General features: G+C 53.6%; 1 protein-coding gene across 7 annotated transcripts; it reads left to right on the top strand.

Moving 5' to 3' along the window:
• Window positions 1-35,874: 35,874 nt before the first annotated feature.
• On the top strand, window positions 35,875-138,905 carry PTPRS (protein tyrosine phosphatase receptor type S). 7 transcript variants are annotated; one of them, XM_082621816.1, is made up of 34 exons: window positions 35,875-36,017; window positions 74,691-74,889; window positions 81,187-81,332; window positions 81,903-82,044; window positions 88,384-88,572; window positions 94,670-94,780; window positions 105,646-105,915; window positions 107,405-107,986; window positions 109,040-109,173; window positions 109,419-109,563; window positions 114,989-115,294; window positions 116,666-116,859; window positions 119,109-119,226; window positions 120,848-121,456; window positions 121,909-122,006; window positions 122,621-122,874; window positions 123,756-123,849; window positions 123,955-124,170; window positions 124,659-124,816; window positions 125,331-125,342; window positions 125,522-125,634; window positions 127,154-127,201; window positions 128,422-128,519; window positions 128,598-128,721; window positions 129,306-129,481; window positions 129,561-129,680; window positions 132,484-132,638; window positions 132,737-133,022; window positions 133,246-133,424; window positions 134,172-134,298; window positions 134,384-134,509; window positions 136,411-136,565; window positions 136,757-136,892; window positions 137,623-138,905. In XM_082621816.1, exons 2-34 carry the CDS (start codon window positions 74,799-74,801, stop codon window positions 137,689-137,691), a joined length of 5,781 nt encoding a protein of 1,926 aa, XP_082477942.1. In that variant the 5' UTR covers window positions 35,875-36,017; window positions 74,691-74,798; the 3' UTR covers window positions 137,692-138,905. The 7 variants fall into 7 exon arrangements, with proteins under 7 accessions (XP_082477942.1, XP_082477944.1, XP_082477945.1 ...); XM_082621817.1 differs by lacking the exon at window positions 35,875-36,017 and adding an exon at window positions 67,588-67,702; XM_082621818.1 differs by lacking the exon at window positions 125,331-125,342.
• Window positions 138,906-141,396: the final 2,491 nt, after the last annotated feature.

The raw sequence follows: 141,396 nt of genomic DNA, 5'->3' as shown, positions 1-141,396 counted from the left end.
TGTCCCAGCATTCCCTGGCCCGGGAGTGGCCTAGTCCCTTCCCCTTTCATTCAGTCTCTCAACAAGTATTTATTGAGCACCTACTGTGTACCAAGCACTGTTCCAGGCACGAGGAAGGTATCAGTGACCGAAATAGACCAACAAAAGAAAACAAACCGGGCTTCCTTGGTGGTGCAGTGGTTGAGAATCCGCCTGCCAGTGCAGGGGACACGGGTTCGAGCCCTGGTCCGGGAAGATCCCACATACCATGGAGCAACTAAGCTCGTGCACCACAGCTACTGAGCCTGCACTCTGGAGCCAGCAAGCCACAACTACTGAGCCTGTGCGCCTACAGCCCGTGCTCCGCGATGAGAGAGGCCACCGCAATGAGAGGCCCGTGCACCACAACAAAGAATGGCCCCGCTCGCCGCAACTAGAGAAAAGCCCGCGTGCAGCGACTAAGACTCAATGCAGCCAAAAACTAATTAATTAATTAATTAATTAAAAAAAAAAGAAAACCAACCAACCAACCCGCGACCTCATGGAGCTCAGTCTAGTGTGAGAGGCAGGCAATGAACTAACGAATGGGCAAATAAAATATTTTCAAAGAATGTAAGTGCTGGGAAGGATACAGAACATGTTGTGATGTGAAAGGAAAGACAGGGAAACTTCTTTAGCTGGGGGTAGTCAGGGTGGGCCTCTGGGAAGAGGTGGCATTAAGCTGAAACAGGAAGAAGAGCCAGCTATGGGAAGAATGAGGGGAGGTCCTTCCAGACAGAGGAAACAGCTCGTGCAAAGGCCCTGGGGCAGGATAGTTCCTGGCAGGTAGGCAGAAGAGTGAGGGGACCCTCGTGGTGGGTACAGAGTGAGCCAGGGGAGGGGAGGAGGGGAGGGCTTGGAGGTGAGCGGCAGCTGTGGTGTGGTGGTGGTGGTGATGGTGGGCAATCCTACAGGGGTGTGGATTTAGCCAGGTGTGGGTAGTGCTCTCTGTATATAGAGACCTGGGGAAGAGGAGCAGGTGTGTGCAGGATCTCTCCCAACAGACCTCAGAGAGGGTGAGGCATTTGCCTGCGGACACAGCAACTAAGGCACCAACCTGGCCTTTCCCCACAACCCTGATATACTGGGGCCCTAGAACCCAATAGGAAATTTTCTCCAAGTCAAAAAAAATATTTTAAAATTTAAAGAAGCTCTGCATGGCCAGCTCTGTCATATCTGTTCAGGGAGCCAGCAGAGGAAGAAGAGGGGAAGAAAGAAAGAAAAACAAAAATGCTCAATATTTCTATTGTCCTTATCCAAATAAATTGAGATGTATTTGTGAAAGTGTCAAGGAAACCTCCAAGAGTGAAACTATAAAATCACACAGCTGCTCGGAGGGCCCGTGACAGACAGCTCAGATTAATGTAGCTGTATTTTTATGGTCTGTTAACAGTTGATATGGGTTTTAAATATATTATCTTCCATCGTATTGTCTGTCATTTTAAAAACTGCTCATGTCTCCTGTGTTTGCTTTTAAAAGGTTCTTATAGAACATTCCACCACTGAGCTCCCAAATCTTTTTTTTTTTTTCCTGTAGATATATCATCACAGGTCTTCTTCTCGCCCCCGTGAGCTAGGTTTTCCCTGGTACTTTCATGGGTAATTTACCACAGAACCTATTGGAACCCCCTGAGTTTCTTAATTCAGGGAGCAGCTGCCAGAGGCTGGATTCTTGTCTAGTTGGTGATTTCTGAGGTGTGTAGATGGAGCTGCTCCAGATGGGATATGTTTCCATGTCTATCAAAAGGGGCCTGACCTCGGAGGGCTCAGAGTCTGTTTATGGAGACTTGTAGTAACCAGCTAATGCTGTGATCATGCCGAATAACAAACATCCCCTGCCCCTGCCTGCTGCCCTGCGCTGTCAGTGGCTTATATCAACAGACACTGGTTTCTTGCTTCCGGGTCTCCGCTCTCTCTCTTGGTGAACTCATCCACTCCTGCAGCTTTGGTGATTCCTACCAAGTCTGATCCCAAGCCCTGAACACCTTTCTGTGCTCCAGACAAGAATAGCCAGCTTGTCCCTCCTCTGGTTCAACATTACAAACCTTTCTGTCCTCTTCTTGGGAGTGGCTCCATCAACCCATCTCACATCCCCTTTGATCAAAGGCCTGGGCATCCACTGCCCCTCCTCCCACATCCTCACCCATCACCTATCAGTTTCGACATCCTGTCCATTCTAGCCTCTAAATCTCTCTCTTATCCATCCACTCCTTTCCCTCCCCACAGCCTCTGATCCACTCAATTTCACCTTAACTTTATCTCTGGACAACAGAAATCACCTCCTTCCTGATCTCATGGCCTCCATTTTCTCCCCTTCCAATTTACTCTCCCTAAGGTGACTAGAGTAATTATTTTTTTAAAATTTAACCTGATCAAATCTCTCTTCTGCTCAAATCCTCCTGTGGATCGCCAGAGGATAAAATCTAAGCCCCTCGACCTGCTCTTCAGTGTCTTCATATAGGACCCCCATTAAGTCTTTCTCCTTCTCCCTAAATTCTCTCCTGTCATAATTCTACACTCTAGCCTGTTTCACTAATTCTTAACCTTCCCACCCAAATCCCCAGCTCTTTCCAACATTCAAACCTTTGCACATGCTGTTCCCTCTGCTTGGAATTCCCTTCCACATCACAAACTCCTATGCATCCTGCATGACCCAGCCTTCATTGCCTTTCCTCCAGCAGAGGGCACCTTCAATCTGTGCCTCACTCTACAACCAGGATTTGTGGCTCCCATGAGCATAAAGCAAATTCTGCATTTGCTTGTTGTCTTCCCAACTAGACAATGACCTCCCTGTAGGCAGGGGCTGCATTTTCCTCTTCTGGGCACTGCCAGCCCTCACCCCAGGAATGTGCATGGCTCTAACTATACAGAGCAAAGGAGATGGCCTAGTACAAGGCATTAATTACAGAGTCAGGATGATTAGAAGCAAGGCCGGTAGACTGCAGAAGTTCAGGCAACCACAGAACCATAAATAACGATGTACTAATTGTGCAGGAAAGACAATTAGGGAGGGAGGTTTTGAGTCACTGGTTCCACGGTCTGGACAATTAGACATCGGACCATATATAAAGGATGTGCTTAATCGCTTGGTTCGGACGATTAACAGGGCACTCGGGAAATAATAAAGCAAAATGCCATCATGCAGCCAGGCACAGAGCCAGGTGGTACAGCCTTGAGGACTGGAGTCTGGCTGCCCAGACTCGAATCTTCCTGTGGGACCTTGAGCAAGAGACTTCCTCTTGCTAAGCCTCATTCTTCTCATCTGTAAAATGGGGATGTCCATGGTGCCCGCCCCAGAGGGTTGACCAAGGCCATGTGGATGATGTCACACAAAAGCATCATTATTACAAACAGCAGCAAGGCATCCTGCTAGGAGATGCTCTTTGCCAAGTCCTAGGTGGTGCATGATACTAACCACCCAGCCCAGACAGTGGGAGAATGGGGCAGTGCACGCGATGAAGAGAAATATCAAACGATGGACACAGAAGCTGGGAGATCTAACAGGGTGCAATTTACTCACTGCAAAGAATACAGAGGTGGCCAGGTGGATCCTGCCACCCTGTCCCAACCCTTATAACCCACCCCATATGGATCTGCCTTGAATTATGTTCCCTGGGGACCATGGAGTTGGGATCAATGGAGCAGACAGACCTGGGTTTGAGTCCTGGTAATGCCACTTTGGGAAAGTGCTTTCCCCTGGCTGAGCCTCAGTTTCCTCATCTGTAAAATGGGTGCAGTGATCATCCCCATCTCTCCAGATTCAACAAGATGTCACACACAAAACACTTAGCTACCTGCCTGGCATGAGGTAGGAATGTGATACAAGGTGACTGTTTTATAGTCATTATTAATATCAGTGTATCATTTTTTTGTTACTGTCATCCACCCTGAAATGTTTCTCACGATTCCCGCATGACTGTATCTGGGCTCCAAGGCAGGGATATGGTAGGATTCAAAGGCATGTACAGAGGGGCTTGATAAAATAGGAGTCATTCTGCTCAGAGCAAGACTTCTCTGGGTGGAGATTTCTCTGGGTGGCCAGGTTGCCAATGTCCTGATGAAGAGCGATGGCTGGGTCACCCTGAGGCTGCCAGGGTTAGATGAGAAGAAGCCGGTTGTGGAAAGATCCGGGAGAAGGCACTCCAGGCAGAGAGTACAGCCAGTGCAAAGGTCCTGAGGCAGGATCATTCCTGGTATGTTCAAAGAACAGTGAGGATATATAACCCAAATAATTGAAAGCAGGGTCTCAGACAGATACTTTTACACCTGTGTTCATAGCAGCATGATTCACAGTATTCAACATGTGGAAACAACCCGGGTCTCCACTGACAGATGATGAATAAACAAATTGTGATCCATCCATACAATGAAATATTTTTCAGCCTTAAAAAAGGAAGGACATTCTGGCACATGCTACATCATGGATGAACCTTGAGGACATTAAGCTCCGTAAAATAAGCCAGACACAAAAAGACAAATACTGTCTGATTCCACTTATGTGAGGTCCCTAGTGGACTCAAATCCATAGAGACAGAAAGTACATGGTGGGGGCCAGGGGCTGGGGGAGGGGGAGGGGGAGTCAGTTTTTAATGTGGCAGAGTTTCAGTTTGGGAAGATGAGAAAGTTCTGGAGATGGAGGTGGGGATGGTTGCACAAGAATGTGAGTGTGCTTAGTGTCACTGAGCTGTGCACTTAAAAATGGTTAAAACGTTTTTATGTTACCTATATTTTACCACATTAAAATAAATGAGTTTTTAATAATAACAACAACTATAATAATAATAAACAGTGAGGAGGCTGGGTGGCTGGAGGGGAGAGAACAAGGTAGAGAATGAGAGGTGAGGGCAGAGAGGGAGCATTAGTTAAACGCCGACTCCTCATGCCCCTCCCCCAGCCCCTGGCCCCCACCATCTTTTCTGTCTGTATGGATTTGACTCCTCTAGGGACCTCCTATGAGTGGAATCAAACAGTATTTGTCCTTTTGTGTCTGGTTTATTTCACCAAGCATCATGTCCTCAAGGATCATCCATGTTGTAGCAGGTGTCAGAATCTTCTTCCTTTTCAAAGGTTGAATAACATTCCACTGTATGGATGGACCACAATTTGCTTATCCATCATCTGTCGACAGACACTTGGTTTGTTTCCACCTGCTGACTACTGTGAATGATGCTGCTATGAACACAGGCGTGCAAGTAACTCTTGGAGTCCCTGCTTTCAAATCTTTTGTGTATCTACCCACAGCTGCAATTGCTAAATGAAATGGTAATTCTATGTTTACTTTTTGAAGGACCACCATACTGTTTTGTTACTTCTTTTTATTTTGGTTTCTGGTGTCTTCTGATGTATAGACGTTTCCAATTATAATATAATCTTTATCACTCTGAGTCGAGAAGGCTGGGAAGGGCAGGGAGGCCACTTGTGTAGGCTGATGAACGGCTAAGGACCTAATCAGGTGCACTCTTCCCTGGCCCTGGAGAAGACCGAGGAATGGGAGCATGGTTTCAGCAAATGGACCCCCAAGAGGAACTGATACTAGAAGAAGTGGAGGTTTCTGAATCAGAAATTAAGATGAATAATGGAAAATGAAGCAGCCATATTTTGTGTCCACCTGAGTTGGGGCTAACTTCAGAACCTGTGATTTTTATTTGTCATCTGTCTCCTTCGCTGAATCAAGAGCACTGGGAAGACAGAACTGTGTCCATCTCCTTCGCCAGTGTGTCCACACATCCAGCCCCGGGCTGGGCATCCACTAGGTCAGGAGTCAAACTTTTTCTCTGAAGTGTCAGACTGTAAATATTTTTACCTTGCAGGCTAGGTGAGCTCTGTGGCAACTACCCAATTCTGCCATTGTAGCAGCAAAGCAGCCATAGGCACATATAAATGAATGGACATGACTGTGTTTTAACAAAACTTTATTTACAAAAACAAGCAGGGGGCCAGATTTGGCCCTGGGGCTGCAGTTGGCTGACTCCAGCCATAGGTGCTCCAGGAATAATTGTTCGATACTGGGAAGGACTCCTGAGAGGAAAGGGCTGCCTCTGGCCCTAAGTGGTTCTCCAGGTGAGCAGAGAGGGTATTTCAGGCAGAGAAAACTGCGTTCAAAGGTCTGGAGGTAGGGGCTTCCCTGGTGGCGCAGTGGTTGAGAGTCCGCCTGCCGATGCAGGGCACACGGTGCCCCGGTCCGGGAAGATCCCACATGCCTCAGAGCGGCTGGGCCCGTGAGCCATGGCCGCTGAGCCTGCACGTCTGGAGCCTGTGCTTTGCAACGGGAGGGGCCGCAACAGTGAGAGGCCCGCGTACCGCAAAAAAAAAAAAAAAAAAAGGTCTGGAGGTGGGAACGTGAGTGGATGCTAAGGGTGATTCAGGGGTGGGGGGACTAAGTTACACATTGTGGTCATCATGGGCACCGTGGTCTGGAGGGGAAGGGGTTGGATTGACTCCCGTGGGAGCCATAGAAGGTTGTAGAGCAACAGAGAAGTTGCCTATTACATCCTGAAGACCCGCTGGGGCTCACTGAACTTCTTTGTCCATCCAGGGCAGAAATATCTGAGGTCACTTTTGCTGTAATGCAGTTTAGAAGGAGCTTGAAGTATCCTCTCCCCCAAATAGGTGCCCTTATGAGAAACCCTGGGTCCTTCACCCACCCTGTAAGAGCCAGAATTTTATTGAGTGCTTGCTATATACCAGGGCTTTTTTTTTTTTTCCCCAGGTAAAAAAAAATTATGTTTCTGGGGAATTCTCCAGCAGTCCAGTGGTTAGAACTTGGCGCTTTCACAGCCAGGGCCTGTGTTTGATCCCTGGTCGGGGAACTAAGAACCTGCAAGCTGCACGATATGGCCAAAAAAAAAAAAAAAAAAAAGAAATTATGTTTCTTTTTTCCCTTTTGCCATTAGGAAGCTCAGATCCAAGTGCAAGGTCCAACTCTAACTATGGGACAATACTTTATTACAGAGCCCCAAACAAAACCAGGACACTTATTGTCACAACCACCCCTCACAGACTCTAATGAGACAGGAACTGTCATCAACCCCATCTGAGGAACCCCCATTCCACCTATGCACAGTGTGTGTATTTCACACGGTTTTCCCATCAGAGTAAGATGATCAACCATCCTGGTTTGCAATGAGGAACTTTCAGTGTTAAAACCAGGCAGTCCTTGTCAAACCAGGATGAGTCGGTCACGCTGTACAACAGCTTGAAAAAGAAACAATCGAAAAAGATCAAACTGCAGGCTTTTTGCACCTAGAGGCCTGCACACCCAGGACCATGTAAATGAATCATTTAGATATCATGGAAGTAGCTGCGCCAAGTGCGTCTTTTTTGCTGAGCACTTGTTAAAAAATCCATAAAAATAATACCAGGCAACAAATTCCTCATCTTTGCCCCTGGAAGAGGAGGCAGAGTACAGCTGAGCCAGCAGAGAGGCGGCACTGGGGTCCCGAGGTCTGGTCCTGCATCTGGCTTGCTGTGTGGCCTGGGGACCATGCTGCGTGTCTCTGGGCCCCAAAGGGCACTGCTGGCTGAGAGGCTCTGGCAGCTGCAGCTGATCTGGGGGTTCTCTAAAGCAGGTGGTAATGGGGAGAAACGTGCCACCACCCTGAGGATAAACCACTCACGGTGGTGGTAGGTGAAGCTGGAATGTTTATAACTTCTTTCCCATCCTCTGCGTCTGCCTGGGTCCAGTCCCACCATCACCCACCGGGACCTGTACTGGCCCCCGGCTCCTGCCCACGTCCCCTGTGGTTTGTCCTCCCAGCAGCAGCCAGAGGGCGCCCGTGAGCAACTGAGTCAGGTCCTACCCTTCCTCTGCCCACAGCCCTCGAGGGCTCCCACCTCCCTTGGGTAAGAGCCCAAGTCCCCCTGAGACCCACAAGACCCCGCACAACCAGCCCCATCTCCTCCTTGCCCTCCCCTCCTCCCTCTCTCCCCCTCGTTCACTCTGCTCCAGACACATGGACCTCCTCACTGCTCCTCCAACACGCCAGGCATGGTCCTGCCCCAGGCCCTTGGCACAGGCTATACCCTCTGTTTGGGACACTATTCTTCCACATGTCCCCATGGTTTTCTCCTTCTCATCATTCAGGTCTCAGCTCAAATGTCACCTCCTCAGAGGGGCCCTCCCTTGTCATCCCAGCTAAAGTTGCATCCCCTCACTCCATCACTTTTTTTCCACATCACCCTGTTTCAATTCTGCCTATCACTAATCAGTATTTGAAATGACCATTTGTTGTTTGTTTGCTTGCATATTCTCTGTCTCCAACTTCCAGAAGCTCCAGCAAGGTGGGAAATACTGTCCCTTATGCTCTCTGCTGGGCCTCCAGTGTCTAGAATAGTGCCAGGCACACAGCAATGATCAATGTCTGTTGAACGAATAAATGATACAACAGGGGCAGACAGGGTAAGAACACAGAGGTGGGCATCAAAGAACTCGTGTTTAATTCCTAGCTCTGCTATGCACTGGCTGTGTGACCTTGGGTCAGTTGCTTAGCCTCTCTGTGCCTCAATTTTCTGGGAGCATCTAATGAAATAATTCACACAATGTGGCTTGCATGGTGCCTGACAGCTACTTAGCCCTCCCTAAATGAGTCACTCTTACCAGGTCAGGCAGTAACCCACTCGTAGGGCCAAATAACCTTCATCTCAGAGACCTCGCCAGGTTAGGACATGTGGACCAGTCTCTCTTTTTTTAATGGCTGCATGCGTTTCCATAAGATGAATGTTCCATGGTTTATCTACCATGTCCCCACCTGCTGCACATGTCACCAACTCCTCAGGGCACATGCTTGAACATGAGTCTTTGCACACACGTGCAGATGCTTCTCTGGGTTAATTGCTGAGGGCTGGAGTTGCTGCTCTGTTTTATTTATTTATTTATTTATTTATTTATGGCTGCATTGGGTCTTCATTGCTGCATGCGGGCTTTCTCTAGTTGGGGGGCTACTCTTCCCTGCGGTGCATGGGCTTCTAATTGCAGTGGCTTCTCTTGTTGTGGAGCATGGGCTCTAGGTGCGTGGGCTTCTGTAGTTGTGGCTCATGGGCCCTAGAGTGCAGGCTCAGTAGTTGTGGCGCACGGGCTTAGTTGCTCCGTGGCATGTGGGATCTTCCCAGACTAGGGATCAAACCTGTGACCCCTGCATTGGCAAGTGGATTCTTAACTACTGCGCCATCAGGGAAGCCCCTGCTCTGGGGTTTTACTAGATGTCGTCAGGCTGCACAGCTGCTGTATATGCGTCCCGTTCCCCTCACCCCCATCAATACTTGATTTCATACAATTTTTTTCCAGTTCTCTCCCAATCTGATCGGTACAAAGCAGAATCTCGTTCTGGTTTGATTTTCCTAAGGCAGGACTGTGCCTGGCGTGTTGGAGAAACAGCCAGGAGGCCCGTGTGGCTGCAGCAGAGTGAGTGAGGGGGAGAGAGGGAGGAGGGGAAGGCGGGGAGGGGATGGGGACAAGTTGGGTGGTGCAATGGTTAGGCACATAGCCTTGAGAGCTAGACCATCCTGGGTTCAAGTCCTGGATCTGCTCCTCAGTAGCTGGGTGATCTTGGGACCAAAGACCCCAGAAAGGGGCATAGCATCCTCATGCTTCCGTTTCATCATTTGCCAAGTGGAACTGATGATACTGTATCTGCTTCATAGAATAGAGGAGGGTCTGAGCAGGGGAGGGAAGAGATTTAATCTGTAACTTCTTTCAAAAACTCTCTTGGGGGCTTCCCTGGTGGCGCAGTGGTTGAGAATCTGCCTGCCAATGCAGGGGACACGGGTTCGAGCCCTGGTCTGGGAAGATCCCACATGCCGCGGAGCAGCTGGTCCCGTGAACCACAATTACTGAGCCTGCGCATCTGGAGCCTGTGCTCTGCAACGAGAGGCCGTGATAGTGAGAGGCCCGCGCACCGCAATGAGGAGTGGCCCCCACTTGCCGCAACTAGAGAAAGCCCTCGCATAGAAACGAAGAGCCAACACAGCCATAAATAAATAAATAAATAAATAAAATTAAAAAAAAAAAAAAAAAAAAAACTCTCTTGGGCTGCCAGGGGCAGAGATGGAGGCCAGGAGGCCAGAGGAGACAGGGGTGGCCTCTAGACAAGAGGTGACAGCCTCTTGTGAGAGTCTGTAATGCCCTCCACAGCTGGGCTTGTCAAATCCTCATCCTAAACCCCTGTGGTCATGTAGATCTCTTTATTTCCATTCTACAGGTGAGAAAACCAAGATCATGTCTTATTAGCGCCACAGCTGATAATGATGGAGTCAGGATCATGCCCCCACCCCACCCCCAACTTTACCCAGGTTTCCTTTCTCACTCTTCCTTCTTTCTTTAAGAACAAGGATGTACTGATGTTGTTTATCCCTGCTCTGACCACAGAAGTAACACCGTTCACTGCAGAAAATTTAGAAAATCTCAACATACTAAAAAGAAAAAGTGAAACTTGGCTGTTATCTTGCCCCAGTGTGCAAACTTCTAAGGGTGCTTCCTTTTAGTCTTTGTTCTATGCAATGATACACATTGTAATTTATTTAATGGCAACATAGTGTTTTTCAAATTCATCCTCTATTGCTAAGCACTTAGGTTGTATCTGATGTGTTGCTGTTATAGACTTGTATGTTCCCATCCACAATTATCTTCTTGGGGAAACGTCCTGGAATGACTAATCAGAGGTCAGATATATATTATAAGGTCTATTTTTCTTTTTATCCTTCCTTCCTTCCTTCCTCCCTCCCTCCCTCCCTCCCTCCCTTCCTTCCTTCCTTCTCTTTTACTAATTTAAAACAACTTTATTGGAAATATCAATATAAGCTTTTTATATATCAAGTAAATTTTTACACACAAGTATCCAAATGAAAAATTGAAAGAAATGGACACATCCTTTTAGCAAAGTGGCATGATGGAGGCTCTTGATGCAAAATATCGCATGATTAAGTTCTTCCTGTGAGTGACTCACTGAATGAGATTACCCTATTTCTTTTTTTTTTTTTGTCCTTAGAAATATAGTTTTGCTTGTTGATTCTGGATTCTCAGATATATTCAGGATTTCCTCCCATGAAGCTCCTATTCTGAGATTTTTATCTGTACTGTCGATGTCACATCATCATTAGCTCTCTCTTTGCTTTTCTTTTAATTCTTATTAAGGTGAAATTCGCATCATGATCATGAGGTTTGGGATGTATCCTTTCGATGCAAATTACCCAGTTCTCAGACATCCAATTCCCCCGAGATACCCACTGTTACTATTTTGATGGTTTTCCTTTCAGTCTTTTTTCTATGCACATGAGTACATGATCTTGATACGCCTGCTTTGCTTCTGCCCTCATTACAAATTCAATTTTGTTAATTGCCAATGTGAGGGCAAGGGGTTTCCTCTGTGGTGTGTGTCTCTGTAGCTTCTCTGATGCCTAGGACAGCCTGGCACACAGTAGGGGCTTGGTAAGTACCTATTGGATTAATTCACGAACAATACATCAAGACTTGTTTTATTTTTCAACCCGGCATGCTGACATCATGATACATTCTTTGTGAGCCTGTGAATATGGGTGTGAAATAATCAGTTCAGGTGAGGAAACTGAGGCTTGGTCTAGGGAAGTGACTGGCCCAAGCAGAGAATCTGAGGGCTGGAGAGGGGAGCAGAGGGAGAGGCTCCAGGTAAGAGGCCCGTGACACCCCACACACCCCCCAGCCGGGAGGAAGTTTCTTTGACTCAATGTCAACTCCACAGAAAGGCGAGAGGAGATGATGATAAATCTTTCTGCATCGAAAATTAATAGGGAGGAAATTTATTTCAGTGGCATGTGGATGTACCTCTCCCTCCTCTCTCCCTCCCCCAGGCCACACACAGGATGGAGTGGGGGGTGGGATTTGAGAACAGGGGACAGAATGGGGAGCCCAGATCCAACAACATATGGGATGTTCTCCCTAGAAGGGCAGCAGGAGAACAGAGTCTCACACCAGTGTGTAGGGAGGGGAAACCAAGGTCCAGAGCAGAGGGCACAGACCCACCTCATCCCTCCCTGTGTCACCCCCTAGGGTCCTCCATGTAGGGTCCACTCATTTGGGTGAAACCCTTGATCCCAGCTCAGCCCCCATCTCCAGGCAGACTTCCTGACCCCAGTTTAGCATACTAGCAGCATCAGTTGGAGTTTCCTATGATCACGTGTGTGCATGCACGCTCGCACACACGCACACACACCAGATTACAAGGGAAGAAGGTCACTCTACTAGGGATAGTTGGTGCTCATGTGGGCTTGAGACCAGAGCCTGTAATTTTTTAACTGCAGGCATCTCTCTCTCTCTCTCTCTCTCCTTCCTTCCTTCCCTCAGAACCATTTAAACAATTACAAAGCTGTTATTTTTATCTCAGGGAAAATTTAATTATAGACACTGACCTTTACATTTTCTTCCCAGGCTCACGTGCTGCTGGCCCAGAGTGTGAGAGGCTTCCATGAGCATTCTCAGAAGAGAAACGTCCTCTAAGTCAGAAACTCGAGATGTTCAAGGGAGAGCAGAGGCCAAGGGCGGAGGTCCAAGTTCATGGTATGGGAGGCATGTCGCAGCCCCCAGGGAGACCTCGGAGGGAAGGTATTCCCTTTTTTGTTGCCACATTTTGGAGCTGAGGTCAGGAAAGTCTGGTCTGCACTGGTTATGGGCGTGGTCTTTTCATGGGTTACCCACCTGTCTCTCATTGTATTTCCTTTTTTCCCTGGACAGATCGTCCAAGGTCTGGCAATAGTAGGCTCTCATTCAATGGTTTGGGACTTCCCTTAAACATTTAATTATTCAACGAATATTAAATGTGTGTCAGATGCTGTCCTAGGTTTCCTAGGTTGGGAGGAAATGGTGAACAGAACAGAATGAAAAGTCTCAGTTAACAGGAGCTGACATTGTACAGTAAAAAATAAACAAGTACATGTGTACAGTGGGTCAGATGGTGGTGAGAGCTAAGGGGAACAAATCAAGGAGCAAAAGAGGATGAAGATGTGTCGGGAGGTAAATCTTAAACAGGGTGGTCGGGGGAGGCCTCAGTGAGAAGGTGGCATTTGAGCAGGCACACAGGGCATAGCCCGTGCAAAGGCCCTGGGGCAGGACTGTCCCTGGAATGTTGGAGGAACAGCGAGGAGGCCCCTGTGTCTGGAGCAGAGTGAGCGAGGGAGAGAGAGGGAGGAGGGGAGGGCAGGGAGGGGACTGGGCACGTCACACAGGACCTTGTGGGCAGAGGGGAGAACTTGGGCTTTTACCCCAAGGGAGGTGGGAGCCCTGGAGGATTGTGGGCAGAGGAGGGGGCGGGGCCTGACTCAAGTGCTCACAGGTGCCCTCTGGTGGCTGCTATGGGCAGGACAGACTGTGGGGGGGCAAGGGTGGGAGCCAGGGGACCAGGGTGGAGGCAACTGCACTGGTCCAAGCTGGCAGTGATGGAGCTGGACCAGAGGATATAGAAGATGGAGGAGAAGTGGGCGCTTTCTGGATAGATTGTGGAGGCAGAGCCAATGGAGTTTTCAGAAGGGCTGGTTGTGAGGTGTGGGGAAAAGGGGAAAGAGAAGGATGATACTAGTGTCTGAATTGAGCACCTGGAAGGTTGGAGCTGTCATCAGCTGAGATGGAAGGATGAGGGAGGAACAGGTTGGTGGGGTAGGGGTGAGAATCAAGATTTGGCTTAGATGTGTTATTGGGTGCCCACACAGAGATGTCGGGGGCAAGTTAGATATTAGGAGTTCAGGGAAGAGATTCCTTCTGAAAACATAAATATGGTGGTCATTGATGGAAGAAGATATTTGAATCCATGGGGATGGATTTGTCCAGGAAGAAAAGGAAGAGAGAAGATGCACGAGGGGTGTCCAGTGTCTAGAATCTGATCAGAGAAGGAGAGAAGTTGGCAGAGGGACTGAGAAGGTCCAACAGAGGAGACAGAGGGAAGCCAGGTGGATGCAGGTTCCCAGGGGCCAAGTGAGGACATTGTTTCCAGGAGGATGAGGGACGAGCCAAGTGAGATGCTCCTGGGAGTGAGAGGAGGTTGGGGACTGAGACGTGACTGGTTGGTGTGCACACTGGGAGGTCACCTCAACAAGGGCAATATCAGGACAGTGGTAGGAAGGGTTCATCACTGAGATTTATTTTATTTTATTTTATTATTTATTTATTTATTTATTTTGGCTGCGTTTGGTCTTTGTTGCTGCGCGCGGGCTTTCTGTAGTTGGGGGGCTGTTCTTCGTTGCGGTGCGCTGGCTTCTCATTGCGGTGGCTTCTCTTCTTGCGGAGCATGGGCTCTAGGCGCGCAGGCTTCAGTAGTTGTGGCTCGTGGGCTCTAGAGCACAGGCTCAGTAGTTGTGGCGCACAGGCTTAGTTGCTCCGCAGCATGTGGGATCTTCCCGGACCAGGGCTCGAGCCCGTGTCTCCTGCATTGGCAGGTGGATTCTTAACCACTGCGCCACCAGGGAAGTCCCCACCACTGAGATTTTAAGGAAGGACTTTGCCTCTCTGAGCCTCAGATACCCCAACTCTGGGGTGAAAGTATCAGTGGGACCGCCCCCACCAAAGTCAGTCTGAGGATTTGGTGAGGTCATGTGCTCAGCACACAGTCTGCTTGGTAAGGCAGAGATGGTATCACTAGATTATTGTCATTACAGTTAGGAGTGCTATCTGTCCACCCACCATCCATCCATCCATCCACCCATCCACTCACCTATCCATCCAACCTCTACTCATCCATGTATCCAATCACACATCTGTCCATCCATCCATCCATCCATCCATCCATCCCTCCATCCATCCACTCACCCATCCATCCACTTATCCGTCCATCCACTTATCCATGCATCCATGCATCCATCTACCCACCCACCCATTCATCCATCAGTTTTTACCCATCCATTCTTCCACCCATCCTTTCAATGTCTACACATGCTGGACCCTATGCTCCATTCAGTCTCCAGGCCTGTCTTGCTACCTCCCCTAGCCCCTAGGCCTTGCCCACCATCATCAACCTGAGTTTGTTGAATGGGCCAGAGCCAGCCAGGCTGTACCTCCCTGCTGTCTAGCTGTGGGCTGTGCTCAGTATCGGAAAGAGCTCCCTCCAACCAAGCCCTTCTCTGAAGGACCAGTTCTGGGGTCCAAGTCTCAGGAGCCACAATATTTATATCAGCTGAAAATTCTTTTGGGGGGCTTTTCTGGCCCTTGAACAAGGTTAGAGAAGCCACCCTCCCCTTGCACCCCAAACTCTGCTCACTGATACCCTCCTTGATCAGAAGACCTCTTAGCACCAGCATCAAACATTTCTTTATTTTGATCACTTTGACTTATTTCTGTTTCTCTCACCATCCTCTGAGAAATAGACAGACTTGGATAGTTGGGGAAGCGGAGACTACCACAGAAGTGTCTTGTCCCAGCTCTGCCCTGCTTTGCTGCATGACCTTAAGACACATTCCCTCTCTAATCATTTCAGTATTTAATATACAAATGTGTGAACAGGCTGATTTTTTTAAAGTAACATTTAAATTATCAACCATTGAAATAAACGATTATATTTATTGAAAAAAAGAAGACACATTCCCTCTCTGAGCCTCAGTTTCCTTATCAGTACAATGGGGTCGCATTCCCCCAACCTCAAGACTAAATGAGTTGTGCATCCAAAGCTCTTAGCACATAGTAGATACTTAATAAGTACCAGCTATTATTATTATTTGTATTACAGCCCCCGACACATAACCACTACTGACATTGAGATGTGTGTTCTTCAGACATTTTTCTATGCATAGAGACGGTCTGGGGATCATAAATGGGATCATATTTAAAACCACTAACCCCCAATGAAATAACAACAACAATCATTAGATCTCCTAGCCCACAGCTGGGCATTTTATATCCTGTTAAATTCCCCCCAACAGCCCGAGAAAGAAGATTTCTTGTTTTCCTAGTCTTCATTCACAGAAGAGGAACAGGCCACGCGGTGAGAAGAAAGGCTGGATGCGGGTCCACATCAGCCTGAGTCCAGAGGCTGAGTGATGGGCCAGGCCAGCCACCGGGGGAGGAATGGAGTCCCTCCTGGGGCACCCTGGGCCAGGCTCCACCCCAGCCCTGTCTTCCCCCTAAAGTCATGGCAACCAGCTCCTTCGAGATGCTAATTAAGGCAAATAGGAGATGATTCCCACCCTCTGACCCTCCCCTGAGAACTAAATGCCAGGAGGGCCCTCCCTCCCCTGACCCCCTGTGCAGGCAAGGTGTTGTGGAATTCCTGTGGCCAGAGGGACTCCATTTCCCCAGGTTGCCTCACTTGCAATGAGGCTGAGCCCCTGGGGACTGAGGATGGGAGTGGGGAGAAGGGGTGAGCTCACTGGCTCAGAGATTGCAGATGCCAACCATGGGCTGGGCGCCAGGCCGTAAGCACCCTCCATACACCATCCATTCGATGTTTTAAAATTTTGGTCTTAGATATTTCTTTGTTTGGATAGATAAAGATGAAACGGTGTATACAAGTCAAGAGCAATGCTTAAATGACACCTGCCTCATGCCAAGCCCCATTTTCAGCACCTGATTGGTGTTAATTCATTATATCCTCATCCACACAGCCCCCTGAGGTGGGCATCATCATTCCTGTTTTGTAGATGAGGCCACTGAGGCACAGAGAGGGTAAGTGACTGGCCCAAGGTCACACAGCTGGTCAAAGGCAGAGCTGGGCTTTTAACCATCGTGCTTTTCTGCCTTTCAAGGTACCTTTCAAGGTACAAGGTACACAGGGGGAAAAAGGAATCCCCCCAGGGATAGGTCATCCAGTGCCCATCACAGAGTCAGCCAGTTTTATAGGTCCCTGTGTTGCTTCCAGGGTTGACATGTGCACACATAAGCACCTGTGTGTATATTTTTCTTCCCTTCATGATTTTTTTTTACACATGTGTGTGTACTCAAATACTATCCTGCACTTTCCTTGCTATCACTTAACAATACACCTTTGAGATCATTTCTTATGGGTACATGGATTCTCACTTTTTATATATCTGCTGACTACTCCACTGAGAGAATAAACCAAGCTGTTTTTTCTTTTATTGTGGTGAAATACACGTGGCATAAAATTTACCATTTTAAACACTTAAAAATGTACAGTTCATTTTTGTAAGTACATTCACAAGGTTGTACAACCATCCCCATTATTTACTTCTAGAACTTTCCCATCCCCCCCAAAGTGACCCCCCCATCCCCATTCTTAATCACTCCCCCTACCCTCCCCCAGCCCCTGGCAACCACAAATCCACTCTCTGTCTCTGTGGACATTCTGGACGTTTCGTATAAATGGAATCATACAATGTGTGGTCTTTTTTTTGTCTGGCTTCTTTCAATGAGCATAAAGTTTTCAAGGTTCATCCATACTGTATAATATGTCAGTGCTTCGATTCTTCTGAAATTAAAAATTATTGTGGTAAAATATGTATAACAAAATTTACCATTTTAACCATTTTTAAGTGTGCAATTCAATGACATTAAGTGCATTCACAATGTCGGGCAACCATCCCCACCATCATCTCCAGAACTTTTCCATCTCCCCAAACTGAAACTCTGACCCCATCAAACACTGACTCCCCCTCCCCCTCCCCCAGCCCCTGGCCCCCACCATCTACTTCCTGTCTCTATTGATTTGACTCTTGTAGGGACCTCCTACACGTGGAATCAGACAGCATTTATCTTTTTGTGTCTGGCTTATTTTATTTATAGTATTTTGTGGTTCATCCATATCGTAGCATGTGTCAGAATTTCCTTCTTTTTTTTAACATGAGTAATACTCCACTATATGGATGGACCACATTTTGTTTATCCATCACCTGTCAATGGACAATTGGGTTGTTTCTGCCTTTTGGCTACTGTGAATCATGCTGCTATGAATACGTGCGTGCAAGTTTTTGTCGGAACACCTGTTTGCAATTCTTTGGAATATGAGACTGTTGTAACTGGTCCGTGTGGATGGACATATAGGTTGCTTTCCATGTTCTTTCTGCTTTTGGAGATAGTGCTGCAATCAAACATCCTTGCCAGCTCTCTGCCTTTGGCAAGTCATGTTTTCTCTTGGTGTATCGGTCTCCCTACCTATACTATGGGGCTGATAATACAGACATCCTACCTTGTAGGACTGTGAGCGAATTAGATGTGGAAACTGTAATAAAGGCCTTGGAACAGGGCCCAGTACATAGTAAGTGCTCAATTAACATTACTCCTCTTGGGACATTCGTATGTGCCTCACCCTCCTGGCCCCCTCCAATGTGACAGATTTTGAAACTCACAGCCAAGAGGCAGCTGGCAGGAGGAAACACATGGCAGGGGATGTGAGTTGGTATTTTACAGGGGTGACGCTGGCCCAGGTGGCCACAAGGGTCCTGACCCACATGGGAGAACAGCCGCACACACTCCCACATGGGCCCTCTGACGAGTGGCCTGGGCATGTCCCCAGACAGAGGTGTAGCGGCTGAGACTCACTGGATGTTATAAGCCCATCTGCCTCCCTCGCAGGCAGAAGCAGGGACGTATATGGGGGACACAAATGCCACAGTGACATCTGGACCCAGCACCCCTTCACTTAAGCCCAGCTCATTGGCCCCAGAGAGACAGAGTTCTGAGAGGCCACCAGAGAGGGGCTAAGCAGGATAAACTTGGGCTCTGAGAGGGAATGAATCTGTTCATTGTTCGTTCATCCATCCATTCATTTATTGGCACTGTTCTAGGTGCTGAGACACAGCAGGGAACAAGATGGCCAATTGTGGGCCCACACCCCTATTTGACAGATGAACAAACTGAGGCTCAGAGGAAGGCAGAGGCTTGCCCAAGGTGACACAGCTCTAGCAGGAGACATGGACGTTGAACAGGTAAGTCACCCCTGACAAATGCAGGGATTTTTTACCAGATGGGGATTGGAGCTAAGAAGAAAATGAATGGGGCAGAGAATAATTGGGCATGTGCTCAGGTAGGGTGATCAGGGAAGGCTTCTCAGCAGAGGTGACGGTTAAGTTAGGTTTGGCCAAGAGTTTGGGAAACAGTGTGTCAGGCAGTGGGTATAGCATGTGCAAAGGCCCTGGGGCAGGACTGTGCCTGGAATATTGGAGGAACAGGGAGGAGGCCCATGTTCTGGAGCAGAGTGAGTGAGGGGAGAGAGGGAGGAGGGGAGGGCAGGGAGGGGATGGGGGCAGGTGGTGCAGGGCCTTGTGGGCTGTGGGGAGGAATGTGGACTTTATTGAGAGGGTACTGGACTTATGGAAGGATTTGGTGCAGGAGTGACAGGATCTTCTGATTCAGGTTTTAAAGAGACGCCCCTGGCTGTCGTGTGTGAAACAGGCTGACAAGCACAATTCATTCGTTGGCTGGTTCATTCATTCCTTCTCTCTTTTTTTTCTTTTTCTTAAATATTTACTTATTTATTTGGCTGCGCCGGTCCTTAGCTGCAGCATGTGGGATCTTTAGTTGAGGCATGCAAGATCTAGTTCCCTGACCAGGGATCAAACCCCGGGCCCCCTGCACTGGGAGCGCGGAGTCTTAACCACTGGACCACCAGGGAAGTCCCATTCCTTCATTTATTCTTGAGTCACTCATTGAACAAGCCCCACCTGCAGTCATGATCTGCAGATGAGAGAACAGTATCCAAGATGGGTGAGGTCACTGATCCAAAGTCATACGGTGCATGGGTGGAACAGCTGGGTTTCGAACCCTAGCCAGCCAGGCAGGCCTGTGTTCTGGTACCTGAGTCATGGGGACACTCACAGATACGACTCCCAGGAGGGGTGAAAATTCCATCGAGATGATGCATACCAGGAGCTGGGTGCCTGCTGCAGCTGGGGCTCAACAGGTGATCGGAGCTTTGATGGTGGACACACAGGGAGGGGCATCTAACCCAGACTAGGGTCGGGGGACGTCATCGGGGGGGCTTGCTTAAAGAGGTGGCATTGAAGCTGAGACTTGAAGATTGAAGAGTTGGCCAGGTGAAGGGGAGGGAAAAGCATTTTGGGTAGAGGAACAGCATGCACAAAGGCCTGGAGGTGAGACCAAGGTTGGCCTGTGAGAAGCATGAAGCAAGTTCAGAGACTCGGAGTTTAGCCTGGAATGGGGGCCAGATGGGGGAGGGGAATGAAGAGGAAGAGGATGGCTAAGGGGGTGTGGGGGCCTCCTAGGCAGTGCAAAGAGTCTGGGATTTAGCCCGGGGGCAAAAGCAGCTGCAGAAGGATCCAAGCAGAGGAAGGAGAGGATACAGTTTGTGTTTTTAAATGTCCCTCTGGGGACTTCCCTGGTGGTCCAGTGGTTAAGACTCCGGGCTTCCAATGCAGGGGGCACGGGTTCTATCCCTGGTCGGGGAACTAAGATCCCACATACCACATGGTGTGGGGAAAAAAATGTCCCTCTGGTTGCTGAGTGGAGGATGTTCCCCAAGTTGGTTTCATCCTGTCTCCTCCTGCTTTCCAAAGTCACCCTTGGGTCAGGCCTCAGCAATATGCATTTGTGGTGTCCCCCACTCCTCAGAGTACCCCCAAATCCCTCCGTCCGTGCCAAGTAACAGGGGAGGCAAAGTGGCCCCAGCCACCTGCAAACATAAATGCTGATGGTGGGAGAGCAGGCCAAGAGCTGGGAGGCAGCCAGGCATTGGGACAGTCCCCACTCCAGTTGGCAAGGAGAACCCTCCCTGGTGGGCCCAGTTTGGGGGGCAGCCAGTGGAGGCCAGGTGTGGGAAACCTCCCCCTCCACGAGAGTCCCAGGCCATCTGTCCCTGTGCCCACTTTGTTTCATGCACACCGTCACCAGGTGGGGGCATGTCTGTGGGTGATGGATGCCAAGGCTCTGGCAGCTGTGGGGACAGAACCCAGGTGCAAGACGCAGCTTAGGGTATCTGCCAATGTCTGGGGGACAGAGTTGGAACCAACCCTGGAACTGAGTCTGGAAATAAAATGGATTCAGCTTCAGAACATGGGCCGCAGCAAGGGGGGGCCTGGAGAGGCCAATATCCACTACAGCGAAGTCCTACTGCATGGCAGGATGTCCCACATGCCACTTCATACAATCCACAGACTAAGTCCTTAGGGTGAGATTTCTGCTCCTTCTTCCCAGAGGAGGGAATGAAGCTCAGTGTAAGAAGGCAACTTGCCCGAAGCCGCACAGGGAGGGAGCACTCAGGCCAAAAATTGAACCCTGTCTTTCTGGGTCCAGGATCCATCTTACTGTCCTTCCCAGGAGGGTGTAGAGAATTTTCTCTGAGCAGAAGCGGCCTCTTAACCCTGGACAGCAAACATGTAACATACAGACAACCATAGTCTGTTCAGTTGCCTATGACAGACATCACTAACCAATAACAGAACTCTATCACAAGGAGACAGGACCCAGGCATCACTAATAGATTGCAGCACTCCTTTCCCTGCAGAACTGGGACTCAGGCTCAGAATCCTTCTTAACACAGGCTCCAAGCAGCAACTTCCCATCAATGAGCAGATGTGCAATCGGGGCTGTGGGTTAAACACAGGCTGGCTCTTTTCAGGAAATGTTGCTCCTTCATCTTCTAGATTGACATTCTTAAGCCACAAATTTAATCCCTTTCTTGTTAAAAATCCCTTCAGTTTCTTTCCATTGCCCCGAGGATGAAATTCAAACTCTTTGCCCTGCCTTTGCCCTTGCTGTACCCTCTGCTCTGCGTGCCATCAGAGAGGTCTCCCACCCCCCGCCCCCTTGACTAAAGTTTCTTCCACACGTACCCCTCCATCATATTATTGTGCTTTTATCTCTTTGTAGCAATTGTCAGGATCTGCAATTACTATCTTTATTCTTCAGTTTGCTTGTCCCTCCCCCAAGGCAGTGGTATGTTCTGCGTGCTTTGGAGCCCTCACTCAAACTGCCAGAGGAAAGAATCTGATTGGCTCAGCCAGCTTCCCTGGTCTAAGCTCTTAAGACAGGAGGGTGGGGTAACACTGTGAATGCGACAGGGGGCGCTGTGCTAGTGGGATTGAGGGGCAGGGGCAATTGTCAGGAAAAGTCCAGGGGCTGGGCATGCTCCCTGCAGATAGGGTATTATAAAAGCAACAACAAAAACAATACAGAGAGCTAATAATAATAGCAAATAATCATAGCTAATATTAAAACTTTAATATTAAATTATTGCCTGTATTTGGCAGATAGGGAAGCTGAGGCACAGAGAGGGTGTGCAAGGTACCCAAGGTTACATAGGGGTACTTGGGTGTCCACTTACCCAAGGTTACATAGGGGTACTTGGGTGTTCACTAGAAACCTCCCCCTCCCCCCCCCAGGAGGATAAACATCTGTGCAAGACCTGACTGGGACAAGACTCCACCTGTAATAGGCAACAGGGCATGAGAATCCCTTCTCCTGGAGGCTGAGCCCCTCCCCTTCCTATCTCCTGGGAGGGCCCCAAGGACAATTTCTTCCCCACAGCATCTCACATCCTCTGTGACCTTCATCCAATCTTGGCATGGCTCCGCGAACACGTAGGGCTTCAACTCCGGAGCAATTATAGTCTCTTTGTGGCCGCCCTGCCCCAGCCATTCTGCAGGGCCTGGCACCCACAGCTGTGGGTAAAGTTTGCGTGTCGAGGACAGGAAGTGTCTATCTTTATATTCCAGCATTAACGAGTCTCGATTTTATTGAAATGGCATTTTCTTTCTCCTCCTAATACGCGAGAATGTATTTTTTTTAGCTCTTCCGCCATCACTTGATTCTCAAGTCTGAATTGTCTGAAGGCTTAAAACACTTCTGACTACATCAACATATTTTAACATTTTCTGCTCCTGAATGAGAAAAACTGAAAAAGGGGGGAAAAAGTGAAAACATTTTGATTGTATCAAGAGGAGTATGGAGTGCAAAAACAGGGAGGTGATGCTATCACTTTCTCTGTTTGCATTCTCACTAGGAGGAATGTATTCAATTCAAAAAACTGGTAAACTGGAGCATAGAGAAGAAACAGGCAGAATGGTGGTGTGACACAAGTCCTTCATTTTTTTCACCCACAAGCATTTATCAAGCACTTAGTATGTGTCAGGTGCTGTCCAAGCTGCTGTGGCTACAAGTATGAAAAAGCAGATAAAAAGTCCTGCCATCGTGACAGACTGTGTGGGAAGACAGATATTAAGCGGTTAATTACATGATTAACTATCACAGTTAATGATTTAAATGCAAACTGTTTGAGAAGGGAGGGAGCCGGATGGAGGACTCCTCAACTGCCGTATAAAGGATGAAAAGCAAAGCAGGAGGGAAGAGCATTCCTGGTAGAAGGAACAGCGTGTGCAAAGGTCGTGAGTCAGGAAGAAGAGTGAGGGCAGAGCAGAGAGAGTTTGGCTGGGCGCTGGTGAGGGGGTTACTCTGGAATGCTCTTAAGAAGGGTCAGATTCGGGGACTTCCCTGGTGGCGCTGTGGTTAAAAATCCGCCTGCCAATGCAGGGGACACGGGTTCAAGCCCTGGTCCGGGAAGATCCCACATGCCACGGAGCAACTAAGCCCGTGCGTCACAACTACTGAGCCTGTGCTCTAGAGCCCGTGAGCCACAGCTACTGAGCCTGCGCTCTAGAGCCTGCGAGCCACAACTACTGAGCCCGCGAGCCACAACTACGGAGCCCACGAGCCACAACTACGGAGCCCACGAGCCACAACTACGGAGCCCACGAGCCACAACTACTGAAGCCCATGCACCTAGAGCCTGTGCCCCGCAACAAGAGAAGCCACCACAGTGAGAAGCCCGTGCACCACAACGAAGAGTAGCCCCCGCTCACCACAACTAGAGAAAGCCCGCGTGCAGCAACGAAGACCCAATGCAGCCAAAAATAAATAAGTAAATTTATTTAAAAAAAAAAAGAAGAAGAAGGGTAAGATTTGGAACATGCGAGTAGTAATCAGTGGACCAATCATTGAAAGGAAAAACATTCGTTTGACAAATGTTTATTGAGCATCTGCTGTGTGCCAGACCCTGAGCTGGGCATGGCGGCCACAGGGGCGACGAAGACAGGGGATATTGCCTTCTTTTTTACAAATGAGGAAACAGAGGTTCCAAGGGATAACATGACTTGCCCAAGGCCGCAGAACTGCCAAGTGGCAGGTGTGTCTGACTCCAAAGCCTGGAATTCATTGATTCTCCAATTCTGCTCCTTAGACTGAAAGCTGAGGGCTGCCTGGAGGCGGAGGAGAGGAAGTGGTGGAGGGAAGGGCAGAGGAGAAGGAGGAGGGCGAAGACAGGCACATTTCCTGAGCAGCCTCCAGAGAGCAGGACCCGGGCCAAAGGAGGGAGGTTAAAGGGAGAGGTCGGAGACCAGATGGATTAAAGGAAAAACTAACTCTTGGCACAGTCCAAAACCAAGGCAGCCCTCTCATACAGGGAGTGGGGGTCCCATCGCTGGAAGAATTCAAGACTGGCCTGCGTCAGGGAGGGGTTTCTGCTCTGGGAAATCCACTGACCTTCCAGGCCCCTCAAGAGCCAGCAGTGCAAGGGCAGAGGGGACCACTAACCCGAGACCACAGGGCAGCATTGGCTCAGCTTGACTCACTGAAGCCTGGGCTGTCCTCAGCCTCTCTATGCCTCACCTGTAAAGTGGGAGCAGTATCAGCACAGACCTCCCAGGGCTGTGAAGGGTCACCAGAAAGCGCTGGGAACAGAGTCTGGAACAGAGAGTGTGCTCGGGAAATGTCATTTCTGGTGATGCCTCCAGCCCCGGTCACTGGTTGGCTGTGGTTGTCACTGGGGCCTCGGCAGGGTGTGGCACACACTGGGAGTGGCTGAGAGTGGGCAATGGGCCTCTAGGTTTGATGTCATTGGTGTCTCCGGCTCAGCATTCTGGGGACTCCTGCTCAAGTGCTCAGGGTAGAACGGGCACCTGGTTACTGAGGCTTGGGGGCACAGGCTGCCCTGCCTGGGGGGCGGGGGCTCCCACATCTCAACCTCGTTACACAACACCTGTGGCACAGCTGCAGGAGCCAGAGGACTCAGGCGGCTGGCTGTGGGCACCACCCCTTATCAGGGTTTAGAATATAAATGTGTCCCCATTCAGTCCCTTCAGGTTGCCCAGGCCCCAGAAAGACTGAAAGGGAAGTGTGGTCAAGGGTCACTCTGTCTCCCAAGTCTGTCCCCCATCTGGCCACTTCTCCCCCTAAGCTGCCTGCACCCTGGTCTGACACCCGTCATCAGCCACCTGAACCAGCATAGGCACCTTCCCCTGGTCTCCCAGCTACCTTCCTCCCTCGCCCTCCACAGTCTGTTCTCCCTGCAACAGCCAGAGGGCGCCTGTGAGCACCTGAGTCAGGTCCTGCCTCTTCTCTGCTCACAGCCCCGGAGGGCTCCCACCTCCCTGGAGGTAAAAGCTCAAGTCCTCCAGGTGGCCCACAAGGCCCTGCATGACCTGCACCATCCCCTCCCTGCTCTCCCCTCCTCCCTCTCCCCACCCCCTCACTCTGCTCCAGACACACAGGCTCCTTGCTGTTCCTCCAACATGCCAGGCACGGTCCTACCCCAGGGCCTTTGCACTGACTGTTCCCTTTACCTGGGATGATCTTCATCCAATGCCTTCAGACCTTCGTTCATCACAGCATAGCCTTCCCTTACCACCCGATTTAAAATTGCACCCCCAACTCTTCCCCACTCCTACTTCCTCTTCCTCCCTAGCACTTCCCACCTTGCATTTATTTATCTGGTTTTATGTCCATCTCTTCCTCTAAAAAGTCAGCCAGGGATTGCTGCCTATTTTGTTCCTTGCTGTGTTCCCACTCCCTGGCACACAGTAGGTGCCCAATAGGTATCTGTCAGATGCATGAATGAATTAAGAAATGAGCTGAGTCAAACCTGGTGTCCTATACCCAGCCCTGTTTGTCCCAAGCTATATGAATGCCAGTACATCCCTTCTCTCTCTGAGCCTCAATTTGCTCTGCTGTGAAATGGGCAGAAATCATCAGTCTTACTCCATGGGGATGATTCCAGCTGCTTGGTGACAAGGGAAGCTCTCAGCCCACAGCCCAGCACATAGTAGGTGCTCATCAGATGGATTCTGTTATCCTGTGTCAGCAACCCTCCCCTTTCCCTCAGCAGGAGGGCTGCTCCCAGCTCAGAAACATCCCGATATTTTAGTTTCTTTCAGTTCAGAAAAGTCACGACAATACTGGGGGACAAGGGCAGTGACCATAGCCTGGGGGACCCATGTGCAGTGTCTGAAATGCTGCAGCTGCCTTGAGTCTCATGGGCACAGGAAAAGCACCCCCCTCCAGGGCCCCAGAGTGCCAGGCACCAGGAGAGGCGCTCCATGGGTAACTGGGACGCCAGGCAAGTGGATTTATTTAGCACTTCCTGTTTTATCCTGCGCCACATCTCTGCTGCCAGGACGATCCCACTTGTGGTCGGGTGGGAGCCAGAGAGGGTGGCAGCGAGAGGGCTAAGCTCCAGCCCTGCTGGGACATCCATGTCTGCTGTGTGTCCTGCCCACTGTGTGTTCTGGCTAAGCTACGTTCCTTCTCCGAGGCCTGGTTGCCTTTAGAGGTGTGAAAAATGAACACTCTGACATCTATTAAATGCCTACTATGCATGTGATTAAATTCACACAGTGGTTAACCCAGGCTGGGTTGAATTGTTGCGCCGCTTAAACTTTTGGAAGAACGTACCATATGCCCAAACTGCAGATAGGTAAACTGAGGACAGCTCCTGGGGGGAACCCCCCTCTGGATGCCTGCACCTCTCTGATTGGTTCATTACAGGGAAAAGGAATGTCACTCTAACTAAGCACCCCCCCAGTAGTTAGGGTGATCTGTGCCTCACTCCTGCCCACATCCCCCACTCAGACCCTTCTAGCTCTGCCCAGAAGAAACCCTGTCCCTTTCATCCACTTCTCCTGGTGCTACAGGACTACCCTCCTGCCCCCACCCCAAGCCCCTGCATCATGCTGCAGTCTGTTCCCAAAATGCATCTGGGCACGGTATGCAAATGAAGTGAGTTAACCCTTTTCACACACAGGGACGGTCCCACACACTGCACAAGTATTCAGCAAGCCCCAGGGTGTCGTTGGCTCTGTAAGAGGGATTGATGAGCCCCCAGCCCATCCTGGGCCCCCAGTCCAGCTTTCAGAGTGATTTGGGGGCTGGAAGAGTAAGAAGGGCCTCCTGCAGGTGGTGGGCTGGAGTTGGCAAAACTGTGGGGTGGCAGAAAGTGGCAGAGAGAGCAAGCTAGGAAGTGGGAAGGGTCTGGGAAACGTCTGGAGGGAGGACCGTCGGGGAATGAAAGAGTATAACTTCTGCGGTCAGGCTAAACTTTGTTCCACACTTGTCCCTGAGCTGGTAATGTCACCTCCTGGAGCCTCAGTTTCCTCATCTGTAAAATGGGTCTCATGGAGGCCCATACTGCTCGGGCATCACCAAGCTTCATCAAGATAATTCAATGTGCCCTGGACTTTAATCCTCCTCAAACATGGAGGAGGTGCTTGACCATTGGTTACTTCATATTTTCTTTACGTCCACTTGTTTACTTCTAGGTAACCAAACTTCTTTTTAAAAAGGGAACATTAGGCCACACTTCTCTAGAGCTGGATGCAAATGAAATGAATACACAAAAGCAAGTAAAAGTAACCAATCCAATGAATAAGTAAGGCCAAAGTTTACAAGGAAAAACGATGAAGGCCCAGCCTTGAAATTATTCGAGGGCAATGATCCGATCTGAGCTGTGACCACCATTCTCGGGCACAGACTCCCAGCAAGACCAACTCTCTCCTTCCTGGAGAAAGTGTTGAGAGAATGTGAGCAGGCAGGCGTTCATGACTCAGCTAGCACCACCCAAGACTTTCTCCTGGAAAAGAAAATAGAGAAGTGAATAGCTTTGGCCAGCGTGATTCTGTGGTGTTTCATGCTCTGTGTATGTAGAACTTAAAATCACCTTAGGTCCACCCAGATGTTCAGGTGCTATGCTTGGGGACCCAAGGTGTTGGTGGTAGGAGGACCCTGGCTTGGTGAGGTTGAAGCAGGGGCTCTGGATGGTGAGACTAGGTGTGTCCCTTGGGCCCTGGATATAAGACCCAGCCCCCACCTGGTGGAAAATCCAGGCCGCTGTCCCTTAAAATGGGTGAGTCCAGAGACCACATCTACACCAGGTAGGTGGTAACGGAGGCCGGTTTTGAAGATTGTCATTGAGTTCCCAGGAAGATAGTGCAATAAAGTCCCTTGATCTCTCCATGTTCCAGGCAGGCCCTAGAGCTGACCTGAGGAATGGCACCTCCAGCCTCCCTGAAAGCCTGGATCTTCTTGCCATCAGCAAAGGGTGCTCCTGATGTACGGGCCAGGGTCTGGTGTCTCTAGTAGTATGTCTTGGGGATGCTAAGCCCCTTAATTACCCAGCAGCAGCTGAAGTCCTAGACGGATTTCAGCTGAGTCACCTTCTGGGGGAGGTTGTTCTGGATTGAATCATGTCCCCCCCCAAACAAGTTATGTTGGAGTCCTAACCATCAGGACTTCAAAAAGGGACCTTATTTGGAAATAGGGTATTTACAGAGGTAATCAAGTTAAAATGTGGTCATCAACGTGGGTCCTAATCCAAAATGACTGGTGTCCTTAAAAAAAGGGGAAATTTGGACACAGAGACAGACATGCACAGAGGGAAGATGATCTGAAGAGATACGGGGGAAGATGGCCGTCTATAAGCCAAGGAGAGAGGCCTGAAACAGAGGCTTCCCCTCACAGCCCTGCCAACACCTTGATTTGGGACTTCCAACTTCCAGAATTGTGAGACAATAGAATTCCATCATTTAAACAACCCAGCTTGTGGTGCTTTGTTACCACAGCCCTAGGAAACTAATACAGGTTCAAAATGCCAGGGGAGCAGAAGGGTCCAGACATAGAGGCCTGGGCTCCAACCCACATAGGTTCCCTATTCTTCATGCTCCAAAAATTTAGGGCTGCCTCACTTTCTTCTCTCACTAACCGTCTGTAAGAGCTTAAATGCAGAATGGCTGGGTTTGGAGCGTTAGGGAAAGCAGCTTGCGTGGATGGGTGAGAGTCAAAATGTTTAGCATAGTGTTGTCTGTAGGCCCTCCAAATAGGAAGCAACACCCATGCCCAGCCCAGTCATGGGGAGCAGACAGAACATGCACACCACACCTCAGCCTCCCAATATGCTCCTTGAGAAGCGTTTATCTTGAAATGATTATAGATTCACAGGGAGTTGCAAAGATAGTACAGATTGGTCCATGTACCCTTCACCCAGCGTCCCCCAGTGGTCACATCTTCCGTAATCATAGAACATTGTCAAAATCAGGAAACTGACATTCTACTGACATCTTCCAGACTTTTCAGGTTTATATGCACTTGTGTGTGTGTGTGTGTGTGTGTGTGTGATGTGTGTGTAGTCCTTACCATTTTATCGCATGTTCAGATTTGTGTAACCACAACCACAATGAAGATTCAGAACTATTCTGTCACCACAAAGAGAAAGATGCCATTTTCAAAGAAATGTTTGAATGACCCATCCATCCCATCTTTTGTTTATTTTGGATGATGGTGGTGAACTGGGTTTATAGATATGCAAATGTATGCATTTGTTCATATTAAAATAAGGAAGGATAGGCTGAAAACGTAGGTGGAAGGTGGAACATGATAATCAAAGCTCTCCACTTGCATTTATCATGAACAAATTATTCTGGAGATCCTTCCTCATGGGTCCATGCTACCAATCCTTTTTCATAGCTGTATACTAGTCCCCAGTGGGGTTGTACCTGGTAATTCAAGCTTGTTCCCTTCTCTTGGATTCAAGTATTTCTTTACACTTGCCAAAATAATTTCCTGTGACATGGCTCATTTGACCCTCACAGAAAGCCTGAGTGGGGTAGGTCTAATTATACCTGATTTCAGGACAAAGAAACTGAGCGTAACAGAGACACACATGGTTTGCTCAGAGTCATGTAACACAGAGGTGGCATAACCAAGTGTTTTTGTTTGTGTGTGTGTTTTAATGTCTTTTTAAAAATTGAAGTATAGTTAATTTACAATGTGTTAGTTTCAAGTGTACAGCAAAGTGATTCAGTTATACGTGTATGTATATAGTCTTTCCCAGATTCTTTTCCATTATAGGCTATTAAAATTTATTGAGTATAGTTCCCAGTGTTATACAGTAGGTCCTCGTTGCTTACCTATTTTATATATAGTAGTGTGTATATGTTAATCCCAAACTCCTAATTTATCTCTTCCCCCCACCCCCACTATCCACTTTGGTAACCATAAGTTTGCTCTCCATCTGTGAGTTTGTTTCTGTTTTGTAAGTAAGTTCATTTGTGTCATATTTTAGATTCCACTTATAAGTGATATCATATGGTTTTTGTCTTTGACATACTTCACTTAATTTGATAATCTCTAGGTCCATCCATGTTGCTGCAAATGACATCATTTCATTCTTTTTTGTGGCTGAGTAATATTCCATTGTATATATGTACCACATCTTCTTTATCCATTCCTCTGTCGATGGATATTTAGGTTGCTTCCATATCTTGGCTATTGTAAATAGTGCTGCAATGAACATTGGGGTGCATGTATCTTTTTGAATTATGGTTTTCTCCAGATATATGCCCAGGAGTGGGATTGATAGATCATATGGTAGTTCTACTTTTATTACAGTTTTTTTTAAGGAACTTCCATGCTGTTCTCCATAATGGTTGTACCAATTTACATTCGCACCAACAGTGTAAGAGGGTTCCCTTTTCTCCACACCCTCTCCAGCATTTATTGTTTGTAGATTTTTTGATGATGGCCATTCTGACCAGTGTGAGATGATACCTCATTGTAGTTTTGACCTACATTTTTCTAATAATTAGTGATGTTGAGCATCTTTGCATGTGACTTTTGGCCATCTGTATGTCTTCTTTGGAGAAATGTCTATTTAGATCTTCCACCCATTTTTTGGACTGGGTTGTTTGTTTCTTTGATATTGAGCTGCATGAGCTGTTTGTATGTTTTGGAGATTAATCTCTTGTCAGTTGCTTCATTTGCAAATATTTTCTCCCATTCTGTATGTTGTCTTTTTGTTTTGTTTATGGTTTCCTTTGCTGTGCAAAAGCTTTTAAGTTTAACCAAGAGTTTCTTAAATGACAGCTTTATTGAGATATAATTCACACTCCATACAATTCATCCACTTGAGTTATATAATTCAATAGTTTTTAGTATATTCACAAACCACCATCATCATCACCAATCCTTTACAATCTAATTTTAAAATATTTTTATCATCCCCAAAGAATCCATCGTCCAGTCTAAAATCATGAAGATTTATGCCTATGTTTTTACCCAAGAGTTTTACAGTTTTAGCTCTTACATTTAGGTCTAAGATCCATTTTGAGTTAATTTTTACATATGGTGTGAGGTAGGGGTCCAAATTCATTCTTTTGCATGTGGATACAATTTTCCCAGTGCCACCTGTTGAAAAGACCATTCTTTCCCCCACTGAGTGGACAACCTTGTGAAAATCAATGAACCATAGATGAGAGGGCTTATTCTGGACTTTCAGTTCTATTCCATTGACCATCTATCCTTATGCCAGGACCCCACTGTCTTGATGACTGTAGCTTTGCAATCATTTTGAAATTGGGAAGTGTGAGCCCCTCAACTTTGTTCTTTTTCAAGATTGTTTTGGCTATTCTGGGTCCCTTTAATTCCCATATGAATTTTAGAATCAGCTTGTCAATTTCTGCAGAGAAGCCAACTGGGATTTTTATAAGGGTTGGGTTGAACCTGTAGTTCAACTTGGGGATATATTGCTATCTTAACAATATTAAGTCTTCCAATCCATGAACATGGGATGTCTTTCCATTTATTTAGGTCTTCTTTAATTTGTTTCAGCAACGTCTTGTTGTTTTCATAGTATAAAATTTTGCATTTCTCAGTAAAGGTATCACTAAGTATTTTATTCTTTTTGATCAGTTGCAAATGGAATTGGTTTCTTAATTTCATTTTGCTTGTTTATTGCCAATGCTTAGGAAATACAGTGGATTTTTGTGTATTGATCTTGTGACCTGCAGCCTCGCTGAACTTGTTTACTAGTTTTAATAGTTTTTTTTTTAGTGGATTCCTTAGGATTTTCTATCTACCAAATGATGTCATGCAAATAGAGATAGTTTTACTTCTACATTTCTAGTCTGGATGCCTTTTATTTCATTTTCTTGCCTAATTGCCTGGCTATAACCTCGAGTACAGTGTTAAATAGGATTGGTGAGAGCTGACATCCTTGTCTTGCCCTTGATCTTAGGGGGACATCATCCAGTCTTTCATCATTAAGTATGATGTTAGCTGTAGATGTTCTTTATCAGGTCAAGGAAATACCCTCTATGCCTAGTTTGCTGAGTATTTTATCATGAAGGGATGTTGAATTCTGTTAAGTGCTACCACCAGGATTTGAAACCATGTCTTTCTGACTCCAGAGCCCTAATGCTTACCTGATAAACTAAATCAGGGGCCCCACAAAGGGACCCCACATTGAACCCTGTAAAGAGCAGCCAGTCAGCAAATGGGGTGTTTCCATCTGCCCCTTTTCTCTTTGGCATTTGAAGTGAACTTGGGAAGAGACAGAGAGAGAAATGTTTAACTTGAAGGAAGGCACAAAGACAGTGGACTCTCTGGCATAGGGCAGAGTTGTAGGGGAGATATTTTGGAAATGGCTTGCAAGAATTTAAGGCTGGGGGCTTCCCTGGTGGCACAGTGGTTGAGAGTCCGCCTGCCGATGCAGGGGACACGGGTTCGTGACCCGGTCCAGGAAGATCCCACATGCCGCGGAGAGGCTGGGCCCGTGAGCCATGGCCACTGAGCCTGCGCATCTGGAGCCTGTGCTCCGCAACGAGAGAGGCCACAACAGTGAGAGGCCCGCATACCACACACAAAAAAAAGGAATTTAAGGCTGGGTTCCGTGAACTTGGCATGAGGAGTCCTGTGTACATACCATGATGGGCTGTTGATGGTTTCTCTGGAGTTGTCTCAATAAAAACACAATGAACCTAATTACCAGGTTCTGGGAGATACTGGGGTGGAGGTTGGGCTGTCAGGGAAGGAGGAGTGTGGTGGAAGGGTGAAGAAAACCCACCACTCCCCTGCAAAAGGTGGAGATGTTCATTAACTGAACGTTTCACCCAACAAGCAATGAGTCACATCCACAGCTTGCTAGTCCCTGTGGTTGGCAGACACAAAAGAGACCCAGAACCTACTATGCCCCACCTCCCAATTCTAGTATTTTCCACCTTGTAGAATTTTGAGGCTTAAGCTGTGCCCCCAGGGAGAACATTCTCTCCTCTTTCCTTTACAAGCTTCAGCTTGCAGGAGGTCTTGGTTTGGTGTTACAGGATCTTTAATGCCCTTCTGACACTTGTCAACCCTCTGGGGCTGGCCAGAGGCTGCAACAATATCAGACTAGGATGTTCTGTTCTCCTTGTATTGATTTTTATGATCACCTGGCTAGTCATCCTGGTTTTTCCATTGACAGTGGTCACATTTATCAACGCTTCTAGACTCTAGATGGTGTAACTCATTTCACCCTCCTAACAACCTTAGGAGATAGAGACTATTACTATCCTACATTGGCAGATGGGCAAACAGGCACAGATAAAGTGGGGAGAGAGACAGAAAACAAGCAAACTGCCCCAGAGAGTAATCAGTTCCAAATTGTAATAAATAATCTGGTACTGAGATGAAGATAAACTTTGGCAAGATGGTCAGGGAGGGTCTTTCAGAGATTTGAAGGATGAGGAGGGTCCAGTCTTGGGAAGAGCAGGAGGAACAGCATCCTAGGCAGAGGGAACAGCCAGTGCAAAGGTCCTGAAGCTGGACTGTGCCTGATGTTTGCAAGGAACAGTGAGGAGGCTGGCATGGGTGGAATGGAGTGAGCAAGGGGTGCAGATGGAGGAGGTGAGGGCAGGGAGGTGATAGGGGCAGGCAGTGGGGGACCTTGTGGGCTGCGAGGAGGACTTGGGTTTTTACCCCAAGTGAGATATTGTCTATTTCCTCCACTGGACTCAACTCCTGGAGGGCAGGAATGTTTTAGCCTTTCTGTTTATTTCTGTGCCCCAGCCCTAAAAACAGCCTGGCACACAGATTGATGGCCTGAATGGGCTGGTTTCCTGCACCATATTTTACAACTGTTTTCCTTTGCCGCTCACAAGAACTCTCAGAGGTAGATGTGGTTGTACCCTTTTTGCAGATGGTAACAGTGAGCCTCTGAGTGACTTGTTTAAAGTCCCTCTCCTAATAGGTGGCAGGGCTGAGTGTGGCTCATGCCATGTCCAGCCCCTCCAGAGCCAGCAGTCTCATTTCACTCTACCTCCATCGAGTATGCAAGGCTTGAGCACCTACTGTGTACCTCAGATCAACTAAGCGTTTGTGCACAGACCATCCCATTTGATTCTTCAAGATGAGGCTGTTTCCCAATTGCTTGGATGAGAAAACCAAGGTTAGACTGTCAATGGCTAGGTCAGGGTCACACTGCTAGGAAGGAGGACAAAATAGGTTCTGCAAACCTGCACTGGCCGCTGGGAAACTCCAAGCTTAATTTAGGTTCCTTGTTGAATTATTCATTCTCTTCCTCTCTTTTCTCCTATTTATGACTTCCGCCTTCTCATTTTGTTCCCTGAGTTAATGCCTTTTGTTTATATCTGCATCTTTGGACAGGAATGAATGAATCAATGGTTTTGGAGGAAAAAACCCCAAATTCTAAACTTGAGTCCTTTTGTGAGGATGAGGCCCTCTCCAAACACATACCTTGGAGAAATAAAACGCCTCCAACAGGTTCAGAATACAATAATTTTATGTGCAATCTTGTTTGGTGTCTTTGAGCCCTCCCACCCTCCGTGGTAATCTTTCCATTTTTCTCTTCTTTTTTTTCCTCTTCTCATTATCCCATTTTGAAGCACCAACTACAGGCCAGGCAGGCACAGTATCACACTTCATCCTTATACTCTCTTGTGAGCAGCGGCCACCTTGCCCCATTTCACAGATGGGAAACTGAGACCCAGAGAAGCAAACCCATTTTGCAGGTGGGAAAGCTGAGGCAGGGCCCCACACGGCAAGTTAGTGTTTGAGCTGGGGTTCCTACTGTGGTTTGTCCTGCCTCAAGGGCAGCAGCTGATGGTAATTAGAAGAGATGTTTGTAAAGTGGTTACTCTGCAGGCAATGTTCCCTCACTCATTCCCTCATTCATGCAGCCAAGACACAGGGATCTCCAGGCCCCATGGAGATCCACACCCTAGCATGACCAGACTTAAATCAGGACAATGGCACAGAGAATGGAGCGTGGGGTGGCTGATCGTCATGGTCAAGGAAGGCTCCTCCCAGGAGCTGCAGGTTAAGCAGAGACAGGAAAAAAGAGAAGGGAAAGATCTTGGGGGAAGACTATTCCAGGTGAAGAAACAGCAGGGGCAAGGGCCCTGAGTCAGCAGTGAACAGATTGAAAGAACTGTAAGAAGCTGGCTTGGCTTAGGTATGGACACCTGGAGGCAGAGTGATGGGTGCGAACGCAGAGAAGTGGGCCCCCCAGAGGGGGCTGGATTTTACACGGAGGGCACTGGGGAGCCATGGCAGAGTTTAGAGCAGCACATGGCAAACACCATGGCCTTTGGGCCAAGCTCCCTGGGGCTAGCGGGCGGACCCGCGGACAGACGGGTAACCCGGGCTGACGCCGCCTCCCACGTGTAGCGCGAAGCCCCACGCCCCCACGTGCTCCCACAGCCCTTTAAACGCCCCGGGCCAGGTGACCTCGCCGAGCCGCCTCATTGGCCGAGGGGCGTGGCGACTGCGCGGCTGCGCAGTGACACACCCGGGCCGGCCCCGCCCCCAGCCGGCGGCGGCGGCGGCGCTAGCGGAAGGGATGACGTCACCGGCTGGGGGGGCGCGCGAGCCGGCGCGAGGGGAGCGCGAGCCGCAGTGAGTGTCCTCGCGCCGCCCGCCCGGCAGCCCGGCCGGCGCGCGCACGCCGCGAGCCGCTGGCGCTCGGGCTCCGCTCGAATCCCATGCAACAGCCAGGATGTGAAGCGGGGCAGAGCCGGGGGAGCCCAGCCCAGCCAGCCTCCAGGTAAAGGGGGAAAAAAAGATCATGAATTCGATTTAAAAAAATGCGGGCGCTCCAATGGGGTTCTCGGAGGCAGCGGAGTGGGCAAAGCGCCGGCTTTGTGCCGGGGAAGCCTGCCCGGCCATTGTGCTTGGAGGATGCTCCGCTGCAGCCGGCTGCACGCCCAGCCGCTGAGCCCGGCAAGCTGCGTCCGAACAATGCCCCTGAGGGGCTGGGCCGGGGCAGACAGGGGCAGCGGGGAGGGCTCGGCGGGCGGGGTGGGGGGCTTCGCCGCGGCGGGGGAGGGGGCTGGGCTGGACTCGCCCGGAGCGCGGCGTTGGAAGCTGCCCAGCGCCGCCGGCTGCACCACCCCGGGCTGCGGGCGGGGCAAAGGCGCGGAGGGAGGACGCGCGTGTGTGGGGAGGGGGTGCTGGCTCCAGCGGCGCCCGGCCAGGCTCCACGGCCGGGTCCCGGAGGCAGGGGGTGCTGTGCTGGGGGTGGGGGCCGCGCGGGCGCCCCGGAGTGGAGACCAGCCCGGGACAGTCGGCTCCAGGTGGGAGCGAGGGGAGCACCGACTGGCCGGTGCGCCCAGGGCCGCTGCTGTGCCCGCCGCCTTCGCTCTCCAATCCCCCTCCCCTAGAGGACCCCCCTACTCAATGCTGTCTCCCCCTAGCGCCCTCCCGGCCTCATGTATCCTTTGGTGGGGAGCCTTCCGCTACCTTAGCCTTGCCCCACCCTATTGTGGCCCCAGCTCCCCCTCCCAGCTCCCCCAGGTGGGGCAAGGCAGCCCCCGGCCCCAGGGACTCTGGCGGACGGGCGGGCGCGCGCGCCCGGCCCCCGACCTCCCTTCGGAGCTGGGGGCCCCGTGGGGATCCCGGGAGAGGGGAAGCCGCCCCTGGAGCTGCCAGCCTCGCGGGTTCTGCACGCCCCGGGAGCCCCCTTGGGGGCTTGGGGGGAGGGGCGGTGACGTCATCCCGGGGGGCGGAGCCGTCTGAACCAGGTTGAAGGGGGTGCGGGTGGGGGGCGCCGTGCCCGGAGGGAAGCCCCCCGAGTTCGAGCGCCCATACTCTGAGCGCAAGGGTTTTGTCCGGGTTGCGGCCAAGTTCACTGCTCCTTACGGCAATCACTCCCAAATTTAGAATTCCACCCTCCCCCCCTCAGCATACACACAAATCCTGGACACTTACCCCCACGAAACTCCCCCTAAATCAGAGAACTCTCCTTTGGCTGCTTTCTCTCCAAAAATCTCAAATCAGAGAATCCACCCCAAAGTGGAATCTTTTTTTCAGCCACACCCCCCCAAATCCCTCTTTAGTGATTCTTCCCCGATTTCAAATCCTCCTCTAGTAGCCCCCTAAATAAGCAGCTTTTGAGTGTCCTTTCCTCTGCAACCCTTCCTCAAATTTAGCCACCCGCTAGGGTCCTCATCCCCCAAATTAACAAACCTCCCCAGCGCCTTCATCTGGGGGGTGCCTCCCCTCCCCCTCTCGGGCTCAGCTGGGATTCCCCTGTCCCCCCATCTCCATCTGGGGGAGTCTTCATTCTGAGTGTGGGGCCCTTCTGCCTCTAGCCAAACCCCTGAAAAACCAGCCTGGCCCCCAGCTCGCGAAGAGGTGGGTGGGTGTCTGAGGTGTCCAGACCGGGTATTAGGACTCTGAGAAGCGGGGACAAAAGCCGGAGGGTCCCCGAGGGTCCCGAGGACAGGGACCCACCTGCTCTGGGCTCCCATTGGTCTCCCCGCGCCCCCCCCTCCCCAGGACTTTGGCTGCCGGGGTTCTGTTCTTCCCTTGATGTTCCCCATTGTTGCTGTTGCTGGGGTGCAGGGGGCAAGGGTTCCTTTTGTTTGGGGTGCCCTGCTTCCCCCTCTGAGCCACCTTGCGCCAGTGAGAAGAGAGAGCCAGCCCGCGCCTCGACTCCTGTGATACCAGCCGCCGCTGCTGGAGCTTTTATTAATCGCTGAGGGACTCTGTCGATTCTACCATTTGCATAGCTCCCCTCCCCCTCCCAGGGTCCCCTTCCTTTGTGCCCCCTCCCCCTGCCAATCTCGCCTACCTTCTGTCCCTCAGCTCTCTTCTTCCTCTGCCAGCTGATACTTTGGCTGCGGAAGGCAGGCAGCTGGGGCTGGGGGGCGGCTGCTTCCCACCCCCCAATCCTAGAGCCCACCAACTTGGGCCTGGGTCTCTGGCTGGCTCCCCTTACCCGCCCTCGACAATGCCCTCCGAGAGGCATCTCTTGATGCCTGCTGTTGTGTCTCCATTCTTCCCCCTCCAGAAAGCTTCGTCTTGCCCTGTGCCCGGGCCTGGGGGGGCACCTTCACCATGACGGTGCACTTCTGCCTGGGGCCCCGGCCCCCCCCAGCCCCCTGGGGGCAGCCACCCGCCATACTTGATTGCCCTGAGAGTTTGGTATAATTGGGCACAGGCAAACAAAACGTCGTGGGAGACCCGGCCTGCCTGGTGAGCTCATACGCTTTTCTATTCCTGCCACCTAGCCGATGACATCGGCCCCCCAGGGGGGGACGGGGGCTGGTGCTGTCATGTCGGTGGCCATCCTGCGAGGAGAGGCCACGCCTGGCCCACTCCTCACCCTCTGCGGGGACAGGGGGATGGGTCATTCTGGTGTGGCCGGGGTGTGGCGTTGGAGGGCGCTGCTGGGGTGTGGGCTGGGCTCCTTGGGGGAACCCTCCTCCCCCAGGGGCCCTGGCCTTGTGGTGGGCACAGAAAGAGGAGCACTGCCAGCCAGGCGCCTGCCTGCTGCCTGCACAGGAATCATCGCCCACTGACCGTGCTTCTGTTTCTAGCCCCTTGCAGCATTCCAAGCACCTTTCTTTTTTCCCTGCTTCCCAGGGGGATCCCGGGCATCTTCACATATCCGTGGGCCGCATTCAGAGACATGGGGCATTTTTTTCCCAACACTGGGGCTGTGGTTCTGGGCCGAGGTGTCAGGAGCAGGTGGAAGGGGAGAAGCTCCCTGGATGTCAGGGATTTAGTGGTGGCATCTGGGGGGACAATTCTGCAGCCATCACTGTGCGCTCATTTTCTTCTTTGGGCTGCTCAGAGCGTGGGGCTTTGCCTGGTATTCCCTAGACCCGGGACGGATTGGGGAGACAGATCCACTTCCCCTCAGCAAACGGCTTTCCAGGGGTGACTCGATTTCCCCTCCTGCCTTCTGGGTTGGCACTGAACAGCCTGTTGCAGGTTTTGGAGCACAGCGCACCTCCAGCTGCCGCTCCCAGGAGCCAGGCGCTGGGAGACCTGTGGCTTCGCTGATTACTCCACCAAACAATGGTCAGCGAGGTGGCCGGGAAGGGGCAGGCAGGAACGGGCAGGGACTACGTGGCTCTGAGGCGCGGCACCCGGGAGCCCCGGGTTCACCTGCTTCGCGTGACTTTAGTGTAGCCATTGCATATGGGGGGAGTGGGGGGGCATTGAGAGACTTCAGGATGGGGAGGAAAACCCTAAAAATAAAGACGGATATTTATAAACCTGGCAGGTTTGGGGGATAATTGACAAAGCTTAATGTTTGCAGCTGAAAGCTATCCCCGCCCCCCCCCCCCCCCGAGATGGAGCTGCATTAGGTTCCATTTGTAGAGTCATCTGGAGCCTGAGAAAGGTCCTTGGGAAGTGCAGTGGGCTTGGCCAGCACGTTGCGGGCCGTGGCTCCCTTTCTGGGTGTAGAGGGAGGGCTTGTGCTTCTGGAAAGAGGCAGGGGGCCTAGGCAGGGGCGCTGAGATGCCACCCCGCTTTCCTCTGCACCTAGGACAGCCTCCTGGCACACCCTCCGTGGGTGGGTGGCCCGTTTCCCAGAATTTGCAAGGAGGAGGTGCCCCTCTCTGCCCTTGCCCTGTCCTTCCCCGCTACAAAAGATGCCCGGCGGGGGTGTGTGGAGAGACCCCAGCTGCCGGCCAGGCAGGGGGGTTCAGCCTCCAGTGGGGACAGGGGGCAAGATCCAGGTGCCAAGCTGACAAAACCCCGTGTGTGTCCGTGGACAAAAGTCACACCACTGCTCTGGGGAGAATGAGGGCTTTTCAGATGGTTTCAAACATTTTGTCTGACTTCAGCCTGGAACCAGAAAGCTCCTGGCTTATAGCCGGAGAAGATGGGGTGTTGGAAGGGGGTGAAATTCAAGCGCATGTCAGCCTGTCACCAGGAGGACGGACAGCCCGGACGTAGGCAGATCTTTGCTTGAGATGCACAGGAAGTGGTGACACCTGGGTCTGCTGACCCAGCGGTCCAACTTGTTACCCCCTCTGGCCTTCTAGAAGCTCACGGGTTTCGAGTGTGGTTTGTGGGGTTTTTCCCCCTTCTCTCTTTTTTCTCTAAGGAAAGAAAAGGCACACACACACACACACACACACACAGGGAAAAAAAAAAGAACCCCGACGTACCGTTTCTGTCTTGTCTCTGATATTTCAGAAGCGTTGTCGGGGGGCGGGGGGCGGGGTGTTGTGTAGGGGGAGCATGAAAAAAATCAATTGGCTTACACTTCTGCAAAGGCGAAAATTAACGAGCGGGTGGGAGTGACTCACGGACAGGCCCCGACTTTCGTGTTGCTTTATTTTTGTCTCTCTTCTCTCTCCCCTCCTCTGAGGAGCTGCCGGTGCCCCTGCCCCTCCCCCCTGGTCTGGCCAGGCTGGACCTGGGGGTTGGTGCTATTCTGGGCTGGCCGTGGAATCCCTCTCCTGTTCTCAGAATCGAGGCGCCCTCCCAGTCCTGCAGAGGCCAAAAAGATTCCAGACCTGAAAACACACCGAGGTTTCTTTCCCCGGAGATCCCCATACTCATTCCCATGGATTCCACCCTGATCTGAGGCTTCGAGCTTGGGTTTCTGGATCACAGTGACCCCGCTCCCATAAATACCCTTTTTTTGAAGGGGCAGATTTTCTCCAGAACTCCCTGGATGGTCCCTGCGGCTTTTGAGTTTTTTCGGTTTGTTTTTTGAACTCTTTGCTGTTACATCAGTCCCCTGTAGGAAGGCCAGGCGTTTGCTCCTAGGGAAACTGAAAATCCCGATTTTTTTGTTTCCTGGTTCTCTCCTTCCTCTCTCCCTCTCTGTGTGGCATCGCCTCTGCCCTTTAACCTCTCCGTGTGGGAGCCTCCTCACTTACAAAATGAGGTTATGCCTCTGGCTTCGGGGTGGGGGGGCCTGATTTCCAGCACCCACCCTGCTGTGCATACTTGGGCTGGTTGGTTGACCTCTCTGTGCTCCTTCATCTCTAAGATCAGAGCAATCACAGCCTGCTTCATGGCAAGCCTGGACAGGAGATGCTGTAGGTAAAGTGCCTCCCTCAGCTCTTGGACGTGTCATCGGTTGCTGGCTGCATCTGTCTTATGACGCCCGGCCCCCGAATGGTGTCGCAGCCTCAGTGCCAGAGGCCTGGGACCCTCGGATGGAGGCAGGCCAGGTGGAGAGGGGCCGGGAAGATGCTCTATTGTCGTGCTGTCGTGTGGGTAATTGAGTGTTGGTGGAAATTCAGGGATTCTGGGGAAGGGAGGTCGATGCGTCTGTGTGTGTATAATTTAATGCCACTTATAATTAACCCCGTGATCAGCAAATGAGGGGATGTCGGGGGATAATAATGGCTGCTCTGACTTATTTGGAGTTGGTGCCTGTGCCAGGTCCTACGCTGAGTAAGCACCTTAAGAGCATGCTCGGAACCCCATTTTGCAGAAGGGAAACTGAGGCACAGAGAGAGGTCTTCACTGGCCTGAGGTCACACAGTCCACAAGTGACAGAACTGGAAATCTTACCCAGGACTAGTGGCTGCCAGAACCTGAAGTCTTAACCCCTGGGAAGGAGCCAGGGCTCTGCCGCATTGTCAAAGAAGTAGCTTTGATGACGGTTCACCTGCTGGGTGAGAGTCACTGTGGAGACTCCGGGGCTCCCACCTGCCTTCCTCAGAGGGTAAGAGTATGGACGCTGGTCCGAGGTTGCTTGGTTTCAAATCCAGGCTCTGCCGCTCGCTGGCTGTGTGACCTGGGGCAAGTTGCCCAACCTCTCTGTGCTTCCATGGTCACATCTGTAAAATGGAGAGTAATGCTATCCACCTCATAGCTTTGTTGGGAGGATTAAATGAGTTAATGCGTGTAAAGTGATGTGTTGATCCATAGCCAGACCTGCCTGGTGGGGGCTCCCCAGCAGCACCCCCCAACCCTCAGCCCCTCACGGGGTCTAGCATGGGAGAAATGTTAGGATGACTCAGCCACTGCAGACTGGGGCGTTCCCCGTCACTGGCTGCCTAATCAAGGCCGCCCCACTTGTGCAGCAGGACCGGGCCAGGGCCTGGCAGGATCTGAGCCATAGGAAGCCAGGCAAGGCAGGCGGAGAGGGCAGGTGGCTCCCGCACTCCTGAGACCTCAGACAGTGGCCCCCCGACTTCCAGAGCTATGGTGGAGCTGGGTGAGGGCCTGGGGGGAGGTTCGGGACAATTCAGGGCCGTGTGGGCTCAGCTTTGACTCGGGCCCTGCTGAGAGGTGCTCAGGAAAGCAGTCAGTTTATAAGCTTGGTGTGTGAGCCTTCATTCATTCATTTTCCAATTCATTCATTCATTCAATCAATCAGTATTTGTTGAATACCGGCGGCCAGAGAACTCAAGAGCCAGACTCTGGGTTCAAATCCCAGCTCTGCTGCTCACCAGCTGTGGGGCCTCAGACTATTTATGTAGACCAGCTGTGGAGCCTTGGACTAGTTATGTAGCTGCTGTGTGCCTCAGTTTCCTCATCTGTAAAATGGGTGCTTTGGTGTTGCTTTACTCATGAACAAATACATGCCAGGTAGACAGAAAGCGCTTTGTACATTCTTTTCCTTTCTTTTTGTAAATAAAAGCAAATGAAAGTCGAATTCTGGGGATACAGCCGTAAACAAGGCTGGCTCAGTCCTCCATCCCCTGGACCCTGCAGTCTATTGGGAGAGACTGAATACATAAATAAGCTAAGCAAGAAAAATATCGGCTGCAGTAGGGCTCTGCAGAGACTGGAAATCCCATGGCCCCCGGCAGGTCACCAGGCCACTATTTTGTCTGGGGGTGGGGATCAGGGGGACCTTTCTGAGTTGAACAGGTATTGGGAACAGCAGGTGCAAATCTGGGAGGTGGAGCATCTTCAGCTGTGTGGCAGGAGGTGAGGGAAGCAGAAGCAAGAGGTGGGTGACCACATGGGGTCCCGACACTGAGGAGTTCACATTGCAGTTTCCACACGTACAGCTAGAGTTTGCTGAAAGCCCCAGAGCTTGGGTGCAGAGTGGAGACCTGGAAACTGGGGAAACACCTCTTGGAACAACTGTCATGCCGAGGCCCAGAGAGGGAGAGGAACTTGCCCAAAGCCACACAGCCACGCCTGCCTGCCCAGCTGGACCTCGCACTAGAAGGGTGGGCTGGATGTCTTCACACCAGTCCAGAGAGGGTAACATGACAGAACAAACGTTTGGATACCAAGGGGGAAAGGGAGGCGTGGGATGAATTGGGAGATTGGGATTGACATATATACACTATTGATACTGTGTATAAAGTAGATAACTAATGAGAACCTACTGTATAGCACAGGGAGCTCTACTCAGTACTCTGCGGTGACCTAAATGGGAAGGAAATCCAGAAAAGAGGGGATATATGTATATGTATAGCTGATTCACTTTGCTGTACAGTAGAAACTAACACAACATTGTAAAGCAACTATACTCCACTAAAAATTTAAAAAAAAAAAAAAAAAAAAAAAAAAACATGGCAGAAATGTCATTCTCAAACCCCAGTGCCCATCAGGGCTGGGCAGGTCATGCCAAGGGGTGGTGGGCACCAGACGGGCAGCCCTGAATGGCTCCACAGCCAGATCTGCTTGGTTTTCCAAGATAAACCAGAAATCTAGATTTATTTTTACCATGAAATGGCCCTATTTTTTCATTCTTTGATCGTTCTTCTCCTTACAACACCTCCATTTGCCAGTTGTGTGGACTCGACACCTCACTTGCGGTCCCCAAGCCTCAGTTTCCCAGGCTGTAAAATGGATTGAAGAATCACAGCCACCTTGAGGGGTTATTTGGAGGCAGCGGTGCGATTATTCACGGGGAGGGCTGAGAACAGGGCCCGGGCCAGCAGCTGCGCTCGATAAACGTTGGCTCTGATTATATTAATATTGGTCATAATGATAAACTTAAACGCTACACAGAAGGAAGCCGGCTCATCCCACGGGGCAGGGCTGTGAATTATCTTCTGGCTGCAGGACCCGTTCCTCGCCTCCTGTCTTTTTCGGCGGAAATACCTGTTTGCTCTCGGGGCTGGGGCACCGGGTCACCTGCGTTATCAGTAGAGTTCATTACAGTGGCTCTCAACCAGGGGCGATTTCGCTCCTCCAGGGGACACAGGGCGATGTCTGGGGACATCTGTGGTCATCACGACTGGGGGCTCTCCTGGCATCGAGCAGGTGGGGCCAGGGATGCTGCTCAACATCCCGCAGCGCCCGGGATGGCCCTCCACAGAGAATGATTAGGTTCTAAATGTCAGTAATGCTGAGCCTTAGAAAACCTGATTTGTGCTCCAGACCCCAGTGGTGAGAGAAATCAGGCAGCCGGGCCATTGGCTTGTCCATGAACGTCCGCCTCCCATGCCTTGCACCGTCTTGCTGGACTCAAATGCCGAGATTGCTAACGGGTTCCCACTGCCCACCTGTCCCGGCCCCACGGCCCAGTTGATTATCACAAGCGTGTAATTGCCCCTGACGTATGGATTCTAGAAGCACGAACGGCTGGGGTTTCTGGTGACAGTGCTGGATCTGGGAGATGGAGGGGCTGCTGCGGGCAGGTCTTTCCCCTTTTTCCCCACCTGGCCTTTGGAGGCCGGAGCACTAAGTTCAAATCCTGGTACAGGCCCTCCCTGGTTGTGTGAGGTGACCCCTTATTCCCTCCCCCCAGCCTCGCTTTTCTCATCCATGAAATGGGGATACATCTTGCCTGCTGTGTCATTGGGAGTTAAATGCTGTCACGTTGATATGGGACCTGGCACCCAGGGTACACAAGCAGGGACTAAATGACTGTGCTCTCCCATCCCCCATCTTCATGAACCGCTGGGGGAGATGTGGATGGAGCTCCACACCCACAATTTCCCAAAGAACTGCAACGGAGGAGAAATAACCCAAACAGGCATGAAGTCCCCGTCATGGAGCCTACACTGCGTGTCTGGCCCTGGGCTCCGGCTTCACTCAAACTTTCTCCTTTCATCCTTAGAACAGCCCTGAGAGGTGGCAGCTGTCGCCCCACCTGGCAGATGGGGAAACTGAGGTACGGAGTGAGGATGAGAAACTGGCACGCTGGAGCCTTTGGGCCTGGGGCTGCCTGTGTGCCCACAGGTGAACTGAGGTGGCATTTCTGTGCTTGTGGAGGTTCAGTGGGTCTTTACTTGGTTGAATGATCTGCTCTTGCTTTCTTGAAATTCTTAATAATTTTTACACAAGGAGGCTCTGCGGTTTCATTTTGCCCAGCTGGAGCACATAGCAATTATGGAGCCAGAAGGTTGGTCGCAGAAGGAGGGACATGTTGTCAGCTGGTCTGGATCTGAGATATGTTTTTGCCTCTTACGAGCTGTGTGACTTCAGGGAAGTTGCTTTGCCTCTCTGGTTGGCACACCCAAACCCTGCTTGCCAGCCAGTCCCCTGCTGGCTTCTCCACCCACTCCCTCCTCACTCATTCTGTGCCAACCACCTTGACCTTCCTTCTTCTCCCACTTCCAGGCTTTCGTCCTTGCTGTTTCCTCCGCCAGGAGCTCCATTTCTGGCCAGGCCAACCCTATCCAGCCAGTGTTCCCCGGCACTCTTTTTATTTTACTTCTTCAGTTGCTATTTTGCGGTCTGTCTGCCCCCCTTTTCAGGATGGGAGCTCCACCTGGCTCCCTCTCCCCAGACCAGCCACCCTGGTTTTTGAGAGCCACTGCCCTCCTGCACTAGAACCAGCGTGTCTAATTGTCCAGATTAGGCGGGTCATGGTGGCTGGGAAAGCCCCACATCAGGCAGCTGAAACGCCCTGACTCAGTTCCCACTGCCCTGGGCAGGGAGGCTAGGAGACCAAGTCCCCAGTGGAGATGCTGTGTGACTTCGGCCACTCGCTTGCCTTCATGAGTCTCTGCATGTCTGAGCTGTTTGGCGCAGAAGCCATGATGATTGGCTGTTGAGAGCCAGGGGCCCTGAGGACAGGTGTCATGGGGTCAGGGAACCCTGAAACAGTCCATGAGGTTTCTTGTCTCCTGGGGAGGAGGTGAGAAGCCCAAAGGAGCAGGGAACCCCCAAAGGGCATAGTAACTGGGCCAGGGGATTTTTTTTTTTTTTTTTTTTTTTTTGCAGTATGCGGGCCTCTCACTGTTGTGGCCTCTCCCGTTGCGGAGCACAGGCTCCGGACGCGCAGGCCCAGTGGCCATGGCTCACGGGCCCAGCCGCTCCGCGGCATATGGGATCCTCCCAGACCGGGGCACGAACCCGTATCCCCTGCATCGGCAGGCGGACTCTCAACCACTGCGCCACCAGGGAGGCCCGGCCAGGGGATTTTTAAGACTCAAGTAGCCCTGATGTTCATTTGACACCGTGTGCATCCGGCCAGATAGGTAGAAAAGTCACTTAGGAGCCCCCAGGAATGGGCCAGGCTTTCTTTGAGGGATTGAATTGGATGTCTGAATAACCCACGTGTGAGTCTTGGCCTCACGCACAGCATGACCCTGGGCCAGCGGATTCTCCTGCCTGGGCCTCAGTCTCCTTGTCTTAAAATGGGAGTAAGACTGTCTCTTGAATGATTAGAAAGATCCGAACCGAGTGTGCTTGGAAAGTGCTGACATGGCAAAGATGTAACTGGCTAAACATCATACAATACGGCATGATGATGAATGCCTTCTGGGGGCAAATTGGGGGACCTGCATACAGAGCTTTGGGGGACAAAGGGTTTGGGGGTCCTGGGAGCAGCAGGGCCCAAGTCTGGCTTCTCCCAGGGGTGTCAAGTCTCCTGCTGCAGTGCTGAGAGCAGGCTGGCAGGAGGCCTGCCCCAGGACCACCTGAGCCGCGGTGGGGAAACTGAGTCACACCTGTGTGGCCAGAGCCCTCGACAGGTGCAGGGGGTCAGTTCTGACCTTCTAGTTCTGTGCCTCAGTCACCCTGTGGGCTGCATCGAGGCCTCTGGACTCCCCATCCAGTGCTCTCCCCGACATCACCCAAATTTCAGTCACTCACTTTGACGTGTGCCTTTTGCCCCATCTACCTGGTCCTCCTAGTGACTTGGTAGTTTTCTTGAAACCCATTCTCTTTGAAAACTTAAAGGAGAAAAATTTGTCTTACTGTCATGAATGGGCAACCTGGTATGTCCTTGACATAAGAAGGCAGAACCTTTGAAGTAAATGTGATGAGAACCAAAAGAAAAAAGAAAAAAAAATTGACATTAAATCATCCTGCTGCCGCCCACAGGCATAGAGCAGAGGCCAAGGGCTACTGAGGCGTTAAAGCCCAGTTAGCACCCACCGGAGACTTCCAACCTTGAGAAGGCTGGAAAAAGCCGGGGAGGGGGATGGCGCCCTTGCTGGTCGAATCCGTGTGGCTGAACATGGCTAGAACTGTTTGGGGGTCTCCACCGTCGGACCGGGGTGTTAGGACTTTCTTGTGTGTGTCTTGAGTATTCCTTCTCAACAGCCTGGGGAGAAGGTTATTTCTCCCTGAATTCAATTAATGAGCCTATTAAAAACTATTTATTTTCCCTGACAGTTGTTTACTGAGGAGAAGGAGATGAATTGGCTGGGCATCCTCACCAGGCAGGCGCAAGGTGGGACGGGAGATGCCTGGTGCCTTGGGCCCAGGTGCTTAGCGAGCACAGACCATAGGTGGGGTCCTGCCTTCCGAGGGGCCCCTGGAAACACGGAGCCTGAACTTGGTCTGCGGCCAGTTTCTGACCTTGGGGTATTTGGGGAGGCGGAGCCTGGAATGAATGAAAAGCATCCTGGCGTGGAGGCCGGGGGCTGGCCCTGATAACATCTGTCTTCCCTATGCAGGCCAAAGTCTCTCAGATACACTGGTTTAAAAGTAAGACCTAACCCCATCGGGCTACATGTTTTTGGTGGGGTCTCCCAATATCCCATCTTTCTCCTCCACAGCAATTGAACCCTTTGACTTATCTGGGCACATAGCCACCTGGTGAAAAAAAAAAAAACAAACATTTCCCATTGTACCTTGCAGCTGTCTGTGCTATATGATTCAGTTCTGACCAGTGGGATAAATGAACAGAATTTCCTGGAAATGCCTTCAAAGGGAGGTAGCACATGCTTCCTTCTCCCCACCGCCAGCTGGAATACGGAGGTGATGGTAGGCACCCAGGCATCCATTTTGGGCCATGAGGCAGGTATCAGTGATAAGAATGGGGGATCAAAGAGATGGAAGGAGCCTGGACCCTGATGATTATGGGGTGGGCAAAATAGCCCTGAAAGGACGACCTGGGAGCTTCTTTTATGTGAAGATGCCTCTCTTGTGACTTTTCGGCATCCGCAGCCCAACTTGATCCTAATAGCGGCAGTAGGTGAGCCTCAGGACACAGTGCTTTTCTTCCTTCTCTCCTCGAGTCTCTGCTCATTTTTAAGTGAGGCTTCCCCTGACCTCCCTGTGAAGATTTGCAAAGTTATTACTTGCGAAACGATTTGTAAGAGTGTTATTTGCAAATCCACCTCTCTACCTGGCCACCATCTTCCCCTCGCCTGCTCTGCTTTTACTGGAATTGCTGTCGCCATCTCCATGTCTTATGCCTTTTACGTGTCATCCACCTCCTTTTCGGCCGTCTCCTCTGCTGTGTCCACAGCAGCGCCTGTGCACAGTAGGGCCCCGTGCACGTTTTGCACCCACAGATCTCTGTTCACAGGGCAAGAAATGAGGCTCTGAGATGCCTGAGGTCCTCCAGCTGGCTGGTGGCAACGCCTGCATTGGCACCAACCAAGCAGGTGGCTCCCGAGTTCTCCCTTTTCACTCGCCTCTCCCCCTCCCCCTGCAGTCGGCCAGTTCGGGCCACCCAGCGCTGCTCCTGATCCTTCCTCCCGCCCCCATGTTCTCACCTCGGCCTCCAGAAATAGCCCCTTTAAAATAGCCGTGTCCCTGCATTCTGGGGCTTCTGCCTGCCCACGGACGTGATGCCGTGCTGACGGTCCAGCCTCTTTATTGCTGTGGGATTTTTAAAAATACAGTTGGTGTTAGGTGTTCCCCCCCCCCCATTTTTACGCCTGAAGAAGCCCAGCCACCCACAGGCTGTTTCCATCCTGACACTTGTCATTTGGGGTTTCGCACTGTGTGTCCCTGTGGATCCTGATCCTCCATCGCGGCCAAGGGGTGTCTGGTTTGCAGAGCCGAGAGCTTCCACTGCAGGCTCACGCCAGCCCACAGTTCCAAGTCTGGTCAGGAAGCCCTGGGTCCGAGTCCCAGGGCTGCCTCTTGCTGGCTGTGTGGCCTCAGGCAGGTGGAGCAACTTCTCTGGGCCTCCGTTCACCAGTCTGTGAAATGGAGACATCTCGGGACTCAGGCACATGGCTGAAGTTCTCTGAGCCTCAGTATACCCACCTGGAAATAAGACCCCTGATGGTTTTTCACTCGGGCCAGCACACAGTGGGTGTTCTTGAGATGTGAGCCGACCTTGTTATAGCACTCGGGCCACCTCTGAAACGGCCTCCATTACCCATCCCAGGGAAGGATGGAGTGAATTTGGTGCCAGGTCTGGGCACTGCCGCTTCTGGGAACCTTCAGGAAATCACTTCCTCCCTCGGGGACTCAGTTTTCCTCATCTGTAGAATGGGGCATGTTACCAGATTGTTGGAGGGTGGCTGAGGCATAAGGTACACTCGCTGTTTCCCCCTCCCCCACCAGGCCAAGGACACAGCAAATGGTCCGTAGGTGTTGCAGCTGTTTTCCTGCCGTGTTTTATACTTGTATTCATTGAGACCATGTAGATTAGTGGTTAAGAACCAGACTCTAGGACCAGATGGCTTGGGTTCGAGTCCCAGCTCTATTCCTCGTCTGCTGTGATTTCACCTCCCGGCCTCAGTGTCCCCATCTGTAAAACAGGGAAAATGATGACCCCACCCTCCCAGGGTCCTTGGGAGGATCCGATGAGTTAGCAAGGGTGAAGCCTTACTGCTGGGCTCAGAGTGAGGGTGACACGGCGCCCCTACATAATACGTCTATTCCCTAAATAGTCATCAGGCACCTTCCAGAGTGGCACCTCTTCCTGGCAGCGGGATCAGGGAGATGGATGCTTCTCGAGTCGATCTGTTTGTTTGGCTTGGAGGTGCTGGCTCAACCTCTGGGGCCTCCCTTCCAACGGGGCAGGGATTAAACTGCCCGGAGGAACATGCCCATCCCAGGCCACAGGCACTACGGAGGCCGCCCCTGCTTCCTGCATTTTCTCAGCAGGTGTTGGCTGGAGGCTCAGGAAAGGGGGCAGAGGGCAGAGTCCAGGGATAGCTCAGAAATGGGGACAGGAAGGGCCCCCCGGAGGAGGCGTGGATTTGCTTCCTCCGCCAGCCAGCCCTGGAGGACCGGCGGCTGGTTCAGCTGTGGCTGCCGCCTCCCCACATCTGTGCCTTGTCATCCGGGCACCTACTGTGTGCTGGGTCTCTGCTGGGGCCCAGTGGGGAAGAAGTGTATGCCTTTGTGGGGCTCACGTTCTGATCAGGAAGAGGTAATAAGCAAAATATGTGTCATGTCAGGTGGTGATAAGAGAACACAGTAAAAGAGAAAAAGGGATACGTGAGTGGAGGGATGAGGGCTGTCGTTTATGTTTTTGGTTTTTTTTTTTTTTGTGGTACGCGGGCCTCTCACTGTTGTGGCCGCTCCCATTGTGGAGCACAGGCTCCGGACGCGCAGGCTCAGCGGCCGTGGCTCACGGGCGCAGCCGCTCCGCGGCACGTGGGATCCTCCCAGACCGGGGCACGAACCCGTGTCCCCTGCATCGGCAGGCAGACTCTCAACCACTGTGCCATCAGGGAAGCCCCCAGGGCCATCATTTTAAATGGGGTTTTAGGGACGGCTTTTTATTGAGGAGTTGACAATTTGAGTAAAACTCTGATGGAGGTGAGGGAGGAAGCCAAGTGGCTGTGTCGGGGGAGAATGTTCTGGGCAGAGGGCACAGCCTGTGCAAAGGCAGCACCGTGCCTGGCGTGTTGGAGGAACATCGAGGAGGCCCGTGTGGCTGGAGCAGAGTGAACGAGGGGGAGAGAGGGAGGAGGGGAGGGCAGGGAGGGGACAGGGGTGGGGGCAGGTCATGTAAGAGCACAGGCAGAGAGGACTTGGGCTTTTACCCAGAGGAGGGAGGTGGGTACCTGACTCAGGCACTCACAGGAGCCCTTTGGCTGCTGCAGGGAGGCTAGACGGTGGGAGTGGGGGGCACAGGGCAGAGGAGACTGTACTGGTCCCGGCAGGATGGTGGGGTGGAACAGGTGGAGACAGAAGATGGGGGAGAAGTGGGGAGATTTGGGATAGAGTTTGAAGGCAAACTTTTCATAGGTTTAATCTTCATGGTAGCTCTGTGAGGCAGGGACTCATACCCATTTGGCAGGTGGAGAAACTGAGGCCCAGAGAGGTTGAGTCGTTTGCCCAGTGTCACACAGCTAGATGTTGCACAGCGGCTGGGTGGCCTGGCTGGGGCGCAGCTTGCTCTCTAAGCACTTCACATCTGTCACTTCCTCCTAATTTATGTATAGATTGACCCTCTTTATTTGTTTATTTAAAATTTTATTGGAGTGTAGTTGATTTACAATGTTGTGTTAGTTTCAGGTGTACAGCAAAGTGATTCTGTTGTACATATATTTATTCTTTTTCAGATTCTTTTCTCATATAGGATATTACAGAATATTGAGTAGAGTTCCCTGTACTATACAGTTGGCCCTTTTTGCTTATCTATCTTATATATGGTAGTATGTGTATGTTCATCCTAAGGTCCTGATTTATCCCTCCCCCCACGTTTCCCCTTTGGTAACCATAAGTTTGTTCTGTTTGGTTTTTTTTTTTTTTTTACATCTTTATTGGAGTATAATTGCTTTACAATGGTGTGTTAGTTTCTGCTGTATAACAAAGTGAATCAACTATATGTATACATATATCCCCATATCCCCTCCCTCTTGCGTCTCCCTCCCACCCTCCCTATCCCACCTCTCTAGGTGGTCACAAAGCACGGAGCTGATCTCCCTGTGCTATGCAGCTGCTTCCCACTGGCTATGTATTTTACATTTAGTAGTGTATATATGTCAGTGCCACTCCATAAGTTTGTTTTCGATACCTGTAAGTCTGTTTCTGTTTTATAAATAAGTTCATTTGTATCTTTTTTTTTTTAATGCCGTGTATTTAAAGGCTCCTGTGAGGTTGAGTTCTCTTAGTCAAGATGTTGGCTGGGGTCCTCGCCCTGCCCCATTTTAGAAAAATACATTCATTGTAAGTGCTGTTGGCAGGTAGACTGGGACAAAGCCAGGGATCCTGGATTTGAATCTGCCCTTACCTCTTACTTGGCTGTGTGACTTCATGGTTTTTGCCCAACCTCTCTGAACTCTCATTTACTGTGAAATCAGACTCAGCTATTTGCTCGTCATCCCAGTAATATTTTTTGAGCCCCTGCTGTGCGCCAGGTAGTTTTAGGCAGATTGGTTATTCCTGTCTTGACCACTGCGGCCCCCAAAATGTTAGTTGACAAAACCACAGTGCTTGGGCCACTCGAGGGTGGGTGGGAGCCTTCTATGCATTATCAGTACCTTCCGTGGATCCCTTAGTGTGGGTGTCAGAGGCTTGGAGGGAGATCTTGGGGCATCCACCCATGGGAAATGTTAGGTGCCTGGGGCCTGGACGCACAGGGACTGGTGCCACGTGCAGAACCCAAAATCAGCAGCACTGGGGTGAAAAGCAAATCAGAAGAGGTGGACTTGGAACACAGAGGTGGTTTAGAAAAACTTGAAGCATATATTTTACTTACACTTTGCATTTATGTTCAGGAGAGAAAGGTGATCAAAGTGTATGTCCAAAGAAGTCTAAGAAAGCTCTTTCAGTCGCTCTCAAATGATAATTCTGTGTGATAAGGAAGTCATGTCCAGTTTAATTGGTAGCATTTTTTCTTTCTTATTGACACATAAAATAATTATGCAACTCAAACTCAATGAAATACAGAAATTGTCAGCTCTGGAACTGGGATGAGGAAGAGGGAGAGAGGATGCAAGGCTCTAAGAGTGAACAATAGGAGGGGAGGTCAAAGAAGGCTTCCTGGAGGGGGTGGCAGCTGATCTGAGATGTGGTGGTTGAGTAGGAGTTACTTGGGCAGAGAGAGAAGGGAATGGTGTTCCAGGCAGAGGGAACAGCATGGGCAAAGATTTCCCATGCAAAGTCACTGTGAGCCTTCAAGGTGAAGTGGTTAAATCTTGTGTCTTTCATGGGGCCCAGCTCATAGTAGGTGGTCACTGAATGGATCATGGTAGATGTTAGACCAATGGGTCCATAATAGGCAGCCGGTCAATGGGCACGAGGTAGGTGCAAAGTAAGCAGGCGCTGCCCTCAGTCCCAGATGTGGATGATGCTGTGTGGGTGTTGCTTGCCAGCGTCTGCGTTCTGAAAGATCTGAGACCCAGAGGTTTGAATCTGTTTGAAGTCCCTCAGCAGGTTGACTGTTGAGCAGGGATAACCTTGAAGGTTATCCTCAGCTTCCTGCCATGCTACTAATGAGGCTGTATCCTCAGTTGCACAGTGGGCACGCAGCTTGAAAGGAGGAGAAACCCAAATCAACTAACTTTAGTTTTTTTTTAAAAAGCAGATGGATTGATTAGCTCTTGTAACTGAGAAGACTGATGTTAGAATAGACCAGCTTCAGGCATGGCTTGATCCAGGGGCTCAGACAAGGATCCTTTAACTCCTTGTTAAAGAGAAAGAAAAGCAGACCCAGATTGCTTAAACTGCTTGCCAGAGGCCACTCAGCTAGGAGGTTAAGCCACAGTTCAGAGTCGGGTTGCTCTGAATCTAAAGCCTGTGACTTGTCCCAAGCTAGGGAGTGATGACTCCATTTTACAGATGGGAAAACTGAGGTTCATAGAAGGGAAATGACTTACTTCAGGCCATTGAGTAAGCAAGGAGCAGAGCCTGGGACCAAACTCACATCAAACTCGTGGTCTTGGACCTCATACCATATGGTTCTCTGTAAACACAGGTTGAATGGTGAGTTGGTCCAACTGAGGCAGAGCAGAGGAGAGGTTTGCCAGGGACCACATTGACCTTGGGCCAGGCTCTCCCCTCCCCCCACCAAAAGGGCCCATGCACACTCCCTCCTTCCACCAACCCTGTATGGTTATGACTTTCCCCTTGTTCTTGATGAACACATAACGGGTGGCAGGTGAGGAGGTCCCTGCTGGCCCTGGCTTCATGCCAGCTGTGGGTTCCGGCCAGCCCTGCCCATCTCTGTCACAGGAGGAAATGAGATTGGCAGCCAGTTGTTCTCTTCCGAGCCAGCCACCTCGCTCCCCGATGCCCGGTTTCCAACGTTTGCATTGATTGCTCAAGCCCTCCTCCCTTCTCCCCAGCAAACATCCGACCGACGGCTCAGTAACTCTCACCGTTTCCACCTGAGCAGTCCTTCCTCTGCTCCCTTTGCCCTTGGGCATCTCCATGGTATTGGGCACCTACTGTCTACCAGGTGTTGAGCTCGACTGCTAGCAAGCAAGCTTTGTTCGCCTCATCCTAGGTCAGGCTCTGGGCCCAGCTGACCTGTGCTCATATCCCCTCTTTGCCACCTCCAAGCTGTGTGACTTTGGGTAAGTGGCCTGACCTCTCTGAGGCTCAATTTTGTATTCTGTAAAATGGAGAGAATTAGGTGAGATATGTGTCTAGCAAATAATACATGGTCTTAAAATATTAGCAAGTATTGTTATTGTTATTTCAGGATTAGTACCTCTAGGTCTGTTGGTCTCCTCTCTCCTTTCCCACACATCCTACACCCAACTCTTCCGTGCCATGCTTTTTCACAAACACACTCAGTATGTACAGAGCCTTCATCTCCTTTTTCTGGGCTGTGTACTATGCCACTGGCTTGTCCAGCCCCTTCCTGACCGTCATGCCCACCCATCTCTCTCTTTCACTTTCCTGTGAGATGAGCTGCAGTGCTTTTCACACATAGGCTTCAAGCACGAGTAAGAGGTTCTGTGTGGAATGCACATTTTAGAATTCGTTGGATCTCACCTGGTCACCCTACAGAGTGTCTGTAATCTCCATTCCAGCCACCAGCAAGTGAGCACAGGTTTCCACTTAACAGTGTAGTAGGATAGGAATGTTTTTATTCTTTGGCGGCTCCCACCAGACCAGTTGCAGAAACCTCCCATGGTTTCAGATCTAAAATTTTCTTTTAGACCCCAGGAAAAGCTTCTAAGTGTTGAGAAAATAATCACAGTGCCTCCTCTGGGCCCAGGATCCTTCTGGGGGGCATCTAGAGATTCATCAGTGGATATTTATTGAGCACCTACTGTATGCTGGGCCCTGACCCAGGTGCTGGGAATAAAGTGGTGAAGAAGACAAGAAAAAGTACTGTCCTTGTGAAGCATAGCAGGGAGAAGAACAGTACACAAATAAATAGGTTAAATATTTAAGGAGCTATAGCATGCCTTTAAGAAAAATGAAGCCAGGGAGAGGAGTAGGTGATAAGGAGGGACTATTTTAGCTATGGAATCAAGGCAGGCCTCTCGGAGGAGGTGACATTTCAGTAAAGACCAGCAGGAGGTGAGAGAGTGATTTATGTGGCGATCTGGAGGAAAGGTGTTCCTGGGGTGGGGGGACTGGGGGGAGAGCCGTGCAAAGACCCAGGGACAGGACCATGCCTGGTGTGTGGAGACCTGTGTGGCTGGAGCAGTGAGTGACGGGGAGAGAGGGAGGAGGTGAGGGCAGGGAGGGGACAGGGCAGGTCGTGCAGGACCTTGTGGGCTGAGGGGAGGACTTGGTTTTTTGCTCTCAGGGGGGTGGGAGCCCTGGACGGCTGTGGGCAGAGGAGGGACGGGGCCTGACTCAGGTGCCCACAGGCGCCCTTTTGCCACTGCAGGAGCTGGGGACCAGGGTGGGGGCGACTGCACTTGTCCAGGTGAGCAATGATGGGGCTGGACCAGATGGAGACAGAGAAGGGGGAGAAGTGGGTGGATGCTGGAGAGATTTTGTTTTTGGAAGAGCCAGTGGATTGGCCAAGCAGTGGGTGCAGGGCGGGGTTGAGAGGCATCAAGGATAACTCCTAGATCTCTGGGCTGAGCATCTGCAAGGATGGGAGGGACAGGCATGGGGACCCCCGTGTTACAGGACACCCGCCAAGGTTTCCAGAAGGCAAAGGGAGTGGTTCTCTCTGCAGGTGTTGGAGGGGACCTCCTGGATCTGGTGGCTCCTAAGTTAGCCCGTGGGTATGATCTGGGGCCAGTGTCCCATGCTACAAGCAAGCCAGTGGCCCCTGACCAAGGCACATCCTTTTCTTAGCCTCAGTTTCCCCATCTGTATAATGGGGATGGTAACAGAAGGGAATGAAATGAGTTAATATGTACAGAGTACTTAGAGCACAGCCAGCTACACGTTTGGGTTTAGATGGGGCTGGGCCTTTGCCAGCTCCAAGCTCCACTGGGGCTCTTGGGGCAGAAATTCTGAGATTCACTGAACTTCCAGTTCAAGACACAGAGGAGGCCTGGTTCACAGACCAGGAGGCTGAAGCCCAGAGAGGTTAAGGCACTTGCCCCAGGCCATACAGCATGTGGCACAGCACCCATGGGCCCACACATCCTCCCCACCTTGCTCCTATCCCTTCTCCTCTGTGTGTTTTCCACCCCCGGGGCTGCCGGCTTTAGTTCTTGGTGGTTTCCAGGCTCCCCTTGGCTCCAGCTCGGCACTCACCTCCCACTTCCACGCGCTCTGGGCCCAGGGCCTGGTGCCAGGCGGGCCCAAGGGCGGGGGGTGGGGGTCTTGATGAGCGTCTTCTGCTTTATACCCAGGGCTCCCTCTGCCCCTGCCCCTTCCCCGATACTCCCACAAATGATGGAAGTGGGACAGGAGGGAGTGAACGAAATTATATACACACGAACATATAAAAATTAGTTTAGGATCTGGGCCAAGAACCACTTGCGCTTGGCTGGGCATTGTGGGTAATTCATCCCCGATTACCATAAAAGCCAGAGCCTAGCTGACAGGCAGCCGTGGGGCTTTTGTTTAAGATTCTGATGAATATATAATCTCTCTCCCGCCTGGAGCCCGAGGTTCCCCCCACCCTGCCCACACCCCCTCTGCTGAGAATTGTCCCTAGGAAGGATGTCCCCAGGCTCCTGCCCAAGGGGCTGGCAACTCTGACCTGCTCGGGAGCCAGGCCGGCCCCAGGTCCATTGGTAAGCCTGCCTCAGAGAAGCTCGGCTTGGCATTCGATGCCCACTGCTGCCCCCAAGGATCCCAGACCTTGTAATGCAGCCCCAGCCCTGGGCCCAGTTCCCTCAGGCCCTCATTCATCCACTTGACACACATTTATTGGGCACCAACTGTTTGCCTGGTCCCACACGGGTGCTGGGATGCTGCAGCAACTGAGATGGATGGGGTCCCTGGCTTTTCAGAGTCTGGGAACTGATGGATGAGTAGACAAGCATTTATCCTATATTTAAAGATTCCCCATCTCTTGCCCAGAAGATGCAAATTAAAACAACAAGATCCATTTCTTGCCCGTTCACTTGGCAAAAATGTCTGAAGCTTGATGATATCCAGAGTGGAGATGGGAGAGGGACCCCTGGGCGTCATCAGCGGGAGAATAAATTAGCATTGCCACTTTGCAACATCTTTTATTTTTAATTTTTTTTTCTGGCCAGATAATGCATATATGTAAGACACAACTGAGGATGTACAGAAGAATACACAGGGGAGAGCCTCTCTACCACCATTCCCCTCGTATCCTCAGTCCCCTTCCCGGCTCCTTCCTCAGAAGCAGCACCAGCGTCCTGCTAGGACAGGGTTCGGTAGACTTTTTCTGTAAAGGGCCAGATTGTAAATCTTTTCAGCCCTGCTGTGAAGCGGGTGGTCTCTGTCAGTACTATCCAATGCCACCATTGTAGCATGAAAGCAGTCAGAGACAATACGTGAATGAATGGCTGTGGCCGTGTGCCAATAAAGCTTTATTGACACAAACAGCCAGTGGGCCAGATTTGGTCCATGGGTTGTAGCTTGCTGGCCCTTGCTCAATATCAGCGCTGTCCAGCAGAACTTTTGTGCAATGTTAGAAATACTCTCTGCTGATGCTTTCTAATAAAGTAGCCTCTGGCCACATGTGCTGTTGAGCATTGGAAATGTGGCTAGTGCAAATGAGGGCTCAACTTTTCAATTTCATTCCATTTTATTGCATTTAAATGTAAATAGCCACGTGTGGCTTGTGGCCACCATTTGGGACAGCGCAGTTATCTAGACATCTTCAGTGAACATTAAGTAGGTAGGTAGATTTGTATTCCTTTGTTTAACCAAATGGTAGCATCTGTTCTGTACCTTGGGGTTCCCCCCCTTAAAAATGTAGTATCTTAAAAGTAATTTCATAATTATTCATCTGGCTCTCTCCTTTTCACAACTGCAATACTAGTCTCATAATATTAAAAGATACTAATCTTTTGTGGCATTATTTGGTCCCTTGCACTGTTATATGTTTAACCAGTCCCCTATAGTTGAGCACTTAGGTTGCTTCAAGTCTTTTGCCGTGAGGACTTTCTACAGATGTCATTTTATGGGGATGTGTCTTTCAGATAAGTTCTGAGAGGTGATGTTAGCAGGCCCAAAGGGAAGATGCAGACACCCCAGCTGCCCATCTCTCTGCATTGAGATGTGGGAGGCATGGGCGCAAAGATTCACAGGCATTGGTCGAGACCGAGAAATAAAATGGAACCAACCTAAGTGTCCATCAACGGGGGATTGTAATAACTGGGCACAGCCTTGTAATGGAAGATTATACACAGCAGGTAGAAAGAGTCTAGGGATGTGTATGCACACTGTAGATACAGTGTCTTGTGAAAGAACACAAGTTGGGAAATGATACAGACAAGATGATACAATTTCACGGAAGAAAAAGAAAAACGTTCTGTATTCTGGTGTTACCTTTGGTCTGTATCTGCTTAGGAAAGATATGCAAAGATTGACACAAACCAGCAACAGAGGTTGCTTCTAGGGGCAGATAAGAGGGACTCTCCATTCCACAAAGGTTTGCATCTGCTGTGTGCCAGCTGCTTCCTGTCCTCAACAGGAGGAATTTGAAAGAACAAATCTCCTGCCCTCTTGCAGCTAGCACTCCAGCTGGGGAGCTTGAGAATAAACAAAGCACAGGGGGAAAAAAACAAAAAATCAAATGTCAGAGAGTGGTATGTTGCTCTAGGGGGAAAAAAAAATTAGAGAAGGGGACTGGGGAGGGCCCAGAGTGGGAGGCAAAATTTTAAAGAGGGCATTCCAGAAGACCTTACTGCAGAAGTGACACTTGAACAGAGGTGGTGAAGGAGGGAGCCATGTGGGTTTCAGGGGGAGGAGTGTTCCCAGCAGAGGAACAGAGAATGCAAAGGCCTGGAGGTGACATCTGCGGGGACAATTGCTGAGCCCAAACCACTGTTCTCACCCAAACCTTTACCTCCTCCATCACGGCTCCCAAATGAGCATGGCTTGCTGGGGGCCACTGCTGGGGAATAATTAATAATTGATCATAATAACTGATACATCTGGGAACCAGTGGTCCATCCTTGTGCTTCCACGAGGCAGCCAGCCCCCACCCACGTGTGGGCTGCAAAATCACAGATGGGCTGGGTTCGAGATGCCACAAACTCCAGGACTGGCTGACCTCCAGTCAGGCAGGAGGAGAGGAAGCCAAGGCCTGAATGAGTGGCGTGGGGAGAGAAGTTGAGAACCCAGCCTGGGTTCAAGTCCTAGTTCTGTTCTAGTGGTGAGAATATGGACCCAACCTCTGGGCCTCAGTTTTCCCAACTGAAAAATGGGGAGAATAATAACACCAATCTTTGAGGTGATTCAGTGAGCGGCTTCATGGAGGCCTGGCCCGGGGGAAGAGCCAGGAATAGGAGCTAGTGTGCTCGTTGAGCACCTACTGTGTGCCCAGCTTGGTTTGGAGCACTTTGCCCCATACTAGGTCTTTTTTAAAAAAATAAATTTATTTATTTTATTTTATTTATTTTTGCTGCATTGGGTCTTCGTTGCTGTGTGCAGACTTTCTCTAGTTGTGGCAAACGGGAGCTACTCTTCGTTGTGGTGCACGGGCTTCTCAGTGCCGTGGCTTCTCTTATTGTGCAGCACGGGTTCTAGGTGCACAGGCTTCAGTAGTTGTGGCATGTGGGCTCAGTAGTTGTAGCTCGCGGGCTCTAGAGCGCAGGCTCAGTAGTTGTGGCATACGGGCTTCGTTGCTCCGCGGCATGTGGGATCTTCCTGGACCAGGGATCGAACCCGTGTCCCCTGCATTGGCAGGAGGATTCTCAACCACTGCACAACCAGGGAAGTCCTTCCCATACTAGGTCTTAATGAGCATTCTGAGGTCTTGGGAGAGGAGGGGTTGGGTATAGGTCCCAACCCCTGTCCAAAGATGTCACCCTCCCCGTGGTCACCCAGGACTTGAGAGCTTGGGGAGCTGCCCAGAGAGGTTGTGCCTGCAACTGAGCTCACACAACAAGTCTGGGCCAAGCAGGGAACCTAGCTCTGCTGTCCCATACCCCTCAGCAGCCCCCGGTCCCTCAGGCTTCTCACCTATGGGATGGGACTTGGCCTAAGGTTCCCATTCCCACTTTTTCCATTCAGTCCAGTGCCACTTAGATTTCCTCTCCCAGTTCCCCTTTTCTTTCACATCTTAGATATCACCACCTACCAGAAGCCTGCCCTGCCCCCATGCCAGATGCATTCCCCATCTCACTTCTGGTTTTTAACTGCCAGAGACCCCATCTGCCTCCCCTACAGCCTATGAACTTCCTGACGCCAGGCCAAAGCTGCCTGGGTCATCCTGTGTCCCTAGTGCTCAGCCTGGAGCCTGGTATACAGCAGGTGCTCTATAAATGCAGGTGTGTGTGTGAAAGAATTGTTACTGAAGTGTGATAATCGTTCATGCCTCAGTGTGTGCATTCCTCAAATGACATCCCCCCACCTTACCTCTCTAATCCCATCTCCCTCTCTTTCCCTAGAACATAGTGTGTTCATTCTCACCACAGGACCTTTGCATGTGCTGTGTCCTCTGCTCAGAATTCCCTCCCCACCCCTATCTTTGCATGGCTATGCAAATAAGCGCTAAATAAGTGCTAAAAATAAGAAAATAAGTGCTAAAAAGGATGTCGCTCTCCCTCCCTAGAAGAGGAGCCCTGGGAGCTTGTCTGTCCTGGTTCCTGCTGTGTCCCCCAAACTCAGGATAGGGCCTGGCACAGGATAGATGCTGAGGTTTCAGCAGTGACCAAGACTGGATCCCACCCTCACAAGGGAAGTCAGTCAGGAGCTGCATGAAGCCCTGTCCTGGGGACCTCTCTGGCCAGTGCCTCAGTTTCCCTGATCTTCAAAGGCCTTGAACCCACAAGAATCAGCCCCAGGCACTGAAAACCCAATCATCCTCTGCACAGGTGGGGACACAGAGGCCCTGAGAGGGGCACGGACTTGCTTAGGGCCACATAGCCCCCTGGGGACAGAGCTGGGAAGAGAACCTAGGCCTCCTGCCTCCTCTGGGCCATGAATTCTAAAGTGGGGGACCTGCCCCCAGGATGAGGTTGTTTTGGGGTGACCTGTGGAGGAGGCGTCCGACAGCACAGAGCTACACAGACCAGCAGCAACTCCGCTTTTGGTCCATAACAAGTCAAGGGGAAAGTCTCAGTCCAGTGCAGGGTGATTTTTAAAACCAATACCTGCCAATCTCTCTATAACCAAATCCCATTGGGCTGCTGGCCTTAGCAACAGTATCCAAGGAAAATGGAAGAATTCGGTACATTGTTTCATTGTAATACTTTTTCTGGTGACTTTCAAGGCTCCGCAGTTAGAGCCTTGCATTATAGAGTTAGTTTCTAAAGTAAATTAGTTTAAGAGAACTGCGTGAGCCAGTTGAATGAAAGATTTAATGAGGGTTATTGGGATGTGGCAGAAGTAGGGGACAAGGCGGGGAGGATTGGGGGGGAATGCCACACAGGTCCTCACTGGGGACCTGGTGAGCGCAGAGGCATTCACAGAGAGAATGCGGCCAGATCCATTAAAGCAGCCACAGCTGGTCCAAGGTGGGAGATGGGGGGCTTGGCGGGGGCCCAGCCTGGAGGGACCGTGCCTGGCAAGGGCACTACCCCTCCGCCCTCTGCCTCTGGCTGAGTCAGCATGTTGGCGCCTGGCTGGAGAGCGGAGTCTGGCTGTGCTTGGAGCAGCTTTTTACAAATTTCTGCCCTTGGGGCCGGAGCAGCAGCTCCCAGAGGGTGCCTGGGACGGACGACCCAGGTTCAATTCCCAGCTTTGTGGACTTGTGGCTGCAGATGGTGCCTGCCAACCTCTGCCCTGTCCTGCAAATCAGCCCCACCAGACTTCACAAGGCCTCTTAGCCATTAGTTTGTACTTTCATTTATTTATAATATTTATTTATTTATTTGGCTCTGCTGTGTCTTCGTTACGGCACGCAGGATCTTTAGTTGCGGCATGCGGCATCTAGTTCCCTGACCAGGGATCGAACCCAGGCCCCCTGCTTTGGGAGCGTGGAGTCTTAATCACTGGACCACCAGGGAAGTCCCTCTTTCATTCATTTAGAAAGCATTTATTGAATACCTACTGTACACCAGGCCCTAGGACCAGCAATGGCCGAAACCGACCCTGCCCTGCCCTCCGGGCTCCCACCTCCTCCATCAGAGCTGTCCACAGAACTTTCTGCGCTGATAGAAATATGCGATGTCTGTGCCAATACTGTGGCCACGAGCCACACCGGAAACACAGCATGTGTGACTGAGGAACTGGATTTTGAATTTTAACTTTATTTCATTTTAATTTAGTCACATGCGGCTAGTGGTTCCTTATTGGACATCACAGATCTAGACAGTAAACAAGAAATAGATAATTTCAGATGAAAATAAGTGCTAAAAAGGAAAAAAAGCTAGAGAAAGGATGTGTGATAAAGGCTGATGGAGGTGGTACCTGAGCTGGGGTGATCAGCTTCTCTGAGGAGGCAATGTTTGAGGGAGACCTGAATGGCGAGAAGGAAACAGCCCTGAAAATGTGGGGGAAAGATGTTCCAGGCACAGGGGAACCAGCATGTGCAAAGGCCCTGGGGCAGGACCATGCCTGGGGAGTTGGAGGAACAGCGAGGAGGCCCGTGTGTCTGGAGCAGAGTGAGCGAGGGGGAGAGAGGGAGGGGGGAGGGCAGGGAGGGGATGGGGCAGGTCATGCAGGGCCTTGTGGGCAGTAGGGAGGACATGGGCTTTTACCTGGAAGGAGGTGGGGGCCCTGGAGGGCTGTGGGCAGAGGAGGGATAGGAGCTGACTCAGGTGCTCACAGGCACCCTCTTGCTGCTGTGGGGAGGACAGACTGTGGGGAGTAAAGGCCAGAGCTGGGGGACCAGGGCAGAGGTGACTGTACTGGTCCAGGTGGGCACTAATGGGGGCTGGACAGGATGGGAAGGGCATCTGGAGAGAGATGAAGAAACTCAGGAAAAATTTAGGAGGGAAACTTGAGAGTATTTCCAGACTGGCGCAGCATGAAGGAAGAAGAGAAGTCAGGGTCAGCCCCCAGCTTCTAGGCTGAGCCTCTGTAAGGATGGAGCTGCCATCAGCTGAGCAGGGGAGGACAGAGGGAAGAGCAGGTTTGCTGGATCCAGCTGCACCTGAAAGCATCCTGGATTTGTCCAGAAGGAGAGGATGGTAGCCGGGCCTGGGGGAACCAGAAGGTGAAAAAGGCAGATGAAGAGCTGGTGCGTGCCTGTGGCGGGCTATATGCCTGCTGCGGTGTGGCTGGCAGGCAGACACGGCGCCAGGGCTGAGATGTGAGTATGGGCGAGGCAGGCACTGGGCTGGTCCGCACATGCTTGCTGCTCCGGGGCATGAATGCTGAGTTGGGTAGGGAGGGGCCCCGTTGGGCAACCTGGGGCCTGGGAGCCCTGGAGCCCGAGAAAGGAGGAAGCTGCCCAACCAGTTTCTCTCTTGCTCCCAAAACCAAGGGTGTGGAGTTTGGTGGTTGCCCCTAAATGAAATTTTGGCCCCAAATGTGAAGTCAGGGAAGGGATTGGGAGTGGGACGTCCTGCCCAGGGTGTCCAGGGCATAGTTTTACCTGGGACTGCCACATCAGGGCAGGTTTCAAAGGCTTGTGACCATCCCAATGGAATGACCCTTTGCTTGTAAACGATGGGTCACAGCTTCATCTGAGGACATGTCTCTCTGCTGTTTATACTACAGATCAAGTGAGGTCCCAGTAAACTCTGTGGGCTGGACCCTGGCAAATGGTTTCATACTGGTGATCTCTGTGTACCCATTTAAACACATGGGAGAAAGACTGGAAGGAGGCAGTCAGCCTTGGCCTTTGTACTTGCTGTTCCTCCTGCTTGAAACTCTGTTCCCCTAGGAGTTTGTCTGTCTGATTTGCTCAATTCATCCAGGTGTTCTGAGAGGTACCCCCAGACCCCTCCACACTTCTAGAACCTTACAGGTCATTTTATTTTCTTTTTCATGCCTCTCAGTACTTGGAGCCTTATGTTATTGACAATGTTTGTTTCTCTGGGAATGTCTGTCTCTCCTGCTTATTTTGAGCCCTGGGAGAAGGGGGGGGGCGCGTGTGCGGTACTTGTCATTCCGCTGCTGTGTCCTCAGTGGGCCGGCACACAGTAGGTGCTCAGTAAGTGTTTCTGGAAAGAATGAATGAAAATGACCTAACAGATTCTCTCCAGGAGAGGGGTGGATTGTGGGCCATTTTTATTTTCTTCTTTATGCTGATTTTCCCCAATTTTCTGCTGCACACGCCTATTTTATAATTAGAAGAAAAGTTATTTTGAAAAAAATTATCCCCCCAAATGTCCCAGCTGCAGGAGCTGACGTGATCTAGCCCCATGCTCCATCCCAAGGACAGCTGCCTCCTGGGTGTATACAGAGGACGTAGCAACTGAACGTTTGTGGGCTCCCGGGGTCAGCCCTCGGGGGCACTGGGTGGGCAAAGCAGTCAGGGAGGGCTTCCCGGAGGTGGCAGCCCTAACCTTCAAGGGGCTCAGGCCAGAGTTGTCAAGGTGCTCATCTTGAGTCCCCTCTTTAACTTGCACCCTACAGCCAGTCCTTTAGAAAATGTCCTTGCCTCTGCCTTCATAATCTATCCAGAATGTACATGCTTCCTGCACGCCCCCCTTCTCTGCCTCCACCTGATCAGTCCCCTCATTGCTTGTCTGAACCTGTGCAGTCACCTCTGCCCTGGTACCCCGGCTCCCCCCACCCCCAGTCTGTCCTCCTCTGCCCACAGCCCTCCAGGGCTCCCACCTCCCTCAGGGTAGACTAAGGCCCTGCAAGACCTGCCCCTGTCCCTTCCCTGCCCTCCCCTCCTCCACTCTGCTCCAGCCACACGGGCCTCTTTGCTGTCCTCCACCATGCCAGTCACAGTCCTGCCCCAAGGCCTTTGCACATGCTGTGCCCACTGCCTGGGTCACTCCTCCTAAACATCCATACTTCCTTCAGGTCTTACTGATGTCACCTCCCCACTCCCTGACCCTCCCTTTTAACGCTGCATCCCACCCCATGTGTCCTCTCTTCCCCCGCTTTGTTCATCTGCATAGCGATTCTGCACGAGCTCTTTGCCTGGGCATCAGCCTGCAAAGCACCTACTATGCTTCTGGGGGCGTTTTATGAGGGCCCACTGTGTGTCCTGCCATGCTGGGGGAGGTTCTGCCACTCAGTTTCACCCCCACGTTGACCCAGAGCACCTCCTGTGTGCTTCCCACATGGTGCTGTGGCGCCAGGGGTCCCACCTCCATGAAGCACCAACTGTGGGCCTCCCAGGGTTAGGGCTGTGTGGGGGAGGGGAGATGTTGGAGCATCTCGTGTTTAGCAGCACCTACTGTGTGCTCCATGTAGAAGGGGCAGGTGGAGAGTCTGCACGCGGACATTCACAGAGCATTTACTCTGTGCTCAGTGCCTCCCCAGTGCCAGGGGAGGTGGGATTATATGCTCTATTTTGCAAAGCGAGGGACTGAGGCACCGGACTGGAAAGGGCAGATCACCCAGGGGAGGATGCATTTGGTGCTGGGGAGAGATGGGGGGTGGACCTGCCAAGGCAGCCATAGCAGGGCGTGGATGGGCCACCTTGGGAAGTGAGTCGTCCCTGTCCCTATCTGGGGTGCCTCGGGGCTCAAGCAGCTGCCTGGGTGCCGCCCATCAAAGCCCATGTTCTTTGTCCCACTTCTAGAGGCTGGGGCCTGTCTGTCTCCAGCACTGCCATTTCCTCCTGGGCTTTAAATTTATAGTGGTTTGTCATTTTCTGGCTCCAGGCCTCTGTAGCATTGTGGGTAAGGACGCTTAGCCTCTGGATCCAAACATTGGTTCGAATCGCTGCTCTTCCTGACCTTGGTAATTTCTCTCTATTCCTCCCTAACCCCTTTGGTTGATGGGGCTGATTGATGGTAGGGTGATGTGAGCCGTCACAGGGCTTGGAATATACTAAGATCTCAGTACACATAGACTATGGGAGTCGTCCAGAGCACTAATGGTGGAACTGAACCCAATTCGCCAGGGATGGGATCAGATGGGGGAACGCCTCCCACCCCGCCCTGGCGGCTGCCCTTAGGTCTCCGTCAGGGTCCCTACCCCTCCCTGACGCTTTCCCGCCAGCTCCCCAGCTCCCAACGCCGCTGGGGCTTGGCGTTCCCGGCCTCTCCCTTGGAGTTTTCAAACCCGCTCCGGGCAGCAGCGCCGGCCAGGATTGGCTGCCTGGGTGGGGACGCCCCTTCTCCCCCCCCCCCACCCCCGCTCGGGATCGGGTGTCTCGGGCCTGGCACGGTGGCCCCATCTGTTTCCAATCTGGCCCTGCGCTCTCCGCCCCCTCAGGGTTGTGGCTAAGGTTGAGGCCTCTGCCACGGTGTCCCCGTTCATCCCCCCCCCAGACCCCAACTGGACTCGCAGCAGGAGAGAAGCCTCTTTGTGCCTTTGCCCCTCCCCCACACTGTGGGTTTCTGTGTTTGTAGGGGGCGCGGCCTCTGCCATCCAACCCAGACTGGGAGGGGATCTTCTGCCCCTTCTTCGACCTCCTGTATTTGGGTGTGTTTGGGGAGCTCTCTGCCGCCCTGTCCAGCATCCAGCCCTTTCATCCGTTGCCATGGCCACGATCAGCTCCTGGAAGGGAAGGGGGAGCAGGGTAGGGGATCCCTCTGGCATCAGGCTTCCAAAGGGAGGGTCCTGAGCTGTGCCACTGGGGGCACTCCCTCATGTATGTGCACATTGCGGGGAAACAGTGACCTCCTTGGAGGCCTCCCCGACACAGGACCCCCATCCACGTAGGATTTCAGTGCCCGCTGATCTGGGTCCCGACTGGTCCCCCGCCCTACTTCCGGCCGGGCCCCGCCCGAGGCTCGCTCTGGGGCCCCCTCCCCGGGCCCACCCCCTGGCCGCCCCGCCCCTGGCCCCGCCCCGCCCCGCCCCCAGGCCGAGCTCGCTGCGCCTCGGCGTCTCCGAGTTCTCGCTGCGCTCCGGGCGGACCCTGGGTAGGGCTGCAGCGGGCACGGCCGAGGCAGCGTGGGGCCCGGTCCCCGATTTCTGAGCCGTAGGGTGAGTGCGTCGGTACCCCCTTCCACCTCGAAGCCCAGTCTGCACTGGCCTTTGTCCGTCTCCTAGCCCCCCACCCCGGGTTCCCCCCATACCCCCGCCCCGCGCGGCCTGGATAGCTCGAGCCCGCCGCTGCCTGGCGCGCCGCCCCACCCCGTTCAGGCCGGTCGCTCTCGTACTTTGGAAAACTCCAGACCGTTATGCTCTGTGGGGTCCCCTCCCCTGCCTGGCCCCCAGCCCGACCTCTTCCCCCACCTCCTGGGGGCGGAGCCAGGCTGGGGCAGCCTTCCCTGCCAGCCGTGAGGGGGGGGCGGTGCTCTGATAGCGGGTGGGTGCTTTGGCATCCTTCCTTCCGCTGGGGACCCGTTCCGCGGAGGAGGTGGCAGGACTGCTGGGCTGGGGGTGGGGGGTTAGTGGCTGGGATCCCTGCTCTTAGCCACTCCCCAAAACTCACAGAAAGTTTTCCTCTCTCACTTTGTCCCTGCGCCCCTCAGGCTTAAGGACTCCAGATCGATGCTGTGCCTAGTCGGGGCTTTAATAAACTGAGGGGTTGGGCAGGCGTATCAGCTCCCACCGTCCCACTTTCCATACCTGTCTCCAAGCTCCATGCCTCTGAACCCCCCATTATTGCCTGGAGAATCCTGCTTCCCAGGATTCCTACTCAGAGTCCTGGGCGACCTTAGAGGGGCTTCCTGTGACTCCTGGGCTGACCCTCCTTGAGCCTCACCTCCATCCCTTAAGGCTTGAGCAGACATCCCCCCCACCGCAACCAAGAGCAGATGTAAGCTGCACCTGGAGGCCATGTCTACGTTGGCCTCTGCTGCCTGTGGTGGCTCCTTCTGGCCTCAGTTTCCCTCTCTGAAATGGATATGACCGCAGGAATGGTATGGGTAAAGTGTCAGGTGGGGCCAGGCATGTAGTAGGCATCTAATAAATGCATGTTCCTAGGGTGGGGAGAAGACTCCCATCCTGGAGGATGATGGATCTGTGACAGGAGCAGAGCTGGGGTGGGAGATACCGGCGCTGAGGGAGCCCAGAGGGGACCCGGGTCCCTCCTGCGGCATCCAAGAGGGCTTCCTGGAGGAGGTGCCAGCTCAGCCAAGACCTGAGGATGAGCGTGAAGGCTGAGGTCTGATGGAGAACGAGGAATGGTGCGCTGGGTGGAAGGAACAGCGTGCACAAATATCCTTGTGTGAGCCAGAAGGCAGTGAGTAGGGACACCCATAGGGCAAACAGGGCAGTCGGGGTGCAACATGATGGAGTCGGCAGTTCTGGAGGCTGAGGTTAAGAATCTAGATTTCAATGGATTTTGATGGAAGCCATGGAAGGTTTTAGAGCAGAGGAGGGGCAGAGTCAAACACAGCTACTTCCAGCGCCAGGGTTGGGGGTGGGTCAAGACTGGGCAGAGGAGGGGTCCCAGGGCTGGGGGAAGAGTCCAGTCTCAGCCTGGAGTGGGTAGGTCTGCGGCTACGGCTTGAAGGATGAGTTGACAGGTGGGCCCCCTGGAAGTAGGACCTGTATTAAGAAAGGACCAGAGGTGGACCGGTGCATTCTGAGAACTGTGGTGACCTGTGGGAAGAAGCAGCAGGGCAAGCCCAGGACACTGAGCAGAGGCGCTGGGGAGCCCTGGCAGGTGTGAGCAGCAGGGCAGGGGTGCACCCAGATCTTGGTGTTTCAGGCTCCTCCATGAAGCCGGCGTGGGGAACATGCCGGCAGGGGCCATCCTGGCAGGCTGGGCACGCAGGGAGCGTGGACTCTGGGCTTGATTGAGAGCTGGTCTCTGGCCTCAAATCTTAACCCAGCCCAGCCCCTCCACGCTGCGTGACCCTCCATGTGCAGCTAGCCCTCTCTGAGCCTCAGTTTCCTCTGCTGTCAAACAGAAGGAAGCACAGGAAACATTTAAGAGGGCTGGGCACGTGGAGGGGGGCACCCAGCTGGCGTTACCCATTACTCCCTCTGGGGCTGGGCCTGGCTCCCCAGCTGCCCTGCCCATCCTCTCCTGGCGGTGGGGACCCTTGGGGACAGCACTCAATACAAATCGATAGTCAGCTAAAGGCAGATCCCTCAGCCCTGGTCCTAGCCCATTCCAGGAAGGTGGCAGGGCCAGTCCCACCCAGCTACATCCTGAGCCCATTGCCCGGTGGGGCGACACTGAGGCCCCAGGAGGGAGAGGGGCTTGACCAGAGCCCCTTGGAGCCCACCAGGGGCTACAGAGCTAGAGCTTGGACCCTGTCTCACACTTTGGGGACACAGCAACCCAGGGAGGCTGGAGACCCGGGTCCTGCCCTCCAGGGGCTCTGAGGCCCTGGGAAAGGGGTTCCAGGCAGCAAGAAAGTCCCCTGGCCCTGAAGGGAGGCTTTGGGGCTGGAGAGGTGTGGGACATGGATGTGAGGGCGGAGACGTTGTGTGTCCCTAGGGGGCTTTTCCTTCAGCCCCGCTGCCAGTGTCACCCACCTCTCCTTCCCCTGGCCCCGGGAAGTCCCTGAGAGTCAAGGTTGTGCAGGTGAGCCCCTAGACCCCCAGGACAGACCAGACCCTCAGGCAGGGCAGGGAGAAGCAGCCCAGAGTCCTCAGGCCCTGGGACACCCGGCCCCATACAAGTGACACGGAGCCTATTTGCTGCCCAGTCCTGGGTCATAATCACCCTTTTATGCTCCCTGCTTTGCGTGGGCACACAGAGCTGGCTCCAGGATCGCGTGACCTGCACCCCGGCACCTGACTGGAATGGCTGCCCACTCACCCGCTGTGAGCGAGGCCTGGGAGCCCCCAGAGGCCATCCAGCAGGCCGCACGGGGCCCAGAGAGGGTCGTCCACTTTCCTGAGGTCACACAGTGGCCAGGGAAGGACACAGTCCTGTGTAAACGTGGTCTCTGGAACCAAGGCCCCACCCAGCTGGGGGTCCTTGACAGTCCCCGCTCCTTTGTGAACCTCAGTTTCCTCATCTGTGCAAGACGGGCACCCACGTCTGCCCGGCTGCTGGGAACAGATGGTGGGCAGCTCTGCGCCTGGCACAGAGGTGGGCAGGGACCCTTCCGGGGCCCTGGGTTCCAGGTCCCGAGGCCACTCCCTTCCCTCCTCCCCATTCCCTGCCCAGCCTCATTTCCCACCCAAGTTATTTCCTGTGACTCCCATCGGTGGCTGTTCCCTTCTTAATGGCCACGTTCATCCTCCAAGAACTTGGGAGTTGCCACGTCGTGCAGCTCTGAGGCACCTACCTCAGTTTCCCTTTCTCAGCAGTGGGGAGGCTGATGGCTCAGGTTGCTTTACTGCAAGACCCGTCAGAGAGGAGGCTTGGTGTGGTGCCAACCTAGCCACATCCCCTCCTGCTCAGAGCTGCCTAGGGTTCCTTGCTCTGTGGGTTCAGTGTGTGGCCACCGCTCTGCCCTAATCTCTCCCCATCTCCCTGCTAGGACCGCTCAGTATTGCTTCTTGTCCTTCACGCTGTTCCTTCTGTGGAGACACCCACCCCCATTCCCATTCATCCTTTAATTCTCAGTCAAGTCATAAATATTAACATTAAATCTGGAGGCAGAGAGGTCCAGGCAGAGGGTTCCAACCCATGCAAAGGCCCTGGGGTAGGACCGTGCCTGGCATGTGGGAGGAACAGCCAGAAGACCCATTGGCTGGAGCAGAGTGAGCGAGGGGGAGAGAGGGAGGAGGGGAGGGCAGGGAGGGCACGGGGCAGGCCGTGCAAGGCCTTGTGGGCATCAGGGAGGGCTTGGACTTTTACCACCAAAGGAGGAGGGATGGGACCTGACTCGGGTGCTAATAGGTGCCCTCTGGCGCTGAGGGGAAGACAGACGGGATGGGGGGTGGCATGGCAGGAGATGACTCCATTGGTCCAGGTGAGCAATGAGGGGGCTGGACCAGGTAGAGGCAGAAGAAGGGGTAAGAAGTAGACAGTCTCAGCCTAGGTTTTGGAGACAGAGCTGACAGAATTTGCTTATATTCTCCCCCAACCCCTTGCAGGGGAGCCTACCCCTGGTCTTGCAGGAAGCCGGAAGAGGTGGGAGGGTCTGGGGCTTTGCCATGGCAAGTTCTTCCAGGAAGAATGGGGGCCTAAGAGACCCAGGAACTTTTTTTTTTTTGGCTGTACCTCACGGCATGTGGGATCTTACTTAGTTCCCTGACCAGGGATCGAGCCCACGCTCCCTGCATTGGAAACGCAGAGTCTTAACCACTGGACCGATAGGGAAGTCCCAACCCTGGAACTTTTAACCTTCTGTATTCTGTCTGATCCTTTCCACCCTGAATTTGTCCCACCCCCATTCCTGCTCCAGGCCTTGAAAGCCCCCAGTGTCGTGTACTCCCCCGGCCCAGCAGGCTGGAATGACCTCTTTGGGGGAGTTGGGAGCTGATGGCTGGGCCCCGCCTGTGCCTGGATCGGCCCTATCCTGCCCAGTAATTGGGAAGGCGGGGCTGCAGGAGCCAGGGGTAATTAGGGGCCTCCTTTTTAGAAGGCAGCTGTCCCTGGCTCCAGTGGGGCATAGGGGGTGGGGGAGGCATTATGGCCAGGGCCCTTCATGCAGGTGACCCCTGCCCATGCCAGCTGGCATCGGAGGTGAGGAGACTAGAGCAGGGAGGTCACACACACCCCGCCGCCCCAGGGTGGTGGGTTTGAGCCCCTCCGTGTTAAAATTCTACCTCAGTTGCCCCAGATGCTCTTTGCGGGCCTGGGCAGCCAATCCAAGTGGTCTGGGCCAGAGCTGAGCCCCCTCCCCAGATGTGGCCAAGCTGATGTGCATCTGTGGGCGGGACCAGCTGCTGTGGCCACCCTGGCCCCAGCTGGCCATGGGCCATTTCCCCAGCTGGGACCTTCACCGTCCTCATCAGCCACTTGTACTCTTAAAGGGCCCGTGGTTGGGTCCCAGTGTGTATCTGTGGTCTGACTGTGCGCCTGCCTGTCTATGCACATGCATGTGGATGAGGGGGATCTGACGTTACGTGTCAGTGTGCATATTGTCTGGCTGGGTGCAAGTTTGCTCTGCTGACTGCCCATCTCTGTAGCCCCACTGTGTGCCCGCATCCGAGTCTGTGAGCTCTGTGTTTTTACCTGCCACGCCCTGTGGAGCTCCGACGTGCCTCTGTGTTCATGCTTGCCTGTAGCCCAACCGTGTATGTGTATTGCCTGCCTGACCGTGACCCTGTGTGTATATCTCATCTGGCTGTGTGTCTGTGGTCTTGGCATGTACCTGTGTGTCTCTGACCTGACTGCTTGTGGTCTGACTGTGTATATGTATTATCTGCCCCATTGTGACCCTTTGTGTGTATCTTGTCTGATTCTGTGTGTCTGGGGTCTGATTTTGTGCCTGTCCATGTTTGTGGTCTGTGTGTCAGTTTTATTGGCCTGACTACACATGTGGACCCATCTCTGTTGCCTGACTGTACAAATACATCTGTGACTGTGTCTGGTCTCCTTGTCTGTCTGTGGTCTGACCGTGTGTCTGGGTCTGTCTGTGGCTGGCCTATGTGCAAGCATCCTCCTTTTCTGTCTGGTCTGACTGTCCGTGGTCTGACTGTGTGCCCGTTGAGTGCCCCTATCCCCACCCTCCTCATCCCACCTTCTCCACTCTCCACCCTGGGCCATGACTCGGCCACCACCAGCCCAGCCTTCCCCTGGGGCCACTCTGGGGCTGGGCGTAGTGACCACAGCTGGATATTTTGGGAGCCAGAATCACAGGGGCTGCCCCATGATTACGTGGCACCCGTCCCCGTAGCCATAGTGCGGACCCGCCTGGGGCATGGCCTGAGGTGGGTGTATAAGGTTGACCCGGCCACGAGGGCCTCATCCTTGGGCCTCCTCCTGCCCCCTCTTCCACCCTGGCCCTGGCCAAAGTGGAGAGGGGGCCGTCCTAGGGTTTGGCCCCTGAGAAGGACCCTTCTGCCCTAGAGGAGTTTGGATTCTCACCGGAGAAACAGATGCTGGGTGATGAATATTCTCACTTGATTTGCAGACTGGGGTAAATGCTGTGAAGGATGATCTCCGTCATTTCTGAAGCCGTGGGATGTGGAATTGGGGGCGGGGGCTGACCTGCCAGGGGCAGGGAGGGCTTCCAGAGGAAGTGACTGTGGAGTTGAGACCTGTCATGCGGTAGTGTGGGGACAGCATTTCCAGCAGAGAGCACAGCAGGGTGGGACTGAGCTGGGACTGTGTAGCTGCACCTCCCATGAGAGAGGGGATGACACCAGCAGGAGCAGCTTCCTCTGGGGCTTACGGGAGCCATGGGAGGTGTTAGAGCAGGGCAGGGACGGGCAGGTGTGTTTGGGGGGAAGGTCCGTCTGGTGGCCGAATGGGCAGATTTGTAGGGACAGTCAGAAGTGTTAGCTGGAGCCTCTTCCTTTGGGTGGGTGGCCCAGCCTGCGAGGGGGGAGAAATTAGATGTTCAGAGTGCTTTCTAGAGGGGGTGCTCAGTCCTGGTTTGGGGCTCAGCCTGGGGTCGGGGGCTCAGCCAGGGGTAGGGGCTGTCTCAGTCTGTTCTGGCTGCTATAACAGAATGCCATAGACTGGGTGGCTTATAAACAACACACATCTGTCACGGTTCTGGAGGCCAGAAGTCCAAGATCAAGGCGGTAGCAGAATTGGTGTCTGGTGAGAACCTGCTTCCTGATTCACAGACGACCTTGCTATGTCCTCACATGGTGGCGGGGAGCGAGGGAGTTCCCTGGGTCTCTTTATAAGGGCACTAATCCCATTCACAAGGGCTCCACCACATGACCTAATCACCTCCCAAAGTCCCCTAAGACCATCACACTGAGGGTTAGGTTTCAACATAATAATTTTGGGGGGCACAACATTCAGTTCGTCGTGGGGGCTCAGCGCTTCCTTTCTGCCCCATCGTCACCCCCTGACCCTCCCCCATTGTCCTGTAACCCTCACCCTCGCATCCTGTGACTCCCGTCTGCCCCTCTGTGATCCTCCTGCTGCCTCCCCCATGAAGGCCCCCTGGATTCCCCTGCTCCCCTCTCACGGCCCCTCTTTTTGTCTCTGCAGACGCTGCCCCAACTGACGCTTGGCTTGAGGCCTCTCTGTGAGGGACCGTGGGGGGGGGGCATCCCCCCTCCAGGGCCGGAGGTTGGAGGTTGCAGGTCACGGCCGAGCATGGCGCCTGCCTGGGGCCATGGTGTGGCATCTGTGGTTGGTCCCATGGGCCTACTCGTGGTCCTGCTGGTAGGAGGCTGTGCCACAGAAGGTAAGTGTGGGCGTCTTGAGTTTGCATGTGCACGTGTGAACACGTGTCGTCGTCCCCCCGGCGTGGGGGAGGGCGCTGGTTTTGCCGTGCAGAGCCTCTGTGCTCTGTGAACGAGGCCGAGTAGAATGCTTGCTGTGCACTGGGTCCTGAGAGGTGCAGAGGTGAATAACAAGAACGGTATGAAAAAGCAGTCATAGTGACAGTGATGACAGTGTCTGTTTGCCCAGCGTTGAATCTGCACCAAGCCCAGTGCTAAATGCAGGCTTTACCTGCTTCATCTCCCTCCACCTCACAGAACCCAGCATGCTTGTTTCATTACCATCCCCATTTTTCCATGAGAGAAACCAAAGCTCAGAGGGGACTGGGGCTTACTTGAAGTCACTCCTGAGGTAGCCACAGAGTTTTCCTTCCCTTGCCACAGGTAGAAATACCAGCACCCAGTTCGTAGACACAGAGGCAATCAAACCTTCCCAGGTGGAGCCAGGGGAGGCTTCTTGGGAGAGAGGGCATTGGAGCTGGGGTTTTGTGGGTGTATAGGAGTTTGCCAATAGAAAGGGCATTACTGGCAAAGGTGTTAGCACACAGAAAGGCCTGGAGGTGAAGAAAGAGGTTGGTGTAGTTTGGGGATGGGCAAGGCTGTGCTTCTGGCAGTAACATGGAGAGGATGAGAGTCAGTCCTAGTCCTAATGCCACGGTCTGTCCCACCACGAGGGGCCTAGAGGAGGTGTCATTAGGCTGATGGGAACACAAAGGGCCAGGTCAGTAGGGAAGGAAACTGGGATCTGCTGTTAGGCTGGGTGTGAATCCTGACTTCGCTGCTAACCTGCTGTGTGACCTTGGGCTAGCGATTCAGTCTCGCTCAGCGGCCATTTCTACCTTGACAGAATGAAACTCAGCATCATCCATCTCCCAGCATTCCTGGGACAAGGACACACGATAAGCCCCTGCATGCTGCTTGCACACAGTAGGTCCACAATCCCGGGTTACCATGAGCATGATAATTATTGCTCCTGGCTGAGAACACCAGAGACATACACACCTGCCTCATCCATCCATGCTTTTTCTAGTTTTTATATTATTTTGTAGTAAATGCCTAACACATTCAGATCAGCCACCACCACCTGATGAGATGGAGGCTATTCTCCCCATCCCAATTGTACAGATGGGGAAACTGAGGCACAGTGAGGTTATGTTTTACAGCCAGGAATCGGCCAGTCTGCCTGGCGCCAGAGCCCGGGTTGCTACCCATCACCCCACACAGCCAGGCGTGCCTGGGCTGTGATCCATCTGATCACCTCCCAGGGCCTGTGTCTTCTGTGCTCTATTCCTTGCAGTGGGAACAGTGGGCCGAGGGCTGAGTATTTTTAGTTTTTCATTCATTCACTTAACGCAGGGTTTCCCCTGCCCTCGGCACTGCTGAGGTCGGGGCCAGAGCATTCTCGGGGAGTGGAGGGCCGTCCTGAGCACTGTGGGGTGCGGAGTAGCATCCCTGGCCCCATCCCCTCGATGGCACCCCCACGTGACAACCACTGATTTAACTTACACTAGTGGAATAAATCATATATTTACGACTTTGACATCTTGCTCCAGTGATAATTAACCAGCCTTGGGCAGGATGCTGAGATCATTCCCATTGACAGGTGAGGAAACTGAGGCTGCGAAGTGGCCATTGTGAGGAGGGGGTAGAGATCACAGAGTTTGGAGGCTATCCTGTCCTGAGTTCGGATCCTTGCTCTATCGTGTGACCATGGGTGGGGCTGTGCTCTCATTCAGTGGGTTTTTCATAAGCACCTACTGTGCGCCAGGCACAGGTTTAGACCTGGGAGACAGAACAGATATCCCACCCCCTTTTGGAGCTGATAATCTTGAGGGTGAGACACCGAGTGTGCTGGATGGTGGACGTGCCCAGGAGCAAGATAAACAGGAAAGGAGATGAGCGCGTGAGTGGAGGTTTAGGGGCTGCATTTTAAATGGGTGGGAGGGCATCAGGGAAGGAGATGACATCTGAGCAGAAACGTAAAGGAGCTGAGGAGTGCACTCCATGCATGTCTAGGGGGAAGGTGTCCTGGGCAGAAGGCATAGCCTGTGCAAAGGTCCTGGGGCAGAACTGTGCCTGGTGTGTTGGAGGAACAGTGAGGAGACCCGTGTGTCTGGAGCATAGTGAACGAGGGGGAGAGAAGGAGGAGGGGAGGGCAGGGAGGGGATGAGGCAGGTTGTGCAGGGCCTTGTGGGCAGCAGAGAGGACGTGGCTTGTACCCCAGGGAGGTGGGAGCCCTGGAGGGCTGTGGGCAGAGGAGGGGCAGGTCCTGACTGAGGTGCTCACAGGTGCCCTCTGGCTGCTGAGGGAGGACAGGATGGGGGGATGCCAGGGCAGAGGAGACTGCAGTGGTCCAGGTGAACCATGAGGGAGTGTGACCCAGGCTATCAGCACGGGGCATGTAGCCAGGGCCAAATCTGTGGATGCTCCCTCAGTGAGCCCTGGAATTCTTTTTTTGTTTGGCCACACTGAGTGTAGTGGGATCTTAGTTCCCTGACCAGGGATCGAACCTGTGCCCCCTGCAGTGGAAGTGCGGAGTCCTAACCACTGGACCGCCAGGGAATTCCCCTGGAATTGTTACTACTGTATCCCTTTAGGTGTTGGTAGTGGCCTAGACTCAAACCCAGGTCTCCGTCTCCAAAGCTGGGGCATCTTGACCCCAGGAGGTGGTCTGTTTAGCAGGAACCCTGTCATCTGGGGGCCAGCAGAGGGGCTGTGGGCACTGTGATTGGCACTGCCAGCTTCAAGGAGTAGCCCAGGTCCTCAGGAAACCATTCAGGTGGGAACTGTCAGGTGGTAGAGAGCCCGGGCAGGCAGCTGATGTGTCCACCATCCAGCACCAAGAAGAGTGATTTCTGCCCTAAAAACAGCTTCTGGTCCTGTGGGGCCTTCCCGGGGTGCTGTGCGGCCAGCCCAGGCTGGGTTGGAGGGTACTGGTGGGTGGGTCTCCAGCTCTGACACCAGATTTTTCTCTGCAAAATCTGAAATGGAAAAACAGAAATCAGGCTAAGCCCTTCCCAGGCTCTGCGCTGTTGGCATCGCCACTCTGAACCTCGGTCTCTTCATCTAAGAAACAGGAACACCCAGGGTGCTCTCCATCACTGAAGACCCACAACCCTGTATATCAAGTGTACTATTTGCAGGGCTTTGGGAGCCCAATAGGCCCAGGTTGGAATCTTAGCTCTTGCCCATCACAAGCTGGGTGACTGGGGGCCAGTGGCTCACCCTTTCTGAGCCTCAGAATAGAGCTGAGTGTGAGAACAGGCCCAGCACAAAAGGAGCGCTTGCTTGCCACAGGCTGCGGCCATACCCCAGTGTGTCTTTCTTATGTCTGGGGCCCCTTTGTCAAGAAGAGGACGGGAGGGTTTGTCCAAATGAGAGAATCTAAGCGTCTGCAAGAAATATTCTAATGGGGGATGCAACAGGCGGAGAAAGCTCTTCCGGGCTGGCTGGGATCCCAGAGCCGCCTGGAGGTAAGCTGAGAGGCGTCTGCCCTGCAGCGAGGGGGCGCCAGGGAGCGAGTGGGCAGCTTCATTGGGCCCAGCATTAGGCAAGCATCAAGGTTCAAAGCCCCAGTTTTTCAAGGGTCACTGGGCACAGAGAAGTGGTGTGGTGGGATCCCAAGGAGTGGGGTCTGTTTCATGCCCACCCTGCCAGGTGGCACATAACCAAGTATTTCAACCCAGTGTGATCGGGGCTGTGATGGAAGGAGGCACCCATGGAAGGATGGGGACAGAGGGCGTCCTGACCCGGCCAGTGGCAGTCCAAGAAGGCTCCCTGGGGGAGGTGCTGGCTGAGCTGAGGTTGAAGCCGCCAGATGAAGAGAGGAGGAGGGACAGCACGGGCTCCCATCGTGTCTCGTTTCCCGGATTGGAAGGTGCTCGGGGTGTCTTCCCAGCTCCGAGTCATAAAAAGGCAGCTGGATGCGTCTCACTCCCTGCAGCCCGCTTCTTCCCTTCCTTCCAGTGGCTCCCCAGGGAGGATTTTTCCCAGAAGCGAGATTCCTGACCTGACCACAGAGACTTCCCCCCATGACCTTGACTGGGGACCCATATGGCCCCAGTCACCATTCCTGTAGGAGGGGCAACCCAGGCAGGCAGAGCCAGAGAGGCAGGCCCAACCCAGGGCTCAGCGTGGAGCAAAAACATCAAAAATCAGGCTCGGGGCCTGGAGGTGAGAGGAACAGAAGACGTGGGCCTGGGGACAATAGACCCAGGATCAAACCCTGGTGCTGTCATTTCTGAGCTGTGTGACCTCATGCAAGCTCATTAACCTCCCTGAATCTGTACAATCCCATCTGTACAGTGGAATTAACAATCACTTCCCCAGCAAGATACACAGGATTTGAGTGAGCCCACTGATGCCTGCATGCAGTGGATCTACTGATTTTCCAGAGAGGTGGCCAGTGTAGACTTATATGGTCATATCAACGGGAGCACAGCCTGGAATGAGGGAGGTGAGGCCAGTCAAGCCACTGAGACGGGGACTCTATTTTGTTCAAAGCCCAGCCTGAGTCACAGATGGGAGAAATTGGGCTCTGTGGCACCCAGACTTGGAACCTGAGGCCTCCTTGAACTTCTCGGCACTTCTGAGCAGCCAGAACTTTCTAGGTGAACCTGAGTGGCTCAGTGCTCAGAGGCCTGGCATTGCTCAAGCTTGAGTTGTTCATCCTCTCTCTGCCTCTCCTCAGGCCCCAAACTTTTACTTACTTAATATATTTCTTTAATTGGCTCACCTTTCTATTCAAACCTTACAAAAATAATAATTTCAATTTATCTTCAAATAGTTCTAAATGTAAAAAAGTTATCAGGGTATGAAACCTTCTTTCCCGTGTCCAGCCACCTGCTTTCTCCTCCCAGAGGCAGCTGTTGTTTCTGTGCATGCGCGCGTGCGCACACACACATACACTTTCCCCATTTTTATTTTTCTCATCACACAAACAGGAGCATTTACTATACTTTTTATCCCTCACTTTTTGTCCATTTCATAGTGTATTTTGCTGTTCCTGTCCTAGTAGTTCATTACAAAAGCATCCTTGTCCCTTTTTACAGCTGCATAGTATTCTACTTAGTGGGTGGCCCAGTGTTCATTTAATCATCCCCTTTTGTTGTTTTGTTGGATATGTAGGTTGTTTCCCTCGGGACCTTGTAAGTATGTTGCAGCCCTTGGGTCTGTTGGTAAAACTCTCAGAAGTAACTGAATTCATTTTATGGGATACATTGTAGCATTACTGTGGATGGAAATCCAGTATCCCTTTGGGTGATTCATAGGTTACTGTGAAAAGTCAATAAAAAAAAGAGGACAATGTTAATGAACTCTCAGGTACTGTAGCCTGTCCGAGGTGCAGAGTTGAGGCTGTGTCGGCATCAAAGACATAGTAGCTCCCATTTGAGACTTTCCTGGGGAGACTTAGCACATCAGATCATCATGAGGGGCAAAGGACGGGGGCACAGGACCAGCCCGGTTCAAATCCCCGCTCAGCCACTGGCTGGCTGTGTCGAAGCAAGTGCCTTGCCTGGTCTGTGCCTTGGTTTTCTCGAGTGTGAAATGAGGATCATGGTGGCTCTGTCCTCCAGCACTGTCAGAAGGATGTGATGTTGCTGAGTGTACACCATCCACATACAGTAGGCGCTCAATAAGCACTTGCTCTAGTGGTTGGCAGCATCCAATCACCCATTTTGAGCTCTGGCCTCCAGCTCTGACGCCTTGTGTTAGGACATCTCCCACGGATGAAGAGGCTGGAGCCCTGGGTTCGATCTCTGGTCTGGCTCTGACCTCACGTCCCTTGGTCACCCCTCTGCTTCCCTGTTTGATGCCTCAGTCTCCCCACATGTCCCATCAGGGGATTAGACCAAGTTCTCTCCTCTCAAGTCTTTTTAAGATCAAGGACCCTCCATAGTTTGGCTGGTCACTACTGAGGGCCTTCAGGGGCTGAATTTAGGGACCCCAAAGTCTCAGGGGTATCCCCTCTCACCTTCCCCTGTGGCACTGGGTCTGAGCAGGTGTGCCCACGTGAGGTGTGTCCTCATGTGAGTATGTGTGGCTGTTGTATCCGGGTGGGGGGGTGGAGGTGCTGGGCAGGGCCCGGGGTACCCACAGGGGGCAGTGGTATCATTTCTTCTTCTCTCAAGCCTTCCTGTTGGGCCCACATGGTACCTCTGGCTGGACAGAGGCTGGAGGACATGTTTACCTGGCCCCATAGGGTCCTCGTCACATGCCCGGGCCCACCAGAGCCCCTCCGCTTCCTGTTCTCTCCCCAGAGCCCCCCAGGTTCATCAGAGAACCCAAGGACCAGATTGGCGTGTCAGGGGGCGTGGCCTCCTTTGTGTGTCAGGCCACGGGAGATCCCAAGCCACGCGTGACCTGGAACAAGAAGGGCAAGAAGGTCAATTCGCAGCGCTTTGAGGTGAGTCGGGGAGGGGGGAGGGGAGGGGAGACAGCTGAGGGCCAGCCCCACCCCTGGACGGGCCACGGCAGCTCAGCCACAGAAGCCGTCCCAGAAACGTTCCCCAGATGGAGCACGGGCAGTCAGGGCAGGCACCCTCTCCAGACAGGTCCCTTCTCTTCTCCCACCCACTCTCTGCCACATGCACCCCCCCACCATGTGCCCCATGAGGGCCCTTCAGGCTCGCTTGTTCTGCCACCTTTGTGCTGTGTGGCCTCAAGCAACTCCCTGCCCTATCTGAATCTTATCTCACCACTGCACACAGAAGGGAATTCACAACTCTGTGCACAAGTACATGGTCAGACACACACATTTCCACATCCAGCATGCCTTCACATGCCTGTCACCAGACTTACATGCGAGTGTCACACACCCACTTATGCACAATACCCTTTACTTGTACAGACCGTTTTCTGCCTCCAGCATCTTTACATGGATGTATACACACATGTGTGTACAGCCCCCAGCTCCTCTCCTGTTCACGCCTGGGACCCCAGCCTCACCCTGACCTTTGTCTCCTACCTATGGCAGACGATTGAGTTTGATGGGAGTGCAGGGGCCGTGCTGAGGATCCAGCCACTCCGGACACCCCGGGATGAGAACGTGTACGAGTGTGTGGCCCAAAACTCAGTCGGGGAGATCACCGTCCATGCCAAGCTCACTGTCCTCCGAGGTATTGGGCTCCCCAGGGTGGGTCGGGGAGTACCTGGGGCCTGGACTCTGGGGACAAATACCAAAGGGATTCGTGAAAGTCTTGCTTTGGATGTTCTCTTTGGGGGGACCTTGATCTCCTTTTTTTAGCCTGTAATACAACTGGGGCCTAGAGTCTTCGGGTAGGAATTTACTGAGTCTTTGCCGAAAAGAAGAGTGTTAAGGGACTAGAATCATCTCCATTTGTCATCTTAATCATGCTCTTCTGATTACAAGAGGCAGATCCAACTCAAACTGAGAATTCATTGGTTCATGTAATTAAAATATCTGTGGAGTAGACTAGCTTCAGGTTTAGCTGGATCCAGGAGCTCATATGATGTTCTCAGAGTTCACTTTCTGCCTCTGGGTTTGTTTTCTTCCCTATCAACTGTATCCTTAGTGAGATTTCCCCCATTAGCCCCAGGCTCCGGGGCCCCCTGGACTAAATGACCCAGGACTGCTGCTGTTCGTTGGCCCAGCTTGGGTCAGATGACCATCCCTGAGTTGGTCAATGTGTCTGGAGGAACAAGTACTCTGATGGGCAGAGTCTTCCCTGGAGTCAAGTAGACGGGGTCAGTAAGGGGTGGTTCCCCTAAAGAAACAAAGGAGGAATAGAGGCTGGCTAGGCAGAAACAGCTAAATATCACCTCTTCATAGATTCACACAGATCCTTCCTGTGGACTTCTTGCTGGCCTCATTCAGGTGGACTAGGGACCAGGAAATGGCTTCCTTATTGTAAAACAGCATCATTCAGACAGTCTCACCACAAACCCGCCTGCCCCCGACCCCGGCTGCTCCCTGCTGCCTTCTCCCTTGCCAGGTGGTTTTAACCCAGGGGCCTGCAACTTGAGTTCGCGTCCTGGCACTGCCTCCTCTGTAGCTTTGTGACCTTGGGCAAGTTAATGAACCTCTCTGAGCTGCAGTGTCCTCACCTCCAAAGTGGGATAATAATGATGTTCACCACAAGGGATTGTTTCAGAACCAGATACAAGTGGGGGACCAGCATGGTGCCACGAGGGGAACAAGCATTTGGTTGATTCTACCGATCTGATATTATTATCATTGTCGTTGTTACTCTGGTTGTGACAAGACAGCTGCCACCAGCCATACTGCAGCTGTCAGGTGGGTGGGTGGGTAGGTGGATTCTGCCTGTCGCCTACAGGGGCACCCTGACCCTGTCTGATCTCTAAGTAGAAGCCACTTGGAACTTCCCTGGTGGTCCACTGGTTAAGACTTTGCGCTTCCACTGCAGGGGATGTGGGGTCCCTGGTCAGGGAACTAAGATCCCATATGCTGCGCGGCATGGCCAAAAGGAAAAAAAAAAATACAAGCCACTGCCAGCCATTGGGGGCAGGTGGCCCCCACATGTGGCTCCCAGGTTGGGAGTCATCCAGTGTCCTCCCAGGCAGTGGAGCCACGGTCAGCTTGGAGCTCTGGGAGGAGCTGTCACATTGGCTGCAGGGGCACGTGGTCCCAGAGGCTGGTGTGCGACCGCCCTCAGAAGGCTCTGCCGCCCTCAGAAGGCTCTGCCGTTACTGCCTGGAAATTCCTAGTAATTTTTTAACAAGAGGCCTCATAGTTTCATTGTGTGTGTGTCCTGGAGCCCATCCTGCTGGCGGATTGAGGGAGGAGGAGGGAGGGGGAGGGGTCCACCCGCCCCAGCCTGCCCCAGCCCGCCCCAGCCCGTCCCGCCTCTTCCCAGCAGATATTTTTGCCCTGACCTTTCTCAGGAACAGCCCGCCTCCCGCCCCGCCCCCCCCTACTGTGCCAGCCTCCATTGTAAGCGCTCAGAGAGTTAAAAGGACACGCTGTGAATCTATTAACCGCCCAGTCTCTGGGAGTCTAGGAAAGACACATCTCCGTTCCCCGCCTTCCCCAACAAGACCCTTGGCATCTCTCTGTTCTCGGGCCGCCTAGAAAGACGTGGCGCTTGGGCTGGGCGCCCAGCCCAGAGCGTTTGACCCAGAACGCCTGTGCCCACTGCCTCCCCCGCCTCGGCCCCCCCGCCCGCCCCGAGCCCCAGGGACACCCTCCCCACCCCCCCACCCTACCCCCCCCCGCCCCGCGGCTGAGCGGGAAGGTCTGGGCTGCCGGGCCCAGCACCCCCAGCTTCCCTTCCTCCGCTGCCATGTGATTGTGGACCCTGCTCACACCTCCCGCGCTGTTGTTTTAATTAAACTCCGAGGAATCAGGCACAATGTGGTACTCGATGAACATTTTTGTTTAATTAGGAGCTCTCGGTAACGTCAGGCAGCCGCGGCCTCCCCCACCCTGGCTGGCTGCCGCCCAAAGGCACTCATGGGGGCCCCTCGCGGGGCTGCACGCACCCAGGAAGTGCTCATGTGTGGACACGCGTGGGGTGCGGATGCATACATGGGTGAGCACGCATGCACACTCATGCACCCGTGCACATACACACAGAGGAAACGGGTGCACAGAGGGACGCCAGCAGACCCAGCCCCCAGCACGCCTGGGCCAGCTTTGAGCACCAAGAATTGAGGCCCAGTTGTCTTGGCCCGAACCTCCGGTGACGTCATCAGTAGCCAATCAGAACCATTCATGAGGTGGTCCAGGCCTCCGGCCGGGAAGAACAAACTGGGTGCGGACCGAGCTCAGACAGGCTCCAGCCACCCCATCTGACCCCACAGGTCCAAGCCCGGCTTGGGGGTTCTGCAGATGCCGGCCACACCCAGCTTCCTCCAGGCTTACCTCGGCCTGGGTTCAAATCCCAGCCTTGCTGTGTCCTGGTTGTATGACCCGGGCAGGTACGCATGTGTTTGAGCCTCAGTTTCCCCCTCTGTGAAATAGATCCCATCTCAGAGGTGGGCACAGAAAGCTACCTTACAGGGCCTGGTACATAGTGCTCAGGACTTGGGACTGGGGCCGTTTTCCTCTACGAAGCGACCCCTGCCTGGGCCGGAACCACAGCTCTCTTGTTTAACTGGGGACACGGAGTGATGGTGCCCCGGCCAGGCTCTCCCTTACCCCGTCTTGGCCTCCTGCCCCTTCCATGTACCTGGGTCTCTGTTCCCTCCCCACATGGTGGCCTCTGGCCCACCTCTTCCCCAGCCCCCTGTCCATCCCCCAACACACCCACCATGCCCGGTGCCCCTCCTGGGCATTTGTAAGCAAATACACATTTATTATTTCCTTTTTACACAAATGGCAGCTTTATCTTTACCAGGAGGCAGCAAGCTTCTTCTATAAAACACCAGAGTAAATATTTTTGACTCTGCAGGCTAGACAGTGTCTCTTGCAACTTCTCAGTTCAGGAAAGCCGTGTAGATGATGAGGAAACCAATGGGCGTGGCCGTGCACCAATAAAATTTTATCAACAAAAACAAGCGGGGCCTCAGGTTTGGCCCAGGGGCTGTAGTTTTTTGTTTTTGTTTTCTTTAATTAATTTGGCTGCGCTGGGTCTTAGTTGCAGCACATGGGATCTTTCATTGCGGTGCACGGGCTTCTCTCTTGTTGCGGCATGCGGGCTCCAGAGCGCACAGGCTCAGTTGCAGCACGCAGGCTTAGTTGCCCCGCAGCATGTGGCATCTTAGTTCCCCGAGCAGGGATCGAACCCGCATCCCCTGCATTGGAAGGCGGATTCTTAACCACTGCGGCACCAGGGAAGTCCCAGGGGCTGTAGTTTTTGATCCTTGGTCTACACATCTTTTACACTGAACTCTGTCCACTTAGGAATGCATCTTGGAGTTTGTTACGAATCTGTCTGTAAGGCGATTCCTTCTGCTTGTTTCGGGGACCGATCCATAGATGGCCCAAGGTCTCTGTTGACAGGTGTTTAGATTGTCGCCAGCATTTTCCCGTTACTGTTGGTGCCTCAGGAAAACGTCTGCCTTCCTCCTTGAGTGCACGGGCCTGGGGAGGCAGCCGCTGAGCTGAGGGCTCGGGGGTCTCAGGTGGATGGTACCAACTCGCCCCTTCTGGCCCCGCTGTACAAACGAACATTCCTGCCAGCTGCCGACTCGCAGGCCTGTTTCTCCTCGGTCTCATCAGCCCTGCGTGCGATCACTTTTTTGTCACTTGTCCATCAGGGGTGGGGCAGGGACTGTGTTAGTTTGCTAGGGCTGCTCTGACAAAGTACCACGGTCTGGGTGGCTTACATCACATGTTTTTTTCACAGTCTGGAGGCTGGAGGTCCTTGATCAAGGTGTCGGCAGGGTTGGTTCCTTCTGAGGCCTCTCTCCTTGCCTCAGAGACAGCCGTCTTCTCCTGGGTCTTTACATGGTCTCCACTCTGTGTGTGCCTGGTTCTTAATCTCCTCTTCTTATGAGGACACCAGTCGTGTTGGATGAGGGTCGCCCTAATACCGCATTTGACTTAATGACCTTTCTAAAGACTCTGTCTCCAAGTACAATCTAATTCTGAGGTCCCGAGGGTTAGGGCCTCAACCTATGTATTGGAGGAGGGGGAAGGTACACATTTCAGCCCATAACAAGGGGGCTAGTGGCTGTTTTAAGTTTAGCTGAGGAAGCCTGCCCTACCCCAGGGGACCCTTTGTCCACTGCAGATGACAGGCCAGACCAGAGCTGGGGGTTTTAGGGGTGAGAACAAAAGAATCCAGGAGTCCAGGTGCTGGAGGGGGAGGGCAAAGGTGCAGGAGGGGGTGGGACCTGGTGGGAGGCTGTTGAGCTGCATACCCCACCGTGGCATCAACTCCAGCTGAGTCAGGCCATGGAGCCCATGGTGCGATGTGCAAATTACATGAACGAAGGCCACCTGCCCCATTGCCTCAGGCCAGAACCACATTCTTCTTTTTTTAAAAAAAAATTTTATTGGGGTATAATTGACTTACAGTGTTGTATTAGTATCAGGTGTACAGCAAAGTGTATCTGTTATACAAATACATATATCCACTCTTTTTTTTTAAGATTTTTTTTTTTTAATTTATTTATCTTTGGCTGTTGGGTCTTCGTTGCTGCGCGCGGGCTTTCTCTAGTTGTGGCGAGCAGGGGCTACTCCTCGTTGAGGTGCACGGGCTTCTCATTGCGGTGGCTTCTCTTGCTGCAGAGCACGGGCTCTAGGCGCGCGGGCCTCAGTAGTTGTGGCACGTGGGCTCAGTAGTTGTGGCACACAGGCTCAGTAGTTGTGGCACACGGGCTTCAGTAGTTGTGGCTCGTGGGCTCTAGAGCATGGGCTCAGTAGTAGGCACACCTGCTGTGTGCCAGGACCTGCATGGGGCGGTAGGGACGTGGCATAGACACGGATACATCATGATCCATGGAGTTTGACACTTGGATATTCTGGAGTCCAGGAGAATTTTTTTTTTTTTTTTTTTTTTTTTTTTTTTCTTTTTGCGGTATGCGGGCCTCTCACTGTTGTGGCCTCTCCCGTTGCGGAGCACAGGCTCCGGATGCGCAGGCCCAGCGGCCATGGCTCACGGGCCCAGCCGCTCTGCGGCATATGGGATCCTCCCAGACCGGGGCACGAACCCGTATCCCCTGCATCGGCAGGCGGACTCTCAACCACTGCGCCACCAGGGAGGCCCTCCAGGAGAATTTTTTATGATTATTGTTATTATTTTGGCCATGCTGTGCGGCATGCAGGATCTTAGTTCCCCAACCAGGGATCAAACCCATGCTCCCTGCAGTGAAAGCATGGAGTCCTAACCATTGGACCACTAGGGAAGTCCCCAGGAGGATTTATAACTTGGGGCCACGAGCTAGCCTGAGGTGACGTGGATGCCCAAGGGTGATGCAGGAGGGGGTGTGATGACTTTGGGGACCAAGGTGGCTGGTGTGGCTGGATGGAGAGAGCAAGAAGTGTGAGGCTGGCGTGTGACGGGGCAGCCGAGGCCGGCGGGGGCCAGCGTCGGGCAAGGAGGCTGGGTTCCTCCAGAGGGTGGTGGGGGCCACGGGCAGCAGGGGGGCAGTGTGGTGCCATTTACATTCCAAAAAGCTCCTTCTGGCTGCTGTAAAATAACCCAAGGGTTTTGTAGCCTCTGCGCTGCTGACATCAGGGCTGGATCATCCTCTGCAGGGCCATCCTAGGCGCTGGGAGGGGTGGAGCAGTATCCCTGGGCCCACTGACTCAATGCCAGGAGTGACAACCATAGATGTCCGCAGGCATGGCCCAGTGTCGCCTGGGGGCAGGATCGCCCCGAGTCAGAGGTACTGATCTAGCCTGATGTTCTTCCAACAGTTCCCCGACATGAGAGTGGTCTTTCTCACAGACAGAGAAAGAAACAGGCCACAGGAGGTCACCCAGCCAGGCAGGGGCTGGACCCAGGGCCCGTCCCTGAGCCCCACCCTGGTGGGATGGCCTTGTGACAACTGGGCCTCTGCTTTGTTTTTCCCGTCTCCACCCTCAGAGGACCAGCTGCCCCCTGGTTTCCCCAACATCGACATGGGCCCCCAGCTGAAGGTGGTAGAGCGGACACGGACAGCTACTATGCTCTGTGCTGCGAGTGGCAACCCTGACCCCGAGATCACCTGGTTCAAGGACTTCTTGCCCGTGGACCCCAGTGCCAGCAATGGGCGCATCAAGCAGCTGCGATCAGGTGAGCACAGGTGGCCAGGAGGATGCGGGAGCCACAGAGGGTAGAAGGGGGAGGGCAGCATCCCAGGGCCCAAGCCCTGGGGACTGATGGAGGACAGAAAGGCAGAGCTGATGTGCAGCCACGGAGGGCATTGGTATTGGGGGAGAAAGTGTCTTCGGCGCTGAACCAGTGGGGATGTAATAGGATATAGACGGGCAGGGGTAATGGGGAGCTATGGCAGATGGTAGGGGGAGCGTTCTTCAGTGCCTGCATGGAGGTATAATGGACCCAGATATGTACAATGATGGGCAGCTGCAGCGGCCGCAGGGGCAGAGGGTCTCCAGTACCCAAGCAGTGGGGTCCTTATGAGGCACAGATAGTTGCGGGTGATGGAAACCCACAGAGGAGGGTGGGTGTCTACAGTGCCCCAACAGTGGGGACACAGTGGGGGAACAGACAGACAGAGGTGATGGGGAGCTATGGAAGGTGGCAGAGGGAGGGTATCTTCTGTGCTAAAGCAGTAGACTTGTCCAGTGAGGATATAATGGGGTCCAGACAGGTAGGAGTAGAGGGGAGCATAAGGCAAAGGCAAGAAAGTATTTCCAGTGCTGAAGTAGTGGGTGTCTCCAGAGGAGATGGTGGGCATAGACAGGTAAGGTACTGGGGAGCCATAGAGGGCTACAGGGAGAGAGTGTCTCCAAGACCGAAACAGTAAGGACGTGATGGGGCACGGACAGGCAGTCCAGCCTGTTTGTCTAGGCCCCGGCCGGGATAGGGGAGCCTTGGACAGAGCACAAGGCCTTGGCCACCTTGGGGCCAGGCACTTCACAGTCATGTCTTAGCACAGCACCTCTGTGCCCCTGTCTGTGGGTCCATCTCTCTGGGGGGCTGTGTGTGCCTTGTGTCGGCTGTCTTAACTGCCTCACGAATGTTCGCGTGTGTGTGTCCGGGCTCCCCGTGTGTCCTGACCTGCTCCCCGTCTGTGGGCACACACAGGCTGTGCCATCGGCACAGGGTTGCCTCCCCACCCCACATAGCAAAGCTTGTCCACGTGTGTCTCGGTCACACGTGTATCCGCGTGACAGTCCCGTGTGCACGTCTCAGGCTGGTCCTTGTGGGCGCGGACACGTGTGTGGTTGGGATGTGCCCACGGGCACACACGCATGTTTCAGTCACATGGACACGTGTTGGTGCACCTTCTCTTTTCTCTCTCCCCTTCCTCTGAGGGCCCCACCCTGGAGCCACCCCTGCCTGAAGGCCACCCCATCCTTCTCAGCTCCCCTCCCCCCCACTCACTGCCCAGTCCCGTCCTCTGAGGAGTCCTGTCTGCCCATCCTCTGCTTTCTCCTTCCCTCAGCAAAGACCCAAACCCTGAAAAGGGGCAGATGTTAAGCCCAGAATTTCTTCCCGGGAGAGACCTGGACCTCGCACTGGGGAGAGACGTAGCCTTCCCTGTCCCGACCCGTCTGAGGATATTTGCAGCTTGGGGGGTTCAGCTGGGGGAGTGATGGCAACCTTTGGGGTCCAGTTGCTTCTCTGCTGGTTTCCACCATTGTCGCCCCAATATAATGAAATGATAAAGAGTGTGGACCTCGGTGCCCCATCCCCTGGGTCTCAGCATCCTCATACACTGTGCCTATTCCCTAGCGTTTCTGTGAGGGGCCCCTGACAGGCCTCCTGGCATGTAGCAAGTGCTCAGTGAACATCAGCTGCTTTAAAAATCATAATCAAGGGACTTCCCTGGTGGTCTGGTGGTTAAGACTCCGAGCTTCCACTGCAGGAGGCGCGGGTTTGATCCCTGGTCGGGGAACTAAGACCCCACGAGCCGCACAGCACGGCCAAAGGAAAAAAAAAATTGTAATCAATCTGATCATTATTCTGACCTCCCCTCCCGCACCCACGAGGATACAGGCTTCTGCGTAACCACCCGTTAATGTTCCTGTTCTCTTTTCTTGTCCCTCCGTTGTAAACGTTCAGAAACCTTTGGTAAGTTTAATTTCTTCACCACGTCAACAACTAACGCCCCCCCCCACCGTGTCCCCCCCTTCCCGTCCCCTCCCCTCAGACTAACGGCCACCGTGACAGTAACTGTGACCCACTCCACGTGGCATGTTTACTAACGTCTCCCCCCACCCACCCCCCTGCCCCTGACCACCCAGCCCTCCCCATCTGGGCACCCGGGGGCTGCAGAGAGAGGAGCCCAAAAGGAAAAGAGGAAAAAAGACAAGACCACGAGGGGCTAGTGGAGCTTCGCACATACGGCACCCCCTGCCCCATTCTGGGCCTTGAAACTGCTGGAAAATGTGAAATTACAGAAGTTTGCGGGCTGGATCTAGGGAGAGGGAGGAATGTTCCAGCTGGACTAGTACTGGGTGTATCTCGTCCTCTTTTCCCAGCCCAGCCTAAATCCCCTGAATCCAACTTGCTGGGCTAATTCTTACTAAGGTAAGAATGACTGATATTGGCCCATGATAGTAACTTCTCATCTTCCTCGGAGTAGAAAGCAAAACCACCTTTAATATCCAAGAGGTGTATCTTTTCCTCTCAACATAGTGGCCATGGGCTATTTGGCCATCTTGGGAAGTTCTGTCCTTTGGCCTCTGGCTTCTGCCACTTGGACTATGGTGATAGTCCAAGTGTAGTAAAACAGCCTGAGCCAGAGCTGACCTAGATTCCCACTGACCCAGATTTTCGCTCTCCATGGTGCAGCCTTAGGCAAATTCCCCTCCCTCCTCCTCTCTCCCCTCCCTCCGTGTGAAGAGGGGGAGTGGCCCCATTAGTTTGGGGATTTTGTAAGAGATAATATAGGGCCCCCCTAAAGTTCTAGAGGGGCCCCAGCCTGGGAGGCCGGAGAGCTGGGTTCAAGGCTCACCCCTGCCTCTGACTCATGGCGTGACAGTTCCTTGACCCCTTGTGGGCCTCAGTTTGTTCATCTGCAAAACGGGCCTGGGCCAGACAGAAAGAGCTGTGTTTTCTCACCCTCGGTGGCTTCCCTGCCCTGGCCTTGGGGTGCCCAGGTCCTCAGCAGAGAGAGAGGGGGCCCAGATCTCCCCTGGTAAGATGAGCAGAGGGTGGGAAACTCTAGCCCGGCACCACCATTTCTGGTCTCCTGAGGTGTCCCAGCCCCCAGCGCCCATATAGACACATAGATCGTTCTCTTCCTCTTTTCCTTTTGGACGTTAAGGAGGCTGCCGGGCCCTCCCTCTGCCCTCCATCCCCTTTCACTGCCCTCCCCTGTCCCTCCTACTTGGCCTGTCTGTAACACCTTCCCTTTGCTTTATTAATGCCCAGCCCTGGGGCACTAACCCCTCTCCCCCTTCTCTAACAAGACCCCTGAGACCCCCATCATTCCGTGACCCTCCCAAGAAGGAATAGGAGGGGAGGTCGTGGACCTCCCTCCCTCAGCCCAGAAGAAAGGCAGCCCACAGGGCCAGGCGAGGCCATGGACCTCCCTGGGGCATGGCCACGCCCCTCAGGCCAGTCCAGAGGGGCTTCTAGACTCAGCCCCTCCTTCCCCAGGAGATTCTTGCCTCCTACGGGAAGCCCTCCGGATTCTTCCTCAGCAAGGCCTGCAGGGTGTGTAGGCCCAGGGCTGCCTCAGCGCCCCCTCCCAGCCCCGGGGGCAGAGTGTTCAGGCCTGGCTCGTGGCCCAGCCCCGCCTCCCTGGGGCCCCCTGGCCCCACCAGGACTGCCTTCTGACATTCACCTGACTCTCTCTGCTTCCCTTACAGAAAGCACTCCGATCCGAGGTAAGAGGCTCTCTCCTCACCCACCCACCCACTCACTCACACTCTCTCTCGCTGCCCGCCCAGCCCCCCAGGCTCCACGGGGGGCTGCCCCAGGCCCCCCTCCACATGTGTTCTCCTCGCCACCCCGCCCAGTGTCTGTGCAGTCTCTGTGTCTATGTCACTATCTGTGGCTGGGGGCTGAGTGTGGCCGTGGTGGCCCCTTGGGTCACCTGGCCGCAGTCAGGGGGTTGTGTCCTCAGGAAGGGGCAGCGTCTCCCATGCCCACCCAGAGCACTGGCAGTCAGGCTTCTGACCACTGCTCTGTATGCAGCCCTCATCCGTCTCTAGCCTTGGTTTTTCCCATCTGTACAATGGACGTGCAGAGGGGGCCTTCCAGCTCTGAAGCTTTGATTTGGGTGGCGGGGCAGGAGGAGTGGAGGGTCCAGCTTGAGGGAGCAGAGAGACAGGCAGTCTGAAAGGCAGCCCCATGGTGCTGCCCTTAGAGAATAGACTAGAACAGGCCTGGGTGGGAGCCCTAGGGAAGAGTCCATGTCTAGTCCTGACTTTGCCACGAAATGCTGTGTGACCTTGAGCAGGCTCCCTGCCCTCTCTGGGCCTCCATAGTAATACCTGCCTGCCTGCTTCCCTGGAACCTTGAGGTTGGTAGGAAGTGTTATGAAGGGGCAGAAGCCTAATCCACGGACCCCAGAGAGAACTTCCCCTCACTTCCGTGGGACACCCACAAACAAAGCTGGGAGGAGGGGTCTGCTCAGGACCTTGGACTGGATTTTTGGACTCCTGGTGCCAGGGACTCTGATCAAAACCTGTGATTGGGAGAAACAACAACAACAGCAAACAAAAACAGTGTGTGATTGAAACACATTTGGAGATATTCCCTCACCTTCATTTACCAGTCAACCAGTCACAGGGTCCAGGACTGTGAGTCTAACATACTTATAGATATTTACGCAGTTTTATTTACTTATGAAAAGGAGGATTTTGGTCCAGGCCTTTGATTTCAAACATAACTGTGGAAACCTCTGCCTCATTTTTAATTTGTTCACGGACACTCAAGTATTTGATCAAGGCCCATGATTTCAAACATACTTAGAGATGTATTTTACTTGTGAAAATGAAGATTTGTCCCAGGCCTGTGGTTTCAGATATCTTTGGGGAAATCTTGGCCACGTTTTCATTTAGTTGTGAGCACCGTAGTGTGTGATCAAGGCTCTGTGCTTTTAAATATTCTTAAGAAGGTTCATTCATTTTCACATGTTCATGGGAAGTGAAGTCTTTCATCTGGGCCTGTGATTTCAAACATATTGTGGGAAAATCTGCCCTATTTTCATTTACTTGTGGGCACCAAGACCTTTGATCTGGGCCTGTGATTTTAAATAAGCTTGAGAAAATTGACCTCTTTTTAAAATTCTTATTCACTCATGACCAACAAATTCTTTGATCCAGGTTTATAATTTCAAGCACGCTGGGGGCATTTCAGCCTCAACTTTATTTGCACGGGTTACAGGTTTTCCTTCACACCTGATTTCAAACACTTTTGAAAATTCTCCCCATTAAGCTATGAGCACCGTGGACTTGGGTCTCCATCTGTGATTGCAAACACACTTGAGAAAATTCATTTACTTGTGAGCATCCGGAATCCTGAATCCAGGCCCGTGGTTTTAAAACAGATCTGTGAATTCAGACTGACTGACTTAGATGACTTTAAATCTCTGGGGAAATTCACTCTTCAATCAGTTTCAGGTACAGAAAGCGTGGATCCAGGCCTTTGCTTTCAAACATACTTGTATATCCTGAAATTTAAACACCCTCGAAGATATACACCCCTGTCTCCGTTTCTGGACACCATGGGCCTTGAGGCCTGTGATTCCAAACATACTTGAGGAACCCAGACCCACGGTCATTTACACACGGGCACTGGTTGAAACCAGCAGGCGATCACCAGCTCCCTGAATTGGCACATCATTTGTGGTGGCCCCTTACGTGTCAGGGTCTTTGGAACGGCTGCTGTGGGTTGGGACTGCCAACCTGCTTTGCACCCCACCCTGCCTGGAGAACATCACTTGGTGCTCTCCTGAAAACACATTCTCCCCAGTTTTGTCACTCAACTTGGCAGTCGTTTACGAGGTCCCAGCTGAGGGTGGAGGATTTGTGGGGCAGGCGGTATGTTCAGGCCGGGATGGGCCAGGATCGGGGTGGGGAAAGGCAGGCAGGGAGGCCCTGACCCAGTGGGGGCTTCTAGGCTGACTCAGCTTTTTCATCTGCCTCTCCGGCCCAGACCGACTAAGAGACAGGACCCTGGGACAGCCCTCCCACCACCCCTACCTCGAGGTGTCCCCTAATGGGCCAGGCCTTGTCCCCTTTACCCACAGGAGCCCTGCAGATTGAGAGCAGCGAGGAGACCGACCAGGGCAAATACGAGTGTGTGGCGACCAACAGCGCAGGCGTGCGCTACTCCTCACCCGCCAATCTCTACGTGCGAGGTAGGGAATGCCGCGTCCAGGTCGAAGGCAGGGACCCGCCCCACCCGTCCCCCTTCCTCCTCGGGCTCACAGCCTCCGGGCTCCCCTGTCCCCTGCAGACCCCAGCAGGCAGGCCCAGCCCCGCTTGTGGCCGCGGGACCTTGGGCGAGGCTGTGTCCCTCTCTGGACCTCAGTGTCCTCGCCTGTAAAATGGGGGCAGCTTCAACCCCCACCCCCACCCCCGTGCCTTGTGATGGCTGCCCCGTGGGCTGCAGGACTTGGGGTGGGGGGCGGCAGGAGGGAATGGGGCAGGGCCGGAGGGGGTCAGTCGTGGGCCTACAGGGCCGGGGGAGCCTGCAGGCCTCTGCCCCACCCCGCCCGCCCGCCCATCCGAGTCGGCTTCTGTGGTGTGTCGTGCAGTGCCTCCCCTTTGCTGTGTGCTCGCTTCGCTTCTCCAGACTCGTGGCCTCGTAGCTCCCTGCTTCACCGTCCCCCTAATCTAAGAGTTGGGGAGGGGTCTTCAAGGCTGCCTCTGCCAGCCCCACGCCCTCAGCTGTCTCTGAGCCCGGTGCTCTCCTAGTCAACCTCAGAGAAGGGCTCCTTTAGGCAGACACCCTGGGGCTTGGGCTGAGGCTTGTCAGTTTCCCACTTAGTCACGCCTGGAAGCACGGGGGTCCTTGCCCTGACACCCCCACCCACCCAAGGAGGGCCTGGGAAGCGGCTACACATACTTTCTTCTGGGCCCCTTGGTGTCCCCTCAAAGGTGCCAGGTTGGGGGGGCTGCCCCTACTCCTAGATGTCTCTGTGGACCCCGTCTCATCCCTGGGTCGGTTCTCTTCCGTCCTTTCAGAAATTTTAATTTGTTTCCTCCTCCATCTCCTGTATCCCCTTGGCTGTTTCTGATCCGATTCGTGGTAGAAACAGCTCCCGCCTGCCAGGAAACAGGGTCCCGTTCATCCCCCCGGGCTGCCCCAATTGGCTCTGTATACTTGACCCCATGCCAGCCATCTTCGGGCCTCCGTTTCCCCCGTTCGACGCACCACGCCCCTGCCGTTCTCCACCCGGGAGGCCGTGCGGCTCCTCCCTCACCCGGAGACCCTCAGCCCCTTGGTCCCCAATAAGCACGGCCCCAACCAGCCCTGAAGCAGCACCTTGGCTGCCCTTGGGTTCTGCATCTCGTCTCTGAGGAGGAAGGAGGCTGCCTGGCGGGAGGGGACGGGGACGCCGGGGCGGGGGCGGGCAGGGGGCACACATCCGATCCGATGCCACGGCACCTCTGGTGAGTTATAGCGTGTCCACGACTCCAACTGACTGGTCTTCGTCTAACCTGCTTATTTCTCTGCAAACACCTGGGATGGGGGTTTGTAAGTCTTGCAGAGTTCAAGGAGGACAGTGTGGGCAGCAGGCATGGGGCAGGGCGGGGGCGGGGCCTCTAGCCCGGGTGCGACAAGGGAGGGGGGCCTTCTGTGTCCTCAGCACCCCCCGCCCCGTCCCAGAGGTGGGGTCCTTTCTTTTGGGGGGGTCCAGCTTCCCATTCTTTGCCTGGGTCTCAGACGCTCCAAAATTGAACTTAAAAAAAATCGTGGAAGGCAAATGTAGATCTTGTATGTCAAGGAAAGAACGGAGGAAAGACTAAAAGGTCGTTGCTGTTCTTTTTATTTTTTAATTTTAATTTTTTTTTTTTTGGTTTAAAGAAAACAAAAAAAATCAACAAACTATTGCAGCTTTTAGCCTTGGGAAGTCCTCTTTTTACTCTCTGTATCTCCCCTATTTTTTCTCTTCTCCCCATGTCATTGTGTTCTGCATCAAACCCCCTTTACATCCCTCAGAGCTTCGAGAAGGTTGGTGTGTTTTTTTCTTTTTTACTTTCTTTACCCACATTTTTACATTCCGAAAGTGACACACACACGCAAGAAACACACACAGACAGGCACACGGACACACGCAGACATGCACACAGAAAATAATAGAAAAACGAACTAAAAAAAAAAATGACGAATACAAATAATGAGCTCAACGTGAACAAAACAAAACAAAAAACCACCAAGTGAGAGCAAAAACCCAGAAAGACACGAAAATTTCAGCCGCGCCCAGCCCGGCCTAGGGCCGGCCGCACACATGCGATGCTTGCATTGTGGTCGCCTCTATGCATCCTTTGGTAATGTTGTTGCTAAGTTTTTTGCACTCCTCGTCGTCATGGTAACTTGGGCCTGATGCATGCTGGGAGAATGTAAAAATCTTCTCTGCATGCCACTCTTGTCGGTTCGGTTTGGTGAATTCCCAACGCCTTCTGTTGGAGTGTTTCTCGTCTTCCGTTCCGTTTTTCTCCTTTGGTTTTCTTCGTTTTTTTCTTTCTAACTTCCTTTTATTTAATTATTAATGTTGATTTTGTTTCGTTTGGGGGGGAAAAACCAATTGGTTCGTTCTTTTTTCCCCCCTCCCATCCCCTTCACCCAACCCCCTCCTCCCCCAAAGCGTTTCGTCTTTGGTTCTGTCCTGTGTTTCCGTGCTCTTTGGTTTGGGTTTCTTGGGCTGAGCTGTTGTGTGGTTGTTCTCCAAACGCATTGTGATTTAAAAGCCAGTGTTCCTGTCCCAACCACCATCCAGGAGGGCGGAAGGGGTCCCACAGCTGGGATGCTGGGGCAGAAAGTGACCGCCTGGGCTCAAGAGCACAAGGGAGGTGGCATAGACAGATGGTGGGAGGTCAGAACCTGGGTGGGGTGTGTGAGGAGAGCAGCCCAATTTGCCAGCTCTGTTTTACCCAGAGCTGATGCCTCAGCCCCACAGGGCAGCCACGTTGGAAGGGAGCTTAAGCAGGCATGTTTCCATCCTTCTGCCTCAGCGTGAGACCACCTCCCACCCTCGCAAACAACGCCGAAACAGGCATTTGAAGCACAGCTGAGTGGGTAGCCGGCATTTTGAGTCCTTGTTCATTGGAGCAACACGTCCAAATATGAGAACCGGGCACCTTTCAGTGGACCGTCCTCCCAGAATGATGCGTGCTTGGCACCGCATAGGCAGTGCTCAACATGGTAGCTGGTGTGATGACGTTTTGCATCCTGGCTGGGCACCAATATGGATCCACCCACCGGAAAATGTAGCATGACAGACTTTGGAAGAACTACTTGGCCAGTTATTCTGCCCTTTAGTGCTACGCCTCTGCCTCCCAGATGATGTTGGCTGCTTCCCCCACCACCTCACAGGCTCTGGGCCCAGTCACAGGCGTCTTTTGTCCAGCAACACAGCACGGTCACTTTCTGAGTACCTGAGCATCAGAACTGTGGAATTCTGGAGAAAACCCTGGGGAACTTTGGGCACAGCCCCCACCCCCCACCCCCACTTCCCCAGCTCTCCCTCTGCCTTTCTCTCTCTTTCAGCTCTCTTTCTCTCTGTGTGTTTCTCTCACTCTTGAAACCTTTGGAGATGTTCGCTCCCATCTTCTATTCCCTCCCTGAGGAAAGGCAAGCCCTTGAGAGCCCCATTCCAACCCCAAATAAAAAACAACCCCCAATAAAATATCCCTTTAGATTTATAGCCACTAGCCCCCAGCTTACTACCCAACACTGATGATAGTGGAGGGCTGAGATCAGCTTATTTGGGGTCACCTTTTTCTCTCTCTTGTCCCTCACCTGCCTTCTCTAAACTCCCAGTTATTAAGTTCAGGGGCAAGTTGGCAAGAGGACTTCAGAAGCAATAACAAGGGATTTATTTTTCCTGTCTCATTTTGAATCCAGAGTGAGAGCTGCCAGGCAGAACCTCTCCAGAAGATGGAAGACAGAGGTCTCCCGGCCCCTTCACTAAAGCTGGGTCCCAGTGAATTGAAACTGAGAGGTGGCTGAGGGTCTCTGAAGACCACTTGGACTTTTGGGGCAGTATAGACTGGTGGTGGGAGCACAGACTTGCTGCTTGGGGAGACCTAGATTCAAGTACTGCCTCTGCCCCTCCCCGGCTGTGTGACCTTGGGCTAGTCACTTGGTTGCTTGGAGTCCCTATTTCTTCATCTGAGTAATAGGAAGCATTGATTTACCTAGCTCACAGGGTAGTTGGGAGGATTCCATCGAGCAGATTAATGCTCATCTTGTGCCCTGTGTACTGCATGGCACATAGGAAATCGCAAGTGAAGTTGTAAAACAGGGAAATCGAGTTCAGATAAATGGTCTGGGCAAGTCGCTTTCCTTTGGGGACCTCAGTTTCCCCATCATGTATTTCAAACATCCACTGTTTGAATAAGATGGCTTATAGGAAACTGCTTTGAAAAGAATTGGAGGGAAGATGTTAATTCATTTGCTCAGATCTCATTTTTTGTTAATGCATTTCTGAGCCCATCTCATGGTCTCATTTTCTCCTGGCTCCAACCCCATTCCCATGAGATCAGTGGCCTCCCCAGAGCCACATCTCTCATCTTAATCCCTGTCACGCCCCCAGGAAGTTCTATGGCCAGAGTATCAGAAGGGGGCAAAAAAAAAAAAAAGGAACAGTTTGGATGTTAGGCTACCTTTGCAGATAAGTACCAGCCCAGCAGAAGAGAAGAGCCACCTAGCATGTTCTGGCCTGAAAGCTACAAGCATTTACAGTGTTACCAGAGCAACCAATCCTGGGAGTTATTTGCACCGAATCCCCACCCTCAACCTAACTCTTCTTTCAATTCACAGTCTCCAGTTTCTGCTGACCCTGGGTGATCCACGGGGTGGAATATTCAGATTTACCCTTCTCCTGCAGTATATCTCTGCTATTCAAAGGACCAAGGTCAAAACCAAGCCCATTTTTTTAATGCAGCTGGGAGCTCTGCTTCCAGAGCTCTCCTAAGGAAGATGCAGCTCAGACTTTGACAGGGTGGGAACATGATCAGGTTATATTCTCCCTGGCTGTTAATATTCTTTAACATCTTTAAAATTGTCAGCCTTTAAGATGCGAATCAGTGGCTAACGATGGTGTCTTTACCACTTGGTCTAGCATCATAGCATTATTGAACCACGGTGCAGGACCCGGTTAAATGGTGTGCCACCCACCTGATGACATAGGAACATGCGGGGAGAACTTGGAGCGAGCTAGAGACAGGGGAAAGAACTTTCCACCTTCAAGGGACTTAGGATATTCCCAGGATCTTGGAAGAAGCCAGATGGGGATAATTTAACGCCAGTTCTCAATGCTGAGCTAAGAGATCGGGACTCAATATACAGTACCAGAGGGAGATCCAGATTGCCCCAATTTCCAGGTGTTCTTCAGAACCTTTTATCTGAAACCCATCCCCAGGCCTCTTCAGATCAGTTCATAGCATGGAATTCTGTGGGGCAGATTGTTTTTAAAATTAAAACTCTGGCACCCAAGCCGTGTAATTGGTGGATGTGACCTCTAGGTGTTCCCCTTACCTCCTGGCACCCCCAAACAAGAGTAGATACAGATATTGGGCCTGGAACCCGCCCCCCGCCACCTCCTGTATCTCCAGAAAGACTACCACTGGGGTATGTTGGCGACCTCCCCTGGCTCCTGATCACACCTGGCATGCCACCCCACCCTTCACCCCCAAAGCCCCTGACTTGACCCTGGTGGTAGGCAGTGGCAGGTCAAGACCCAGCCCTTCTCCTCATCCCACCCTCATCCCAAGGGGAGAGGGGGCTCCAGGGGTGGGAAGGCAGGCTTATTTGGGCATGGCGGGTCGGGGTGGGTGGTACGGGGCCGTTTTCCAGGAACACTGAGCTCTAGACACCTCGCCTGCTGCCTGCCTCACACCCTTTGCATTGCTGTTTCCTCTGTTTTTGGGGGGTGAGGGGAACATTAGATTACACCTTGTCATTCGGAAAGCCCCGTGTCTCTGGCGGCCGCGGCGAGGGGACAAGGGGAATCAGTCGATTGGCAAGATATCATCCCATTTTCTGCTAGAACCAGGAAAAAAAAATCGGGAGAGAGAGGGTACCAAAAAAAAAAAAAAAAAACCCAACAATAAAAAGTATCTTTAGCGCATCAAAATGTCCAGCTCAAAATGACAAGAGCTTGTCAAGGCCGCTGGTCAGCCCGTGGGCCAGGGGTCCAGCCAGGTCCCTCCAGGCCTTGCACGCTATCCCGATGGCGGAGGGAGCTGGTGGTGGGAGTGGGGAGGCAGGGTGACGGAGAAGGGTGGGGGGGAAGGAAGATGCACAGGCCAGGCCTCAGGGCGGTACCCACCCTCCCTGGGCCACAGGCTGGGGTTCAAGGGAGGGGCTTTGGAATTAGGCCTCGGACCCCTTCCTGTCCCCTGACAGGTGTAATCTAAGCTTAAGTAAACCCTGTGGAGGCTGCAGAACTGGCACCTCTCCCCTCCCCTCCCCATCCACATCCTCATTTTGGAGTCCGGAGGAGCACCCAGCAGCCTCTCCCACCCCAAAATGCCCAGCAGAGCCCCCCCACCCTTCAGAGCTGCGGCTTGCTGAATCGTTGAGATGTCTGACACTGTTGAGTTCCCTACCTAGTGCTCCAACCAGATCACCTCACTTTTGAGTTTTCCCCCTCACCCTTCCCCAACCCCTCCTCCCCTGGGGCACCCCTCCCCGACCCCCACTTTCTTGGTTTTTGAGTTTCTGCCTCTTCCTGCCTGGGGGAGGGGTCGTCTCCCGGTTGCTTTAAAGGTTTTTGAGTTGTTTTTCCATGTGAATCGGGGTTTGAAGCGACCCGCCCCCCCCAACCCACCACCCTCCCACCGCCCACCCTTCTGATCCCCTCACCCACGCGGGTCCCCCCCACTGGGACCCCCCCGGCTACTCGGTGACGAGAAGAGCTGGAAACGAGAGCCAGCTGGAGCGTGCTGAGGACCAAGGCTGGTGTGGTCCCCTTATAACCTGCCTGGACCCTCCATTCAGGTCGGTAATTGGGGGCGGGGGTCCCGCGGGGCCACTCCGTCCCATGGGTTCCGTGCCCACCTTACTTTTCTAACCTGCACCTCAAGCTTGCAGCCAGGGGTGGAAAGATGATGTGGGTGGGAGTCAGCACCAAACTGGGCAGAACACAGCGTCAGCCGCCCGCCCTCGCCAACTGGAAGGATGCCCAGAGGCCTTATGAGACCCTCTCAGGGGGTTTTTAAGCCACCTAGTGCTCATGGGCACAGTCCTCCCCTAACTCGTGGCAAACCAGCCCTCTTCCTGCTGCACACCCTTAGAAACGAATGGGGTAGGTGAGAAAGCAAGTGGGCAAAGTGTCTTAGGTGTCAGCCTTTATAGCATATTGGCAGATCCATTTAATTGATGGCTGCCGGCCATGTTGGGGATTGTGAGCACCAAAATTACAGTTGTTGATAAATGCCGTCCCACACTTAACTGACTTATAATTAACAACCCTGTACAGCAAGTCTGTTATGTGTTCAAGATGTATGCCTTGTGTCTACTTCTGAAAAGTGTTAGAGGTACCTTCCAAATTATGACACTCCTAAGGGAAGATATTTTAAGATAAGATCCAATGTGAACAGGGTCTTTGGGGCATGATGTTGAGCCTTACACACATAAATTGGGATTATATTAACCTTTAAATCCTAAAGCTAGCCCTTATTCCCTCTGATGTTCCAATAATCCCTTTCAGTACGAACCTTTTACTGATGGCTTCTGGACATTTATTTTGATGGCTGCTGGATATTTTTCGACTGATGATTATTCAGTTGATAGGTGTATATGGGTGATGGGTACTTTTGCCCTCTTTGGTATCCCCAGAGGGTAAGGACACAAGTTTGAAAGCCAAGAAGGGACACGTAGATATAATTCTTGCTAATTACCACGGTAAGAGAAGGCTCACTTTATCTCAGAGGTAGGGATCAGGCATCCCTGGCTTTGAGCTCTGGCCCTACCACTCCTTTCTTTGTGTCTTCCAACTAGCCCTAGCTCCTCTCTGGGCCTCCACTGCTTCCTCCACAAAATGGGCATGAGGTCACTGGCCTCTCAAAGTGGGAGGGATTCAATAGAAATTCTTCCCATTACTTTTTTTTTTTTTTTTAACTAATTCATCCCCAAACTCCCTCAATGATGAGCATCTCATTGATCTTTCCAGCATCCTGGAAGGCCAGAAGGAAACTTCACTGGCCCATGCCCAGGCTGAGCATCTTCTGTGTGCTGGGCACTGCCCCAGTCAGCTTAATGGCCTTCTCAACACATCACCGATGGCCTCCATTTCACAAAGGAGGAAACTGAGGCTCCCGGAGGATGAGGGCCCTTCCCAGGGCTCATCCAGCCTCATCAGCCCCCCACCTCTGCCGGAGCAGGTTTTCCATGGGACTCTGAGGTCTTGAGGAGTTTACCTTGCTGTGTGATTCAAGTGACTTGGCCTCTGTTTGTCTAGCTCTCAACGAAGAGCAGGGAGAATCACTGAGAAGTGGGGCTCCTGTGGCTGGGTTGGTTTGCTCCGAAGGTTCTTTTTCGATGAGGATCTCACCTCTGTGGCCGCCTCGAGCTTCTGCCGGGACCCTTGGGTGCTGGGTGGGGAGGCCAGATGCTGTGTTCTGCCAGGGTTGGGGGGCACCTCCCTGGGGAAGCCACAGCCGTCCTCCTTTCAGACCCCGATTTTCAGCCCCACACCCATTCCATGTTTTTTTTGTTTGGTTGGTTTTTTTCTTGCTTTCAGGTGTTTTGTTTTGGAGGGGTTTTTTGTTTGGTTGTTTTTTTTGGATTATTTCCCCCCACCACCCCCACTTTGTTTTTTCATTTGTTTGCCCTGGTTTTGTTTTGGATGTCGATGCCGTTTTCTGTCCTTGATTAATTAGCTCCCTCACACTCATCCCCCATTGTGTTCCGTTTCCATGACAACGCAGCGTTTGGGCATCCCACTCGTGCCTCGCTGTGGATGCCGGCGGCTGGCCTGGACCGCGTCCGCTGGCTGGCCGGACCCCATTCTACCCCGATACCTCCACCCAGCCCTGCCAGAGAGCCGCTCCCCCATCTCAGAGCCCAGCCCCGCCCCTCACCCCCAGTCTGTCTGCATGGCCCCTCTGTCTCCCCTCCCTGCCCACCCCACCTCCTCTCCCCCTGCCGAGCACCTTCCACTTCCTCCATCCTGTCTCCAGCGTGACTCCTGGACTTTTCGCGGGGCTTCCTTTTCCGAAGGGCTGCCAGCTTTCTTGGCCCTCCCTCCGCCCACACGGAGCTCCCCCTTCTCTCCAGCGGGGATTCAGAGAACTGGGATTGAGATTTCCAGCTTGGAACCCATGGAGAGAGAGAGAGGGAGAGAGCGAGTGAGTCCCCTCCTCCGTAGAACAGGGCAGACACCCCTACAGCGACCCCCTTAGGGGTGCGGCTGCAACCGCAGTTCCATGTGAAAATTAGAGGCAGGTCGGGTTGCCGAAAGTCACTTGGTGGCCCTGTTTAGCCTTGCTGAGCCTCCAATCCGTCATCTCCACAGTTTGAGACAAGACTCCTTGAACTGCCCAAAGCTGGGGGCACGTCCACGTGGCTCCTTGAAGCCAGGGACAAGCTCCTTCTGGCTAGAAGGGTTTACTAGCTAACCCAAGTCCTTTCCACTGCAGGGAAACATCTCCGACGGGGCAGCCGTGCCTCTTGGCAGTTCAGGTGTCCATTAGCACTCGCCCCTTCCCCCCGAACCCCATGCAGCTTCCGAAAATGGAGCCCCCGAAATGCATCCTGCTGCCTTCATGGTCTGCAAGATTGGGACAGAAGGCTGCATTCGCTTCCCGCTAAGAAATGCACAGAACATGTCCTTGTTTTCTCAACGTTCAAGTTCATTCCCTCGTTTATTATTATTATTATTAATATCCTATTTATTCTGCCAGGGCTGTGATGTGACAATGTGACATGTCACATTGGGTCACATCTAGAATTAATATGCAGCATTGAAGTGGGCCCCCTCCCCCCTCCTTTCTCTTTCTCTGTCCCTCCCTCTCTGTGTTCCTGTTTTCTCTCTTTCTCTGGACCCATCTATCTCTTCTCTCTGGTCCCCCCCTCCTCCGTGAGTATGCACTAAAGGCCCCTGAGATCCAGGCCTCTTCACATTAACCTCTCTTTTCCTCCTTCTGTCTCTTTCCCTCGTCTCTCTCTCTCTCTCTGTCTCTCTCTCTGTCTCTCTCTCTCTGTCTCTCTCTCTCTCTCAGCCAACCTATTTTGCATGCTGTTTGTGATTCTGAGAGCTGCATCTATCAATGGAAACTTGTCAGATCCGACAGAAGCTTTTAGAAGGGTTTCTATACCCAAAAACCACAAAAATTTCATTAGAGTTTCTCATCTTTTCCTTGAGGGCCCCCCGGGGAAGTGGGCGGGGCCCCTGGGTCACCAGAGGGAGTGAGGATGGGGGGCCGACATCCTGGTCCCCTCTGCCTCTTGGTCCCAACTCTTCCCATGACCTCCCCCACACACACCCCGCCCCGTCCAACCTTCCCAGAGCCCCCCGACCCCTGCAGCCCGAATCTTCCGAAGCTCCCCAGTTGGGAGAGCGGGCGGAGGGGCTGCTCCCCAAAGCCATGTCTGTCAGCAAAGATGAGAAACGGCTGATAAATTTTTGTGTTCCTAACTGTGCTGTGGACCAGCCACTCTGGTCTCTGAAACCCTGTTGCTATGGAATAATGCTTCATGTCTCTCTTATTATATATCGATATATCTCTCTATATATTGTTTGTGAAGTACTTTCCTTTGAAGTTTTGGTTTCTTTGTGTTGGAATTTGGTTTTTTAATTTTTGTTGTTGTTGTTTTCTTTCATTTGGAAGAAAAAGTTTCAATTGGGGGGAAGGAAACAGCCCTGTTTATATTTAAATTGTTTTCCACTTTTTTTTTCCTTTTTTTCTTTCTTTCCTTTCTTTCTTCCTGCTTTTCTTTCTTTTCTCCCCTGCATTCCGTCTCCCCATCCCCACAACCCCCTGCACCTCCCTCCCCTCCCCCTCCCTCCCCTCCCCCACCCCTACATCTCCCACCCACCCCATTCCCCAGTCCGCCGCGTGGCTCCACGGTTCTCCATCTTGCCCACGAGCCACGAGATCATGCCAGGTGGCAACGTGAACATCACCTGTGTGGCCGTGGGCTCGCCCATGCCATACGTCAAGTGGATGCAGGGGGCTGAGGACCTGACGCCTGAGGATGACATGCCCGTGGGCCGGAACGTGCTGGAACTCACAGACGTCAAGGACTCTGCCAACTACACGTGCGTGGCCATGTCCAGCCTGGGTGTCATCGAGGCCGTGGCCCAGATCACGGTGAAATGTAAGCAGGGGCCATGGGGCATGGGGGAGGCAGGTCAGACCTCATATGTAGGTGGGGGGTACGGGTGGAAAACCTCTGAGTTACTCTTCAGGATTCAGTCATTCCTGGCTGTGAAGAGGACAGTCAACAAACACTTACTGGTGACAAATTATTCTGAGCCTGGCCCCATGGAACGAGACCCAGTCTTGCTCTATTGGGCTCACAGTCCAAAGTGGGAGATGACACGTAGCCCGGCAGCTATGATGCAGACTGATTAGAGCAGTGATGGGGACTATGTAGCAACACTCAGACCCGCAGAATAAAGGTTCCAACTCCCGGGAAAGCTAGGTCAGGGAAAGACTAAAAGTTGAAAAGGGAAACAGGTTGTGCAAAACTCAGAGAGATAGAGCATTGTGGGGTGGGGAGGGATTACAGATTCTCCTGATGTCTCAAGTCTGTGGCGAGATTCAGAGGAGGGTGACCCCAAATAATTTTTCTAGCTTTGTAACAGGGGCCAGCAGACTACAGCCCATGGGCTGGATCTGGCCCTCCACTTGTTTTTATAAATAAAGCTTTATTGACACCTGCCCATTTGTTCACACCTGGCTTGTGGCAGCTTTGGGGCTACAGTGACAGAGCTGAGTGATTCTCAGCAAAGGCCACGTGGTCTGCAAAGCTGAAAAGATTTACTGTGTGGCCCTCTGCAGGTAAAGGTTGCCAAGCCCTGCCCTAGGGCCATAGAAAGTGTCAGCATCAGCTGGTGTGTTGGTCATTTTGCTGAGGGATTGAACGTCTTCTGGTGCATGCTTCCTGGGGCCTGTGTGATATGAGATCTTGGGACAAGTGGGAGAGAAGTCACAGTTTTATCCGGGTGCTGGGGACACACTGTAAACCATCCTCAGTCCCTGCTGGTGGGGACAACATACAAACCTGGTCATGACGTACCGTCAAGCAGTGATAAGAACTGGGCAAGGGCACCTTTAGCCAGGGTGGTGAGGGTGGCCTTAAGCCATCTGGCCATCTGAGCATTCCAGGGGCAGGGAACAGCAAGTGTGAAGTGTGAACAGACAGAAGGGCCCTGTGGCTGAGCAGAGTGAAGCAGAGTAAAGCACAGAGAAGAGCTGTAGCCCAGGGGCCACCACTGTTTCCTTTAGAAGTGAATATTTTTCTTAAACAGCCAATTTTTTTTTTAAGTAAAAATTTTCAGCTTTATGGGCCATCTAGTCTCTGCTGTAGCCACTCAATTCTACCATCATAGCACAAAAGCAGCCAGCAGCGATACATACGCGTAGCTGTGTGCTGATAAAACTTTATTTACAAAACCAGGTGCCAGCCCTTGGTTTGTAGTTTGCCAACACCTGCTATAGATGGTGGGCTAGGGGTCGTTAGGCCCATGGTTGCCACCAAGGAAATGAAGGCTCAGAGAGGGCAGTTGTGTGACTAAAAGTCACACAGCCTTTGGGGTCTGCAGCCAGCGTGCCTGATGTGTGAACTTGCCTCCCACCCACAGCTCTCCCCAAAGCCCCTGGGACCCCTGTGGTGACAGAGAACACAGCCACCAGCATCACCATCACGTGGGACTCTGGCAACCCAGACCCCGTGTCCTACTACGTCATTGAATATAAATCCAAGAGCCAGGACGGGCCCTACCAGATCAAAGAGGACATCACCACAACGCGTTACAGCATTGGCGGCCTGAGCCCCAACTCGGAGTATGAGATCTGGGTGTCGGCTGTCAACTCCATCGGCCAGGGTCCGCCCAGCGAGTCGGTGGTCACCCGCACCGGCGAGCAGGCCCCTGCCAGCGCACCCCGAAACGTGCAGGCCCGCATGCTCAGCGCCACCACCATGATCATCCAGTGGGAGGAACCCGTGGAACCCAACGGCCTGATCCGGGGCTACCGGGTCTACTACACCATGGAGCCCGAGCACCCCGTGGGCAACTGGCAGAAGCACAACGTGGACGACAGCCTGCTGACCACCGTGGGCAGCCTGCTGGAGGACGAGACATACACCGTGCGCGTGCTGGCCTTCACCTCCGTAGGCGATGGGCCCCTCTCGGACCCCATCCAGGTCAAGACACAGCAGGGAGGTGAGATGCCCGCGGGAAGCACAGCTTCTTGGTGGGGGGGCAGCAGGTTTCGGGGCTGTCCCACCAGAGGGAAGGAGGCAGCCATGCGGTGATACGTCTCCCAGCATGCAGCTGGCCGATCTTACCTGGAAGCCACCACGTGGTGTATTTGGCCTGCCTGGTGCTTTAAAGTATTTTCACGCCAGCGTTGCAAAGCGGGAGGTTGTCCTAGAAAACCCAGATTTCTGGCTACCCTTGGAAAATCCGATTTGGCAAGCCCATAGGGCTACAATCGGTCATCCGATGGCATCCAGATAGATGCCGCCGCCGGCTGCATCTGAGAGAAGGGGTGTGGTTTCCGTTCGCCTCCCTCTTCTCTGTTAACTGCCCCGGCTCCCATCCATCTCTGAGTTTGAGAACCCCTGTTCACTGCTGTCTCTGGGGGGATCCATGCCGCCCATTTTGAAATAATAGTGTGTTAACCCGAAGTCTGTGAGCTGGTCTCTCACCTGCTGGGGTGAAGGACGTGGGGTAGGGATGTGGAGCATTTAGGTGCGTGGGGCCCCAGCTCTCTGCAGGTTTCTGGGCTTTTTCTTATGGACTCAGGCTTTGGAACCTCAAATCCAGGAAGAGTCAGGCAGCTGCCCAAGCAAAGGGACAGGAGGTTTGGAACTCTGCTGCCGTAAATCAGATACAGGGTGGAGATCCACATTCCAAATTATGGTCCCCACCAGTTTTCTGTTTAACTGGGGGAATGGGGAGGATGCTGGGGTGCGTTGAGAAGGGGATTTTTTTAAATGTTTTCCCACTGGCAGCAGAGAGGATGGGGGGATTGGGGTGGGCAGCTGACAACGAGGGGCGGTAGGGGGTCCCTGGGAAAATAAGAGAAATAAGAACAGTGGAGAACACTCCAGAAGCATCCAGAGCCTAACAAGCCCTTCCTTTTAGGGTGGTGCTGAGCTTCACGGGGCCCTTTTTGGGAGAATGGGAACCTGGCGGGTTGGATACCCTATGCGGGCCCATCCCTCCCAGGCCTCCCCCCAATGCCAGTCCTCTTCGCCCCCTGCCCCGCAGTGCCTGGCCAGCCCATGAACTTCCGGGCCGAGGCCAAGTCGGAGACGAGCATCGGGCTCTCGTGGAGCCCCCCGCGGCAGGAGAGCATCATCAAGTATGAGCTCCTCTTCCGGGAAGGCGACCACGGCAGAGAGGTGCGTGGGCGGGGGGAGGCGGGCTGGCGCTCGCCCCCCGGCTCCCGCTCTGGGCGACTCTCTTGTCTCCCCGAGCCTGTGCCGGAATGTCTCTCTTCCCCCCTTCTCTTTGCCCCTGTCCGTTGCTAATTTTTCCACCACTCTTTTCTCCTCCATTTCCATCACTCTGTGAGGTCTGTGTCTGTATCTATCTGGTTTCTCTCTGTCCCTCTCCATCTCCGTCTCTCTCCCCGCCTCGCCCCCAGGTCGGGAGGACCTTCGACCCGGCCACGGCCTTCGTGGTGGACGACCTCAAGCCCAACACCGAATATGCCTTCCGCCTGGCGGCGCGCTCCCCGCAAGGCCTGGGCGCCTTCACCTCGGTGGTGCGGCAGCGCACGCTGCAGTCCAGTAGGTGTCTCGCGGACCCTGTCCTGACCTGCGTGGGTGGGGACCTGGCCGGCGCCTGCGCACTGACCCGGGCGGGGCCTGCGCAAGGGTGGGGGGCGCCTCCGCCCGTCCCGCTTCGCTCCTCCGCCTCGCTCCTCCGCCTCGGACGCGCTTGCGTCCATGCTGCGCCTCGGTTCCCCCACCAGTGCAGTGAGGGGCTCACCCGTGGACCCCACAGGCTCCAATTTCTCCATCTCCCTGGGGTACAGCCGTGGCCGGTTTCGCTGATGGCACCTCCTCTCTCCTCTGCCTTTCTCCTCTGGTTTTGGGGTTAGTGGAATGGCCACGTTGTGCCCATCTCACAGGTGTTTGGAGGGGTCACAGCTCACACCCCATCCTTCCGAGAGAGCAGAGGATGCAGAGATGATCCTACCTCCCCAGATGGCCCTTCTTGCCCCAGGACTGGGTCCCCATCGCCAGGGGCTCGGGGGCATGTGGGAGTCCGAGCTGATGCCAGGTTCTGGGGGAAGCGCAGGACCCCCAAAACATAGGGCCCTCGAATTCCTGGAGTTGTTCGCTGTGCCCGCCTGGCCTCCCTGTCACAGAAAGTCACCTTTTGGCCAGGACACTGCAGCTGGCTCTGGGCCACACCGTGGCGCCCGCCGTGCCCTCCCTGCCTGCTCTGAGCTCAGGGCCTAGGCAGGCCCCTCCGACCGCCGCCTCCCTGCCTCCCCCTCCTCCCTCCGCTCCTTCTTCTGTGCTCAGTCTGGCCCCCGCCGTGACCCCGCCCTTTCTTCTTCTCCTCTCCCCCTGCTCAGTCAGTCACGGGGTAGCCACCCCAGGCCTTGTTCCGGAAGCTGCCTCAGTGTTCAAACCTTCAAGCCCCCGCCTCCCCCGCCCCCGGGCGTGCGCACACAGGGGGTCACGGGTCAGTCCAGAGTGACAGCAACTTGGGCCGGGGTGTCTGAGCCGCTGGGATCAGGGGACTTGGAGACACAGCACCCCACTGTCACCCCCGGCCCCCTCCCCTCCTCCCCGCCCCACCGGGGCCGAGCCAAGCGCTCCGCAACTCACAGGAATGTTTGTGCTTGAGGCGATCAGTGAGGGTGTCCTGTGGCTTGGGCGGCCACGTGGGAGACCGGCACAGGTGCCGCGAAGGTGAGTACGCGCTGGTCTCCAGCGGGTTCACAAAAACGGCCCACCCTGCGTGCCCCCTAGCCTATGCCCCGTGTGCCCCAGCAGCTCTGGGCTGTGCAGACCGTCCAGAGCCCAAATTCAGTCCCCTAAACTCTGCACCCCGCTGCCGAGAGGCACATCTGCCCAGGAACGTGGAATCCGGAACCACGCCCCTCCCCCTCCCACACCGCGCATCCGTGTGCGCATCCACGCTGCCCCCCACCCTCCCGACAAGTCACGCAGGTTGGGCCGGATTGTGAAGGAGGCGGCCTCCAAGGTCGTCGAGAAAGCGGCTTTGGCCCAGCCACGCGAACCTCCAAACCTCCGGGGCGGCCCAGGACAGGGAGTGGGGGAGAAGGGACTCCCCACTTCGCACCCCAAGACGGGTGGGGCCCGAGAGAACTGGCAGCCGAGACGCAGGGCCAGGCGTATACCCCCCGGGGAGTGCGGGCTTCATAGGCTGAACTCAAGGGTAGGTGGAGGCCAGACCACTCAGCCATGGGTCTCCCCAGACACCGTCCCACCTTCCTGCCTCATCGGCGCCAACCCGGAACTGCAGCGTGCCCACACTGGGGCCGGAGCAGGGCTGCGCGGCCGCTCGCGGCCAGAGACCCACCCAGAGCTTGGTCTGGCCTTGTAGCTCAGCACTCCGCCATTCCCTCCCTCGTAAGAAAGTCTTTTAAGTTAGCAGTTGAAGAGTGGAAGGTAGGTAACCAGACTGGGAGTTTTCTGGAAGGCGTCTTTCTTTCTTTTATTATGTTTTTTCTCATCATCATCACCATCATCGTTGTTTCTTCTTTTATTATGGTTTTGGTTTTATTTTTCCTTCCCCTTTCTTAGCGAATCCATTCCTTCTGGCACATTCCTCGGTTGGTTTTTCCACTCCTGCTCGATTCCCCCCGGGCACTTTTGGTTGGGGTGGCTGGTCAAGAAATGGGGGAGGGGACCCCCAAGTGTCTATTTCCAGAGGAGGGAACCCCAGTGTTTCGATTTAAGTGAGGCCAGAGAGTCATTCTGGTTGCAGTAAGCCATTGGAGTGGCCTCTGGGGTCTCTGGTAGCCTGATGTCTTTGAGGATGGGGGCCTCTGATTCATCTCTGGGTCCCAGACCCTAGCATGGGACGTGCACATAGTAAGTGGTCTGTAAACCCATGCAGTGAATAAGTGCGGCTGGCATGATGGTGAAGGTTCTATATGCCTTGACCTCAAGCAAGGCCAGTGACCCCTCTGAGCCTCCCTCCAGACAAGGCGGGCTCTAGGGTCATGGGCATTTGAGAGGGTGTGGCTCCAGCCATCCTCAGCTGGCCTGAGCTGATAAAGGCACAGGCTGAGGTCTGAATTCCCAGCCTCAACCAAGACAGCCCATGGACAGTAGCTGAGCCTGGCTTCAAGGCCTGGCTCGTGCCATATGCCCTTGGGCAGGCCACTTGCCTTTTCTGGGCCTCAGTTTCCTCACCTGTAAAATGGGAGGTGAGCACCCAGAACGGGTGGGACCTGGCACCCAGTAGCTATACAACCAATGATAAAAGAATGCCAGGCAAACCAGGTGGGCTTTGAAACCCATTTCCCCACCTGGGACGTGGAGGCGGGGTGGAGGGGTGCTAGTTCCAGCCACGTAAGAGGGTCATGAGAATTAAATGAGGCACAATCAGTGGACCGTATTTTGAGTCTGCAGAGGGCCTAGGCTGCTGGGCGTGCAGCAGATGTATAGAACATGAGGATTATCATCAGTAATGCTCTTAATACAGGGCCTGGCCCATAGTAGGTGCTCGGCACATGGAGACTATTACTGATATTCCATAAAGCCCTTAACACACACAGTTCATGCTTAATATATGGGGAGTATCACTGTTATCTAACAAAGTCCTTAGCATGCTGCCTGGCACACAGTAGGTGCTCCATAAATGGCAGCTGCCATTTTCAGTCTAAATATGGATCGGCAGGGTGCTGGGCACAGAGTTGGCAGTCCATGAATGGAAGCTATTAGTAGCTTGTAACAAGGTCAACCTGGTGCCAGGTACACAGTAGGTCCCCGAAACATGGGGGCTACGATGATTGCTCTGCAAAACCCTTGGCACAGTGCCTGGCATCCAGTAAGTGCTCAATAAGTGGCACTTTAAAGAGGTTGGCCTGGTGCTAAGCACATAGTCGGTGCTCAGATGGGAGCCACTGTCAGTCTGGAAGGGCCTAGCATGGTTTCGTTTTTGCTCCAAACATGAAACTGTTGTCTGCAAGGTTCTTGGAACTGTGTGTGTAAATAGTAGGTGCTCAATAAGTAAGAACTATTACTATTTTTATATAAGGTGCTTGACACATAGCAGACGCTTAAAACGTAGGGACTATTACTGTTATCCAGAAATAACAGGGCCTGACACACAGTAGGCCCTGTTAAGAAATGAGAACTAATGTTCTACATAGTCCTTAGTATAGTACCTAGCATGTTGTAGGTACCTAATATGTGGGAACTGTTTTTCTGTTTCAGTAAAGACCTTAGCACAGTGCCTGGCATGCAGTAGGTGCCGCATAAATGGCAACGGCTACTTTTATCTTCAGAGGGCTGTTGCAGTGACCAGCCCATAGTAGGTGTTCAATAAATGAGACGTGCTATTGATCTGCAGTGGGCTTAGGTTGGCATCAGGTGAACAGTAGGGGCTCAAAACAGAAGAACTATGAGTTACTAAAACTTTGGCACACAGTAGGTGCTAACTGTGGGCTGTGTTATCTGTAATGCCCTGACCCAGTGCCATCACAGTAGGTGTCCAATACACAAGGGCTTTTATTATTACTCTGTATAGCCCTTGGCATGCTAACTGGCACACAGTAGGTGCTCAAGACTCAGACATTGTTTTCTTTGCAAGTGAGGCCAAGAAGTAACCACAGGGTTGCCCTCTGGGTCCCTGGCAGTACAGGTGTTCAGTAAACAGATGCTCTTACTGTTAACCTATGAAGCTTTTAGAGACACGCCTAGCACATAGTAGGTGCCCAGTAAATGGAGCTTTTACTGCTATTCCCCGGATACACAGTAGGTATTCAGTAAATTAGTGCTTACAGTTATTCCATCCCTGGTGCTGTGCCTGGCACATAGTAGGTGCCCAGTAAATGGAGCTTTTGCTATTCTTCTGGCGCAGTGCTTGGCACACAGTAGGTGTGCAATAAATATTTCACTGTTATTCTGTGAAGCCCTTGGCATGGCGCTTGGCACATAGTAGGGTTCAATAAGTAGATTTTTCACCTGCCATTCTGTGCAGCCCTTGGCACCGTGCCTGGCACATAGTAGTTACTGAATTAATGGAGCTTTTATTGCTTTTGCATTTGGCATAGTGGCTGGCACATAGTAGGTGCCCAGTAAATGGAGCTTTTGCTATTCCTGTGGCACAGTGCCTAGCACACAGTAGATGTTCTATAAATAAGTACATTTACTGTCATTCTGCTCCTGTGCTGTGCCTGGTGCACAGTAGGTGTTCACTAAATAAGTACACTTACTGTTATTCTGTGAAGCCCTTGGCACGGTGCCTGGCACATAGTAGGTGCCCAATAAATGAGGCTTTTATTGCTATTCTTCTGGCACAGTGCCTAGCACACAGTAGGTGTTCAATAGATAAGTACATTTATTGTCATTGTATTCCTGGTGCTATACCTGGCACACAGTAGGTGCTCAATAAATAAGTACATTTACTGTTGTTTTGGCACCGTGCCTGGCACATAATAGGTGCCCAGTGAATGGGGCTTTTACTGCTGTTCCACTTGGCGTGGTGCCTGGTACATAGTAGGTGCCCAGTATAGGGGACTTTTATTGCTATTTCATTTATCACCATGCCTGGCACATAGTAGGTGCCAGTAAGTGGGGCTTTTACTGCTGTGCCACTTGGCATGGTGCCTGGCACATAGTAGGTGCCCAGTAAATGGGGCTTTTACTGCTGTTCCGCTTGGCACGGTGCACAGCATACGTGCATATGCTCCTTGGGGACTGTGGCTACCCTCTCCCTAAGAACTACTGTGTGCCAAGTGCAGCCCCATGTGGTGAGTGCAGCGTTCTTGGCCAGCCCTCTCTGCCCCCATCCCCGCCCGCCCACCCACCCACCCACCCGCCCGCCCATCTCACCTTTGGTTGACACCCGCTTCTTTTGGGTTCGACTTCTCTTTGGTTTGGTTCTGTTTTGTTTGTTATCATCTTCTTTTTTATTTTCTCTTTCCCATCTTTTGTTTCCCCACCCCCTCCCTGCCCATCCCGCCTCCCTTCCCCACCCCCACGTTCTCCCCCCCTCCAATAGAACCGTCAGCCCCCCCTCAAGACGTTAAATGTGTCAGCACGCGCTCCACGGCCATTTTGGTAAGTTGGCGCCCGCCGCCGCCGGACACGCACAACGGGGCCCTGGTGAGCTATAGCGTCCGCTACCGACCGCTGGGCTCAGAGGACCCGCAACCCAAGGAGGTGAACGGCATCCCCCCGACCACCACCCAGATCCTGCTGGAGGCCTTGGACAAGTGGACGGAGTACCGCATCACGGCCATCGCTCACACAGAGGTGGGACCAGGGCCCGAGAGCTCGCCCGTGGTCATCCGCACCGACGAGGACGGTAAGCACCGGCCCCGGCCTGGGACCCCCGGGACCCCCAGGCCCCAGCCCGGCCCCTGCCTTGGAGCCTTCTGTCCCTGGAAAACTGGGCTGGCTGGTGGTCAGAAGGTATTGGGTTGGCCAAAAAGTTCTTTCGGGGTTTTTCAGTAAGATTTTATGGAAAAAAACGAATGAACTTTTTAGCCAACCATAGAAGCCATAATCAGAAGGAGACAAGTGGCCATCAGCCTCCCCAAGCCAACCCGGGCTCCTTGATCTTGGAATTCTCTGTTCTGGATCTTCCGGGCTACATTTTCTCTTTGAGCCTTGGGCCTGGAACGTTAAGCAGGGAGCCCTGTATTTTGGTCCGGTGGTGGAAGCCATGGAAATGGAGTGTAGGAAACAGCAAGCAGCACTTGCAACAAAAATTATGGTCCCTCACCCCAGGAACCTGGTTCTTTAGACTCTAGGGATAACCTGAGATTTGGAGCTACTTGGGTCTGAGCTATCCTACCTAGAAAGTAGGTAGATTGCGTGCTGATGGTGGTTAACCGCCAGCTCTCTGGGGCATAGAGACTGATTTGTAGCACTGGCCGATTTCTGTGTTGCAAATATTCCCACCGTAGCTGAGCTAGAAAGTTCTAAGACGCTAGTCACACAGTAGAAGCTGAGGGCATGGGGCAAAATGAAGCAGGCAGCTTCCCCAATAAAATTGCAGGAAACCTGGACCAGCTGTTTTCTGAGCCATTGGCCTGGAAGTTTCGGTTGGCAGCCCCAACATTTTGTCCTAACCATGGGGAAGAAATGAAGCGGTTCTTCACGCCAGGCCTTGGGGTGGGGGTGGGGTGGGTGGCGAGGGCTCTCAGCTTGGGGGCTGGCTGAAAAAATGCTCCAGTGCGGAGTGCGCTGGCTGCACCCTGGAATGTGTAGGAGCGTGCAGCTGGACTGCCCGGGTTCCCATCCCAGCTTTGCCTCTTGATAACCCTGTGGTCCTGGGATCAACTCTCTGTGCCTTGATTTCCCCATCTGTAAAGGGAGCATAAAGACCCCTATCTAGAAGGGATGCTCTGAGGTTGGAAGCAGTGTGGGTAAACCTCTTAGAGTGGGGCATGCACGGCCCACTCATGTCTTGTGGCCCTGGGCAGGTGACCTAGGCTCTGGGGGGACCTCAGTTGCCCGTCTGTAAATGGGGTGCACCGTCAGAGCCCCCTCCCCGGGCTGTGGGAAGCGTGAAGGAAGTATTCCCTCCGGGCCAGCGGTGAGCGCTCAGAGCGCCGGGTTATAACTGGCAGTCACTCGGCACCTTGGCATCGGTCAGTGGCGCTGCCCGGGGCAGGGCTGGGCACCCCAGTAACGGCCCCGCCCGCCCCTCCCCTCCCCCCCCACCTGCCAGTGCCCAGCGCGCCGCCGCGGAAGGTGGAGGCGGAGGCGCTCAACGCCACGGCTATTCGCGTGCTGTGGCGCTCACCCGCGCCCGGCCGGCAGCACGGCCAGATCCGCGGCTACCAGGTCCACTACGTGCGCATGGAGGGCGCTGAGGCCCGAGGGCCGCCGCGCATCAAGGACATCATGCTGGCTGATGCCCAGGTGGGCGGGGCTCCTGGGCGGGGCCTGGTGGGGGTGGGGGTGGGGCCCCGGGCCCCCTGCGCTCCCGCCCTCTCGCTGCTTCTCTGTTTCTCTCTCTCTGGCTACTCCGCTCACCTCCTCCTCTCTCCCCTGCCGCCTCCTCCCGCGCTCAGTGGGAGACGGACGACACGGCCGAATATGTAAGTAGTGTCCCCCTGCCACCCCGAGCCGCTGCCAGTGCTCTTCCCGCGGGCGGGCCGTGCAGTGCTGTGACCCCATCCCCCGCACGCCCCTTGTAAAAGGGTCTCCTCCCCTGGGCCCCCGATGCACACCTAGTTACCTCTTGGAGCTAGCTGGCAGCCTCGGTTTTGCATCAGGCACGTGGGCTTTTCTGCTGGGGACCACGGAGGTATCCATTCTTAGCTGAATGGCCCCTGAACTCCGCTGGCCTCCTGCCTCCCCACTTCCCTCCTCCAGCCTAGCTCCCGGCCTGGGTCTTCTCCACCACACCTTTGCTCTAGCTGTTCACAGCGTTAACCACCCCCCCTCCAGCCCACAGCTTCCCCTGTTGCACCCAGGCCTGGCAGATCCAAACTGAGTCACTTTCCAGCCTAGCCTGACCCTTTTGTCACCTGACTCAGCCCTTCCTGACCTCGAAGTTTCTCTCTTAGGCCAAAGTGTCCCCTTCATTCTGGCCCTGACGTGATGAGAGGGGTCAGTGGGCCCCAGGTGGGAAAGGAGGCCTGCAGGAGGCCCTGAACCAGAGTCAGGATTGCTGTGTGGCTCTGGGCAAGTCGCTGCATCTCTCTGGGCTGTCTTTCTGCTCCTAAGATAGGGACCACAGGCTCTTCTGACAGCCCCAAGCCCGATGTTAAATTGACACGGCCCCACCCACTCCAGTAGCTCTGCTTCTCCCCCGCCCCACCCCAGTCTTGGGGGAGGTTCCCACATGGCTCCGGCTCAGACCCTCCAACCCACTAAGACCCTGGGAAGGACTGAATGTGAGGCTCAGGGGCAGGAGACCCTCTGTTTGTGCATCCTGTCCCCCCTCCTATGCTCCTGACCTGGGGCCACCCCGGAGCTCCCGGGCATGCCGGACGTGTTTGTGGGTGTGCATGTATGGGAGACATGGACACGCGTGTGAGTGTGTGAGGGTCAGGGTGCTCTTTCACTGAATGAGCAGTGATTTACTGAGCACCTGCTGATCCTGAGCGAGGTGCCGTGGATGCGGCGGTGACCAAGACACACCTGAGCCCGCTTTCCTGGGGTCACGGTTCAGGGGAGACGGATGTTACTTGGAACAAGGCACAAATACGTGTCTAGTTACAGCTCTGGTGGGGACGGGGCACAGATAGTGGTGTAAATGATTGAACAGCCAGCTGTTGGGTGGGTGCAATCCTGACTGGTAGCATTTGCCCTTTTCCATGGTGTAAATACTCCCACCATGTCGATTTCAAGCTACCTACCAGATTTGTGGTAGCTCGTCATTGTGTAGTATTTGTATCGCACAGATAGAAGAGAATAGAATAATCTCGAGTTCACAGATAATAGTAAACGCGGTAAAATAATGACGGAGGGGTGGGTTTTGAGTAATTACCTTTGTTTTTACTATTTATTTGATCGTACGTTTATATAATTTCATTTATAATAACGGCTGTTTAATAAGTGGCTTGCAAATTTTCTGAAAATTCGACTGTTGGCTTTCAAGAGCTGGTATAAGGAATCTCCGGCACAACAATGGATGTAGTGGAGACAGAGGTCGGGTGGGGGGGACACAGCCAGTGCAAAGGCCCTGGGGCAGGACCATATCTGGTTGGAGGAGGGATAGAAAGGCAGCCCCGTGTGGCTGGAGCAGAGTGAGCGAGGGAGGAGGTGAGGGCAGGGAGGGGACGGGGCAGGTCGTGCAGGGCCTCGTGCGCGGCAGAGGACTTCCGGTGGTACGAAGGACTTGGGCTTTTGTCCCCGGGGAAACCAGAGCCCTGGAGACCTGACTCACTGCAGGGAGGACAGAACGGGGGTGGGGCAAGAGTGGTAGCTGGGGACCAGAGGGGTGGGGACTGCACTGATCCAGGCGGTCCATGACAGATGTCATACCACGTGTGCCCATGTCAGCATGGACGTGCTACGTGTCGGGGTCTGTGCATGAGCTCGGGTGCACGTCTCTGCCCGCAGATTGGGCCCCGTGTCTGCCTTGCTTGTCCCAAGCATGGGGAGGAGGGTGGGCAGCCCTGGTTGTGTCACTGATTCCCCACCCCTGCCCCCACCCGCAGGAGATGATCATCACAAACCTGCAGCCTGAGACCGCCTATTCCATCACGGTAGCCGCCTACACCATGAAAGGCGATGGCGCTCGCAGTAAACCCAAGGTGGTAGTGACCAAGGGAGCAGGTGCGAGACCCTCTATGGCCCCTTTGCCCTCAGAGCATCCCTGCAGAGTTCTTGAGCCCCTGTTGGTGGGGGGAGGATGCACCAAGCAGGAGGAACAGGGAGAGCAAAGGTGTGGGGCTGCTCCAGAGCATGTTAAGACCCAGTGTGGTCCAGCCCCGCTCAGCTCTAGCCAGATGGAAACCTTTAACAGCCAGCTCTTAACTCCTCACCCTCTGCCTCCTGTTCCCCCTGCCTGGATACCCTTCTCCGGGCTGGCCGTCTCCTCTGCATTCTTTGGGTCTTTGGTTAGTCAGCACTTCCTAAGGAAGCCTTTCCCACTCACCCCCCATGCCACAGTCTTGGTCAGGCTGCACCCCTCCTGCCCCCAGCACCCCGTGCCTCCCCCATCCCAGCTCTGATCACCCCAGGCGGGTTGTCACTTTCAGGGTGGTGTGCCCGTCTCCCCCGCTGCACCCTGAAGCCTCCTCTCCTGGCAGCCCTGCCTCAGTTTCCCCCTCAGGCCCCTCCCATCAGTCCCAAGAGGTTGTTTTTTCACCAGCCAAACATAGCTGAGTGAGGAGAGAGAGAGAGCCATGAAAATGTAAGGGGAGAGGGTATTCCAGGCAGAGAGCACAGCCTGGGCAAAGGCTCAGAGGAGGGAACAAGCTTGGTGTGTTAGAGGAACAAAGGCCCCCATGGCCTCCACCCCACTTCCTGCACTCTCCATGCCTCACTGCTGACCACAGAGCCTGATGTTCAAGGCCTCCCAGCTGGACACAGCACCCCTCCACACTGCTGCCAGCCCATGCCCCTACCATTCCCTTCGTCTGCCTAGTCTCTGTGTCCTCTAGCGCCCATGTCACCTCTTCCAGGAAGCTTCCTGTGATCTGCTGTCCTCTCTCAGGGACGTTACATTAGAGCCATGCTTGCTAAGCAGAACCTGCTGCATACACTGTGACTGTTCACACCACCATCCATTAAAAGTCCTGATAAGTCCTGCAGTGGAGAAGCCTGTTCATGTATAGAGCTTCAGCACTGCAGGGCTTCTCAGGGCCTTGACACATTGATCACTACCCAGACTGTGAGAACCATGGGGGCAGGGACAGGGTTTTGGACACTCCTACATTCCATGGATATTAATCAGGTGCCGGCAGGAGGCAAGGGGTGAATAAATGAGGCAAGAGCTGAGTGACTTACTAACAGAAGAAGGAGAAACATAGATGCGGGCCTGCTGTGACATCTGTTGATGTTTTCGTTTATCAGGTCCTCTGAGTCCCCTGCTTCCTTGCTGTTCCTTGCACTCACGCAGCACAGTCTCACCTCAGGGCCTTTGCACTGGCTGTTCCCTCTGCCTGAATCACTGTTCCCCCAAGACCTCCCCGCGGCTCCCTCCCCCACCTCCTTCAAGTCTTTGCTTCTGAGCGAAGCCTTCCCAAGACCGCTTTTAAAAAATGGCAACCCCTTGGGAATTCCCTGGCGGTCCAGTGGTTAGGACTCCACGCTTTCACTGCGGAGGGCCTGGGTTCAATCCCTGGTCAGGGAACTAAGATCCCACAAGCTGCACGGTGTGGCCAAAAAAAATGGTTATCTCCCCCTGTGCTCCCAGGCTGACCCCGGCCCTGTATCCTCCCCACCCCAACAGTGCTGGGCCGCCCCACCCTGTCGGTGCAGCAGACCCCCGAGGGCAGCCTGCTGGCACGCTGGGAGCCCCCAGCCGGCACCGCCGAGGACCAGGTGCTGGGCTATCGCCTGCAGTTCGGCCGCAAGGACTCGTCGCCCCTGGCCACACTGGAGTTCCCGCCCACCGAGGACCACTACACTGCGTCGGGCGTGCACAAGGGCGCCACGTACGTGTTCCGGCTGGCGGCCCGGAGCCGAGGCGGCCTGGGCGAGGAGGTGGCCGAGGTCCTGAGCATCCCCGAGGACACGCCCCACGGCCACCCACAGATCCTCGAGGCGGCCGGCAACGCCTCCGCCGGCACAGTCCTGCTCCGCTGGCTGCCACCAGTGCCCGCCGAGCGCAACGGGGCCATTGTCAAGTATACGGTGGCCGTGCGGGAGGCCGGCGCCCTGGGCCCCGCCCGAGAGACCGAGCTGCCCGCGGCGGCCGAGCCGGGCGCCGAGAACGTGCTCACGCTGCAGGGCCTCAAGCCCGACACGGCCTATGACCTCCAAGTGCGGGCCCACACGCGCCGCGGCCCCGGCCCTTACAGCCCCCCCGTCCGCTACCGGACGTTCCTGCGGGACCAAGGTAGGCGCGCGGTGATCCCCGCACCAGAGCCGGACCGGGCCTCGCGCCCACCCCCACCCCAGCCCCCTCCCTCTCCCCCGCCCAGGTAAGTGGTCACTTTTCTGCTTCCTCGTGGATGCTCAAGGCCAGTCCAGACCCCGAGGCTCCGGCGTTGGCAAAGGTGGGACACACCTAGGTGGCACCGCCGCCCCCCTTCACCGCCCCCAGCCCACCCCGTCCCCCCCAACCCCCCTCCACCTCCGCCTTTTCTCTCCAGCTGCGCCGTCTCCCGTGGCAGGGACTTGGAACAGGCAGGGCCGGGCCAGGGCCAGGCAGTAAGGCCACGGGCACAGCGGACAACAGGGAGCGCCTGGGTTGCCCCCCATACAACCCCGTCCCCCCCGCTCCCCCCGCCCCCCAGCACTCACGGGACCTCTCCTTTGCTCTTTCCCGCCTGCTGCTGCGTGGCACAGTCTCGCCCAAGAACTTCAAGGTGAAGATGATCATGAAGACGGCGGTCCTGCTCAGCTGGGAGTTCCCCGACAACTACCACTCACCCACGCCCTACAAGGTGCAGCCTCCCGATGAGTCAGGGGGTGGAGCTCGGCCGGGGTTGAGGCCTGGTCTGGAGTTGAGGCTGGGTCCAGGGTTGGGGGTCAGCTGGACTCGCTGCCGGGTAGGCTCGAGGCTCAGTCTGGGGTTAGGGCTTAGTTTGGTGTCAAGACTTATTAGTCTGGGATCAAGGCTCAGTCAGAATTGGGGCCTAGCCTGGGATCAGTCCCAAGGGTTGAAGTTCAGTCTGGGTTTGGGGCTCAGTAGGGGATTAGTGCTCAGTCAAAGCTGGGGCTTAGCCTGGGATCGGGGCTCAGCTAGGATTCAGGCTCAGTGTCTCAGTCTAGGCTCGAGCCTCAGTCTGGAATTAGGGCTGTTTAAGGACTGGGACTTAGAGCCAGGACTTGGCAGCGATTGAAGCTCAGCCTGGGTTTGGGGCTCAGTCTGGGGTTGGGGCTGAGTTTGGGGTCAACACTTAGTCTGGGATCAAGGCTCTGTTAGAATTGGGGCTCAGCTGGGATTGAGGCTCAGTCTGGGGTCACAGTTGGCAGGGTCAGGGCTAAGTCTGGGGTCCAGGCTCGGTCAGGACCAGGGGCTCAACCCAGAGCCCTGCTGAGCTGGCCCGTCCCACAGATCCAGTACAATGGGCTCACGCTGGACGTGGACGGCCGCACCACCAAGAAGCTCATCACGCACCTCAAGCCCAACACCTTTTACAACTTCGTGCTGACCAACCGCGGCAGCAGCCTGGGTGGCCTCCAGCAGACGGTCACTGCCTGGACTGCCTTCAACCTGCTCAGCTCTAAGCCCAGCGTGACCCCCAAGCCTGACTCCGATGGCTACATCGTGGTGTATCTGCCCGACGGCCAGAGCCCTGTGCCTGTCCAGTAAGCTCAACTCGCCCCCCTCAGGGATCTTGCACCCCTTCACCAGCCAGCTCTGTGACTGGGGCCAGCCACTTGATCTCTCTGTGCCTCAGTTTCCTCACCTGTCTGTAAAACAGAGATTGCATCAGCCCAACCCCGTGTGGTTCCCCTGAAGGTCCAGTGCTTCTCGTAGATGTTGTCGCTAAATATGGCCTCGTGTCTGCTCCTTGAGCATTCCCTGACGCCCCCATATGCCTGACCTTCTACTGGTTCTAGGTTCCTAGACTGGTGGGGAGACAGAGCTGGACACAGACACTCTCAGTCCTATGGTGTGGCAGTGAGAGGCACCAGGGCTGAGTCCCCAGTAAGGAGAGGAGGACTCTGGGAAACAGGGAAAAATCGAGAATTACAAGACTGTGGGCATGGAAGCTGGGGTTTTGAAGGATGTATAGGAGTTTGAGAAATATACAGTTGACCCTTGAACAGCACAGGTTTGAATTACATGGGTCCATTTGTATGCATATTTCTTTCAAGAAGTACAGACCACAGTATTACACAATCCACGGCTGGTTGAATCCACAGATAGATAGAGGACCATGGATACAGAGGACCAACTGTACTTATATGGATTTTTGACTGTGCAGGGGGTTGGCCCCCTTAACCCCCATGTTGTTGAAGGGTCAACTGTAATTGCACAGGGTAGGCTTTCTAGGCAAAAGGTACAGTATCATCAGAAGCCTGGAGGTTTGAATCAGGAACTATAGTCCCATGTGACTGGGGCCATATGCCCATTGTATGAGCAGAAGGGAAGATTCAGAGAGGGGCGGCTCCCCAGCTCAGCCCTAGATAGCATCCCTTGGTCATGCTAGTAGGCAACCCCCCATGATTCCATCTCCTGATAGGAACTACTTCATTGTGATGGTGCCACTGCGTAAATCTCGTGGTGGCCAGTTCCTGACCCCGCTGGGCAGCCCAGAGGAAATGGACCTGGAGGAGGTAAGAGCCTGGGGCCCAACCAGTGGGGCCCAGACATGTCCCAGCTTTCGTGAGCCCAGTTGCTCCCAGCCAGGTTCTGAGCAGCCCACATCTCTGTTCCCACAGCTGATCCAGGATATCGCACGGCTGCAGAGGCGCAGCCTGCGGCACTCGCGCCAGCTGGAGGTGCCCCGGCCCTACATCGCGGCTCGCTTCTCAGTGCTGCCACCCACCTTCCATCCCGGCGACCAGAAGCAGTACGGTGGCTTTGACAACAGGGGCTTGGAGCCTGGCCACCGATATGTTCTCTTTGTGCTTGCTGTGCTGCAGAAGAGCGAACCTGTAAGTCCCAAATGGTGTCTGCCCATATCGAGCCACACCCCCTGAGTGAGGCAGGCCAGTCCCTAGGGCCCTGACCTCAGAACCAGACACAGATCCTCCTAACTGTGGTCAGAGTTGGGCAGAGGGAACAGTTTGAGGTTGAGAGTATCCCATAGGGAAGGTTTGTTAGAGGAAAGGACTTTGGAACTAAGGCTCTGATGGATATGTAGGAGTTCGGTAAAGAAAGGGCATCCCACAGTTTGCATGTGCAAAGGTCTGGGGTGCAAGAGGAGCAAAAGGGATTTCAGAGTGGCTGAAACAGAGTGAGGAAGGGAGAGAGTGACGATTGGCAAGGGCCAGGCCATGCAGGCCACCAGGGTCAGGGTTCTTGGGAGCTGTAGGGGAGTTTAGAGTAGGGGATGGACATGGATTTGTGTTTGAGAAAGACCCATGTGGCCACCGTGAGGAGGACGGGCACTGATGGAGGTCCCCCCACCCCATTCCTGCAGACATTTGCGGCAAGCCCCTTCTCAGACCCCTTCCAGCTGGATAACCCAGACCCGCAGCCCATTGTGGACGGCGAGGAGGGGCTCATCTGGGTGATCGGGCCCGTGCTGGCTGTGGTTTTCATCATCTGCATCGTTATTGCCATCTTGCTCTATAAGAAGTGAGCCCCCTGCCCCGCCCCCCACTTGACAGGAGGGAAGGCTTCCTAAAAAAGGAGGGGGGTCTGGAAAGATCCAGCAGGGAACGGTCATCTCAGAGGATCATCGCAGAAGCCCTGTATGGTCCAGACAGGGAAACCAGGGCTCAAAGAAATTAAGCCACCTGATCAAAGTCACACAGCCTGGGAAATGGCAGGGCTAGTGTTCCAACCCAGCAAGTGATTTGACTCCTCTTAAGTCTCGCACTCCACTCGGCAAGATTTGGGGTGGGGGCTGCCTCTGTCCAGTTTAACGAGGTCACGTGGGACACGTCCCAGCTTAGAAAGAGAGGGCTGAGATGTTATTCCTTGTGGCGGGGGACCCACGCAGGAAGGATTAGCCCCATTTTCTGGAGGAGACCGAGACTCAGGGAAAGAAAGCCACCCACAGTCACAGAACAGGCCCTTGATGGCCAGCACACCCTCACCTGTCTTCTTTCCCCCCCAACTCGTCACCTATGTCTGTTTTCGGGAGCAGTAAGCCTGACAGGTAAGAACTGGTCCTGCCCTTCGGAGGCCAAGGAAGGGGAACTGGGGTGGCATCGTGCCTGTTGGGTGAGCGGGTGCCTGGCTGCTCCAGCCATTGCACACGTGTCTGTGCGTGGTCGTGGGAACCCCAGTTGCGCGCAGCTGGGTCACATGTTCGCGTGTCTGCTTGCTCCTACAAAGTAAACGCAAGGACTCAGAGCCCCGCACCAAATGCCTACTGAACAATGCCGACCTCGCCCCCCACCACCCCAAGGACCCCGTGGAAATGAGACGCATTAACTTCCAGACGCCAGGTATGTGCTGATCCCAGGTGCCAGGGACGACAGCGACGGGGGAAGGGGAGAGGTAGCATAGGAAGAGAGGAAGCTGCCACCTCGGTGGATCCCGAGGACTGCCCCCACTGAACTGTGCTTGGTACGATTCAGTTCCTAATTCCCAAATTCCTCCGTGGCTCTGGGCTTGGAACTGTCATGGGTTGATTCTGCTTACAACCAACGGAGGCTTTCGAAGAGTTGCATTTAACTGGTGGTTGCTGTCTTCTCTGGGAGCTTAAAGGACATCTTCAGACAAAGACAAAAGCAAAACTTTGCTGAATCCTTATTTCTTCTGGCAGAAAGAGCTCTGCTTCTGTTCACACCTCTAGTCTTAAGGCCACTCGGTGGTGGGTGTTAGGGTTTTTCCCAATCCCCAGGGATGTGCCCCTAGCAAGGTGTAAGAATTCCGCCTCCACCACACTCTGTCTCTCTCCCCTCCATGGCCGCAGATGCTCATGTTCTCCCTGCCTCTTTATAGTTCCCTGTAGGTTAATAGGATTCAGCCGAGTCGCCTGCCATGCTTGGTGGGAGAACTGAATCAGGACCTTGCCCTTGATCATCTTCATGTGCAGTGATCCTCTCATTCCCTCACCTCCTCCCTCTTAACGGGCTCATGCCAGCTGCTTCTCACCAAATAAGGAATTTTTAATTTAACTGATGGCTGCTGTTCTCCTTATGAGCTCACAGCATGGTAACGTCTGTCTCTCTGCTTGCGCCCAGCTCTTCACTTCTTGTCTCTGAACTCGTTCATATTAACTCTTTCCAACCAAATGGAGATTTAAAAACATTTATATTGAACTGATGGCTGCAGTCCTCCTGAAGGGCTCATGCATATAGCCTTGCATGCTATTCCTAATATATTTATTTGTCTCTCTTTTCTGATGCTGGACTGTCTCATGTTAGTTCCATGTTTATCCAAACAAGGATTTTGATCATTTATTTTAACTGATGGCTGCAGTACTCCACAAGAGATCATGAAAGGTCTCATGGCACCCCTAATGTACTCCCTTCTCTTTTCTGTCTCTGGACCAGCTTATATCAATTCTGTTTCCATCCAAATGAGGATTTTAAATGTGTATGTTTAAGTGATTGGTGCTGTCCTCCTTAAAGGTCCTGGCATGGGCCCGTATGTCCTTCCCCTGCCCCCAAGTTTCTCCCTCACCATCCTGCCTCTCCTCCAAAATCCCCTCTGCTGACCCCAACAGGGGATCCAAGGCCAGGTTGGTCTGGGGGGACATGTTGATTGATAGAAGAACCTAAAACTTTGGGATCTTTCCGAAGTCACAGCTGAAAATCAGGACTGGCCGATGTCCAGCCGGAGGGATGCACAGCAGCTGCTGTTGGTTCTCTGGTTGGGGCCCAGGCGGCCGTGTGTCTCTCACTTGTTGCTCTGCCCTTTGCGTCTGTCCGCCGGCTGCTGTGCATGCACCCAGCGAGGGGCGGGGGGAGGTGGCCTCCCCGCGTGTTTTCATTTATTTATTGTTTGCTGTTTCTGCAGATTCAGGCCTCAGCAGCCCCCTCAGGGAGCCGGGGTTTCACTTTGAAAGTTAGTTCCTGTGTCTCTCTGTTCTTAGCTTCCTTTCGCGCCTGTTTGTTTTCATCCTTGGTTTCTCCATCCCGCCTCCTCTCTCTCTGCCCACCTGTCCTGCGCTGGCTTCTCGGCAGGGGGAGGGGGGTGGTCTGCCGGGCCCTGAGGTCGCGGGTTGTGACTGTGTGTGTGTGTGTGTGTGTGTGTGTGTGTGTGTGTGAGTGTGTGAGTGTGAGAGAGGGGGGGAGAGAGCGAGCGAGCGAGCGCAGGAGTCTAGGCGAGACATGTATGTACATGTAAGTATCGCCCATGTGATAGGGGACCCACCAGTCAAATGGACACCAGCCTCAGACCCCTTAGATGTGGGCTCTGGGGCAGCACCCGGGGTCGCGGGGAACACGCAGGGGCTCAGAACGACAGCTCTTCACCAACTGGCTCAGCACGTCTTTATCGGTTTAACACCAGTGCTTCGGTGCTGGCACATAGCTGTCAGCCTCCTTGTAGCTGCAGAGCGAATGTGTGAGCGCATGCGTGGCCACCAGGCCCCAGGAGAGGAGAGGACAGGGGTCTGGCAGGCTCAGATATGGGGAGGAAAGAGCCAGGCCCACCCCACGCCCTCCAGCCACCCTCCCCGGGGGCTCCAAAGATAAGGGACGTCACCATCCCATGTACCAGATGAGAAAATGAGCCTTCAGAGGTCAGGGGTTCGTGGCAGCTGCCCCACCATCCAACACACACATACCCCGTGTCTCCCCTCCCCGGTCACTCAGCTCCACCTGGCAGAGGACTTTTTGGTCCCTCTGATCCCCAAGGGGCTGAAAGGGTATCGGCCTCCCGCCCCTGCCCCAGGGATGGTATTTCCGAAAGCCCGGCCAGCTGCATCCGCTTCTTCATCTCTGTGTCACTTGCCTGCTTCTTGCCACGAGGCACCAGGAGCTTGAAGTTCTGGGCGGGTTGACCCTCCCCCAACCCCTGCATCCCCAGCTGGTTGCAGGGGACACTGGGAGCTGGGGCTCAGCCCAGAGCCGCCACCTCATGCTCCTCCCTTCAGCCCCGCAGGCCTGGGGTCCCTGCCCCCGCGGGGGCTGCCCTGAACCTTCCCCTCCCCGCCACTCCCTCTAACTGCAGCTCGTCCATCGCAGACTCACACTGTAGAGCACCCCTCCCCGCCCTCCCCGCCGGCCCCCGGGCTGGCCCCCGAGTGACCGGCCCCGCTGTTGGGTCTTCTCTTCCTGCAGGCATGCTCAGCCACCCACCCATCCCCATCGCGGACATGGCGGAGCACACAGAACGCCTCAAGGCCAACGATAGCCTCAAGCTCTCCCAGGAGTACGAGGTGAGCTGGCCCCCACCTCCCACTCTCCCGGGCCCACAGACACCCACCCTGACACCCCCTGCCTCCCCTTCCCCGCAGTCCATCGATCCGGGCCAGCAGTTCACGTGGGAGCACTCCAACCTGGAAGTGAACAAGCCCAAAAACCGCTATGCCAACGTCATCGCCTATGACCACTCTCGTGTCATCCTCCAGCCCATTGAAGGTAGCACGCGGGGCCCCAGGCTCCATCATGCCCAGCCTCGTTCCACAGAGAGCGCATAGACCCCATGCCTCCTCTTGGCCACGGGGCCAGGCCAGAGTAGACTAGCTAGGAGACAGGTGGGGAGACTGAGGCCTGGTCCAACGCTAGCCAGAAGCCACTGGGAAGTTTTAGATATGTATTTAACTGATGGCCACTGTCCATTACATATTTCCATCTATTCCTCTACGTCAGTGACGCTCATCAGGGCAGTTCCACCACTCGGGACATTTGGCAATGTCTGGGGATGTTTTTGTTGTCACAGCTTAGAGGAAGGGGGTGTTAGTGGTATCTAGGGTATAGAGGCCAGGGATGCTGCTCAATAACTTGCAATGCACAGGACAGCCCCCAGCATAGAATGATGTGGCCCCAAATGGCTATAGTGTTGAGGTGGAGAAACCATGAAGTACATGCCGCACGATTTCCTTGGGGACAGATTGGGGCAGTCCAGGAGGGCTTCCAGTAAGTGGGAAGTGGTGGACCAGGTGGAACCAGCCTAGAAGGACAGAGTGGCCCCACTGATCTCTGGCTTCTCACCCCGGCCGTAGGCATCGTGGGCAGTGATTATATCAACGCCAACTACGTGGATGGCTATCGGCGGCAGAATGCATACATTGCCACGCAGGGGCCGCTGCCCGAGACCTTCGGTGACTTCTGGCGTATGGTGTGGGAGCAGCGCTCCGCTACCATCGTTATGATGACACGGCTAGAGGAGAAATCACGGGTGAGGCCTGGACCCTGTGGCCCCCAAGCCCTCAGTTGGCTCCGGCCCACACTCACCTCTGTTCTCTTACCTGGTACAGATCAAATGTGATCAGTACTGGCCCAACAGGGGCACGGAGACCTATGGCTTCATCCAGGTCACCCTGCTGGACACCATCGAGCTGGCCACGTTCTGCGTGCGGACGTTCTCCCTGCACAAGGTGGGGCCCAGGCCGGGACTGGGGGCTCTGGGGAGGGGGTGATGGGGGTGGAGGAGGAAGACGAGCTTCTGCCCTGGGAGCTCCCCATGGGACAGAGAGGAAACCATGTTGACCCAGGCTGACCACATTCTCGGGTGGCCCACTTCATGGATGGGGACATTGAGACTCAGAGGGGAACAGCTCTAGTCTCCAGCCACAGCAGGAGGACAAACCAGCAGAATCCTCCTTAGCAGGGAACCTGCTGTCCCCTTGCCATCAGTCATCCTGCCCCACACACCAGGTCTTCCTTGCTCTCTGGCCTCACCCAGCCTGGGTTTATGGCAGGTTCCTGGCAGGGTCTTGGCCATGCACTCAAGGGGCTTCCAGTCTTGGATGGAAGACACAGTGGGCAGTCGAGACTGGGGCAGGGGGAGTCTTTAGATACGTATTTAACTGATGGCTGCTGTGCATAACATGGTTCCGTGTGTTCTTGTACATCAGTGGTTTTCAGTTGGGACATTTTGCCATTCAGGGGCCATTTGGCAATGTCTGGGGGCACTTTTAAAAAAATTTTTTATTGAAGTGTAGCTCATTTACAATGTATTAATTTCTGCTGTACAGCAAAGTGATTCAGTTATACATAAATATACATTCTTTTTCATATTCTTTTCCATTATGGTTTATCACAGGACATTGAATATAGTTCCCTGTGCTATACAGTAGGACCTTGTTGTTTATTCATTCTGTATATAATAACTTACATCTGCTGACCCCAACCTCCCACTCCTTCCCTCCCCCAACCCCCTCCCCCTTGGCAACCACAAGTCTGTTCTGTATGTCCGTGAGTGTGTTTCTGTTTTGTAGATAGGTTCATTTGTGTCATTAGAGTCTGCGTATAAGTGCTATTATACGGTATTTGTCATTTTCTTTCTGACTTCACTTAGTATGGTAACCTCTAATTGCCATCCATGTTGCTACAAGTGGCCTTATTTTGTTCTTTTTTATGGCTGAGTCGTATTCCATTGTATATATGTGCCACATCTTCTGTATCCATTCCTCTGTCAGTGGACATTTAGGTTGTTTCCATGTCTTGGCTATTGTGAATAGTGGTGCTATGAACATAGAAGTGCTTGTATCGTTTTGGATTGGGGTTTTGTCTGGATATATGCCCAGGAGTGGGATTGCAGGATCATATGGCAGCTCTGTTTTTAGTTTTCTGAGGAACCTCCATATTGTTTTCCACAGTAGCTGCACGAATTTACATTCCCACCAGCAGTGTAGGAGGGTTCCCTTTTCTCCACACCCTCTCTAGCATTTGGTATTTGTGGAGTTTTTTAATGATGGTCATTCCGACCTGTGTGAGGTGGTACCTCATTGTAGTTTTGATTTGCATTTCTCTAATAATTAGCGATGTTGAGCATCTTTTCATGTGCCTATTGGCCACTTGTATTTCTTTGGAGAAATGTCTATTTAGGTCTTCTGCCCATTTTTCCATTGGGTTGTTTGTTTTTCTTGTCGTTGAGTTGTATGAGCTGTCTGTGTATTTTGGAAATTAAGCCCTTGTCAGTCACATTGTTTGCAGATATTTTTTGTACGTTGTCTTTTTGTTTATGGTTTCCTTTGCTGTGCAAAGGTTTGTAAGTTTAATTGGGGTTCCATTTGTTTATTTTTGTTTTTATTTCTAGTGCCTTGGGAGACAGGGGACACTTTTTAGAGTCATGCTGGGGAGTGGAGGTGCTCCTGGCCCCACAGTGTTCCCCTGGCCACCAGCCAGGGCCTCTCAACATTAAGCATACATCTGGCCCAGGTGCCAGAAGATGGTCAACGGACACGAGGGAGTACGGATTTTCAGTTGATTCACACCTGAAGCACACACTGTGTGTCAGACCCTTACCTGGGCATCAGGACACCCAAAGTGTCCTGTTCTCATGGGACTTACAGTCTAGTGAACAAGACACAGACAGTAAATATGTAAAATGACAGGAAATCTTACACATAAAACAGGGACGAATAGAATGGGTAGTGGAGGACCTAGAGTTGGTGAGGAAGGGAGGAGATCTGGGGTAACAGCATTCCAGGCAGAGGGCACAGCCTGTGCAAAGGCCCTGGGGCCGGACTGTGCCTGGGGTGTTTTAGGAACAGCCAGGAGTCCTGTGTGGCTGGAGCAGAGTGAGCGAGGGGGAGAGAGGGAGGAGGGGAGGGCAGGGAGGGGACGGGGCAGGTCGTGCAGGACTCTGTGGGCTGCAGGGGAGACTTGGGCTTTTACCACCAGGGAGGGCTGTGGGCAGAGGAAGCAGAGGAGGGGTGGGACCTGACTTGGGTGCTCACCAGTGCCCTCTGTCTGCTGAGGGGGGAATAGACTGCGGTGGGGATGCCGGGGGACCAGGGTGACTGCTTTGGTCTGGATGGATGATGATGGGGCTGGACCAGGGTGGTCACCATGGAGGGGGCAAGTGAGAAGTGGGTGGGCTTGGGGTAGACTTTGAAGGCAGAGCTGACGGTGCTGACTGATGTCTTGGATGTGGGAAGGCAGGGGAGGGGAGTCAAGGGCGACTCCTAAATTCCAGCCTGAGTGCATGGAAGGATGGCACCGCCATCAGCTGAGATGGGGGGAAAGGGTTTGGGGAGAAAGTGGAGGGCACAGTGCTGGCCACGTTGAGCATGAGATGCCAGTGAAACTCGCGGGCAGAGACACCCCCAAGCCCCGGGGCAGCCGGGCACCTGAGTCAGGCATTCATAGTAGTGGTGGTCTGGAGGCGTGAACGTGGCCCCCAGCATGTGGGTGGTGGGCTGCGGTGACTGGCGGTGTCCCTTTGGCCCCCAGAACGGCTCCAGCGAGAAACGGGAAGTCCGGCAGTTCCAGTTCACGGCGTGGCCGGACCACGGGGTTCCCGAGTACCCGACGCCATTCCTGGCTTTCCTGCGGAGAGTCAAGACCTGCAACCCGCCGGACGCGGGCCCCATCGTGGTCCACTGCAGGTACCCCTGTCCCAGTCCCCGGCTCCCCGCTGCGCCCCACCGCACCTACCCCACCCCCTTGCCCGGGGGGCCCCTGATGACCCTGCCTGTCTCCGCAGCGCTGGTGTGGGCCGCACGGGCTGCTTCATTGTCATCGACGCCATGCTTGAGCGGATCAAGCCAGAGAAGACGGTGGACGTGTACGGCCACGTGACGCTCATGCGGTCCCAGCGCAACTACATGGTGCAGACTGAGGACCAGTACAGCTTCATCCACGAGGCCCTGCTGGAGGCCGTGGGCTGCGGCAACACGGAGGTGCCTGCCCGCAGCCTCTACGCCTACATCCAGAAGCTGACCCAGGTGGAGCCCGGCGAGCACATCACCGGCATGGAACTCGAGTTCAAGGTGGCCTGGGGGGTAGAGGTTGCTGTGGGCCGGCTGGGGGAGGGGGCTGAGCGGGAGACCAGAGTTAAGGGGACCAGAGGGTGGGGGCATTGGTGTTCCCCTGCCTGCCAGGCCCCTGTTAGCGCCCTGGCTGAAAACACACAGCCCATCCCATCCTTGGGGAAAGCAGGTTCCCAGCCGGAGGCTGTCCTGATGGTGGTCCCCTGTCCCCTCATCCCCACAGCGGCTGGCCAACTCCAAAGCCCACACATCCCGCTTCATCAGTGCCAATCTGCCTTGTAACAAGTTCAAGAACCGCCTGGTCAACATCATGCCCTACGAGAGCACACGGGTCTGTCTGCAGCCCATCCGGGGCGTGGAGGGCTCCGACTACATTAACGCCAGCTTCATTGATGGCTACAGGTACCTGCCCCTGGCCACTGCAGGGGCCCTGGCCTTTGCTGGGAGATGCTAAGGCTCCAGGAAGGTCCCAGCCCTGCCCTCGGGGGGCCTCCAGTCTTACATGGGAGAGAGCTAGACAGACCTTGCGCGTCTCAGTCACAGCTGAGGTGGAGGGAATCTTTAGACATCTATTTAAGTGATGGCTGCTGTCCGTAACATGGTTCTATCTGTCCTTCTCTATCAGAGGTTCTCAATCTGGGCAATTCTGCCACCCAGGGGAAATCTGACAGCATCTAGGGACGTTTGGATGGTCATAACGGGAGTGAGGGAGGAGGATTACTGCTGGCATCTAGTGGGCAGAAGCCAGGGATGCTGCCCAGCACCCCAGGGTACACAGAGCACGGCCCCGTCGCAGAGAATCATCCAGTCCCGAATGGCAGTAGTGCCGAGGTTGAGAAACCCTGGCCAAGGGGGGCTGTTCCAAGGAGGGGGTACTGCCTATGCACAGCCCTAGGGACTCAGCTTGGCCTGTGCAAACAACGGAAATTAGTTTAATGGTGCTTGAGTGCGGGCAGAGGAGGAAGGCGGGACGGACGGGTCAGCAGACGGTCCTGCAGCCTCCTGGAGAAGCGGGAATCTATTCTCAGGCTGATGGTTTATCCGTGTGGAAAATGGGATTATTTGGAGGGTTGAACCAGACAGGGAGGGAGATGATGCCTGGGCCGGGGGTTTCCCCGTGGCCCTGGGCTCACACACCGCGCCCCGCAGGCAGCAGAAGGCCTACATCGCCACACAGGGGCCGCTGGCGGAAACCACAGAGGACTTCTGGCGCATGCTCTGGGAGAACAACTCAACCATCGTGGTGATGCTGACCAAGCTGCGGGAGATGGGCCGGGTGAGCCGGGGGCCACGGGGTGAGTGGCAGGGGCCGGGCCAGTGGCGGGGGGCAGGGCTGACCACGGCGGCCACCTCCCCAACAGGAGAAGTGTCACCAGTACTGGCCAGCCGAGCGCTCCGCCCGCTACCAGTACTTCGTGGTAGATCCGATGGCGGAATACAACATGCCTCAGTACATCCTGCGGGAGTTCAAGGTCACAGACGCCAGGGTGAGTTTGGGGTCGGAGAGCTGGGAAGGACCAGAACCCCAGGCGGGACCCTACAGGCTGCTCACCGTTCCGCTAGTGGTCTGGAGAGGGCTTCCCTAGTTGGGGGTAGAAGCAAAGGCCCAGGGGAAGGAGAAGCCCCCAGGGCTGGTTGGAAGAGGAGTGAGTTGGCCAGTTGGACAGTCACTCCCACCACCAAGTGGGGGGAAGAGAGGGCCTTGACCCCACGGCCTCCCCGTTGGAGCATGCATCACACCACTCACTAGGGAACACGGCCCAAGGCCATCGTGTTAAAGGGAGTGAGTGGGGCGTTTCCCCGGAAGCAACAACCCATGGAGGGTAGTAGCGTTAGAGGGCTGAAAGCGGGCTGGGGGAGAGGTAATGGATTGATGGTGCCGGATGGTGGTCGACGGAGCCGTAAAGGGAAAAAAGCGGAGAATCCATGGGTGGCATGATGGGGCGTGAGAATGTCAGTCAGGATGTTGCCAGTGGATGGCAAAGCCTGATGGACAAAGAGCATCATTAGTCATCATGCATTGGTAGTGCAAGATGGCGCCGTTGGATTGGTGGAATGGGGGGATTGGAGAATCAGTGGAAGATGCTGCTGTTGGGTGGTAGTGGAGGAGGGTGGTAAACAACGATGGTGTTGGACAGGAGGAAGGTGGGACTGGAGATTGGAACATATAGATAACAGGATGGAGAATGCCAACAGAACATGGTACTGCGGGTTAGTGAAGGATGATGTGTTATCAGCAACGGGTGGAGGAAGATGAGATTGGAGAGGGCAGATGTCTGGCCAGTGGCGGATGGAGACGATCAGTGGGAAATGACTGGAGAGAGTAAAGAATGACAAGCATTCAGCGATCAGTGGTAGTAGACAGTGCTGTTGATGGTATAAGGTAGAGGAAGGTGGGGTTGGAGGAAGGAAGCGTTAGGTGGTGGAGGATGGAGACCATCAGGGTAAGATGGCATCACTGGGTGGCACCATTTTGATGTAGAGACCGTGACTGGGAAGAGGTAGATGATGAGTAAAGGAGGGCGGTGAACGTCAGTGGAAGATGGTCCTTAGAGGGGGAAGAGTGCTGAATTACCAGGGACGGGTCATGGAAGATGGTACCATTGGGTCGTGATGAATGGAAGGTGGCAGAGAGCCATGATGTTGGATGGCCCTGCTGGGTCGTGGGAAGATGGGATGGGCGAGAAGGATGGTTGAGTGGTGGGGATGGAGTACGTCAGTGGGAGGTGGCATCATGGGCTGCTCGAGGACTGTGAGTTACCCACAGTGGATGGTGAAAGTTAGGAGGTAACGGTGTTGGGTAGCGCGGGTGGAAGGTGAGCTTCCAGTGGTGGCTGGTGGAAGATGGCGCCCTGGGGTGGTGACGGATAGTAGATGATGGCGCTGGTGGGTGGTCGAAGACAATGGGCAGTCAGTGGTGGGGGATGGAAGATGGCACCACTGGAAGGTGAGGGTACGGGGCAGTGCTCTTGTACTCTGAGATGGTGCAGAGTGGAGGATGCCAGGGAGCTGGAGAATGGGACCAAGAAGGGCAGATGTTGGGTGCACTCTGGGACGGCACAGGATGGAAGATGGCGGACAGCAGTGGTGGATGGGATTGGAGCTGTGCAGAGAGGAGAAGTTGGGGGGTGGGGGGTGAACGATGGCCATATGAGGTGGTGTCACTGGGTGGTGAAGTTAGAGGATGGTGAGGAGGATGAGCATGGCATCCTTGGGTGGTGAAGACGACATTGGAGCATCTCAGTGAAAGATGGTGCCATTAGACAGTGTAGGACAAGGCGGAAAATGGGGTGGAGGATGGGACTTTGGCAAGGGTGGGAAAACAACCACGACCGCCACTGACCTTGATAACAAGACTGGGCTCTCTGTCTCTCTCTCTCTGTTCCAGGATGGACAGTCCCGGACTGTCCGGCAGTTCCAGTTCACGGACTGGCCGGAACAGGGCGTGCCCAAGTCGGGGGAGGGCTTCATAGACTTCATCGGCCAAGTGCACAAGACCAAGGAACAGTTTGGCCAGGATGGCCCCATCTCTGTCCACTGCAGGTGAGCTGTTCCCCGAGCCCTGGCCCATGGCCCGGCTAGGGAAACCGAGGCCTCATGAGGACGGCCTCAGGCAGTCCCTTTTGGGCTCTTTCCATCCCTGGGAGGCATCAGAGCAGGAGAGATGGGAAACGGGCAGTTAGGTCAGGCTCCCCCAAGCACCCACCCCTGAACTCCCACACTGTCCCCAACAGTGCCGGCGTGGGCAGGACGGGTGTCTTCATCACGCTCAGCATCGTGCTGGAGCGGATGCGGTACGAAGGCGTGGTGGACATCTTCCAGACCGTGAAGATGCTGCGGACCCAGAGGCCAGCCATGGTGCAGATGGAGGTGAGGGCGGGACGGGAGGCGGCGGCCGGGCCCCATGCCGGTGCTGGCCCAGGCCTCTGTTTTCTCCCCTGTGAGATGAGCACAGCCACCCTCCACTCTCTGGGTGCTTGTGGGTGGAAGGTCCTCAGCCCCTCCTGCTTTGGGCTGACCCAAGAGTAAGCTGAAGGCCAGAGCTGAGAAGCATCCCTTGGAGTGGGCAGGGATGCGTCCATCCCGGCCCCAGAGTCACAGCAAGGTCAGGCTCAGCCAGGACCCCGGCACGGGTCGCAAATCCTGAAGTGAGGCCCAGAGCGGGGAGGGACTTCCTGCCATCGAGTTCACATGGGACATTTTAACAATGTCCTCCAGGGACTTCCGTGGCGGTCCAGTGGTTAAGACTGCGCTCCCAATGCAGGGAATATGGGTTGGATCCCTGGTTGGGGAACTAAGATCCCACATGCTGTGCGGCACTGCCAAAAAAAAAAAAAAGAAAATTAAAAGCAAAAGAAAAACCAACGTCCTCCAAACTCTCCCGTCTCTGGGGAGACAGATGAGGAGTGGCAGCCTGCCAGCCCCCAGGGGAGTGTCGCAGGGCATGGCCAAGCAGCCGCGGCCTAAGAGAGGAGGAGGCAGATGAGGAGGGGAGAGCCCAGCGAAGGCGCAGGCTGCTCTGGGGGTCCCGGGGAGCCCTGGGAGGCTTCAGAGCAGGAGAGGCGCTGACAGAGGCCCACCCCTCCCCTCCCCCACGCAGGACGAGTACCAGTTCTGCTACCAGGCGGCTCTGGAGTACCTCGGGAGCTTTGACCACTATGCAACCTAGAGCCTTGTCGGCCCGGCCCGACTCCACCGGCCCCGACGCCTCCCGTGCCGGGCGGGCCCCGAGGCCTGGACCCCGGCGGCCGGGGCAGGAGGCGGCGGCCGCGTTTCTGCAGGGTCCCAAACCCCCGCGTGGCCCCAGCCACCCCCCTGGACCGGCCGCCGCCTTCGCTACTCGGCACATTCCTCATTTCCTTCCAGAACAAGATTCCAAAACGAGAGATTCCGGGGTGGGGGGAGGGGGGAGGCGGCGAGCAAACGGGGGGGGGGGTTCTTCCCCAGAACCGGAGGAGGGCGGGGGCTGTGAACTTGGCCCTCGTCCTTCCCCGGGGAGCCTTCCTGCCCCACAGCCGGGAGGGCGCCGGGGATGGGGACCCGATGCAGCTCTCTTTCGAACGCAGTGTAACTATCCAGTGACATTTCCTGTTTTTTTAAATAGTGTATTTTTTTTCCTTTTTTTTTTTTTTTAAAGAAGAAACAAACGGGGGAAAAAAAGAAGACAGTCAACGAATTTAAAACGAAAAACTTGGCTTATTCCTATTCTGTTCACAGACAGTCTATTTTTTCACTGTAGCAGCCGTTCTTGTGTGCCAGCTGTGTTGGCAGGCGTGCGTGGGCTTAGGCTTGCCCCTGTGGCTTGCTTTTTTTTTTTTTTTTTCCCTACCATCTAAAGGTGTGCCTCACTCAAGAATAGGACCTTTTGCTCCTGATTTTTCTTTTTTCTTTCTTTTTTTTTTTTTTTTTTTTTTGCTTCTTTTATAATGAAATTCTCAGACATATCCAGGAGGGTGAGGGTGGGGAGCAGGGGGACTCAGGCCCACCAGCGTGAGGTCTCGAGCCCACGGGCTGGGCGCTGCCACAGAGGAGATGGCAGCGACCGCCTCCCCGCAGCCTCAGCCCCCATCCCCCGGTCTCCCACCCTGAGGAGAAGGACTGAACAAAACAGGAGGTTCTCACTTCTTCGGGGAGAGAGAGGCCATGTGCTGCCCCAGATCAGGGACCCTTTCTGCCCCCTGGGACCATGGGGCAAGTTTTGGGGCAGAAGGATGGGATTCCCCACCCCTACCCCCACCCCTGAGCAAGTAAGTTTTTCTCTTTGTACAAGAGCAGATCTGCCGTTGCTTTCAACACTGTTTATTCAAACGGAAGCAGCTGGGTGGTTTTCCCACCTCTGTGTATGTAGATAAATCGACTTTGTATTAAAGGAAGATCGTCTGACCCCGGCCAGTGGTGGAGTCTTTGTCAAGCCCCCACCTCGTCTACCCCATCTCCCTGGGGCAGCCGGGGGCCTGGAGAGCTTGAACGCAAACCCAAAGCCCTGGCCCTGCAGGGGCTGCCGCATTGATAATAGTTACTCTTGTTGATAACTGTGACCACCACTGAGCATCTACCGTGGGCCAGCCCTCTGAGGTGGGAGTCAACCCAATTTATAGATGAGGAAACAGAGAGGGCAGGCGCCAATGCAAAGTCACACGGTGGTTTGAAGTGGACCTGGGATTCATACCCCAGCCAGTCTCATCCACAGCCCACAGAACAGTGAGTGATAAAGCTGAGTTCATGGAAGGAAGAATTGGGTTGGGAGCACTATTCTTCCCCACGCTGTAGGGCACCCAGTGAGTGGACCCTACTCTGAGCCAGAGTCAGACCCTGGAGGATGGAGGGTGAGCCATTCTGGGTCTACACCCATGCTTGGGTCCCTTCCCCATCTGGCTTAAGACCCTGAGATGGATGAAAGATTCCCCCTGTTCTCACAGAGATGCTCCAGGGATGAGAAGAGGGTCTTAGGGAAGGGGCCCAGCCTAGGAAAGAGTGGGGTCATCCCTTTTAGAAGCAATCAGATCCGGTAGTCAGTAAGTAAATAAATCAAAAAAGTGATCACCACCAGTAATAAGCTTAGTCAAATAGATTTACCAAACCCTATATCCCCACCCCTAAAATTCTCAAACACATATGGAACATTTATAAAAATCATCATTAATAAAAACCAGCAGTGGAGATGTTCATAAATTTCAAGAAACAAATATTAGATAAGATAACCTGATCTTGGCCCCAGGATTAGACTCTGTAATAGTTAGATTCCCCTGAAAAGGCCTACAATGAGAAATTTAAAAAACATGTTTCTAAATGAGGCATGAGTTAAGGAATCAACATAGAAATTACAAATTTTTGAAACTGAACAATTCAGATAGTACATTATGTAATGAAACCTGTGGGATGCAGCCAAAGGGATACCCAGAGGAAAACATAGCCTTGAACATGTTGATAAGAAAACAAATTCTGAGAACAAGTCAACTTTTAAAATATATGAACCAAACTTTCAGTTCAAATAACTCATTGGGCATGATTGAGGTTCTTCTGCATTAACAGAATTAAAAACCTTTCTTTAAAAACAGCATAATAGATAAGTCTCAGGCAAGTACAGTCAAGAAAAGAGAGCATCCAAATCCAGGAAAAGGGGGGAAAACATTAACCACAGATTGAGGCTTTTTTTAAATTGTGAGATGAGTATCAGGGGAGACAAGCAGGAAAGACAGTAGAGAGGGAGGGATAGTGGGAGTGATAGCAGAGCTGACATGGGGAAAAAGTCCCTCACTCCCCCCTTGTGGGATGGTGGGAACAGCAGGCAGTAAAGAGAGGAAGGTGAAGAAATAGCATGTAAAGGACTACATCTAGTAGCCTCTGAGTTCTGAATTCAAGAAGTCGTGGAGGGGTCCTCCTCTTAGTAATAGACTGGGGGACCAAAGGAATAGAAAAGTCAGAGTCTAACCCAAGCCTGGTCCTACCTAAATTATCCAAGACTTTATCAACAGGCTTCTCTGCCCATAGGATTAATACTCAGTCCTCAAAGCCCAGTACTAAAAGCTCCTCGAAGAAGGCATCTCTTATTTCCCTTCTCTGTTTCACTCAAGCTCACTGAGGCTAAGGTGTCTGAATAGGATCTGCCTTGCCCTCCTTGAGTGTGTGACCCTTAGCTCTGAGGTTCCTCCCTTGAGATGCTCATGGCTATAGTTGGGGTAGGTGGTGGCAGACGGATTTATCTGACGAATTCCTGGAACAAGAAGGCCCTGAGGAATTGCCTCAACCCACTAACAGGAACACCAAGACTCTTAAGCATCTCCAGTTGCCTTGACCCTCCACAGGATTCCATAACATCCATCCCCCATTTATTGAGCACTTACTATATGCTTAGCTCGTACAATCTCAATCCTTCTAACACTGCACCAATGGACAGGTGGGAAAACTGAGGCTCAAAGGAGCCAGGTTTCTTACCCAGGATCACCCAGATGGTAAGTAGTGGAATCTGGACGTGGGCCCAGATCTGGCCAGTTCCCACAGTGATAGAAAGTTCAAGACATCTAGGAGCTCCTCCAGACCACAGTCAGCATCAGCACCAAGCTGAGAGGGACAGGGTCCTAAAACAGAGCCCCACCTCCCATCAGCAAGGACCTATGAGGGGCCAAAGCATTCTAGTGCTCTGGAAAGTGCAAATACCCTAAATACACACTTTGTCCATAACTAATAACATCACTTTGAAATGTTTAAAATACCCATGAGGAGAAATGAACAGAACTACAGTGATGCTGGATGCTGAAGCTAACTCAGAAATGGAAAGACCAAACTGACAAAATAATAAGGATCTTGAGGAGACGAATAATTCAATAGCAAACGTGAGCAAATAGATATGTACAGGACTGTGTGCCCAACAAAT

Source organism: Mesoplodon mirus, assembly GCF_964341445.2.
Source record: "Mesoplodon mirus genome assembly, chromosome: 5".
NCBI lineage: Eukaryota > Metazoa > Chordata > Mammalia > Artiodactyla > Ziphiidae > Mesoplodon > Mesoplodon mirus.
The sequence above is the reverse complement of the archived record's forward strand: the minus strand, read 5'-3'. Positions and strand labels throughout refer to the sequence as shown.

Excerpts from the sequence above, each read along its gene's own strand:
- PTPRS (XM_082621816.1), top strand. The coding sequence starts at position 74,799 with ATGGCGCCTGCCTGGGGCCATGGTGTGGCATCTGTGGTTGGTCCCATG. Across the intron at positions 133,023-133,245 it reads GCATGGAACTCGAGTTCAAG|CGGCTGGCCAACTCCAAAGC; the intron begins GTGGCCTGGGGG and ends TCATCCCCACAG. Across the intron at positions 136,566-136,756 it reads CCCATCTCTGTCCACTGCAG|TGCCGGCGTGGGCAGGACGG; the intron begins GTGAGCTGTTCC and ends TGTCCCCAACAG.